Genomic DNA, 102,120 nt, shown 5'->3' on the forward strand with positions numbered 1-102,120 from the left:
TGGTCCTGGACTTTTGTTTACAGGGATTTTTTTGTTTTATTAAATTACAGATTCTATTTCACTTCTAGAGGTCGGTCTGTTCAAATTATCTGTTTCTTCTTGACTTAATTTTGTCAGGCTGTATGTTTTTAGAAACTTGCCCATTTCTTCTAGGTTGTCCAATTTGTTGACATATAAATGTTTATAGTGTTTTCTTATGATTTTATTTCTGCAAGATCAGTTGTCATTTCTCCTCTTTCATTTCTTATTTTGTTTATTTGGGTCCTCTCTGTTTTCTTGTTGCTGAACCTGGCTAGAACGTCATCGATTTTTTTTATCCTTTCATAAAAACCTTATTGATCTTCTGTCCGTCTAGTCAAGGCTATGGTTTTTCCAGTAGTCATGTATGGATGTGAGAGTTGGACTGTGAAGAAAGCTGAGCGCCAAAGAATTGATGCTTTTGAACTGTGGTGTTGGAGAAGACTCTTGAGAGTCCCTTGGAATGCAAGGAGATCCAAACAATCCATCCTAAAGGAGATCAGTCCTGGGTGTTCATTGGAAGGACTGATGTTGAAGCTGAAACTCCAGTACTTTGGCCACCTGATGCGAAGAACTGACTCATTTGAAAAGACCCTGATGCTGGGAAAGATTGAAGGCAGGAGGAGAAGGGGACGACAGAGGATGAGATGGCTGGATGGCATCACTGACTCAATGGATATGGGTTTGGGTGGACTCCGGGAGTTGGTGTGGGAGACCTGGCGTGCTGCAGTTCATGGGGTCGCAAAGAGCTGGACACAACTGAGCAACTGAACTGAACTGATCTTCTGTTTGCTTTTTTAAAAATCTCTATTTCATTTATTTACTCTCTAATCTTTATCATTTCCTTCATTCTGCTGACTTTGGGGTTTTTGTTCTTCTTTTTCTAAGTTCTTTTAGGTGGTAGATTAGGTTGTTTATTTGAGATTTTTCTTGTTTCTTGAGGGAGGCCTGTATCTCTATGAAAGCCCCTCTTAGAACTCCTTTAGTTGCCTCCCATAGATTTTTGTTTCCATTGTCATTTGTCTCCAAGTATTTTCTGATTTCCTCTTTGATTTCATCGTCAGCCCATTATTTTTTAGTAGCATGTTGCTTAGTCTCCATGTAATCTTTTTCTCTCTCCTTTTTCTTTCAGTGGTTGATTTCCAGTTTCATACAATTGTGGTCAGAAAAGATGCTTGAAATAATTCCTATTCTCTTAAATTTGTTGAGGCTTATTTTGTGTTATACCTTGTGGCCTATCCTAGAGAATATTCCATGAGCACTTGAACAGGAAAAAAGTTATTTATTTATGGTTGTGCTGGGTCTTTGTTGCTGCTTGCAGGGCCCGGTCTTCATTGTGGTGTGGAGGCTTCTCACTGCGGTGGCTTCTCTTCTTGCAGAACGCAGGCTCTAGGGCATAAGGACTTCAGTGGTTTTGATGCTCGGGCTCAGTAGTTGCTGCACAGGCTCAGTTGCCTTGCAGCGTGCGGGATCTTCCTATATCAGGGATCAAACCCGTGTTCCCTGCCCTGGCAGGCAGATTCTTAACCACTGGACCACCAGGGAAGTCCCCATGTTATGTCTTTTGAGAGCATTTAGTCCATTGACATTTAAAATAGTTATCGACAAGTGTGTATTTGTTGCCATTTTAAACCTTGTTTTCTAGTTGATTTCATAGTTCTTCTTTATTCTTTTTCTTTAGTGTCCTGATGGTTTTCTCTTGTACTGGGCTTGAGTTCTTTCTTTCTAGTTTTTGGTGATTCTTTTGTATGTTTTTGCTCTCTGGTGACCCTGTGTAAACTGTGTGAATCCAATGTTTTTGGTGTGAGGGCTGTTTTTGGTGTGGGTGCCTGCTATGTCTTTCCTCAGGGTGTGCTGGCCATTGTCCTCTTGATGGGGAGTGTGTTTGGTGTTGGGGAGACCAGAGCCTACACTGGATGTTGGGTAGGGCAGCCTCTTTGCTCTGTGGTTTTCACAGCCCTGTTGGGGGCAGGGTCTGCTCCCCAGTCGTTGGAGTAAAAAACCCCAGATCTGGCTTTAAGCTTCAGTGTGAGGTAGGCAGGAGTGGAGTGCTCCTGCTGGGAAAGAAACCCTTGTGTATTCCTCCCCAGGGGCTGTCAACAGGGGACATGCAATTCTGTGACGCCACCACCCAGTGTGCGTACCAACAAAGTCTGCTGCTGCTGGACCCACCCTGGACTCGCCTCTGCTGAGGGAACACTGATAACTGGCTCAGATGTCAGCCCTGCCCCTGCAGTGTATACTCTCACAAAGCCCATGGCCACTGTAGCCATGCGCTGCCTGAGCCAACTGACAGCGGAGGGTCCTGTGGCAGACTCATGGCCCATCTTATACGTGTTAACAGAGGTGGCCTAGACGACATTCTAGGCCCTTTGGGCTGTTTCTGCACAGCTAAAACGAGCCTTCTCCCTGGGTCCGTCAGCTGAAACCCCATCTACTGCACACCCTGTACATACTGGCAGGAGCGTGTTTCAGGCTGGGAAGTACAGCGATGTGACAGCTGTCAGTGCTGGTCTCCCTCTGCCCTGCCTGGCAGCAAGGCAGTACCTGCACAGTCCTCTTGAGCAAACACCAGGCCATTCCAGCTCCCTGTCTGCCCAGCAGGCCTCCCAAATGGCAAAGGGGGTTCCCAGGATGAGGGACCCTTTCCTTTTTCACAGCTCCCTCCCAGGGGTGCAGATTCCATCCTGTTTTTTTCTTTTCCCCTGTCTTACCCGGTTACATGGGGTTCTTTCTTGCAGCTTTGGTTGTGAAGGATCTTCTGCCAGCTTTCAGCTGGTTTTCTGTGAGAATTGTTCCATGTGTACATGTATTTTTGATGTGTTCGTTGGGAGATGAACTCATCTTTTTCCTCTGCTGTCCTGACCTCCCTCCCCTAGTCAGTCATCTTATCACGATCCAGCTCAGAGATTCTCATAAAAATGCATTTCTGTCCTTTGACCTCACAGCAAGCACAGCCAGCAGAGGCCAGACCCAGGTGGGCAGAACCGGGTACAGCCTGCTGGTCAAGCAGGGTCCCTAAGGTCACAGTGTTGGGGTGGTCAGAAGGGCCCATGGACTTCTGACACCTGCAGGGATCTCCTCTGAGCAACCTGACATAGCACCAACCTTGTAGATGGAGTGACAATGTGGAAGAGGGGCCCACGGGCCCCAGATATCTGCCCCCAACCCTGGGTGTTCACACCCCACCCCTCCTCCAGGCCTGGGCATCCCAGGAAAAAGATGAGAAATAGCACAACTCCTCCTCTGCACCTCACATCCCAATAAAATATTTATTATTTCAAGAAATAAATCTTTAAAAAAAGAGAGAGAAAAGAGTATCTCTATTGCTTTCCCCCGACAGGTCAGGTCCTTAGTGACTACTGAGTTTCTGTGGCCACAGGGGCCACCCCGACCGAGAGGGCTCTCTGATGGGAGGGGTCCAGCCTCAGGCCCACAGCGGGGCTAATCCCCCCTCTCTGGACTCAGGGTCCTGTGGCTGCCTCCCCAAAAGGGTGGAGGGGCAGGCCTAGGTGGGTGGGGTAGGTTGCCAGAAAGGGAGTGGGATTAAAAACCAACTGGGGTTGGGTGGCAGTGTGTCTGAAGTCCTGGTCTTTTTCCTCAAGCAGGGCTCTGGGCTCAGGCTGAAGGGGAAGGCATGCCACACAAAGATGGACGGACAGCTGGATCCAGAGGAGGTGTGAGGCTGGAGGAAGCTGGAGGTAGGGACGCAGATGCAGCACTGATGGGGTGGGAGGGCACAGGGGGTAGCAGGCCTGGGGAGCCAGGAAATAGGCCAGGTGTGCTGTGGGTGGGGCTGAAGGTCCATCCCAAGCCTGCGAAAGATGCCTGGGGGTGGGGCAGGGCCTGAGGCTTTGGAAGCAAGTCCAAGGTCTGGAGTCGCAGTCATGCTGGGGGAGGTTTCAGGAAATGCCCAAAGTGAAGAGAGTTGGAACAAGCAAAAGGGAGACAATTCAACCCAAGGTCCAGGTGGTCCCTGCAGCCTCCGACCATAGTCCCCAAGGGTGGAAGGGAGAGGGAATTTGGGAAAGCTAATAGGAGGCCTCAACAGGGTCCCCCAGCCTGGCCTTCCCTCAGGCCCCCCACCCTTTCTGCCCACATTGCAAACAGCTCCAGAGGGACAAGGTTGACCCCTCACACATCACTCCCCACTCTGTGGACCGTTCAATGGGCCATCGAGCAAGTATCACCCCGCTTCCTCTGTCGTATACCCAGAGGGCCCCTCCTGGTCCCAAGAAGGACAAGAGCCCTCTCTCCATCTGGCTCAGATCTGGTCTTGCACAGAGCAAGGGACCTCTGACCACCTGCTCCTGGGCCACTCAGTGGGACCCTTGTACCAACCCCCAGCTGTTTGGCCACTGTGCTGCCATGCGCCCCTGGGAGGAGCATGAGGAGCCTGCCTGGGGTGGGCACCAGGTGCTTGGCAGAGTCTCCCCCCTCCCTAGACCTACACACCAATCTGCCCTGCCCACGTCCCGGTCAAGGAAGAAGGCTTCAGTTCGGGGGCGTCGAGGGGATGGAGGGTCACTGGAGCTCGGAATCTGCTGGTGCTTTCTCCTGCAGTGGGGAGGGCCAGCCGGGCAGTCACCCTCACAGACAGTCCTGGCACAAGGCCACCTGGCCCTTGCGGAAGTCTCGGCAGGGGCAGAGCCGCCGATATTTTGTGCTGGAGCCGGCACAGCTGAAGAGCAGAGGTTCCTTCTGCAGGAAGCACTCCTGGCCAGGCTGGGCAAAGGCCGGGTACAGGTGGTTCATCTCTGACTCAATGCCGTCGCAGGGCACCTGCAGCCTGGGTGGGCACCACCGGAGGCGGTCACTCAGTGGGCACTGCCCATTCCCCCCACCCTGGCCCACCCATTCTGGACCCAGGGATGTTTCTAGGAGGCGCTGGGATAAACGCTGGGGTGGGCAGCTCCTGACAGTGGGCAGGAGGGCAGGGCCACAGGCTGATGCATCAGGAGAAATCGGGCAGTTTCTGCAGCCTGGACCTAGAAGATGCCCAGACAGCCTGGGCAGGGGTGTAGAGCTGCAATGTGGAAACCTGCCTGGAAGGTCCCTTCCAGATCCTTCCTCTCTGGGAAGCACTGAGTCCCCCTCACCCTTGCTGGCAGGCCAGGGGGCAAGGCAGTCAAGGGAGTGAGGGGCTACAGGTGAGGTCAGCTGGGCCGGGTCAGGCAGGGGGCTCACTCACTTCTGGAAGGCGTCCTGGCTGTTGAGGAAAGGGAAGAAAGAGGGCTCGCAGATCAGCCCGTGGTCCAGGCAGGCGTCCGTGCAGGCCCTCCCCGCAGCAGCCAGCCAGGCCCGGAGGGAGTGCGCTGGAGGCCAGGCCCCCGGGGCCAAGCTGGCATTGCGGGCCCATTCAAGGTGGGTGGCGTTGGGAGCCAGGATGAAGGGGCTCTGCGGGGCTCGGGTCCCAGGTGGGGCAGGACCTGGGGCTGCACAAAAGTCCTACCGGGAGGAAAGCAGAGTTTGGAGGAAAAATGGGGCACCTCTCTCCCGCCGACTCAACCTACTCCCGACTTCCCCCTCACTTGCTACCAAACTTTTAAGCAGCTTTATAATAAAATGAAAAATAAGAGACTTTGCATTTCCGTGCTATGATATGGAGGCTTGGATGCGAGAGCTGGGGGTCCAGGAGAGGGGCGCTCCAGGCCTGGTCTCTGAGCAGTACTGCTGGCCCCTCAACAGTCCATCTCCACCCTCCGCAGGGAAGGAAACAGGCTGGAGAAAGACGGGGGTGCTAAAGCACCCTGCACCCCGGGCAGAGGTGGGTCCTCAGACTCTGGAGCCGCCCCACCCCAGAGACCGAGAGTGGGGGACCCACACACCTGGTGCTGGATGTAGGCGTGGATTCGCTCCAGCATCCCCTCACACGTGTACTCGTAGGGCAGGTAGGGGTCCACCTGTGGGAGAGACAGGCAGACACATGGGTCAGGAGAAACCCTGGGGCTCCCCAGACCTGGCCACTTGGCTCTGGGAGCAGAGATCTGGGGGCTCAGGCATCCTGCACCCAGCTAGCCGACCACTCCATCCACTCAGATGCCCTGCTCCCCAATGCCCCCCACAGTGGCCCCCAGGGGCTCAGGACAGCTCATCTCTCCTTGGCTCCTTTCCAGCTATACCAAGTTTTCCCTCTTTCCCTAAAGCTCATTGTTCTATCTCCACTTGGGCTGTGATGTCTGCTCTTTCCGAGCCAAACCCTGGATTCATCTTCCCCTTCCCAGGTGGCTCATGGGTAAAGAATCCACTGACAGGAGACATGAGTTCAATCCCTGGGTCAGGAAATTCATCTGGAGGAGGAAATGGCAACCTTCGCTAGTATTCTTTGCTTCCCTAGTCGCTCAGTTCAGCTGGTATAGAATCCGCCTACAACACAGGAGACCCCAGTTTGATTCTTGGGTCAAAAAGTTCCCCTGGAGAAGGGATAGGCTACCCACTCCAGTATTCTTGGGCTTCCCTGGTGGCTCAGTTAGTAAAGAATCTGCCCACAATGCGGGAGACCTGGGTTCGATCCCTGGGTTGGGAAGGTCCCCTGAAGGAGGGCATGGCAACCCACTTCAGTATTCTTGCCTGGAGAATCCCCACAGACAGAGGAGCCTGGGGGGCTACAGGCCATGGGGTCACCAAGAGTCAGACACGACAGTGATCAAGCACAGCATAGCTTAGATGTCACCTCCTCCAGGAAGCAGACCCAGAGTAACACCTCCTGTTTAACTCCTGTTAAAAGACCACTTTCCTTGGCCCTCACCCCAGACCTCCCCAGTGTAGAACTGGCTCCTGTGTTATCATTTCTGATGTGTCCCTTGTCTCCCTCAGGTTAGGAGCCCCATGCACTCTGGGACCATGACTTGTTCACCATTGAATCCCTGATGCCTCACCCACTGCCTGGTACCCAGTCGTCACTGGGGAAGTAGTCGTAGAATGGAAAAGCATCCCGGCTCTGCCTGTGTCCTGCCCAAGATGCGGAAGGTTCATGCAAAGGAACCCAGAGCATCTCTCAGCCTGATGGAATGAGATCACATTTGTGAAGCTTCCTGCCCAGATCAGGCACCTGGGAGCTCTATGAACTAGGTGCCCCAAACAGAGGCCACACACCGTCCGTCTAAATATCAAAGTTACAGAGCAGCGCACACTGGGGCTGATGGGAGCAGATGGATTAGGCAGCTGGGGCCCGAGCAGTGAAGGGAACAAAGGGAGGAAGTGATGAGGGACCTGCCTCCTGGGAGTGGGGACCCGCACCTCTCCTCCACTTTTCCTGCCTGGCCACCCCTGCCCTGTTCACACCAACCCCCTGGGGGCCCAGCACACAGCCAGCCTGGAGGAAAGATCGGCCAGGTGGGCAGGAGGCAAGATCAGGCTGACATGGGAGACAGTCCATCTCAGACTCAGAGAAAGATGTTTTAGCCTTCAACACCCATGCCCAACTCCCCACGTGTGTGTGTGTGTGTGTGTGTGTGTGTGTGGGCACCACACCCAGCCAGCCCACCTCCTGTTAATGCCATTTTCCAGCCAGCAGCACCAGGAATCAGGTAGCTTCAGCCCTGGTAGTGAAATCCTGCAGGTCTGCTCGAGGCCACACTCCCCTGCACCCGCCCTTCCTCATCATCAGAGGTGGGTGGAGTCAGAGCCCAATCCTGCCTCCAGGAGACCCCACCTCGAGGGGCTGCAGGCCCATCCTGAGCCCTCTGGCCAGGGGGATATGCCTGACATCAAGCTGAGGAGGGTCTTGAGAAGCGGCAGCCGCCACCAGGACCGAGTCTCAAGACAAGACCCCTCCCATCTGACCTTGCCCCAGTCCTCACTTCACCTGCACTGTGAGCCGGTGTCCTTAATCCAGGGGCAGTTCCGGGGTCCCAGAGAATTCCCCGGGTCCACACCCAGCCACATCCTTCACAGTCCATCGACCAGCACAGCTTTTCAGCCCTGAGCTCTGCACGGTCAGTCCCAGCCCGAGCTGCTGGCCCCCGAGGCCCCCGAGGCCCCAGCCGCCAGCTGCTGCTCGAGCAGGTCCCCAGTTGCCTCGGGTACAAGGCTTCAAGTCCTGGTTATAAATAAACCCCCCGGAGAAGAGACTTCCCCTCCAAATGTCACTGCCTGCTCTAGCAGCAGCCACCGAGTTATCCCCCTCGTGGTTTGAAGCCTATCACGCGGTGATTCAAAGCCGTGCACCCCCTGAATGAGGGGACATTTCAGAGCAGCCACGTCCCACCTGCCGTGAATCTCCCACCGGACGAGCCAGCCTGCCTGGAAATTACCCCCATTAGGTCTAATTACAGGTGTGCACAGTGATCCATCTCACAGAATGGCAGGTGCTGGTCCTGCTGGAATTACCGGCCTGTGATAATGAGAACGGCGGGCGGGGAGAAAGCGGGCGTCCCTCCCCCCACCTCCCTGTCCCTCCTGTCCCTCCCCTCACCTCGAATGGCCTCACCCTGGACAGAGAGATGCTTGAAGGGCAAACCCAGCGAGGCTGAGAGGCCTGAAAAGAGCCCCCACCTGGAGCCTCCTCGCTGCCTGTTGCGGGGGTGGTGGCAGGCAAAGGGTGGGGGCCGCCGGGCTGATGCCTCAGGTCCCTCTCGGCCCCTCCCCTTCCCTCTCCCCGCAAAAGGCCCACGACTCGAAGAAGAAGCTATGTCCCCTGATGGCGGCCCTCATTCGCTCTCTGAGCTCCTGCCAGCTATCTCTGTTTTTTAAACTAGGATGATCAGATTTACCCAGGGGGCTTGTTTAGAACGCAGACTCCAGTCCAAGTTCGATGCAGGAAACAGGGCACTCAAAGCTGGTGCTCTGGGACAACCCAGAGAGGTGGGATGGGGAGGGAGGTAGGAGGGGGGTTCAGGATGGGGGACACATGTATACCCGTGGCTGATTCATGTCAATGAATGGCAAAAACTACCACAATATTGTAAAGTAATTAGCCTCCAATTAAAATAAATTTAAAAAAAAAAAGTAAAACGCAGACTCCAAGCCACACCTGTCCTTTGAAATCAGAAGCCGGGGACAGGCCCAAGAGTCTGCCTTTTAAACACCTTCCAGGCTAACTGGGAGGTGGGGTAGGAGTGGGGGTGGTTAAAAGCAGAGGGGCCTGGGGCTGGTTTGGAGTCCAGCTGCAAGAGTCAGCCTGGTGAATCTGCAATACCTTAGTTCCCGGACCCTTACGTTCTTGTGATTTTTAATTAACTAATTAACACAATTAAACAGATGTTCATGTTTTTAAAAAATCAAGAGAAAACAAGGCAAAGGAAGTTTTCCTCTGACCCCAGATGCCCAGACCCCGCCCGGGGGCAGCCACGTTATCAGTTTCTTGTGTGTCCAACCAGAAATAATGTGTGAATAGATGAACGGGCTAACACGCACAGACCACCCCCACCCCATTTTTAGGTCTGCAGCTGGGAACACCATCTCCACAGGGCTGGGATCTCACTGAGTTTCTCTCGAGGGAGGGATCCTGGAGGTGGGGCCAGGCCTGTGGCCTGGAGGTGGACAAAAGCCTTCGGAGGTCCCCCTCTCACCCCTGCCTCTGTCCCCACCTCCAGGTGGAAGCCTCGGATGACTGCTTTGGCAAGGGGTGGGCAGAGGGAACGGGAAGGGGGTGGTGGTTTCCTCCAGGATAGCATCCCACAGCACCCTCCCCCATACCTTCCATGGAGGTACCTCTTCAGCCCAGTGTTGAGAGCTGACCCCCTCCCCCACCCCTCATCCATCCAGCGATGGATGGAGCTGGGGGAGGAACACCTCGATTTCCTCATTTCTCAGGTAGGACAATTCGGGATCTGAGTACCCCACCTCTCAGAGGTCCCCGCTAGCATTGGACACCGGGTGCCTGCAGGCAGGGGTAAGCTCCATAACACACCCTGACTCACTGTCCCTCTAGAACCTTCCTTCTTGGGATCACCCCCCAAATAAACTACTTGTCGTCAAATCCCTGTCTGGGGTCAGCTCCTGGAAGAACCCAGTCTCAGTCTGTGACTTGGAGGAGCTCCCCACAGAGGAGGATTTGCTTAAGTGGATGCTTCAGAAGGGGCAGAGGGCTCTCCCCGCACCACTGAGGGAGGGTCCCGAAGTTCAGCCACTTCCAGGTCAACCTGGCCACGTCCGCTACAACTGGAGGTGTACCTAGGCTGTAACATGGCAGTTTCCTGGGCACCTTCTCTAAAGAAACAATCACAGCCGCTCAGGAGGGAAGGACGAGGGTGTAGTGGGTAGAGGCAGGGAGCAGGTGCGGGAGGCAGGGACTCTCTGGGGCCATTTGCTGAGAGGGTGGGCTAAGTGGGGAGAGGGCTGAGTGGGAGGGGACTGATCCATGGGATGCAGGAGGGTGTTAAAAAAATGCCAACCTGGCAGTCCAATGGTTAGGACATGGGATTCAATTCTTGTTTAGGGAACTAAGATCCCACAAGCCACATGGTGTGGCCCCCCCCAAAAAGGAAAAAGCAAACAAACAAACAAACACAAACCTGCCTATAGTCAGGACAACCAGGCAGAACTCTGGACCCAGAGCTAAGCATTTAAGACCATAGGGGGATCTATGCCTGCTGGCCTCTGTCCCGAGCCTAGCAGGGCCCCCAGCTCCCCGGGCAGCTGGGCGTCCTCCTGGGCATGGCTCTCCCTTGTAGAGCCCCTGCTCCACATGCTCTCTGACTCTGCCACAAGCTTACCCTGAGCCGCACATCCCTCCAGGGACGGCACACGCAATGAACGAACAACAGGGTATTGGGCAGGGAAGAGGACCCAGCAGGAGTGGTTATTTTGGCTCAGCCTGCAGTCTGAGCTACTGCAAGAAGTGGGTCCAGAGGGCCTGTGGCGAGCAGAAAGCCCCCACCCCCACCCCGTTCACACAGTCTGACCTCCTCTCTATATACAGGGACCATGAGAGCACACAGGGGGCTCTCAGATGCCAAAGGTGCCAGCAGAGGAGGCGAGCTGCACAAGCCCCTCCCTGCCCCTCCCATACACAAGTGCATCCCCCGCACACACACCAACACTTACTTGCTGGAGGAAACACAAATGCTCCACCCACTTGCTACCCAAAGGTGGTGCCACCACCAACACCACAGATCTGGTTTGAAAGGCAGGGCTTCAGCCCCACCCAACCTGCTGAATCTGAACCTGTGCTTTTAACAAGATCCCAGATGATCTGTGGGCCCTGAGATGTGCTGCCCAAGGCCACAGAGACAGCAAGAGTCCAAAGAACCTTCACACATTCATCCTGGAAACCACCCTGCACCTAACTTGTGCTAACAGGACCTGGCCTCCTAAGACACTCAATAAGTGATTCCGGATCCAGGGCTGCCATGTAAGGTTGTGTAGGCTGCCCACTGCACAAAAGCATATTTCCGCCTCCACTTCCTCGACAAACACACACACATCCAAGTTGGTGAGTGGGGCCCCTGCGCAAATTTGCCAATCCAGGCCTGCAAGTCTGAATTCACCAAGAGGAGCATCTTTTTCCAATTATAGCAAAGACCCAAAGTATAGGATATTGGCGGTGCTGACTGGATCCGAGCCTCACCTGGGTTGTCATGATGGCTTGGATGGCTGCTTCAAACTCCTCTGAGTTGTTGTAGTCAACGGTCCACACGTGGGGCTTGCCAATGAAGTTCTCTGCATAGGGATGCTGGGAGAATACCTACCCAGGGCACAGAGACAGGCGGCTTCTCCCTGTGCTGCCAAGCTGGGCTGGGTGAAGGGGAGGTGCCCCCACCCATCTGGGCCATCTCTCCTTCACCCCAGGCTTCATGCTTCTCCTTCCAGGAACTTTGGGGTCCCATCTCAGAGCCCCTGGATGTGGGCTCAGGCCCTTCCCACTCACCTCTCTGGAGGTGGGCTTGCCCCGGAAGAACTCGTGGTTGAGGGAGCTGTGGGGCGGGCTGAACCGGGACTGCAGGAAGACACAGCCGTTGGCGATGGCCTCCAGCGGGGCAGGGCCCTCATAGGGAAAGCCAAACCCTATGAAGAGCTGCAGAACCAAGGTGGCATGATGATCAGGGAAGGTTGGGTATCACAGCCCAGGAGCCCCGAGAAGCTGGGGGTGCGGTTGGGGTCAGGACATTCACAGGAGGCAACTGGGGCAGTAGAGAGCACAGGCCAGCTGTGTGCCTTGGCCATCGTGAAGTGAGGAGGTCTAATTAGGTAATATCAATGGCCTCTTCCTGCTCCAAAGACTATGCCTTGGAGAGGAAAAGAAACAGCAAGGGTTCCCAAGCTTACAAGGCTTCAGGCCACTCCTACAGTTGACCTCAAAGGACCTTTACTCACTCACCCAAAAGACATTCATTCAGCACCTGACTTGCACTAGAGGAGTGCTCATAGGGTTGGCCCCTGGAAGATGATATAAGTGATTCTGAATCGGGTTGCCACGTAAGGTTGTTTGGGTTGCTCACTGCACAAAGGTATCCTCTTTCTACCCCAATACATACACACCACACATACCCAAGATGCCTAAAGAAAGGAGCTATGGTCAGATTAGGAAAGGACCTAGCAGCTGGAAAGAGACCCTTCAGGTTCAGCTGACACTTCAGGGCCCACAGCAGGATCATGCTCCAAGGACACAGTTCAGGAACTTCCAGAAGCAGTCAGATGGAACTCTAGCCTGGCTGCTCCTCCTCCTTTTGCCCCTGGCCTGTCTTTCTACCCACTCAGTGGCTCTGAAATCCATGCCTGACCCAGAAGTCGGCTGGACTGGTGTTACGGGGCAGCAGGCGGGAAGCCCAACTCTTTTTCCCATCACTGAACCCCATCCAGCTCCCTTTCCCTGATGGGTAGCTCTATCTCTAATCTTGGCTCCGACCAGCACGTAGGAGGCCTGGACACGAGGTTCAGGGCAGCAGAGCATGCTGGGGCATGTCCACACGTAGAAGGGGGCATGAGCGACAGTGGCAGATGTGGCAAGCATGAATGGGCAGCCTCCTGGGCGTCTATGGCCGGGCTGGGGTGAGGATGGAGGAGGGGGTGGGGCTCACTTTGGCCTTGCGCAGCAGCTGCTGGAACTCAGGCTGCGGCAAGAGGCCGTGGTTCTTCACAAAGGCCGGGACTTCGGGGGGCCGCTGGCTCTCGTAGTACACGGTGCCGTGGATCTCCATGTACTTGTTCAAAATGCTCAAGAACTTCTCCTTCCCCTGGAAGAGGAGGAGGAGGAGATGGGGGCCTTGCTCTGACCACAGATGGCAGAGCCCACTGAAGAGACATCACTGGTCGGGAAATCAGAAAACATGGGCCAGTTTCAGGTTGGTCCCTAATCAGCTGTGTGACCTTGAAGACGCCCCCTCTCCTCTCTGGACCTCAATTCCTTTATCTGTGAGTTGCAAAGGTTGGACTAGACCAGGGGCCCTAGGCCTGTTTAGCCACGGACCTGTTGTCTTCCAAACGTCTCCCATAGAAACCAACATCCAATTGCATCCAAAAGTTTGTATTGTCAAAGCTATGGCTTTTCCAGTAGTTGTGTTTGGATGTGAGAGTTGGACCATAAAGAAGGCTAAGCACCGGAAAACTGATGCTTTTGAATTATAGTGCTGGAGAAGACCCTTGAGAGCCCTGGGACAGCAAGGAGATCAAACCAGTCAATCCAAAAGGAAATCAACCTTGAATATTCACTGGAAGGACTGATGCTGAAGCTGAAGCTCTGATACTTTGGCCACCTGATGAGAAGAGCTGATTCACTGGAAAAGATACTGATACTGGGAAAGATTGAGGGCAGGAGGAGAAGGGGACAACAGAGGATGAGATGGTTGGATGGCATCATCAACTCAATGGACATGAGTTTGAGCAGGAGACAGTAAGGACAGGGGAGCCTGGCGTGCTGCAGTTCATGGGGTCACAAAGAGTCGGACACACTTAGTGACTGAACAACAAATGGAGCTACTTGGCCTCCTCTGAACCCTGATGACCTCTGCAGTGGTGTGCAGCATGGGCGAGTAGATCACACCTCAGCGCCTGGGTGCCCATCTGACCCTACGGCTCAGGCTCTGAGCTGGGAGCTGCAGTCAGTGTAGGATCTCAGTAGAAATAAGCATGGGATTGGCTGCTGGGTTCTATTTTTTAGTTTTTTTTTTTTTTTTTTTTTTTTGAGGCTTGCAGAAGAAAGGAAGGGATAAGTTGAAGGGAAAGTAGCTACAAGATCATGAATCAGGGTAGGGCTTGGAGCTCTTTTCAGGGAGTGTTGGTTCCCAGCAGATCAGTGGGTCAGAGGAAAAGAACCCATGGTTCCCCATGTCCTACCAGCCAGCATGAAGTCAGACCACCAGAAGCTCCAGCCCAGATTTAGTTTATAAACCACAGCTCTTGAAGAATGTTATCAACAAATATTAAAATAATTAACAATTCACATTTTGAAACTCAAAGTGCATAAATTTTTTACAAAGAGGCCTTCCACATTGGGTAATGCAGATCAGCCCTGTCTCTGAGAATGATCAGGAAATACAGGGAAAACACCTATGATGGCCCTGAAAATCTAACAAAGAATGAAAAAATTTGAGGCCAAGACCTGGGGGAAAGAAGAAAAGAGATTGTTGAGTCCAGTGTCGGGTTTGGTTTTCCTCCTGGGGGGCCCACCCGCTGATTCCAAGGGCAGGATCCAGGCAGCGGAGCAGACCTGGGAGAGGAAAGTCTAAGTTCAAGGCCTGCTAAAGATAGGAAGCGTTGATGGAAACTACCCTTTGGGTTGGAATTCTGAGGAATTACATCACGGATGAAAGGGTGGACCAGAACTAGAAACACTCTTGCTGCTGCTGCTGCTGCTAAGTCGCTTCAGTCGTGTCGGACTCTCTGAGACCCCATAGACGGCAGCTCACCAGGCTCCACTGTCCCTGGGATTCTCCAGGCAAGAACACTGGAGTGGGTTGCCATTTCCTTCTCCAATGCAGAAAGTGAAAAGTGAAAGGGAAGTCGCTCAGTCGTGTCCGACTCTTCGCGACCCCATGGACTGCAGCCTACCAGGCTCCTCCGTCCATGGGATTTTCCAGGCAAGAGTGCTGGAGTGGAGTGCCATTGCCTTCTCCGAGAAACACTCTTAACAGAGGCTAAATTCTTTTAAAATGGTCTCAATCACTATCACTGATTAAGGTGATCTAGGGGACGTCCCTGGTGGTCCAGTGGTTAAGAATCCACTCTTCCAGTGCAGGGGGTGTAGGTTCAATCCTTGATTGGGGAACTAAGATCCCATATGCCATTAAGCATGGCCAAAAAATTAAAAAAAAAAAAAAAGACGATCTGGGATTGCAAAATCAGTTCTAAGCCAAGAATAAAAGAAAATCCTCTCTGGAAGAAGAGAACATTATTCTTGACCTCAAATTATTTCTACAATTTTTCATATTTACTTTCCAGAACCACCCCTAACTCAAAAAGAAAAAAAAAAAAAAAAAAAAGGAACCAACGAAATCCCAATCAAAATCCCAGCAGGCATTTTTATAGAAATTGACAAGCTAATTCTAAAACTCATTTGGAAATGTTGGAAATGCAAGGACGTAGAACCGACAAAATAACTTTGAAAAAGACAAAGAAAGTGAGCAGACTTATCTGATCTCGAGACTTATTACAGAGCTACAGTAATCAAGACTGTGATGCTGGCATCTAGTTAGACAGATAGATCAATAGAACAGAAGAGAGAGTCCAGAAATAGACCCACACATGTGGGGTCAATTGATTTCTGACAAAGACGCAAAGACATTTCAGTGGAGGAAGGGACAGTCTTTTCAACAAATGGTCACGGATCACTCGATATCCATATGCAAAAAAAAAAAAAAAAAGGAAAGGGAAGGGGAAGAAAATACAAATTAAAAAAACATTTTTTTTTAAGGAAAGGGGAAAAAGTACTTCAATCCGTACTTCATATCATATATAAAAGTTAATTCAAAATGGATCACAGGGACTTCCCTGGTGGTCCAGCGGTTAAGACTCTGACTTCTAATGCACGGAATGGGTTTCAATCCCTGGTCGGGGAACTAACATCCCACAAGCTGTGCAGATTGGCCAAATTTTTTTTTAAAGAGGAGAGACACTGGGGCAGAAGCTATATTTAAAGAAATGGTAGCTGAGAATTTTCTAAAATTAGTGAAAGTCCAAACTACAGAGCCAAGAAGATCTACAAACTCCATGCAGGATAAAAAAGAAAACAAACAATGAAAACCACGGAGGCTTCTTTTAGTGAAACTACTGAAAACCAAATAAATAGAAGCCTCAAAAGCAAGCAAAGGAAAACACACGCACACAAATCACCTTTAAAGGAACAATAAGACCCACACTGACTTAGCAGAATGACAGAGGGCAGAGGACAAGCTAGAATTTGTACACGATGAACATAACCACCAAGACATTTTTAGAAAAATCAAAAACAGCAAACCCAGACTAGGGTGTTTCCTTCTAGAGAAGGACAATGATCCTAAATGGAATCTCAGCGACGTAGGAAGGAACACAAATCAATAAAAAGGACAGATGTGAGTAAATGTAAATAAACACTGACTTTATGAAACAACTGTAATACTAATATATTGTGTGGTATACAATATTTGGACAGTATTAAAATACCATAAGAGTATATCAGCTGGGGAGAATAGAAATAAAACATTTAAAGATTCTTTTACAACCCCATAAAAGCTTTAAAGTATTGACTTATATTAGGCTTTGATAAGTCAAGGATGTATGTTATAACCTTTACAGTAGCCTAAAGAATACAAAAACATTAGGAAAATCAGAACCTAAAGAATATGAGAACATAATTAGCTAAAGAAAGGTGGATTTTAAAAAGTACATCAATGTAAAAGAAGGCAAGAAGTGAGGGGGGAAAACATGGAACGGCTGAGAAAAAGAAAAAGAGGACTTCCCTGGTGGTTCAGTGGTTAAGAATATGCCTGCCAAAGCAGGAGACACGGGTTCGATCCCGGGTCCGGGAAAATTCCATGTGCCCCAGGGCAACCAAGCCTGCCTGCTGCAACTAGAGAAAACCCTTGCGAAGGAACAAAGAAACAGCCAAAAATAAGTAAATAAATATGTAAATTTTTAAAAAACAGAAAAGAAAAAAGAAACCAACTAATAAAATAGTAGATTCAGAGTCAAATAATATCAGTCATCACACCAAATGTAGAAAGGATTACTTATTATAAATTGACTCATGCCCCCAGAAAAATATCACATCAAGGATGTAAGGTGTGAAGAAAATGTCTCTAAGGCCCCTGTTCAACTTTCTGACCCCATCACCAGAGCAGCTGTTGTTAACGGTTTCTCCTGTGCCTTCCTCAGATCTTTTATGCACGATAAGCGGATGTACATTTTCTTTAAACCACACACATACATGCACAGATGGGTTCATGTCACATGCACTGTTCACCAACTTTTTCTCACCTAATAATATATATATATACATATGTGAGTATTTATGTGTGTAAATGTAAAGTTTTACAAAACAGTAGTTACCCTTGATACATATAAAGTCCTCTGATATCCTTTTATTCTCTTGTTGCTCTGCTATTCCACTTCATTTAGAAAGGCTAATTAAGACTCAGAAAAAGAGCAACTGTAGGATCTCACTAATCTCTTGAAGAGAGTCAATCTCATAGAAACAGTAGAATGGTTAGTGTCAGGGGCTGGGGGTGGGGGAAACGGGATCATGGGGGTCAAAGCGGACAAACTTTCAGTTACAAGATGAATAAATCCAGGGATTTAACGACCGGCCTGGTGACTACGGTTACTCAAACTGTACTGTACACTTGAAATTTTCCCAGAGAGTCGACCTTAAGTGTTCTCACCACACAGACACACAGCATATAAGGTGATGGACGTGTAAAGCAGCTTGATGGTGGTACTCATTTGACAATGTATATGTATAGCAAGCCATCATGTTGTACACCTTAAATACACACAATTTCTCCTTGTCAATTATACCTCAGTAAACCTAAGGAGGAAAAACAAAACAAAAACAAAACAAAGCCAAGTTGCAGTTTGAAAAGCCGAGCTTAGGTCCCCCACGTGGCACTTCTGATGTCCGGAATGATTCCTCCAGCAGCAAGGCTGGATTGGCCTGCACCTGGATAAGCAGTCTTTTACCCATCCTCTCACTCCCAGTCCCTGGGACAGACTCTCATAAAATAGCAGTATCTAAGCCTTAGCCTCCAGCTCTAGGGACCCAGGATAAGACAAACCTCCTCGACACAAAAGTCATCAAACCCTCGCCCTGATCCCGGCTGCCGCGCCCCTAAGGATGTGACAACCGCGCCTTCTCCTTCCTCCTCCGCCTCTGCCACCTGGTCCCCTGAACTCCGGATGGCATCTGTCCCAGGATGCTGCTGTCATTCCTTTCTTCACCCGGCCGCCTCTGCCTGCCTTTGGTCACAAAGACCAGAGCACAGATATCTTTTTTTGGAAGAAGCTTCTTTGAGGTCTCTTGCTGTACAGCATTGCTCCTGGCTATCCCAGAAGCTCCTGAGCCTGAGATAAAACCGTTCTCTTCCCAGATCTCATGACCTCTCATTCTCTTGGGGCAGTCTCTGAACAGTGTTCTCTGGCACAAGCAGACACTGTCTGTGCTCACTCCCTTGCCCAATGCCCCAGGCATCCTGGCAGCCAGCTTGTCTGGCATCATATGAAAATGGCCCCTTGCTTCTGTCCCCACACTCCATGGTGGCCACTGACATCTCAGCCAGGTCTTGGACCCTTAGTCCAGCCTGCAGAGCTTCTCTCTGCCATCATCCAAGGCATCATAAAAAAAGGAGGCTATTAAAAGTCTTGGCCCTAGACTTAGATGTGGGTTCTAATCCCAGCCCCGCCCACTTAACTAGTTGGTCACACTAACCTCACAGTTGATGGGCAAGTGAGAAAATAATGTGAGTACCTGGCAACAGTAAGCTCTGGCTGGATGAGTATTAACCATGGCTGCGACCTCAGAGGGTTGTCTTGGCACAGATCACGAGATGTCCCTTAATTCCTCCCCCTTACTCAGTCACAGAACTCCAGGGCTAAGCTGGGCACACATGGCTAGAGCACATCTACTTCCAATGTCGCCTAACTCTGGCTTTGGCCTTGGGACTGAGACCTAGCCACGGGGCCATATGGCGCAGAGCTGTGTGTAACCTTCAGGAGATATGCTAAACCTGGCCTTCCTCCTCTTCCTCCTCCAAAGCCCCCGACCCAGCACCACCTGCTGAAGGGCAGATGTAATGACTGCAATCTGTGGTCATCTTAAACCACGAAGCAAGACTGCAGATGGCAACTAAATGCAGCGAGTCAACCAGGGGAGAAGAGCCCCAGGGGTCAACCCAACACTGACAGCTCCAGGGCTTGTCAACAGGAAAGAGGACACACTTCCCTCTTGTCTCAGTCATGGTTAGGGCTTTTCTTTGACAGCTGGACCTAATCCATACAGCGTGAGAATCATTCATTAAGATGGTCATGTGACAGCTCGACACGGAGTATGGTGGCTGCCCGATGGTTCCCATGATGGGCATCTTTATTATTAACCTTTAACCTCATGTCACCTGCCTTAGGTCAACTGTCCATCCTAGGAGCTGCCCTGTTCCACACCGAGCTGGACCCTGACTTCCAGGGCCCAGAAAGAGCCCACCTGAGACCCCGATGTCCCCATCACCCTTCTCCCACCTTGGTCTGGTCATCTACAGTGCTACCAAGCCCAGAAAGCCCAACTTGGGAGCATCCCCCGGGGAGACCCTCTGGAGCGCAGGGAGCGGCAGGACGTGGAAGGAACACGCGGTAGTCACCATACCTGGAGCTGCCTCGTTGCCAGGGGGGCAGAGAGAAAAGAGGAGAGAGAACAGGTCAGTGGCCAGGTGAGCGGTAACGTCCCACACAGACGGTGCTTCTTGGAGGGACTTTGCCCTTAAGCTGGGGTCCAATCCCTAGTCCTCTCTTATTTCTCCCCTGCCTCCCACCCCCCAGAATCCCCACATGTAGCCTAAACCCCTTTGGTGAGTTAGAGTGTTTGTGGATCCACCCGAGCAAGGGCGGGGGATGAAGCCGTTTGAATTTGTTGCAAAGAGTGGAGGCAGGGAGGGGAGGGAGGCAGGGAGGGGAGTGAGGCAGGAGTCCCTGGCCGGTATTTCCAATGGCATTTCTTTTTTGACCACTAGTGGGGGCCGTTTCCACCTTCCAGGGCTGGGGGTTGGGAGCTTCCTGGGGGCCGAGAGTTGGTGATGGGGTCTGGGGGCCGGCAGGTCTCACCTTCCAGATACTCGCCTCCTTGCCGTACACCACTGCCATCTTGCTGGCCTTGCCATCTTTGATGAGCTGCTTCTCTGTCTCATTGAGCTCCTCGGACACGAAGCCCATGAAGGAGTTGTCCGGGGTGTGAGCTGCAGCCAGACCACGAGGTCAGGAAGGGGCATGCCCTGGTCTACCCAGACTGGCCCCACTGGAGGGGACACCCGTTTGGCAGGGAAATGGAAGGGGGTAGGAGGTAAGGGGTGCGATTTGGGTTGGGCGGTGGGGAGAGCATCCATCCATCAGGGCCCTGGCCCCCTTCCGCGGCATCTCTCACCCCCTCCCCTCTCTCTTTCCATGCAGATCTGTGCTCACAGGGCTCTGCTGAGAGGTCTTTCCTGACCCCAGCCCCTCTCCGTCTCCTTTCCCTGCTATATCTTTTGCCCCAGAACTCACTGATCAGACACGACAGTACATAGTGATTTGTTCGTCTGTTACTGTCGGAATCTAAGAGGGAGGGAGCTGTCTGTGTCCCCGGCCCCTGGGAGCTCCTGGCCCGGCTGGTTCACGCATGCGCGGACCCATCTCCGCGTTCACACCTGCAAACTTCTGCCCTGCCCTTCGCTTAAGCGCCCACCGCCCATTTCCACGATAAGAAAACCGTATTCCGCTCCAGGGCCCCACTCGCACGTCACCTCCTCTCCTCCCAAGAGCCTTCTCTGGGGTCTGAGTGCCCTCCCTTTGAGGGCCTGTCTGCCGTCCTTAGGTCTCCGGCAAAGCGCGGATTCGCACCCTGACTCACTTCCCAGAACCCAGAGCACCAGGGTCAGGATGTGCGTTTCAGCTGCGTCTCCAGTTCCTCGGCCAGGCTCCAGGCATGATTAGCTCGTCTGCCGCGGCCGGCTAAAGGAGTGGGCACAGGCGCCATCCATCTGCAAGGAACAGGGTCTCTCCTTTCCATGCAAAGGACCTCGAGCAGAATGCCTATGGAACCCAATTACACCTACTCTACCTTCCTGGTGGGAGAGGTTGCATGTGGGAAATAGGTTGGCAGCAGCCATATGCCCTTGATTTCCCAGAACAACCCTGAGGCCAAACACCCCGTTTCTTCATTTCAGATGCACGTTTTTCATATTTTAGCATTTCTGTAATCGGGATATACTTTTTTTTTTTTTTTTTCCCCTTTTGGTGGTGCCACCTGGCGTGTGTAATCTTGGTTCCCCCACCAGGGATCTAAGCCGCGCACCCTGCCATGGAACCACGGAGTCTTAACCGCTGGACTGCCAGGGGAGTCCTGGGATGTATACTTTAATCAAATGTGTAGATGTGACATGGTATGTCCACCCAACCCCCTCAATACCCACAAAATTCTTAATCAGTATCTGGTGCATCTTAGAAGAGGTGGTGGTTTTCTATCCAGAAAGCTCATGGATTCTTGAGTGTGAAAATCTGACCATTGTAAGGACAAGTCTTTGCTGGCTGCAAAACAAAATGATCTCCCCTCTGGGCTTCCCTGGTGGCTCAGCTGGTAAATAATCCACTTGCAACGCAGGAGACCCCGGTTTGATCCCTGGATCAGGAAGATCCCCTAGAGAAAGGATAGGCTACCCACTCCAATATTCTTGGGCTTCCCTGGTGGCTCAGATGGTAAAGAATCCACCTACAATGCGGGAGACCTGGGTTCAATCCCTGGGTTGGGGAAGATCCCCTGGAGGAGGGCATGGCAACTCTCTCTAGTATTCTTGCCTGGAGAATCCCCATGGACTGTAGCCCGCCAGTCTCTGTTGTCCATGGGGTTGCAAAGAGTCAGGTATGACTGAGCTGCTAAGCACACACTAGGGTTTCAGAGGCTTGGGGGTGGCGGTGGGGGTGGGGGATAGGGAGGGGCTGGAGGCCAGGAGTTGTTTCTGTGATGCTCAGAGCTCAGGAAGCTCTCCTGTCTCAGGAGGCTCTGCCCAGGCCGGGGAGAAGCCCCAGGAGGGCAGACAGACTCTTCTCCCTGACTCAGTTTCCCTACCTAGCCCCACCCCTGCCTCTGTACCTACTCTCTGGCTCCAGCTGGGGCTGCAACCAGGCCTCTCTCCTGCTCGCCATTTTCTCCCATTTTTAAGAAAATCTCATTCCGCCAACTCCACAAGAAGTGACAGATTTAGAAAAATTAGCTAAACTAGTAGACATGGGACAGGGAAGTATTGCAACCAATTAAAATAACAGGGACCATGAAAAAGAGCTCCTGGGGGCAGGGCAAGGTGGGGAGAGGCAGCCAGCCTCCCAGTTGCTCTTTGGATAAATCAACCAGCTAGATGTGGAAAGAGGTCTGCTCATGAATTCCTTTCTGGACTTAGGATATCATTAAGACAGGCAAGTTTGTGTTTCGTTCTCTTTCTTTAATTTATTCAATCAATTAACATTTTCTGAAGACCTCAATAGGCTCCAGGGAAATAAAGCTAAATCAGTCAGTGGCTCCTGTTTGAGTGTTTCCTAATCTATCAGTGGAAATAAATGTATAAGCAAATAACTCATATTTCAATATATGCTTTAACAGAATTAGGTTTAAGAGTTATAAACACATTCTGCCTGGAATAGATAAGGTGATTAGTGAAAGTGTTGGCAAAAAGAAGAGACATTTGACATGGGGTTTTGGAGGATGAGTAGGAGTTTGCCCTGGTTGGGGAACTAAGATCCCGCGAGCAAAGCATAAGCTACGTGGCATGACAACAACAGCAACAAGTCTTCATGACGTTCCCTAGCGCAGGAACCTACAGTGACTCTCAAATTACCATATCCAATGTAAACGTGGGACTCTTTGCTAAAGACCCACCTCTCTGCTCCCGGATCCTGTGTTTTCCCTCTCTGCTGTCACATATGCTGTTGCCATAGTCCAGAGCATCGCCACCACTACCCACCCAGCCCACTCCGATCTCTTGGCTGGGAGCACATTGCCACCTGATGACCTGTTAGGACTCTTCTCATGGAGAAGCCTCATACAACCCTGCAATGGGCCCGGGGAGGGAGTCTGGCACCCACAGAACCATGTGACTTCAGACAGGACATTCCACCTCTCTGGGCCTCAGTTTCCTCATCTGGGTTCCAAGGAAACTTCCCACCTTCCCAGTCAAGCCATTGGTGGTGGTTTGGTCGCTCAGTAACGTCTGCCTCTTGTGACCTCATGGACCGCAGCCTGCCAGACTCCTTTAACCATGGGATTTCCCAGGCAAGAATACTGGAGTGGGTTGCCATTTCCTTCTCCAAATCAAGCTCGTGTATTATTCAAAAATCTCATCTTCCTCTAATGCAGCCTAGAACCTAAACAGTAACACAAAAGAAGTCACTAAACACGCAGAAGGGATGCAGTCACTTGACGGGCTGAGTAAAAATCAGCTACTTTACTTATAAGCAAATTCCTCAGGACCCTGCTTGGAACCAAAGTCACTCTTAACTTAGAGACAATCCTGATGAGGATGCTTGTCTGACTTTCTGACCCACAGCCTTCAAAGAGCCGCCAATTAGACATGCAAGATGCCACGGCAGGCAGATAGCCTAACAACGATTAAAAGTGACAGCTGACAGCCTCCCATCTAGGAGAAAAAGCGCCACATCACACAGTGACAGGACAAGGGGCCCCTTGGCAGGGGACAAGGCTCTGCACACCTCTGCCGGCCCTGCAGGGCAGGCTTCATGCCAGAGAGATAGAGCATTGACCCTGAGTTGTCAAGAAAAGGTTAAATTATTTTCAGCATGCTGCATGGAAGAGGGGAGGTCAGTGTGTACACATTTTAAAGTCTCATTAAAAAATCTTGAAAGCTCAGCTCAAATGGCCTCCCTTGCCTGAAGCAGCTCCAGCCCCCACCCACAGCCTGACTTCTCATCATCCCCAGTGTTGGAGCCTCCTGGAACACTTGCATTTCCAGAACCTTCCATTCTTTCCATGTCCATCTTCACTACATCTGTTTCCTCTGCTTAGAAAGCCTCACTGTGCTGCCCCTCACCACTCATTAGGTCTCCATCACTTTGGAATGTCTCTGGAAGGCCACAGAATCCTGTTTGGTCCGGAACCCTGTGCTCAGCTACTCTCTGAGAGCAACCTATGCTCCAGGAGGACAAAGACTGCATCCTCCAAGTGTTGAGAAGGTCACCACACCGCCCCACCCCCACCCCAGGCCACCCTTCCCCACGCACACACCACCAGAGGCTCTGTGGTTCACACCTTTGCTGAGAGGGGATCGAGGCTTTCTTAGCCAAGGCCGATGGTTGGATGCATCTCTGTCCTCACACAGACCCCAAAAGGAAGAAAGGAGAGGACAGAACGGGACCTGCCTCCTCCCCACCCCTGGGAGAGGCCCCACCCATCCCGCCCCACTCCATGGGGCGGCTGGACACTCACGGAACATGGTCATGAACTGCTTGGGGTTGAGGTTCCAGTAGCCCCAGTTGGTCCGGTAGCCATGCAGCGTGGCGTATTCTTCGTGGTTGTACGCAGGTTCGGTCCCAAAGGTGTCGATGACCCGGATGCGGCACCTGCCCCCACCCCACCCCCCAGGAACCCAGGTCACCAATCTCCCGGTGTCTCCCTGGGCTGGGGTGGCCCCAGCCATGGGCTCTGGAACCCGAAGCTGGCTGGTCAGGGTAGTGCAATGTGTGGTCAGGGCTTGGGCTCAGACACTAGCTGGTTGCGTGACCACAGGCAAGTGCCTTAACCTCTCTGGGTCAGCTTTCCCATCGATCAAAGGGGGATAACAACTGCCGAACCATCTCCAAGTCTTACCTGAACCATGGACCACTAACTCAGAAACTGTTAGTTTTTACAGCTGCCCCAAGGGAGCCTAGAAAGGGAGGCCCTTCCTGGAATGCGGTCCCTCCCCACTGCCCAGGATTCACCAGCACAATTGCACTTCCGTGAGCAGGGAGTCCACAGCCCCTCTGCCCAGGAACCTGCCGCCCCCAGGAAGTGCCTGGCCTCTCTGGACTGAGAAGCAGAAGAGAAGGGCCCCAGGGAACCAGCTACCGTGTGCCTCAGAGTCTCCTCTGCAAGAATGGCCACTGCGGGTGGGCCTCCCAGCTGGTGGGGGCTCTGTCCCACCCTGAGGCCAGAGCCCAGAACCTCTCCCTGCATCTCGGCCACCCCGGGAACGGGCACCTAAAGAAAACTGCTGAGTCTCAGACGCCCCTCCAAGGCGCTCCCCCACCCAGAGTCCTTCCAGGTGACCCAGAAGTGTCCGGACTGCTGAGGTCAGCACTCCTCCCCACCCCAGAGAAGGGGCAGGATTGGGAGGAGGAGGCCCCGAGTGCATGGAGAACACGCATTAATAATAAAAGCAATAACGCTGCCTGTCACTTTTTTTCCTAATAAAATCATGTGGGATAGTCAATGAGACTGGAGCACACGTAATAAATAGCAGGGCTCTCTGTGCTAAATTAAACCCCATATCCTGCTGGCTGCAGAGAGATGAAGCGATGGCACTGGCCTTCCTCCCGCCCAAGATGGGGCTGGGTGGAGGAGCGGGTGGGGAGGGGGCTGCTGGGTCCTCACACACAGGGCTCATGCCCGGCCCTGTGCCATGTTCCCTCCACCACTCCCTGCTGTTCCTCTGCCCTCTCCAACGGGGTCAGCTCTGACCTCATCCCCTCCACCCTCTAGCCTGCCCAGCAGCAGAGAGGCCCTGGATCACCTGGCTGTGGTTTATTAATTGTCATCCGAGTCAGCCGAAGCCAGGAGGCAGAGCTGTCTGGGAAGGAAGGTGGGGGTTGGGGAGTGGGAGGTGAGCCTTCGCTCTGCCCTGGAACCCGGGCAGTGTAACCCCTGCCTTGGGGACCAGTGGGCAGTCACCACCCTCCCGCTGCCCTCTCACCGGTACTTCCTGAAGGAGAGTCCCATGTGCTGCTTCATCTGCTGCAGGCCGTGGTAGTCGGTGTAGATGAGGTCGAATGGCAGGGGCATGGTGAGCGGGCAGTTCCCCCGGCCTGGCGGCACCCCTAAGTTACTGAGAGAAGAACCCTTCAGAGTCTGAGCCCTAAGAGGGACCCACAGACCCACTTTCCCATCCAGCCTTGTGTGTGGGGGATCTGGACCTCGCCCTGGTTCCTACAGGCCAGAATAAAATGGGGAGGGGGGAACACTGTAAAGGAAAGGGAGGTCAGTGCGTGAATCCTGGCAGACTCTTGGAGAGGAAGCCAACAGGGCCTCCATGCACAGTTGCATAGGTTTTTCACTGCACAAGAGGCTCCAGCGAGGGGTAAATGGGACTGAAATCCAGCCTGGGCTACCTTGCCAAGCCTGCACCTGGCCTGGGCTACCTGCCAGAAGGAAGAGAACCTTCTGTTAATTTGCACAAACCTGATCTCCACAGAGCTGTGTCCACCCAGAGGGGGTGTGGACGTTCATTCACAGAGTGCCATGTACACCAGTAAAGGTCCTCAGCACAGCTTCAGCATTTGTTTGGAGCCGAAGGGCCCCCAACCCCAAGTCCCAGGAGATACAATCCTGCTCTGCTGGCCACAGAGAAGCCCAGCCCTGGCCCACGGGGGACCCTGACTGCTGGGTCACTTACTCGCACGTTTTCCTCTGGGACAGGGCTGCCTCTGGTGACCCAGTTTGGAGTCTCTGGGTCATCACACTGGAGCCTGGAGGACATGGCCTCCCTTCTCCCAGGTCCACCTCCCTGGAGACAAGCTTAGAGGCCCCTGCCTGGCCCCCACAGTGCCAGCATGAACTTTGTCCTGCTCACCCCTGCCCACCCTCCAGGAGCCCCTGCTAAGCCTGCCTACACTCCCCCTACAAGGATGATGGGGTTTTTAGATCAGTGACTCAGTAAGTCTGTATTGAGTGGCTGAGTCTGGCAGGGAGTAGTGTTGCCCCCCAGGGAAGCCCTCCTTTTTTGGGGGCCCCCAGCAACCTCTCACCTCCCCCTGATTCCTGCCTCCCTTGGATTCGTGGTCCAGATGCTGGAAGGCATCTGCGAGACCTCCCTCCCAGTGAGTCCCTGCAGGGATCCACCCGGCAAAGGGGCCAGGATTATCATCTGTTCCCTGGGTCACATCCCAGGCTCCTTGAGACAATTCAAGCAGGCAGAAAACCAGCACCTGGATGTCTCTGCACTCTCCTGCTCACACTCAGCAACACACCAACAGAGGCTCTGAATGCACCGTTCCCCAGAGCAAACTGCCCTAACGCAGCCTTTTCAGCGATGTTTATGACAACCTGATGACAAAGCCGTGATGGAACGATGTCAAGGGAAGCTTTGGGAGACGAGGATCAAGGCATCAGGTGGCCTGTGCCAGCAGAGAAGGGCAGCAAGACAGAGGGCGATTTCTCTGTACTGCTCCCCACCAGCCAGTGTACCCCAGCCTCACTCAGCTTCCCTACACTAGCGCCCCAAGTGTGAGAACCTTTGCTGCTAAGTGGGGAGAGGGAAGTGCAAAAATCTTATAACTGTTTTCTCCCCATTTCTCTTGTGTGTGTGTGAATATGCCATAGTTTATTCATTCAGTGGAAAGGCAGACAGATTGTTTCCTGATTTTTGCTCCTGTTGCCCACTGTCAATATAAATATCCTTATACATACACCTCTTGATGTAAATGTGCAAGAATTTTGGGGGGTATATAATCAGAAATAAAAATTCTGAAGCTCTCAGGTATTTATCCAGGAGTAATTGTTAAATTTAATAGATAATACTCAACTATTTTGCACAGTAGTTTATCTTTAAACTTAAAACTGGCCAAGCTCCCCTACTCCCCACCCATCCAATCTCCAGTGATCCCCCAGACGGCCATAGGCAGGATTCTCAAAGCCAGGACTTCTAAGGCAGGGCCCGCCTCTTCAGCGTTTTTGTTGAAGTACTCAGAAAGTCTAGACCTCAGAGGTCTGGCACTATCACAGGAAGCAGCTCCCATAACCTGGAGACTTTATGAAATGTCTGGCGGTATTTTTCAGTGTCAGGCAGGTTTTATATTCTACTCTGTGGGAATCTTGTTTTCTTTCAAGGATAGCTGTCTCTCACACACACACCCCCAAACTCCTCCAGTCAGATGGAGCATCATTGTTGTCCTGGGTTATAGAAGCTCTGGGTTTAGGACAGACCCTGGTCCCCCTCCCCACTGCCTCCACTCAACTGAGAACCTCAAATAGAAAGACAGTCTTTCAAATAGAAAGATGCCTCTTGCAGAACTGAGGAAGGGGGTGGCTGCTCCTCCCTCATGGAATCTGGGTCTGGGAAAAATGAAGACGATTCTGAAAATATAAACCGTAGGTGGGTCTAGTTGCTGCTACCTGCACCAGTCACATGATTTCCCCACGCTGCCTTTCTGGCTGGTTACCAGGCAACATGTCCCTCTGTAGCCATGAGTAGTACCACAAAGTTATGGGGGGGTCCCTTTGGTTGCCTCGACCCTGACCCTAGCCCCAGCCCCAGACACCAGGGCCACTGGGAGGCCCGATGGACAAGTCAGGGTCCTCTCCTGGGAAGATGACGCCACACTGATGTTCCGGGGCCTCTGTCATCATCTCCGTCACCTTCGTGGCTACCATTCTGAACACAGGCACCATTCCACACGCTTTCAACTCATTAACTCATCAATCCCTTTCATCTGGACAACTACCCTATGAGAGCAGACCCATTCCTAACCTGCTCCCCTCTTTACAGATTAAGAAACAGGATCACAGAGCCAGGGAGGAGGAGAGCTGCGGTTGGAACCCAGGCAGTAGGCTCCAGCACCCACACTCCCACCGGCCGAGCTCTCCTTTCTCCCCAGGCTCACTGGGCATCAGACAATACAGCGGTGTGTCATCAGTCCACGGTAACATCCCGAAATTGAAGCTGCAGGCTACCAGTGGAGACTGGCCCCAGGCCTAGTTTTGCTGCTAACCTTGGAGGAATCATAGCCTCTAGGAGTTTCATTTTTTTCATTGGAAAAAGACAAAAAATGCCTACCTCACCAGGTTCCTGATAAGACCGAGTGAGGCAAGGAGACTGAAAGTTCCACTGATTGTTATGACTTCAGTCATAAGTTTCACCTTCTGAATTGCCAAGTCTGGAAACTCCTGACTCCCACCCCAACACATACACACCCCTCATCTAAGGCCCCAGTCGTGTTTCAGCTAGAATCTTGAAATCATTTCATTTCTCTTCTGCCTCCCTCTAGTCTTGCCTGACTCTTTTATGGAAAGATCTTTCCACAGTGTCAACCTGGTCAGTCACCCCTGGTTGCATCTGATCCTTTTCACAGCCTTCTTACCTCCTGCTCCTTGACGCAAACCTTGCCTCCTCCTCCAGGAGGGCTTCCCTGGTAGCTCAGCTGGTAAAGAATCTGCCTGCAATGCAGGAGACCCTGGTTTGATTCCTGGGTTGGGAAGATCCCCTGGAGAACGGAAAGGCTGCCCACTCCAGTATTCTGGCCTGGAGATTCCATGGACTGTATAGTCCATGGGGTTGCAAAGAGTCAGACAGGACTGAGTGACTTTCACTTTCCTCCTCCAGGAAGCCTTCCTTGGACCACTGGACAGAGTGAGATGCCCTTCTCCTTTGATACCCCTGCCCTGGCATCCCACTGCCCTCTCTACCATCCTTCTGCACTGCCCTGAGTCACCTCCTGACAACTTGGGCCCCCCCAGGGTAGGGCTAGATTACCTTTGAAAGCACAGAGCTGGGACAGGATCTGACCCAATAAGTATCAGGTTCATGAATGAATTAACAAAGCAATGAACCCGGTGAACCACCCCACCTCCCCCCGAGAAAGAACTGTTTTAAAGGTTGAAAATATCAAGAAAAGCATGTTAGGAGAGAAGGGATGGGTGAGCGAGAGGAGCCCAGGGCTCATGTGGGCATCTCCACAGTTTACCAAGACCTCCTGGTCTGTACTGGACACAAGTGGCCCCACGGGTCCCCAAAGGACATCATGGCAGGAAGAAGAGGAGGAGAGACAAATCAGCCGAGACAGCAGGTCCCCTTCACAGGGGGAGTTAACAAGGAGCCCCACCGCCCCCACAGCCACAGAAAACAAAGATTTTCAATTTACAGTGAGTGCACTGGAAGTGCGTCTGCAGTTTCTTCGTTATTCTCATCAGGAGGAGTCTGAGCTTGTCCAGAGAAGAGCTGAGAGGGTCAGTCGAGGGGAGAGGGGCTATGGTTTTATCACTTGTAATTTAAGTTTACTTTTATGGGCAATTTTACGCTAAGTGGTTGGTTGGAGCAGCGACATGAATTGAAAAACACTCTCCTGACAAGCCTTCAGCCAAAGGTGCCAGGGAGGCTCAGTTGTACAATTCCACCTTACCCGCTGACTCCTCAAAAGGCCCCTGTCCAGATGGTCCCATAATTCCAACCTCAAGTTCATTTCTCTTCTGACTCTTACCCAGAGCTGCTTCTGGAGGGGCTCGGGAAGCCACCGCACCCCCACGGCACTGCTGAGACGGGGACAAGCAGCATCTCAGCATGAAGGGACTTCAGATGCACCCACCTAGTAGCCCCCGTCCGCCTGCCCACGACCACCCCCAGCCTTGGGAAGTTTCCGTGGAATTGCTAAACTAGGCAGTTGCAATGAACTTCCAAATGTCCCCAGGCCACCTGCGTGGGAGTCTCAATGCAGACGAAGGGGATGGGGGAGGGGTGATCTAGGGACATGGTCCTTATACTGGTCACCCAGTCATCTGGTCCATGTTCCCAACCCAGACTAATCCGTCTATGAAAGCCAACCGGGGGCGGGGGGTAGGGGTGACGGGGAGTCAGGGTTTTCTGGGGACAGTTTCAGTCTGGGAAGATGAAAGAGCTCTGGAGGTGGATGGTGGTGACGGTTGTACAACTGTGTGAATGTATCTAATGTCACTCAACTGCACGTGGTTAAGATGGGTAAACTTTATACGTATTTTACTAAAAGTTTTATAAAAACCCAAAACCAGATTATCCACACTCACAATGTCCATGTACAGCCCCACAAACACACGCCCAGCACTCTCCCTCCCAGAGGCACGCCTGCCCCATCTTCTACAGGGCCCCCCACAATGGAAGGAAGTGTTAGTCGCTTAGTTGTTTTCGACTCTTGGCAATCCCATGAACTGTAGCCCCCCAGGCTCCTCTGTCCATGGGATTTCCCAGGCAAGAATACTGGAGTGGGTTGTCATTTCCTTTTCCAAGGGATCTTCCTGACCCAGGAATCCAACTCATGTCTCCTGCGTAGCAGATAGATTCTTTACCAACTGAGCCACCAGGGAAGCCCCCCCCAACAATGGAGAGGGTCAGCAAATAGGCGGAGCAGGATGTATTAGCCACTCTCTTGGCCAAAAGATCAAAAGATGGTGGGACTTCTCTGGTGGTCCAGTGGTTAAGACTCCACGCTCCCAATGCAGGGGACAGGGCTTAATCCCTGGTCAGGGGACAGAAACCCACATGCCTCAATGAAGATCAGAGAGTCCAAGTGTCAAAACTAAGACCCAGTGCAGTCAAATAAATAAATATTTTTAAAAAGAAAAAAGATCAAAAGGTAGGATGCAACAAGGTGGAGAAGAAAAAATACAACCCATGCCCAATAGAAGAAAAAAAAAACTCTCAGCTCGGAATCAAAAGGCTGAGTTCTGTGCATATAAATTTTTAAAAGAGATGAGTGAGAGAGCTAACCCTTATCTGTAAGTTTTGAATTTATATTGTTTCTTCCCATGTACCAAAAAAAGAAAGAAAGTGCCAAGTTCTAACAGTGAAGAGGATCCCTGGGCATGAGCTCCAGCACGAATTTGCTGGGTTGCCTTGCACAGACGTAGCAGTGCTCCGGAGTGCACCTCCACTTCCATTCTGTGATACGCGGGCAAATCTTCATGGTCCCTCCAAGGCTAAAAATTCTTCGGGTTTATGTCTCCCTGTACTTGGTCTGTGGCTGGAAATAAGCTCTCCAGGTAGCGCTCAAATTCTGGAACAGACTATTCTCTCTCCCTGTCTGTCTTCTCTGTGTGGGAAGGACCTAATTAAAAAGCATCTTACGAAGTGCTCAAAGATCTTTGCCTTCAAGAGCTAAGAGAACAGGGTAACTTCAGCTTCCCTGGATCCATCTCATTACTGGGAGCACCTGGCTGGGCAACCCGGGACCTCTGTCTCCTCCGGGGTCCGCTAGCCCTCTGATGCCATCCAGTGCCCATCCCCCGAGCACTACGGCATCGACCTTGTTGCTCTCCCAAGGTCCATTGTTAAAGCACCTGCCGCCCCTTCCCCAGAACAGAAGGAACACAAAGAAGCAAATGTAGACAGTTAACTGGGCATCTAACGAGCTGCTGTGGAAGGCAGGTTAGCATCACTAACGAGGAAGGAATTAAATTCTCCTGCAGGTTTTCCTCTCTTGCCCAGCATGGGCTGACCTTCCTGAGCCCGACAAAAGCAGCCTTATGATGCCCTCATGATGGGTCCACCCACAGCTTCCATCTCCTGACAAGACAGTGTCCTCAGAGTGTCAGGGATGACAGCTAAAGGGAATGGCCAGGTCCCCAGTGGAGTCAGGGCTCAGAGGAAGCAGGAATTCAAAGGAAAAGCAGATCGGAGCTGACTCCAGCCATGCTTTAGCCAAAGCCCAAAGGAAGTACAGGTGGGAAGATGCTGAAAGGGAACTGGGCAGCGTGCATCAGGCCTGTGGTCCAAAGCCAACATTTCTTCCCCAGCAGTCCTTCCTAGTAAGCAAACTCAGGGCTAAGAATAGGGCTGCCACTCCCAGGAGAGGTGGCTGAAACCACAGACTCATTCCTCCAGCTCCCGGGGGGCTGCAGTGCCAGGAACGCATCCCTCTGGCTGTCCCCTGCCTCCTTCCCATTTATGTAACCATGCACGTAAGTGCTGAGCAGGAATCCAGGCTCCTCTCGCCAAGCCAGCCTTTCCTTGAAGGTGGCTCTTGGGCCCAGGCGCAGGTTTGGATCACCGAGGTCTATTCTGGCTCCTGATGGCCAGGCTGGTCCCAGAGGGGCCGCCTCTTCGCTCTCGGGTGGGGCCTGCCCTTGGGATGTTGGTTTTCAGTTTTTCTGGGGATTCTCACATCCTAGGCGCTTTTGCTCTTCTATGCGTGCTGCATGGCTAAGTCGCCTCAGTCGTGTCCGACTCTTTGCGACTCTATGGACCGTAGCCGGCCAGGCTCCTCTGTCCACGGGATTCTCCAGGCAAGAATACTGGAGTGGGTTGCCATACCCTCCTCCAGGGGATCTTCCTGACCCAGGGATTGAACCTGCATCTCATGCCTTGGCAGGCAGGTTCTTTACCACCACCGCTACCTGGGGAGCCCACAGACATTCGTGGAAAACCAACCCATAGAGGAAACAAAGATAGGGTGAGACGCTGCTCTCAGCCATGCTGGAACAAGTCCTGTGGGGGATGTGGGTTAAAGACACAGCCCTGAGGTGCCAGCCATGAATCATGTGGGGATCTGAGTCCATTCCAGAACACCCAGGAAAGAACAGCCTGGTTCCAAGAAAGTCTTCTCTTTACCAGAGCCCTCTGACTATTTTGGGGAAGTTAGAAGGAGCGCTAGGGGTTATTCAGACCATTCTGTCTTCTACCAGCACCCCGACCTGAGCTGGGAGCAGCAGAGTTTTATCCCTCCCGTGGGGGGCATGTCAGTCTCCAGGAAGTTCATCCCACCATCTGCCTCCCTCCTCTCCTGCTGCCATGGGACAAGACCTTCTCCTGCTCAGGATGCCCCCCTTCCTTTATGAGAACCCATGGCTCCTGAGGTTTGAAGGTGTACTGATGCGTTCCTCCCCACCCCCAGAACAAACCCCACCTCCTTACTTTTCCTTCAAAAGCCTGCAGAAGCCAGCCCTCCTCTTCCTTTCTTCTCTGACTCCCCCCAAGCTCTCCCCAACCCACTGGGTTGCATGAACCTTTCCTGAGAGCCTGTGATTTCTTTTAAATCGATCTTCCTTTGCAACCTCCCAGTCCCAATGTGGACCAGACCAGAGCTGGAAAAGGCACCTTGGCCACTGCATCCGTGAGGTCAAGACTTAGGGAGGGGCCTCGATTAGCAAGAAACAGACTCCCACTCTTTGAGGCTCGGAGCAGCATGGAGTGGGAGGAGCAGGGAATCATCTCTCCTGGATCCCTGGGAAGGATGAAGGCTGGGGACCAGGGAGACTTTGGGCCTCCAGCAGCAGACGTCTCCCACCTTCTGTGGTATCTAGCTGTGCTGAACATGATCCCACTACACAGATTAAAAGGCCTCCTTGGACGAGAAGGAAGGCAAAAGAAGGGAGAGGCAGGAATTCTCTTGGATCCAGTAGTTAGGATTCCTAACTTTCAGTGCGGGGGGCACAGTTTGATCCCTGGTCTGGGAGCTAAGATCCCACAAGCCACGTGATGTGGCTAAAAACAAACAGAAGGGAGAGGGGAAGGAGTGTTTTATTGTAAATTAGCCATTTGCCTCTTATGCCTCCTCTAGGAAGAGGTGGGGGAGAAAGAACCTCTGTGTACAGGGTCTGCTAAGTGCCAAGCAGAAGCTGGACATGGCTCTTCCTCCCCTGTTCTGATTGAACAATCAAATATTTCAAGCATCCAGAAAGTTATAGAAAATAGTACGATGACATGATGAATATCTGCACTGCCACTTCCCAGCCTCGTCAAATCATCAGATTTCTGCCATATTTGGCTCAAGGGTTTTGGGGAAGGGTTAACACATTCGAAGTCCAGGGCAGCCTTCGGGCTGTTCCAGTCTCGTCCACTCTCCTTACACCTCCTGCCCCCTCCACCTCACTCCCAGAAGATGCTCATTCCTCCTACATCAAAGATAAAATAAGGAGTTCTTTGTGACACAGTAGTAAGAATCCACTTGCCAGTGCAGGGGACATGGGTTCAATCCCTGCTCTGGGAAGATTCCAGTAGCTGGCGGACCAACTAAGCCAGTGAGCCTCAACTACTGAAGCCTGAGCCCTGCGGCTCCTGAGCCCACATGCTGCAACCACGGAAGCCCGCGCGTACTAGAGCCCATGCTGTGCAACAAGAGAAGCCACTGAAATGAGAAGCCCCAGCTCCGCAACCAGAGAATAGCCCCTGCTGGTTGCAACCATGGAAAGCCCACATGCAGCAACACAGACCCAGAGCAGCCAAAACAAGAGAATGTTCTAAAAGATAAAATAAAAAGCATCGATGGGAAGGCCCCATCCTGTAACCCCATTGGCAGCCCCACTACATCCTGCTCTCTTCCCCTTCCTCCTGGGGGTCACCCATGATAAAATCTTTCCTCCTGGAGCTTCCACCACTCCCTTTTCTGGCTCCTTCACACCAGCATTTAAACATGCTCACAGGGACTTCCTAAAGCAAATCAGTCCTGAATATGCACTGGAAGGACTGATGCTGAAGCTGAAACTCCAATACAAACAGCAAAGAACTGACTCCTTGGAAAAGACTCTGATGCTAGGAAAGATTGAAAGCGGGAAGAGAAGGGGACAACAGAGGATGAGGTGGTTGGATGGCATCACCAACTTGATGGACATGAGTTTGAGTAAGCTCTGGGAGTTGGTAATGGACAGGGAAGCCTGGCATGCTGCAGTCCATGGAGTCATGACACGACTGAGTGACTGAACTGAACTGACAGGGACTTCCCTGGTGGTCCAGTGGCTAAGACTCTGAGCTCCCAATGCAGGGTGCCCAGGTTCGATTCCTGGTCGGGGAACTAGATCCCACATGCTACAACTAAGTTAGTGTGCTGCAACCAAGATCCAGTGCAGCCAAATAAATAAATATTAAAAAACAAAAACAACCCTGAGGCCTGCTGGGACTGGCAGCTTAGAGGGTTTACTGGCTACAGCTTGGTCAAGCTGGGCTGAGTACAAAGGACAGGATGCAGTCCCTGCCTTCGTCATTCTCCAGGGACCCTCCCCAGAATTTCCCTTGAACAAACATTGAACAAACAGAAAGGCCAAGAGACCAATTTCCACCAGGGCCGGTTCTTGACGTCTAAGAGTCTCCCCTCCTCACCCTCCTTATTTAAACATTCTCCTCTCAAGCTTTCATCATTTGCCAGTTAAGTCAACTAATTTTCTACTAAACCCAATTTCACTCATGGAGGGAGGAAGAGCTCAGTCATTTTTCCTCATGCCATGTACTATTAATGATGCTTGAAATTATGCAAATAAAATGGATGAGCACAGCCGATCCTGGGCAGGCAGGAAGGGGAAAGGCTTCATTTTAAAATGCCCACCATGGATCCAGACATCCCTGGGGACGTCTCAGATGCAGCCAACGGGGGCTCTGGCTTCGTGTCTCCTCCCGCTGCATGTGCAGGGCACGGGCAGGACTGCCTGACATCCCTGAGCTGCAGTCTGATCAGAGCCTGTTGTCCTCACGCGCCGCTGGCGCCACCGCCGTCACCCCGGAAACATCTTGCAGAAGCAAAACCAGATGTGGATGCCGTGCACTGCCCCAAACATCATGCCAGTGCGTCGGTTAATTAAAACACCAAAACACGAGGAGCAGAGAAAAGCGGTTCGTCTGTCCAGCCTCGTTGTCAAGTCAGTGACCAAGACATCTGCCGTGAACATCTGTGAATAAACTACGACAAATGTACGGGCAGCATCCCCATCCTGCTGCCTTCCCCACGCGTGGCGTTTCGCCGGCCCGGGGAGACGTTTCTGTGGCAGGAGCCCAGCCGCGACTCTCAGAATTCGGGTTATCTGCACATCCTGCTGATCTATTTTCACAAGACCCTGGTGCCTCTTGCGTAGCATGGCTCCGCCAGGCTGGGAGACGGGACCGCGGATGATCCCACCTCCCACGGAACCCACAGCAGCACCATGCCGGTATTCAGTGATCTCTCTGCCTGTGACCCCTTTCTAGGCTCAAACAGTCACCAAATTGTTACAGCTTGGCTTGTTGTCCCCCCACCAAACATATGTTGGAGTCCTAACCCCAGAACCTCAGAATGGGACCTTATTTGGAGGTAGGATTCTTACAAAGGTGACCAAGTTGAAATGAGGTCATTAGTAGGTCCTGATCTCATACGACTGGTGTCCTTATACGAAGGGGAACACTGAACCCAGACACATGCACAGAGAGAATGCCACGTGCAGAAGAAGGCAAAGACGCAGCTGATGTTTCCACAAGCCAGCAAACACCAAAGATCACTGACAACCAACAGAAGCCTCCGAACCAATCAACCCTACCAACACCATGATCTCAGACTTCCAGCATCCAGAAGCAGGAGACCACCCGCTTCAGTTGTTTAAACCTCCCAACCTGTGGAACTTCGTTACAGCAACTCTAGCAAACTGAATCACCTCTGTATGTTAGCGTCCAGTCAAGGAAAGGCCTGCATGTATTCGGGTGGTTCCGGCAGAGAATGAGTTTGGGGAGCTCATAGGCTAGGCCCAACCAGCAAATGTCACCAGGAAAAAGTACATCCAAGAGAGGGCGTGGCATGAAGTATTGGGCTGGCCAAAAAGTTGATTTGGGATTTTCCATATGATGCTACGGAAAACCCCCAAGGAACTGTTTGGCCAACCCAATACATTCCATGTCAGCAGGTTCACACAATGTCCCCGGAGGGGCACAAGAGGCCCTACTCCCCGGCCACCTCTGGGGGTTACCTCCTTGGCCTGCCTCCTCCACTCGGCCCCTGCCCTGCAGCCAAGGGGTAACACGGGTGCTTTAAAGTGTGCAAAGGCAGGCTCAGGAGGAATTCACACATCTTTTCACAAATTCTCTAGGGCGCTGAGCCCCTACCCTAGGCCTGTTCCTCGGTAACCATTCACACACTGCAGTATCCTAACCGCACAGCTATCCTGCTAAACAGACTGGGAGGTGGGGGATGCGATGTCAAAAACCACATCCTCAACTTTTCTAATTCCCAACCATCACTGATCATTAGATCATAGATCACCCGGGGGAGCTTTGAAACCTTGATAACTCGGCCCCACCCCAGACCAATTAAATCAGAGACACCAAGACGCCCGAAGGCCGATAAGTTTCCAAGGCAGTTCCACTACAGCTAGGGTTACGAATTCCTACCTGAAATGAATTTCAACACAGCAGAGGCTGTCAATTTTATAGACATAACTGTACTATGTCTCCTGGGGAAGGAGATTTTCTTTTTTTAATTTTTATTCTATAAGTTGTCTTAAATTGTACCTGGTATCGGATTTAGAAAAAACTTTCCTGAGACTGTTCCCTCGGGTGGCCAAGCTGTTTACACAATTCTGCCCCATTTGAGCAAGAGCCTTTGTGGCACCTACACCCCACAGGGAGCCCAGGGCAGAGCTGTCTGGGCACCTCCTCGGGCCTGCCTGCTTAACAAACTGCAAAGTGGAGATGGGGTGACCTCTCTCTAGAGCTCCTGCTCCAGGGAGTTTCAGATCTGCATGGGTGACACATTGGTGGATATGGAAAATACAGATCCTCTGTGGGGGGTGTGTGTGTGCATGGGGGTTACCTGTGTGCATGGATATGCACAAGTGTGCCATGGGCTCAATATCATATGTATGTGTATGTCCATGTGCAAGGGTGTGTGCGTGCAAGTCTGTGGAGGCATGCACCTTCGCTCAGGGGTGCACATACATACAAGGGTGTACATATGTGGTTGTGAACAAGGACATGCGTGCATGCATGAGGGTGCACGTGTGCAGTGAAGGAAATGGCAGCAGGGGTGTATTTCAGGTGTATTTCACAAGAGCCTCACTTTCAGGACTGCCCAAGTGCAGTGACCCCCATCTTTACTGCTCTGGCCCTGGAATGGACATCAGCAACTTCACTGATCACAGGCTCAGCTCCAGTGGGGCCCAGTGAGTGGCCAGAGGAGGAGGAAGTACTCTGGGAAGGTAAGGACCCAGGGTCGAGGTTGGAAGAGGAGACATCCCAGCAGGGGCTGAACAGAACAACTGAGTTAAAAGTCCTGCCTCTTGGGCTTCCCTGGTGGCTCAGTGGTAAAGAAGCCATGTGCCAGGGCAGAAGACACGTGCTCAATCCCTGGCCTGGGAAGAACCCACATACCACAGAGCAACTAAGCCCATGAGCCAGGACTACTGAGCCTGTGCTCTAGAGCCTGTGTGTCACAACTACTGAGCCCACATGCCACAGTGATTGCAGCCTGGGCACCCTAGAGCCCATGATCCACAACAAGAAAGACTGCCACGATGAGAAGCCCACACACTGCAACGAGAGAGCAGCCCCTGCTCGCTGCAACTAAAGAAAGCCCACATGCAGCAACGAAGACCCAGCACAGCCAAAACTAAATAATAAAATAAATGAATACAATGTTTTTTAAATTCCTGCTTCTTAGGGAGACTTGTCAAATAGCTGCTCTCTCACGCAAAGATGGTGCTCTAAGTGTGATGTTGGGCTGTCACAAACGCAGGGAGCCTTCCCATTCCCTGAGGGAGCAGTTAGGAAAGGAAGTTCTCACCTCTCTGGCCCCAGAAGATGTACAGTCAGAAGGGAGGAGTCCAGCTAATGCTGATAAACATGAATTCATCTAACCTAGAGCTGGAGCAGGTGTTGATAGAAGGATGCTTCACACTTGCAGGGAACTTGTGTGAGGCAGCACCTGAGATGCATGCTCTGGACAGTCCTCAACCCCAGGATTCTTCCCACTGCATCTTGGGGTCTCTGGTGACCTGGGGACAAGGGTCCCCAAAGCCTTGTTTACTGCTCTGCCTGAGGCAGGTCTGGCTTCCCACAGCACTGGCTGTGCCATCCTAAGTTGTCTGAGATTTCTCTGACTTCCTGCACCTCAGGTCCCTTTTCTCTTTCCTCCTCCTCTTCCCTCGTCCCATCTGAGTTTCCTGTAGGAAGATCTGAGGCCAGGAAGAGAAGGCTCTTTTCATTATTTGCAAATGTCAGCTGCTTCTGCAGTTCTGCTCCACAGTGTAGATGCGTCTCCCCAGCTCTCTGTTCAGAGGGAGCAGGGGCGGGCACAGCGCAGTGAGCAGCAGTGCGTGCTGGCGGGCAGCAAGAGGGCACACCCAGCTCTGAAGTGGCCCGCACAATGGAAACAGCTTGTCTGACAACAAAATGCCACAGGGTGAGAGCCAGCATGGGGGACGTGCGGCTGGTTCCTGCTCCCAGCCCTGGGTAGCTAGTTTGACAGTTCAGCACCAGCCTCTGGGACAGCTCCCAACCTAGCTCATTCCCACTCAGGTGATTCAACCAGACCTGGCGGAGCTGCTGTTTCCAAGTGGCACCTCCTCCCCCAGAACTCGCTGCTCCTGAGCTGGGATGTGTTTCCAAATGCTGCCATAACCATGCAGCCCCTTCGCCAGGCCCTGTCACCTTCTCCCCCTACAAAGCAGACCGTCTTCCACATCCACACTTACACGTGCTGTTCCTCTCTGAAGACACTTTCCATCTTTCCTAAGCCTACTGGAGACAAGCACATCAACTTAAAAGGATGATTCTAGAGGGATGAATTTCAAGCCACGGTGATGAAAACCTTCAAACTACTAGGTCCTTTGGTAGCCTCACAGCACACCCAAGTCTCAGCCTCCTTCTCCCCTGACTCTCTCTGACAACCTGAGTCACTGGCAGACTCTGAGTCACTCACTCTGAGTGGCTGCCCAATGCCAGTGCTCCCTGGGCCCTGTTGACCAAGTATTGTCGATGGCTTGGTCCTTGCCAGTATCCTTCTCTATCCAACACTTCTCTGCTACAGAGCATCAGCATTTGTGGTCAGGACAAAATGCCCATTAAAAAAGGAAAAGAGAGAGAGAGATCTAGAACTAACAGACCATCCAGGTGGTGGTCAGGCTCTAGACAGGAATTACATTTTAAAACCACCTGAGAGTAAGTTCATGGGCTGATGAAGAAAAGTCAATTTGCAGGCAAACAGTTTGGGGGCCTTCCTTAGTTATGTGCTTAGTCATTCAGCTGTGTCCAACTCTTTGTGACCCCATGGACGGCAGCCCTTCAAGCTCCTCTGTCCATGGGATTTTTCAGGCAAGAATACTGGAGTAGGTTGCCATTTCCTCCTCCAGGGGATCTTCCCAACCCAGGGATCGAACCTGCATCTCTTGTGTCTCCTGCATTGCCAGGTAGTTTCTTAACCAGTGAGCCACTTGGGAAGTCTCCTTAGTTAGACCCTGAGACAAATTAGGACAGTCTCATTTCAATGCCAGTGAAAGGAATAGAAATTCACCAAGCACAAAATCTCAGGCCAGAGAGAAAATGTTTTGATAACTTTGAATATATTAAAATTAAGACCTTCCGTTCCTTAAAAAAAAGACATAAAGAAATCACAAAGACAAGCCACAAATTAGATTGGGAGATTTTCAAACACATATATCTTACACAGGATTTATACCTATAATATATAAAGAGCTCCTACAACTCAATAAGGAAAAGATAAACAGGAAATCAGAAAAGTGACAAATGACATGAATGGGCATGTCATCAAGAGGAAATAAGGAGAGCCGAGCATATGACTAACTGCTCAGCCTTGTCAGTTGTCAAGGAATGAGAGTTAAGACCGTAACAAGATACCACGATACCACTCAACACCCCCAGTGAGAAAGCCCAGTAACACCAAGTGTGGGGAAGAATGCAGCCCCCGGGGAACCTGGAGCATGGAAGGACTCGACTGGTGCAGTCACTCAGGGAAACAACTGGCAGTTTCTTGTCAGGCTGACTTTTTAGACACCCTAAGTCCCAGCAATTGTGCCCCTAAGTCTATACCAAAGAAAAAACTCAGTCTTTACCCAAGAGAAACTCTGACCCAGGGATACCAGGTGACATGTAAAAAATGTCCACCACAGATAGTATCATTCAAAATAACTTGTAAAAACATAGGGAAATGTCCACAGATGGGAAAAATGGATAAATAATCGTGGTATATTCACACAATGGAATATTATACAGCCGTGACATGAACGGCATAGAGCTACAGGCAGCAACATGGAGGAATCTTGGAAATCTAATAATGAGTGAAGAAAACAAATCTTGGAGGCTACAATCAGTAGGTAAAATTTTTACAAAGCTCAAATTAAACCAAAATAAAAACTAAATCATATATTGTTTATTGATACATGAATTTGTAAAACAACAACAAAAGAACAAATTTATTTTTTAAAGCAAAAGAATGATAAACACAAAATCCAAGTTCCAGGTTTCCTCCAGGGCTGGGTGGGGTCGAGGGCAGAGGGATAGGTGAGAGAAACTCCCAGGTGAACACAAGAGTCCTGGTAATATCCTCATTCTGCAGCTGGGTGGCAGAAGCATAGATCACTTCATTCTTGTGCTTTGTGACATGTGGTACATATATTTTTGTACGTATCAAATATCATATAATAAATATTGACAGATAAAATAAGAAATATCTTACATATTTCTATGCCCCACAAATATAGTGGTTAAAAATGAGCCTAATCATACACACACACACAATCCTATCCCCTCTTAACCACCAGTCTCCCACCTCAGACAGCATCAGAGGGACCCTGGAAAGGCAAGCACTGGAAGGGATAGCACTGGCCGACCTCCCCCCATCCCCAGGTCTTCCTGGCCCCCACGAAGAAGCACAGCCCTAGAAGAGGACCCCTGAGGCTGCACCAAGTCACCCAGGATGGGAGCAGCGGGGACCCTATCTGATGACGTGGCTCAGTTCCACAAACCAGTATCTGTCAGCCCCTGAGCACATACAACAGGGCTCCCCTTAGGTCCAAGACGGAGAACAGGACCCTGTTTGAACAGCACTGAGCAAATACAATCCCTGGTGCATCCCCCAGAGTGACGGGGGGGATCAGCGCTGAGGACAGGAGGGTGGGAGGCAGACTGAGCAGGTGGAGAAAGCTATGGGGAATGTCGCCATCTGACAGTAGCTCCCCTTCCTTTCCTCCCCCGCACTCACCTCTGCAGCTCCTTCAGGGACACTGTGATCCGGAGGCCGTGGCCCAGGACATAGAGAGCAGCCAGGATGTCTGCCCACTGCACCATCTCCCCCAGAGGCCCGCCCTTCAGCACCCGCGGGCTGAACACGTCCCCAGACTCCTCGGTCAGGAAGCCGATGTGGACGAGGATCTGGTGGGGTCGGGGGTGGGGGGACACAGAGGGTCAGCTTGGAGGAGCAGCAGCCCCCGGCCCGGCCACCCCCAGGGACACCCGGCCAGCGGAAGGCACAGTCTCCCTCCCGGCTGTGCTTTCTGGCACCAGAGCACAGCGGAGGGACCAAGAGGCAGGGTGACCTCGCTGGAGACACAGGTGAACAGGACGGTCACATCCTGCCCTGAAGGCGCTTATGGTCCAGATGAAAGAGGCAGACAACAGTAAACACAGACAAGAGGTAACTCATGAAATGACAAGGACTCTGAAAGAAATAAACAGGGTGAATGAGAGAGTCAGGTAAGTATTTATTGCATGGATGGATGGATGGACAGACAGATGGAGGAACCAATGGGCCGAGGAACTCCCCCAAACAGGCTACGTTATTCCCAGCATTCCAGGCAAATGACACGACTTTTCTGCCTGATGAGAACAAGACGCCCACAGAATGTAGGACTCCTAAAGGGGAGAGGGTGTCACTCTGCCCCAAACTTGAAAAGCGTCGACCGACACACGCATCTATCCTGACTCTGCCGCTGCACCACCCCAGCTCAAATTCAAATAAACACAATAAAAGTCTTTTAAGGGTAGACCCAGGGTGCCCTTGGCAGCCTGAGGCCCCGGGCTCACTAAGCTCAGCTCCTTGAACACACTGGGAGGATGAGGTACCTGCTTCTGGTCCCTCCGGACGCCCCCCAGTTTCTGCGCCAGGCGCTGGGCGGCCAGTGCCCACTGGGCTGTGAACCGCTTGGTGCGTTTCTTCATGAAGATTAGCGATTCCTTCCCGCTGCCCATCAGCTCCAGGAGGTGGGACAGATTGCTCCGGAAAACTGCCTGGAGTGGGGGGTCCAGACCATAGTTCTCTAACTTCCGGCCAGCAGCTATATCACCACCATCACCCGCCGCCCAGGGTATCTTCCCTGTGAGGTTGGGTCTGTCCTAGCTCTTCCCATGAGCCCCGCTCTCATCCCCCCAACATTCACTCCCCAGCCGCGTCGGTCTGTCCCAGCCCAGCTCCAGTCAGCCACCGGTCCTGGGCCCTTCAGGAGGGGGTCAGCTGTGACCTGTTCCCAGGATCCCAGCTCTGACAAGGAGGCAGTGAGGTCGTGGTCAGAGCCGGGGCTCCAAGGGCAGAGAAGCCAGGCTGCCTTTCAGCGGAGCCAGAGTATCTGTATGCCTTAACGAAGTTAACTCAGCTCTCCAGACCTCAGATCTGTCATCTGTTAAATAAGACTGTGTAAGGACTGCTGCGAGATTTAAGTACAAATAAAGTGTCTGCCACACAGGAAGCCTTCAATGAGTGACAGCTATTATTACTATTATTCCAGTCCATTAAGGGAGGTGCCTCCAGGGCCCCAGCCTGCCCCTCAAGTAGTTTCAGCTTCGCAGCATCCCACAGGAGTTGGGACGGGCACCTGCAGGCTGGCAGGCAAGGACCAGCCCACCCACCAGGCAGAGCCAACTGGCCTTATCTTACCCAGGGGCAAAGTGTCCCCTTCTGTCCCCCAAGCATGACCCAGCCACCTCCCATGCCTACCTGGACCTTGGGGAGGGGCTTGGGAGCCCTCCGGGTGGCCGTCTGGTTCCTCCAGGGCAGCGGGGGGCAGAACCACTCGACCTCACTGAGGTAGATGAGGAAGGAGCACTCGGTCCCGTCCACCCCGAAGAAGGCGTAGCAAGGGTCAGAGGTCCAGCGGGCGCGCATCCACTGTGGAGAGGGCCAGCCTGCGCCAGGGGGCCAGTGCCAGTCCCTCATGTGCCCCCGGGGCCCCCGTGCATGCATGTCCTTGGGGACCCCCAGGTCCCCCAGGAGAGGGTCCCTGGGGCCCATCCTAAAGGTGCAGCAAGGCCAGAAGCAGAGAAGAGAGACTGGACCAGGGTCCTAGGACCCAGCCCTGTGTCTCAGCCACTGAGAAACTCAGGGAAGGCCAGACTGGACCACCACCCCCCAGGCCCAGAAAGAGAAGGACCCGGCGGGAATGAGGCCAGGTCAGGACACACGCGGTCAAACAGTGGAGGTGCAGCAGCTGCAGGCCTGGCGGGGCCTCATCATTTGTTCTCCATCCACAACCAAGAGCCGGGTTCGGCTGATGCCTAGGTCAGGTCGCAGGGCTGTGGCCAGGGCAGGACTCATCCACAGTGGCCCCCACGTGGTCCCCAAGAAAGGGTCTGCAGTGCCACTGCCCCCACTCTTAGGGATTTCAGCACCAGTGAGGGGCTGGCTTTTATGCCTGGCTGGCTCCCCAGATAGACAGGCTCCATGCAACCGGGGTTGGGGGGGTCACCCTGGGCAGTGGGGAGGGATTCTCTCAGTCCAGCTGGGCTAGAAGGGATGCGGAGAGAGAATGAGGTCCACTCCTTGTGTGAAATTGAATCAGACTGCTGGGGGTGGCATATGTATATTTAATAGCTTGTCTGCTGTAAGACAGTACTGAAAACCCCAAAATATGACCCGTTCTGGGAAATTCAGTTGGTGGGCCAGGCAGAGAAGCAGTTCCTCTGGGGCTGGCCTCTGCTAGCCAGTGCCAGTGTGAAGGCAGAGAGCCCCTTGGTGGTGGATATTGCAGCTAGCAGAACCCCAGAGTTAATCTGGGCCACAGCCCCTGCGGAGGGGCTTCTCCTGGTCACCCCACCCCCACCCCTCAGCCCCAAGCCTCACCTCCACCTTCCCTGAGCAGTCAGGGAACTTGGGGTCACTAGGTGCGTCACACTGGTCCCGCCGGCCTTCAGACACTGCAGAGAGAGAAGGCCAGCTTGCTGAGGACCTGGGCCCGGGAAGGAGCCCGGCAGAGAAAGCGCAAGGCGGGTGGGAAGGGGAAGCATGGGCACACATAGTGCCCTTGACCTGAGTTTTCTTCCCTGAAAGGCCACCTGCCAGTGGTGGCCTGGGCCTGAGTTGCCCCCTCTGCCACCATGCCCACCCTCCTTAGGCGGTTCAGGCCAATGAGGAGCTGGCCTGAATGCTTAAAGACCAGTTCTCTGGAGGGGCAGACCTCAGGCACACATCTGAATGTACTCCCGACTTTTTGAGGGGGGCTTCCCAGCCTGATGCTCCCCACATCAGAGGAATGGAGGGGCCACCCAGGGATGGTGGGGTCACCCCACTGAGACCCAAGGCAGGACCCCCCAGGAGCCAGAGGAGCTGCTGTGGGGAGAAATCAGGCCCCACCCCAGACTCCCACCACCCTGTACTCTGTCCTGGAGGTCGCGAGGCGCCCCCGGCCCCCACCCTTGCTGTGCAGGAGCAGGCTGTGGCGCAGGATCTGGTCCACCTTCACAGCAATGTCCGAGACGTTCTGGGCGATGGCCTGGATCCGCTCCATGAGGCCAGGCCCGGCAGGGAGCCTAAGAGGGAGAAGCCAGGGTGAGCCTGCGGGATGGCCATCCCGGGGGCAAGGGGAGGGGGGCCCAGCCTTCCCGCAAAGGACTGCAGGGCCCCCAGCACCCAAACGCCAGCCTGTGCTGCACGGAAATGCAGCAACCAATAGTCAGGCCAGGAAATGGAGCCGCTGCTGTCTCAGCCTGAGCTGATGGAGCTCGCTAACTAACCATCAACGTACCCACCTGGCACACCTCTGGGAGAACCCACACCTGCAAGTGCCAGGCCAAGGGCAGCGCTCGGGCTGACATGGGCAGAGGAATTCCCTTCAAGAGCCTGGACAGGAGGTGTTTGGGGAGCCCCAGGTGATGGAAGCCCTTTTCCTGGGCTCAGCTGGCCGCCTTGAGTCTTTTTCTCTATTTTTCTCCTGGGGGGAGGGCTGTATCTTGCCAAAATAAATTCCACACAAAGTGGCCTGGGGACTTGCCAACTATTAAAACCTCTAGTAAAATTATTGCTGGATTCCCAAGAATGAGTTCTCCCAGGACCCTAAACGAGTTCGCTGCCACAAACATCACAGCCCTCCGACTCACCACCAACACTGGCACTGCCTTAATTTCTGGAGAATTTATTCCCTGGTGTTGATCACCACTCCTCTCTCGGAGGAGTTTATTAGACATCAGCTGCACTATTTATCTCACAGCAAAAACTTCTATTGAGACAGATTCCACTCGGCTGGCACGTGGGGCTCACAGCAAGGAGGGCTCTGGGGGCCCCCCCTCCAGAAGGCCGCTTCCTTTTTTCTGAAGACAGTAATTCCATTCCCTTTGATTTTCACCACCTCCTCTGGCTTTGCAGGCCACGTTTAAGCTCCATTTATCCCTTTACAAGGACTGGGTCTTCCTTGCCGCACATAATAACAACTACACGAAGGAGGATTTTTCCAACCTGGGCTCCTCTGGGATTTTCAAACCCCACCTCCCACCAGAAAAGGCACAGCGCTGCCCCTCCTCGGCCACCCGCCCCCTTAGGCCACCCTCCCCCCACCATTTTCCTTTTTTAAAACTTTGGCTGTGCTGGGTCCTCACTGGCTTCTTCGGTTGTGGTGTGTGGGCTTAGTTGCCCCTTGACATGCGGAATCTTAGTTCCCCAGCCAGGAGTCAAACCCACATCCCCTGCATTGGAAAGCGGACTCTTTTTTTGCCGGCGGGGGGTGGGCGGGGCGCTGTGTTGGGTCTTCATTGCTACATGGGCTTTCCTCTAGTTGCAGCAAGTGGGGCTACTCTATAGCTCGTGTGCTTGGACTTCTCCCTGCGGCGGCTTCTCTTCTTGCGGAGCACGGGCTCTAGGGCGTGCGGGATTCAGCAGTTGCGGTTCCTGGGCTCCAGAGCGCAGGCTCAGTAGTTGTGGTGCTTGGGCTTAGTTGCTCTGCGGCACTTGGGATCTTCCCGGACCAGGGATCCAACCTGTGTCTCCTGTATTGGCAGGTGGATTCTTTACCACTGAGTCACCAGGGAAGCCCTGGAAGGCGGATTCTTAACCACTGGACCACCAGGGAAGTCCTCCCTGCTCCACTTTCTGTAAGGAGAGGAAGGGCGTGGGGACAAAAGGCAGAGGCAGCAGGAAGCGGGGAGATGAGCCCTCCACACACACCTGTGCACACACATGTACACCCGTGTGCACACACGTACACAGGCAGCCCAGTCCACGCTCTCCAAACTCTCCTGGAAAATGGCATTGCCTTTCATTCACTTTCAGTGGCTGCTGTAACGAATGACCACAGACTGGGGGCTTAGAGCAGTACAGATGTCTTCCCTCACACCCCGGGCACCAGAAGTCTGCAGTCAAGGTGTCGGCAGGCTTGCTCCTCCTGGAGGCTCTGGGGGAACACCTGTCCTGGCTTCTGGGGTGCCAGCGGTCCTCAATCTCTGTCTTTCCTCTCCCTCCTTCTGTGTGCGTCCAAATTTCCTCTTCTTAAAGGAACACCAGGCACTGGATTAGGGCCCACCCTGATCCAGTATGACCTCATCTTAATTTGACTGCATCTACCAAAACCCTATTTCTGAACAAGATCATATTCATAGGTACCATATCCACAGGCCCAGCCTTTATCCTGCTGCTTCTTTCATGGGAGATGAAGAGCAAATGGGGCAGGGGGAGCCTTTGACTCCTCGTGCTTCTGGGTCCACATTATTCGGAGACTTATTGGAGGGCTTCCCAGGTGGCACTAGTGGTAAAGAACCCTCCTGCCAGTGCAGGAGACGTAAGAGACACGGGTTCCATCCCTGGGTCGGGAAGACCCTCTGGAGGAGGGCATGGCAACCCAGTCCAGTATTCTTTGCCTGGAGAATCCATCCCATGGACAGAGGAGCCTGGCAAGCTACAGTTCATGGGGTCACAAAGAATCAAACACAACTGAAGTGACTTAGCATGCAGGCATTGGACTGAGAAAGGACCTCAGAGTCAGAGGTCCTGGATTCAAATCCTGGTTCCACTGGAGAGCTGTGTGACTTTGGGCAAGTAACCTAACCTCTCTGAGCCCCAGGGTTAGCTCATATAAAGTCTGAATAATTTTAGCTCCCTCACAGAGTGATGAACTGCAAGGATTAGACATGAAATTGACTGTCAAGGGCTCAGTATACAGTAAGTGCTCAATAAATGCTTGAGACGCTCTCACTCCCTACCTCCAGGAGTCACCCCATCCTTGAGAGGAAGTCTCATAAGTCTAACTTCAGAGCAAAGTACTTCACTTTTGGGGAGATTCAGCAATTTTCATATGATAAGCATTTTTTTTTTTTTTTGCATAAAACATATCACCAGCCTGGGCTTTAAAACAGCGCAGATGGCATCTGTCTGATTTAACAAGTTCAAGTTGTTCAAAACAGAATTACTTGGCGTCACTATTATTATACTGGACTTAGCATTTGCACAGCACTTTCTATTTTCAAATAACATAGGATCAGGCTTCTTTCCCTGGGAAGTTTTTTTTTTTTTAAATGACAACAAAAGTAGATGTTGTGAGACTTCAAACCACAGCACATCTGTGACCTGGGAAATTTCCGTGGAAAAGAGAAGGGGACGTGTGGATTGGGGACAAGGTGTGCGGCTGCCCACCACTGACAGTGTTGTCACCGTGGGATTGGGGCGGTGGCAGGGCTGGCTTCTCCATCAGGCCAGGGTGGTGCACTGTCAGGGCCCACAGTGCTTTTAGGGGCCCACAAAAATGTTTCCATTCCTCTAAACATCAGGACAAAATCGTAGGTCAGGAAAAGATTTTAATACGTAATGTTACTATAAGCATCTTTATGCCAATGCAGTCATAAAATATAATTTTGCTATTGGTTAAATATGCTCGGGCATAAGTGGCTTCCTGGAGCCAGCTGCCCTCCAAGGCTGACCCTGGTGCGGCCAGCCTCTGAGCACTGGCCCAGGGTCCCCTAAAGAAGCAACCAACACCACAGGCCACCCACTGATCTCAGGACTCTCTGCCCCTCCACCATCCAGAGCCAGGGGCCAGAGGCCAGAACAAAGCAGGGCACTCTGGCTCCAGCCGGTAGCCAATTCCCCCCAGGACACCGACTCCAGGCATCACCTCCCATCAGGCCAGGCCCCCAGAAGGCCCTCTTGAGCCTTGGCCCCCTCCTTCCAGCCTCATGAGGCCATTACTGATTCCAGTTCTCAGTCCCCTGGCCCCAGCATGAGCGCTCCAGGAAGCCGCAGGAAGGAGGTTTAATTTTGAGTTCCACCCATGATTTATGAGGGTTGCATTCAATTAATGAGATATTGATTTCTGCGCAGCTGGCCAGCGTGCTTGCTGGGAGTTGTTATTTTATTATAAAACTGATAGCTTCCCTTTTAAAACAGAGGGACTCTCATTCACAGGTGCCTGAAGACACATGTACCAAGACACAAACGCTACAGCCAGAAACACGAGCGCCGCGAACAGGAGATGGGTTCTCTCCAGGTGTCTGTCTCTCTGTCTACTTCTCACACACACCACACAGAACATAGGAAACCCCCATCCCTGGTGTCCAGTCTTCCCTGCATTTTTTTTACTGCTCTCCTCCTCTGCTCCCCCCTCTTCATTGCCATCGGAGGTCTGATGCCATCAGAGTGCTCCCAGCACATGATCAAGGACCTGCCTGCCCCTCCCTGGTTAGCAGCAGAGAGGACGCCTTCTCTCCTGCCCTGAGAAATACATACACACATACATGCACACGTATGTATCAGAAAGATAGGATAGCTAGATGATAGATAGATAGATAGTCTTCCCACTGTTGATAGGAACAGAGCTGGAGTTGGACTGTAGTTTCATCACTTGGGGAAGGGACTGGTACCCCATGGGTGGGCAAAGCCAGGCTATGAGGAACAGAGCCCCCATCCCCACCCCAGAGCCCAGTGTTTCCCTGAGGATTTTCTTTTCTAACATCTCATATGTCTTACTTAGGGCTTCCCAAGGTGGCAGTAGTGGTAAAGAGCCCGCCCGCCAATGCAGGAGATGTGAGAGACACGGATCCCTGGATCGGGAAGACCCCTTAGAGGAGGGCATGGCAACCCACTTCAGATTCTTGCCTGGAGAATCCCATGGACAGAGGGGCCTGGTGAATTATAGTCCACGGGGTCGCAAGAGTCAGACAAGACTGAAGCGACTTAGTACGCACTCATGTTTATTTAAGACACACTGATATCCCACTATATATGATGAGTAAATACATTGCCAGCCATTAAATATTTTTAATGTATTTTTAGTGGTTACATTTTATTCCATCATGCGTGTCCATACTGTATTGACCTTTTCCCCACTGATTTCTTTTTTAATATTTACTTTTATTTCTTTTATTTATTTGGCTGGGCCAGGTCTTAATCGCAGCAGGCAGGATGGTTAGCCGCAGCCTGTAGGGTCTAGTTTCCCTGACCAGGGATCAAATCCCGGGCCCCCTGCACTGGGAGCGCTCGGAGTCTTAACCACTGAACCACCAGGGAAGTCCTAATAGTAGGACTCGGAAGTATCTTAAAAGTAATGTGTCTATTTGGCTGCATCCTCAGTGATAAAAATCTTATAATTAAAACATATTTCCCAGTTTGATAAGTTAAACAGTTCCTTAAGTGTGGGATTGTTATCAATAATGAAGGAGAATTATTTGTTCTGTTACATGTTCTTTTGCCTCAAATTCTGCTTTGTTTGGTATAAATATTGCCATCTCCACTTTCCGTTTGTGTGTCCTGGATACATTTCCTTTTATTTTTAATTTCTGAGTCACTGGTTTTGAGGCCTGTCTTACAAATGGCGTACAGTGGGATGCTGAGAACCTTTGTCCCTGTTAGGGATGTTTAACCCTTAGCATTTATGTCACATTTGACAGGTGCCTGCCCTGGAGTGACTTTCTCAACCAGTCACCAACATCTCCCCCCACCCCCGTATCAGTCCGGCTTCCCCCAGCCCAGAGGCCAGACACACTCCCAGATCTGTCGTGTTAGGAAGGGGCCAATCCAGAGGCTGGACCCAGCACAGGGCCTGTGAGAAGTGGGGCATGTCCTTTAAAACTGAGCCCCAAGTTATCTTAACTGGTAGTGTGTCCCCTGTCCTACACCCCACCCCCACACACAGAAGCTATACTCCTGGCACCTGGCCCTGCCAGCACAGAGATGGCCGAGAATGTCTAGAAGCTTTTTATTATTATTATTAGTTTACTTATTTACTTGGCTGTGCCGGGTCTTAGTGGTGGCACACAGGGTCTTTGATCTTGATCTTCACTAAGGTATGAGGGATCTTTAGTAGTGGCGTGTGGGACCTAGTTCCCTGACCAGGGATGGAACCTGGGCCCCCTGCTTCAGGAACCCAGAGGCTTAGCCCCTGGATGACTGGGGAAGTCCTCAGGAGCATTTTTGAGTTTTTAAATAAAGCTTTAAAAAATTGGGGGAAAAAAAATAAAACTTCAACTCCTTACTCACAGACGATAATTCTGATGGATCTTCCTTCCTGCTATCCCTTCTCCACAGGGAAGGGTTGCTGGATCCCTCTTCCTAAGGAGTTCTGACACTCTTTGAGGACAAGAACTCTGACTTCTGTCTTCTGGGTTTCCTCCACCCATTCCTGACACCCCAGCCCAGAGCCTGCACCCAGTAGGCACTCGACAAATACAGATTGGCTCGAACGCAGACAGCCTCAAGTCTCAGCTGTCTTTGCCACTGCAGAGAGGCCTTATAGAAAATTCAGAGATCACTCTTTGGTTTTAGGATACATAATACGATGCCATTTGCAATAAATCGGCAAATAAACCTGTATTGTGTTTTCCTAGGCTGAATAAAGCAAATTTGCTTTCCCTAAGGATATACCAGCCATGAGTGAGAGGCACAGCCGAGAAGCTTCCAAAGGGCAGAAGCGGGGCAGTGGAGGTTGTTCTTTTTAAAGCCACAGATAATTGCAAAGTGAGAAATCCAAGTGCAGATAACTGAGAGTTTGCTGGAAACACAGCGGCGACAGGGTTCTCACCTACCAGCTCCATGCTGGACCATCCGGAGTGGGGTTAGGGTGGGGAGAGGACTGCAGGGTTCGTGCCCATGGGAAGGGTGAGCAGGCAGCCTCTGCGCACCCTGGACACACCCACTGCTTCGCTCCCTGAAGCCAGAAGCAACAGTGTCCCTGAAATTTATGGCTCTGCCTGTGGGGTTTGATGGGCTCTGCTGGTCATGATGGATTGTTGCTATTTCCTGGGATGAAGCTGGAACGGGTGGAGATGAAGGGCAGAGCAGGGGAGGGAGGGCGGGCTGGGACGGGAAGAAACCGGAGAGACACTGAATGTGCTGGCAGTAGCATTCCCGGCCCCAGGAGGCAGGCCCGGCAGCCCAGGAACACTTGACCCTCTGCTCTCACCCTGGTGACCAGACCAGTGTGGACAGAGGGTGGATCTGTAGCCCGGATAGTAGGGAGCACAGCTGGGGCAGCTGGGAAAGTGGAAAGGATGAGAGGCGGGGCGAGGGGCTAAATCAGAGGGGACACAGCAGCATCAGAGAGGGCCACCCTGTGCACACGGAGAAGCAGCAGCCTCAGACCCCAGGGGGAGTCCAGGGGTGCCCAGCACCTTTGCCTCCACTTCCCGTCTCTGCCCCCTGGAGGAGGGCATGCCAACCCACTCCAGCATTCTTGCCTGGAGAATCCATGGACAGAGGAGCCTGGTGGGCTACAGTCCATGGAGTCGCAAAGAGTCAGAAATGACTTAGTGACTAAACCATCGCCACCTGTCTCTGCCCCAGCCCCTCTCACACCCCCCTCATCCAGAGACATCCCTCAGCTCTAAGAATGGGGTCCCAACGCCACCTGCCATCACTGACAAAGCTCTAAGCCACCTGCCCACTGCCCTCTCCCAGCCCCCACTGCGCTCTGCCAGGTGGACCTTCACTGTGGTTTCTTTCCTTCAAGACACCAAGCTTGGGACTCCCCTGATGGTCCAGTGACTAAGACTCCTCACTCCCAATGCAGGGGCCTGGGGTTCGACCCCTGGTCAGGGAACTGGACCCCATATGCTGCAACTAAAGGTCCCAAATGCACCAACTAAGACCTGGGGCAGCCAAATAAATGAATATTTTTTTAAAAGACACCAAGCCTGCTCCTTCCCCAGGGCCTTTGCACTTGCTGTTCCCTCTACCCCAAATTATCTACTCCCCAGCTCCTCACGTGGCTGGCTCCTCCCGCTCATTCAGAATTGAGCTCACATATCACCCATTCCGACGCACCTTGACAGACCACCCTGTTTGAATAGCCTCTTTCCCAGTCCTCCACTTTCTCATGCTTAGAGCTTGGCTCAGGATCTCTACATTATCTCATTTTGTTCTTTTTCTCAGTTACTGTCTGTCTTCCCTGCAGGAACGGGGACAAGGCTCATTGCTGTGTCCCCAGCACCGGGAGCAGTGCCTGGCACTTCGGTGGTGCCAAGACGTATTTCAGGAGCAGAGAGATCTCTAGTTTCTTCTGTCAGATGCTCAGTCTCTGGAGAGCCACAGCATGTAACCAGGGACCCCGACTTCCCAAGGGGGAAGAGCTCCCACCAGGAGCCGGGCACTCTGGCGAGCTCCTCACACCCACCGCTGTGTTTAATCCCAGGCTCCAGAACTGTAATTTTATTTATTTTTTAATTAATTTTTTTGGAGTACAGTTGCTTTACAGCGTTGTGTCAGTTTCTGCTGTACAACAAGGTCAACCAGTTATCCCTTCTCTTTTTTGGATTTCCTTCCCATTTAGATCATTTAGGGTATTGACTAGAGCTCCCAGTGCTTTACAGGAGGTTCTCATTAGTTATCTGTTTTATACACAGTATCAATAGTGTATATATGTCAATCCCAGTCTCCCAATTCATCCCCCTCCCTACCCGCCCCGCTGTGTCCCTCTCTGTTCTCTACGTCCAGTAATGTAATTTTAGTGCCTACATTTCCCAAAACAAAAAAATCAGAGCAGAGGTCTAACAAAGGATTTGTGTCTCCCGAGCTGCGAATTATTACTAATTGATATGAAAAATCTTGCAAAGGGATAAAAACAGACCCCAAGAAACTGCATATTTAGTGAATGGCCACCAAGAGCTCAGTATTTAGAAGGTGGGCTTCCGGTGGGGCCAGCTGACCTGTACCCTGAGCCAGGCCCAGCTCCTCAGCAGCTGTGCCTAAACACCTCTGTGCCTCCGTTTCCTCCTCTATAGGATTAAAGCCCCCCGTAAGGCACTGTGGGATTGACGAGCTCTCGGCGGTAACACGATAAGGTGAGCTGTGAGTATCACGCATTAAGAGGACTGTGCTGTGCTTAGTCACTCAGTCGTGTCCAACTCTTTGCAACTCCATGGACTGTAGCCCGCCAGGCTCCTCGGTCCATGGGGCTTGTTGCCATGCCTTCCTCCAGGGGATCTTCCCAACCCAGGGATCAAACCCAAGTTTCCCACATTGCAGACGGATTCTTTACCATCTGAGCCACCAGGGAAGCCCTCATGAGGCCAGGGATGATGATATTGGCCGGCCTGACTGGTCACCCAGAACATGCAATCACAGAGGTCTGCTGAAGTAGGGACCCAGGGCCAACTGTCCAGCCCAGGCGGCCTATGGGGCCGAGGATCCCCCACCAGACCAAAGGAGCGGGCTGTGCTTCAGGCTCCCCAGGCTGCGAGCCCTTAAGGACCAGCACTCACCTTTGATCTTACCCAACACCAAACTTCAGAAATGGCTTTGGCTTTTACGTACCACACATTGGCTGAGGTATAGCTTTTCCCACAAATTATCCAAAAGTGTGGATTTCAAACACATTTTTCAGCAGCAGAAGAACACTTTTAGCAAATCACATTGGCTGAGGTATAGCTTCTCCCAAATTGTGTAAAAGTGTGGGTTTCAAACTAATTTTTCAGCAGTTAGAACATATTGGGGCTTCCCTGGTGGCTTAGATGGTGAACAATCTGCCTGCAATGCAGGAGACCTGGGTTCAACTCCTGGGTTGGGAAGTTCCGGTGGATATGGGAACAGCAACCCACTCCAGTATTCTTGCCTGGAGAATCCCATGGACAGAGGAGCCTGGTGGGCTACAGTCCAGGGGGTCACAAGGGTCGGACACGACTTAGTGACTCACGCTTTCACTTTCAGAACACACTGAACAGCTCCAGCTCATCGAGAGCCCAGTATCTATTAACAAAAGGTCAAGTGCAGCTTGTCCCCTGGGATGGGTGGGGTCGCAGCCTCGTCTCCTCCACATCCGAGTCTGGGGGCCAGGACTCCCAGCTGGGCCAGCCCCGGCTTCATGCCCCCTCATTCTCAGGGGATCAGGAGAACCTCACACCTCAGACCACCACCTGGGTTCCCAGGGACAGACAGAAGCACGTGGGGCTGCCGCACAAACCCTAGGGGAACTCTGCATGTTGTGGCCTCAGCAGGGGAATGTTTAGAATGCATAAACCCGGCAATTCTTCTTGCAAAGATGGCCCAGGTCCATGGGAGGAAGACAGATGATCACTGAGGTCATTGCATCCCATGCACAGTCACACACGCTGGTCAATACGGACGGAGCTCAAAATTGTCACAGATAATGTGCCATGGGAAGCCATTTAGGGAAGATTTGCAAAAACCACACACTTTGCATGTACTGTGTGTGTGTGTGTGTGTGTGTGTGTGTGTGTGTAAAATGCACTCTGAGGCGGTATCCCGGGCCCCATCCCTGGTATAGTGGGTACCACTCCTCCCCGATTCCAGGTGCCTCTCCCCCACTCCAGGAGCCCCTCCCACTCCTGGGTCCCCCTCACCTGTCCAGGGCAAAACGCCCCTCGCCGGCAGCCCGGTGCAGCTCACTGCTGTTCTCCAGCCTGGCCAGCGTGTCCATGCGCTTCACCATCAGCTCCAGCAGGTCACTCATCTTGCGGAGGACACCACGGGACTCCGGCCCACCCATCACTGCAGGCAGAAGGTGGGCACAGTCAGGCATGGCCCAGGCAGCCCCGAGGCCACCTGAGACCACATGGTGTCTGGTCGGGGGTGGCTCAGACCCCAGCCCCACTCCCTTCTTCTCAGAAAGAGGAGGGATGTATGGCAAAAACCATCACAATATTGTAAAGTAATTATCCTCCAATTAAATAAATAATTTTAAAAAAAAAGAAAAGAAGGAGCCAGGAGAGTGAGCCTGCCCCACCCCCCACCCCTGCAGGACAGGGATCCAGAGAGCCCTGGGCTCACCCTGCTCCCTACCAGCTGTGTAACATTGGGATAATCTTTTAACCTCTCTGAGCCTCGGTTCTCATCTCCGGCAAAATCGAACTTTAGACATACTCTCAAGCCTGTGAGATGACAGGGAAGGCCCAGTAGTGGGACAGGAACCCCAAAGACCCTCACCAACAAGTTCCACACAGAACTCGTAGATCAGGGTTTCTAAAAGTATGGTCAACCATCCAGCCACAGGTGAACCTCCAGCCCAAGTGAAGTCTAGATTCCTGGGCCCTCGTGTAGATCTGCTGATTCAGATCTCCAGGGCCTGGGGCCCCAGACTCTGATTCTGCTTACTCCTCACATGACTCAGATGCACAAGAGAGGCTGTGAGCCTGTGTTCAAAGGGGTGGGGGCCCTGGCCACCTCCCTTTCCCAGCCACTCCCCCAAACCCCACTCTAGAAGACCAGCAGGAATGTGTCCTCTCAAGCCAGCCCTTGGGTTCCCAGAGATCAACTCCAGGGTTGAGGGGCCAGGAGACCTCGTGAAGAATCAAATTAAATGAAAATGAGGTGCTTCAACCAAGATCTCGTTAACCAGCCTGAGACTTTCCACAATTTCCCATCTAATCATTCCTGATCATTAGCACCACACGTGTCAGCATGGGACAGCAGCCCTCACCTTCCTTTTTAATTAGATTTTGTGAAGGTTTTAAATGGCCCCTCCAAACCATTCATTGGTACTCGGTTCCAGGCATGACAGCCCACACCAAGGCTGCCTGCAAACCTTAGTGGCCAGGCTCTGAATCTCTGTTACCAACTGACCTGGGTCCATAGAGACCCAGATGCTCCCAGGGATTCCCTAGCTGCTGGTGGGGGTCGGGTTGTCAGGGGGCACCTTGGGTGGGGATACCCAGATCAGACCCCCCAGATAAAGTTTTGAGGGCAGGTCATTATGGAGAAGTGAGCCAGGGAAGGGGAGACAGACCAGAGAGGGCATGTCATCACCCTGGGGAAACCAGCTGGTGCAGAAGCAGCCTCACAGTTCTCTCCCTGCGGGGGCAAGGGGACCAAGCATGTATATACCACCTCCTGCCAGTCACTGCTTGAGGGCTGCTCCCTGGGACAGCCATGATCTGGTACTTTCCATGGGATGGCAGTGTCGGCTCCAGCATGTGACGGGACTCTTTGAGGGCTGAGCACCATTAGCATCTGCTCCTCAAGAAAGCCAGGGTCAGGGCCCCGTGGACTCAGAGGGGCTGGGGTGGACACCTGGACTCTCACCTGCCTCTGACAGAAACCCCTCAAGGGGCCATGCGGCCAAGGGCATCATCGTAATATTCTCAGCCTCAGTGTCCCCAGTTCAAGGCAATAAACGTTAGGTTTCATCTGCAACCCAAGTTCAAGGTGCCAGGATGCAGGCAAGAGGGACTGCAGCCAGCCACAGGGAACCAGAAGCAGAGACAAGAAGTCAAGTGGGGAGGGGGTCAGGCAGGGGCCAGTCTCCTCTGTTCCATGCTTGGGACTGAGCCAAAGGGGGACCTAGAGAGGCTAGCTGTCACCCAGGCTACTGGTGACATTTCCATTGTGCCTGTCCCTGTATCCCCTGGTGCCAGGCCCATTCCAGTGGCTGTGGCTGCCTTCTCATACCAAGTCACCTTCTGGCTGCGTTCCCCTGCTTGCTGAGCTGGCATGAGCCTAGAAGGGAGGCCTTGGGGGGCTGGGGGCTGCAGGTTACTCAAAGAGCCTCAGTCCCTGGCTCCAGAGAAAAGAGCGAGCATGAACGAAGGGGGAATGATGTGGGGAGCAGAGGAGAGACACGAAGAGGGGTTGGGTGCTGGAAAAACGGCATCAGAAAGAAGGAAGGAGACAGTCTCCACCCCTCCCCACCTGAGTAGCTGAAAGAGCTAACGGTCTCCCCACCTTCCCCTCTCAGAAAACTGGGTGGATTTTTCCACCAGGATCAGGAAATTTCACTGTAGTGTTTGATGAAGCAAAGTGAGGTCTCTCCCACCACTCAGCCCCTCCCCGCTCACTCATGGTCTCAATCAGTTAGTCCCTCTGCAAGCAAGATATAAATAGCTCCTTCTTTCTTTCAACTCCACAGAGTTGGGGACAGTTGACTCTTTGAAAGTACTCTCATCCAGAGACCTCCCACCCAAGCCTGTCATCCAAATGCAATACCTCACTCTCAACCAGTGCTTGCGCACAGAGTAAAACAAGAGGGGAGTTTCCATCATTTCAGCTAGAAAAATAGGAGCCCATCAGATGACTGAACCTGGAGCTGCTTTGCACAGGCCCATGGGAGCCACCCATGTTCAGGTTTACCTGGTGGATGTCCTGGAATTGTGCAGTGCACAAGCTGGCTGGCCTCCCTGGGCTGCCCTGATTGCTCACACCAGGGGCTGGGGTGGCCCCTTCCCCAAAGGAGTCAGATGAAAACTGGAAAGTGAGACCACAGCTGGGAACACTCTCAAGCCAGAGCCTGTTATCTGAGGCCGTGCACTCAGGCCCGACTGGACCACAGAGCTTGGGCGGCAGCTGGAACCTGCAGACACAGCACTACAGCAATACCGAGCCACGTCACAGCCCCTGGGGCCGTGTGGTGTTCCCTGCAACGCCTCAGGCCTGCCACCTGCCCTGTCACTTCGCTGCCCTCTCTCCAGGCTCATCCCAAGTGTCCTTTCCCCTCTGAGCTCACTGTCTGCACCCCTCCCAAGATCTCACTGACAATGCCTACCCCTCCCCCACCCCATTACAAAAGCTGTGAAACAGCTGATGGAGCCAATAACCGCAAGGGTCGAAAGAGCCAGACGGAGCTGGACCAAGCCTGGGGGGCAGCACCAGGTCCCAGGAGAGGCCTTGACTCCAGACCTGCACATCCTCCCAGACGGTGGGGGGAGGGGACAGGTCACTTGTCTTCTCTGGGTCTCAGTGTCCCCTCCAGTAAAATGCGAGGGTCTGACTTACTGAGACCCGAGGGTCTAGAGGCTGAGACTCCTATTCCATCTCTTCCCCTAGCTGCCTCCAGAGAAATGGAGGTAATGGGAAAGAAAGGACGTGTTCCTACAAAAGCCTGCAGAATCTCCTTAGGGAGAGAGCTGTGCTTTGTTTTGCTAAACCCCTGGGTGGGCCAGAGCATAGTCTTGATGCCCAGAGCAATGAGACAGAGAGAAAGAAAAATGACTCTGCATATTCAACTAGGTAGACTAGAGTTTCCTGGCCCAGCCTGGGAGACCAGGAGCGAGGACAAGGCCTGGGGACACAGGCAGAAGGCAGGACGATGACTCAGAGGGGCTGGACAGGACAGCAATGCTCCACTTCCAAAGGGATGACCTGTGGGGAAGGGTTTCGGGGGGCTCTGAAAGGCAGGGGTCCAAGAGAGAATTGTCATCTGCTCACTGTGCTGAGCAGTGGTCCGAGCCCCATCCCCAAATCCCCCCAACCATGTGTGAGAGTTTAGGGGTAAGGGGTGTCCTTCCCAATAGGTCAATGTGGGAGACATCCAGGAGGATAATTCAATAGAAGCAGATCAGAACAAGAGGTGTCCAGGGAGACAGACATAAGCCCCCTAGAGTCCTTGGAGATACCTGAGGGTTCTGGATTGCCCTTCATATGAAGGACGAAGACATCCTGCTTTAAAATTGTCAACAGAGGGACCTCCTCGGTGATCCAGTGGTTAGGACTCTGTACTTCCACTGCAAGGGACACGGGTTTGATCCTTGTTTGGGCAACTAAGATTCAGCATGCCACGCAGCATGGCCACACCAAAAAAAAAAAGTCAACAGAGTGACTCCAGACCAGAGGGCTTTTAAATTGGCTCTAAGAAGACTTTTGAGAGTCCCTTGGACTGCAAGGAAATCCAACCAGTCCATTCTGAAGATCAGCCCTGGGATTTCTTTGGAAGGAATGATGCTAGCGCTGAAATTCCAATACTTTGGCCACCTCATGCAAAGAGTTGACTCATTGGAAAAGACTCTGATGCTGGGAGGGATTGGGGGCAGGAGGAGAAGAGGACGACAGAGGATGAGATGGCTGGATGGCATCACTGACTCGATGGACGTGAGTCTGAGTGAACTCCGGGAGTTGGTATGGACAGGGAGGCCTGGCGTGCTGTGATTCATGGGGTCGCAAAGAGTCGGACACGACTGAGCAACTGAATTGAACTGAAACTGAAGGAGACAGAGTCCCCTCTCGGATGAGTCTGAAGGCCACCTCCATCGGACTGGACGAAGAGCCCAGGATACCCTCCCAGCACATCGAGCATCTACTCTGAGCATCTACAGATGATGCAGGACTCCAGAAGCTCCCCACCCATTGCTTCCCAAGGAGCTCCAGGGTACTAAGCACGTCTTCTGCCCTGCAGGAGGCAGGGGGCAGGTCCCAGGAGGGAAACAGGCCAAGCAAACAGTCAGTCGGGTTGGCAGGCCCTGCCATGCGATGTGCTCCCTGGATGCCGCCGGCCGGGACCGCAGGCAGAGCAGGCTCCCGACGCGCCTTGCCCCGGGTCACCTCCCTGCTGTCAGCATCTGCCAAATTGAAATGTATTTAATGTGAGGTCCCTGGCGACACATCTCAGAAGTCACACATGTTCCTTCCGTATTTCCATATCAATAAGGAAAGCTGCGATGCTGAGAGATGCAAAGGGGCCTCACATTTACCGACAAGGGTGCTTCACTGCCCACCGAGGCCCCATCCCTCCCTGATGTGTGCTCTTTCTCCCTCCTGTCCGCCCTTGTCCCCTTTCTCCTCCCCACCCCCACCCTTTCCCACTGGTTCCTGAAAACTGAAGGAGCCCCCACCTCGCCAGATGGAAGAGACCTCCCAGGCACTCGACATGGGAGCCGTGACTTGGTGCTTGTGCAGCTGGAGAAGGGCGTACATTTGTCTCTCTGCACACGGCCACCAAGGAAACCAGCTGGGGCCACGGGAGCTCTGGGCAGCGTGGGGGACAAGGGCAGGCCCTGGCACACCCACCCATCACCCACTTCTGAGAAGAGAAGCTCCGTTAGCACCGAGATCCTGGGCCAGAGACAGCTACGGAGCAGGGCACTATGCCTCTGATATTGAAGTGAAGTCGCTCAGTTGTGTCCGACTGTTTGTAATCCCATGGACTATACAGTCCATGGAATTCTCCAGGCCAGAATACTGGAGTGGGTAGCCTTTCCCTTCTCCAGGGGATCTTCCCAACCCAGGGATCAAATCCAGGTCTCCTGCAGTGCAGGCAGATTCTTTACCAGCTGAGCCACAAGGGAAGCCCTGAGGACTGGAGAGGGAGCATTAAAAAAAAAAAAAAATCCTCCCACCAAACAGGGCCCAACCACAGCAAGAGGGAATTAGGTTAGCCCTCCTCCCGAGTCCAAGTCTCCTCCGCTCAGCCTCCTGCTTCCCCGCATGTGAGGATGAGTGTGCAGAATAGAGAATGAGATGTCTGTCACACTTCTCTTCCCAAACTAGAGAACTTCATCACAAAATAGGAACTGGCCCCCAGGGGAACCCAGAGCCTCCCCAGGGAGAGGCGATGGAAGGCTCCCCTGTCTTTAGGGAAAATCCTGCACCCTGCCCCTCCCCCAGTCAGGTCCTCGTGGGGATGCGCTCCCCTCACAGGCTTGACAGGCAAGGAGAAGACAGGCCACTTCCCTATTTGTGCTCAGGCGGTGTTATTGACCAGAGAAGGGCTTTTCTAAGTTATTTTTTCTATTTTTTTTCTAACCCTGAGTGGACTTCCTTCTTCTAGTTCTGCCTTGGGCCTGCACAGATCCTCGGAATAAACACTATCTAACCCCCAACCCCCACCATGACCTCGCTCCCCAGACCCCTTCCAACCGTCCCCCACTTCCAACACATCCTTCCCCGGGCAGCTCCTGGATAGACAGGCTGGCACCTCCTAGGTTGTCTGCGGGGCCGCCATAAGCCCGGGGTCTCCTTTGAGGTGGCATCTCTTACAGGATCGGGATTCTAAACCCCCAACGCAAACCTGGGGCTCTTCCGAGTCCCTGCTACGGGTCTCCCCAGGCAAATCAGCTCAAACCAAGGACGTGGAAGACACTGAAGGGACAACGAGAAGGAACAACGAGACCTGGGATGGGAAACGGGCCGGGGTCACCTCCCCGGGGTTCCCAGAGGCCCCCGTCCTGGTCCAGCTCCCCTCTCAGCCTTTCCTTCCATATTCCAGGCAGGAAGTTCCCAGCCCAGGGGGCCTGGGAGGTGTGAAAAGACTTGGATACATGTGGGTCTGAGAACTGGTGTCACAACACAGAGGAGACCTGCAGCTCCACCCCCAGGTGGACCAGACAGAAATGCCCACGTGTGTCCACCACAGACACATGCTGGAACGTTCACAGCAGCGCAGTTCAGGAACGTCCCACGCTGGAAACAGCCCAGGGTCCGCCCCGGGCAGAGTGGATAAATACATTGTGTTGTAGTCACACGATGGATGCTGCGCAGCAGTGTCAGCAACCACACGCCAGGAGAGGGGTGAAGCTTACAAACGCAATATGGAGAGAAAAAGGCGCAGGCAACTGAACACCTGCCAGGGGGTGCCATCCTCATAAAGTCCGAGGGCGACACTCCTCTGTGTTATTAGACGACAGGTCCCAGCGTCCGAGGGGAAGTGCAAAGTGGAAGGAAGCCTGAGGGTGCTTCTGGGGACGGATGACGCCCTGTCTCTGGATCTAGGTTGCTGAGTGCCTAGACAGGTTCAGTTTCTGAATACTATACTCTGATAGAAAAGGGCTTCCCTGGTGGCTAGGACGGTAAAAAATCCGCCTGCAGTGCGGGAAATCTGGGTTCGATCCCTGGGTCAGCAAGATTCCCAGGAGGAGGGCATGGCAACCCACTCTGGTATTCTTGCCTGGAGACTCCCCATGGACAGAGGAGCCTGGCAGGCTACAGTCCATGGGCTGCAGAGAGTCAGACATGACTGAAGCGACTAAGCACACACAGCACATACTCTGATGGAAAGTTTAAACATGTGCAACACACACACACACACACACACACACACGCCTCTAGTCTAACTGAGGGACCCTGGGCAAGTCCTTTCCCCTTGGTAGCTCTGCTCTTCCCTTAGACACAAGATCTAGGTTGGAGCTGGGCCCCTTGTCCCCATGCTGGGCAAAAATGCATAGCACAGAGCAGAGCAAGACCCTCACAAGCCCTGGTCCTCTGAGCACTGCCAGGATGGGGGCCACCGTCAGGGAGATGAGCACACCCACACACCCCTCCTCCAGCCCCTGATTCCCACCTCCTGGATCCCTGACCTTTCAGAGGTCAGCTTGCCCAAGCCCCCTGCGGTAGCCCGCCCAGACAGACACGCCCCCTTGCCCACAGTGGCCCCCAGGTAGCCTGAACATCGCTCCTTATACCCCACCCCCGACTCTCAACCTCCCCCCACCCGTCCCCAAGCTACCCCTCATGGGCACCTTCACAACTGCCTCAGCCCCTCCTCAAATCTCAATCCTCAGGAGTCTCCCACGCAGAGATTCCAGGTTCTAGCACCTCCTTGGTCCTCTTCCCTAAACATCCTCTCCTGCATCTCAGACTCAGCACATCCCATAAATGTTTGCAGAGCTCACACTCTCTGCCAGAAGCTGCTCAAGACCCTTCATCTATGTTATCTTCATGCCCCCTCATGCAATCATGGGGAAGTGGGCATTGTTAGCCCCGTTTACCGGAGGAGAAGACGGAGGCTCAAAGAGACCAAGGGACCTCCATGAATCAGAGAAGGGACAGATTCACTTACATTCAGGTTTGAATGACTAATAAATGTGAAATTCCTGCTGGGAGTGTTTTGCAAGTTTAGAGAAGTACATGTTAAACTGAAGGCATGAATCTAAAGAGGAGACACCAGATGGCAGAGTAAGTGCCCCTTAGAGGACCCACCCCAGACAACAACCCGTCCTACTGGAGGGCTTACCAACATCACTGGGAAGAGGGGAGTCAGAAAGATGAGGCCTAGGGATTTGAGAAGGTGGATGTCAGACAAAGACTTCCTGGGGAGTGGGGGGAAGGGGAGAGTCCACAGAGCAGCCCCCTGAACAGTTCCAGAAACCCCCCTTGCCTCAGTTTCCCCACTACGTCCCTCCTTCTCACAGTTACTGGGAGAGCCCCCGTGACACACGAGCAGGACCTTCTGAACCGCTCTCCATTCTTCCTTGAGCAGGATGGAGAGGGGCAGGACCCACCTTCAGGAGGAGGTCTCCCAGACCGTCACCCGGTCACACCCTGCGCCACGTGAGCTCATCCAACCTGACCCCTGAAAACAGTCACTCCTCTCCTTCTCCACGAGTGAGTTAAGTGACCTGGCCAACGGCACACAGCTGGTAGGTGATGAACCAGGTACAAACCAAGCCCATCTGGTCCCCAGAGCCCACGCTCTGAACCTCCATTCCCCTGCCTTGCAAGTATCACGTGGGCAGGGACGAAGGACCACAGAGCTTGGAGATAAGACACGTGAGCCCACGGCCAGTCTCCCCTGTGCTGTGGCCGCAGCCTGGGCCAAAGGGGCAGACAGCATGTGTCTCAAAGAGACAGGGGTCATATCCAGAGACCCCAAACTGCCCCACCAGTGGAGCAACACAGGCCGCCCCTTGTGATGCCGGGGAGCTCCTGGCTCAAAGGCCCTTCCTAACCTGGGAACCTGGGCCAGAAGGAGGCTGATGAGTACAGCCAGGTCAAGAGCTAAAGCCCCGACCATTCACACGTCCACCAACAAGGTGGCCAGACCCACAAGACAGAACCCCAGAAAGACTCCTGCAGGGTGAGGCTCAAAGGACCCCAAACCCCTACATCCCTTTCTCCACCAAGATACCTTCTGTGCGGATGGTGAAGGGCGAGTCCCCCGGGCGCCGGGCCGAAAACTGGCCTCCCAGAGACGTCATCAGGAAGCAGAGAGAGAAGAAGCCAATGCCCAGGACAAAAAGCCTGCGGAGAGCAATAGGGCAGGTCAGCACATGCACTCCAATGCCATAAGGGCTTCCTACAAATGAATGAGTGAGGAAGGGATGGATAAATGGAGGAGTAAAAGATCAGGGGGCTGAGCTCCCGGGCCAGTAGGTCTCCCATCACACAGGATAAAGAAAGCTGGACTACAGAGAAGTGACCATGAGCCACACACGAAAAACCACGGAGGACACTGAGACATACAAGGTATGAGGTCGGGCAGCTCCTAGCCTCCAGACAGAAGCTGGTCCCTGACAGCAGAGGTCCTCACAGTGTGGTCCCCAGGCCAGCAGCATCAGCATCAGCTTGGACACATTAGAAATGCTCGTTCCTGGGCCCCAGTCCCCAGCTTAGGGAATCACACACTCTGGGAGGGGGATAAACAGTGTGTTTGAACAGGCTCTCCTGGTCACCCAGATACAGGCTCAAGTTTGAGGACCACTGGTATAGGTGAAGACAGCAGAACCTGATGCCCGCTAGAGGGCGAGTAATTGGTCCAGACAAAACCCACCTGGATCCCATCAATCACCTGGAACATGGTCAGCTCCTGCGCACACAGGCCTTGCTGCCGCAACCAGTCATAAGCTCACTTGAACACAGCCTTGTCATGTTCAGGGTTGGGGTAGGGGTGGAGGGGAGGCTCCCGTTACTACCAGATGGTAAGGTCTAGAAGGGCAGGGTCATGTGGCCACCCTCTGTGTCCAGACTCTCCCTAACCCACAGCTTCACCAGGCAGGCACACGGGACCTTGCACCATAGAATGGTCAGAGTAAGTCAACCCCTGTGTAAGGAGTGTCACACAAGTGTGTGCTGTCACAGTGTTCCGGGGAGTTGACCAAAACACAACTGTTTATACTTCAACACATAGCACTTGATTACATGCCAAGTGGCACTAGGGAATCTCCAAGGGGACACCCAGCAGGGAACCCACCCTCACATCTGGTCAGGTTCCTGCTGCTTCTATACTACATTCTGGGCCAGTCCAGCCTTAGGGCAGCAGAGGTGGAGGCTGTTCTGGGACCTTGAGTCTATTTGAAGACTTGACGAGCTGGCAGAGCTGAAAGGGGAGCTGCCTCCCTCCAGGTCAGGGTGAAGAACCCCACTTCTGGTGGAGCCAGCCTCACCATGGGGAACCCCACAAGTCACGCCAGAGACCTCCATCCCCCCACCTCCACCCCCATCCTCAAACCCCACATTTGTTTGTATCTCTTTATGCATTTTAATCTTCATTATCTGAAACTGGCAGAGCAGTATTTAATTAAAATTTGGTCCATTAAAGAAAACACATAATTGTGGAAGAAAATAAAAGCACAACAAAATTCCCAATCCATATTTAAAGGAAGCCATTAGAGATTAAATCAGAGAGGGGAGCAGAACGAACCCCAAAGCAGAGATGGAAAAAGGGAGCTTCCCCCAGCTCCCTCACCTCCCAGAGACCCCTCACTGAATTCCACCAAGCCTGGGGGTGGGGCTCTGGCCCTTGGATCCCCAAGATGAAGCCAGGCTGGTCTCAGGCTAGCAGTCAGAGGGACATTGTAGGGGGAGGGTGGTCACACACCCAAGAAGATCCTGGAGAAAAGCAGTTTGTCCCCCCAGCTTGAGGACAAGGATGGATCTCTCCAAGTTTCTTGTTCCCCATCCCTCCCTCCCCTTCCCCAGCTGTGGGGTACTCATATTTAGAACTGGACTGCCAGGGTCCAAAAACCTCCTATGAGAAGGTACCTAGGCCTTTAGCACAGAACCTCAATCCCCAATACCTCATCTGCATCTCTCTGTGCCAGACCCCAGTCCTGGGGCCATTTACAGTAGGTTCAAATTAAGATGATTTTGTCCACCCTCGTATCTATTCAAGCAACATTCCAGAAGTAACTAGGGAGTAAGGACCCTGCCAGAGACTCTGGAAAACCAACAAGAGCAGTCTGCCCTGGAGGATAGACAAATAGAAGTGATATGGTTGGAGGCTGTAAACACACCACCACCACCCCCAACCATGTGAAACGCATTTGAAGACTTCACTGGTGGCTGCGGGTCTCTGGGCAGCCTAGGATTACCCTGAGGTGAAATTACATAACCTGAGGGGGAGGGAAGGGGAACCTAGGCAATCCCACCTCTGAATCCTGTTTCTAGGAAAGAGCCAGAGAGAGCCACAGGGGCAGGACTCCAGAGGGAAAGGAGCTTAAGCGAGCTGGTGCTGTCCGTGGTGCTGCGGTCAGCCACCACCTTCAACCGTGCTGCGAAATGTCCAGCCAAGCTGGGGTCAGCAGCTGGGCTTCCCATGGCCTGGAGGGATAGGCCAACATTGGGTGGGAGAGACAGGGCTGAGGACTGTCTGGTTGGCTAGGAATTTGAGGATTTCCCTGGAGGAACCAAGTCCTTTCCAGAGATGATAGCTTCCCACCCTGCTTTGCAGGGGAACTTTAGGGGGGTGGGGGCTTTTGACATGCCCCATCACCTGCCCAAAGCTCTACCCTGGAGACCCCCGGTTCTATAGTCTTTTTGCATCCTCTGGACACTGGAGGTCCAGCTTGATCCTTATTGCCCTATAGGCTGTCTCCTCAACTCTGCACAATAGGCCGGGGGTGAGGGGTGGGAGCAAGGGGTGGAGGCAATGGGGAGGTGGGAACCACGGTCTCCCCATCTGGAGTGGGGAGCATAGGAGGGGTCCCCTGTCTCCGCCTCAGGTCTGGAGCGGAGGGGCTCAAATCCGGCCCCTCCAGCACCCCAAACTTCAGGCATCTCTGCCTGTACAGTTCCCACCCCCACAGGCTCCCTCTGCACCCAAATCCCACCTGTGACCGCATCCGGAGTCAGGCCACCCCCTTCTCCGCCCCGGTCCCGCAGCTCCCTCCGTCGCGACCTCCGCCGTCCAGCCCCTGGACGAGATGACACCCTAATTCTGCTAGGCGCTCATCGCTTAGCGCCCCAACCCTGGCTGCAGGCCCAGCTCCGACGGCATTTGGGAGGAGCGGCAGCTGCCCGGGAACCGCCAGGCTCTGGGGGTCCCTGGGGTGGGACCCGCAGAGCCCAGCCAGCCCCTCAGAGTCCATAGCCCTGCCTGGCCTGGACCGCCCAGATGGGAGTAGGAGGTCGGTCTTGTCTTCCATCCTGCCTCCACGCTCTGGCCACCCCTCCACCCTTCAGTGCCGCCCCTGCCCCAACCTCTCCAAGGCCCGCGATCGGGCATCGAATTCCCAGGTGGGGGGGGGGGGGTGTCTTTGCCACAGTCTCGGGGCCCTCCCGTGGGACAGAGGCCCGCACCCCGCCGAGAGAAAAGGAGTGCGAGCAGGAGGCGGGGTCAAAGAGGGCGGCTCGGGCTGAGAGGGTGGGCGGGCCGGCCGGGTCCGGGTGCCGCCCCACTCCGAGTGCTAACTTTGCCGCGGGGGTGGGGCCGATCGCGAGGTGGGGAAGCACCGGAGAGGCAGGGAAGGGGCGCCCTGGCTGGGGCAACTTCCCCAGCCCAGGACCACAACATGGGTGATTTCTGCCCCCTTTCCCACCTTCGCACCCCGAGTCCGAATCTAGACCATACTCGGTCCACGTTCCAGAATCACACACCCTCCCCACCCGAACCGGGACCCCAGCTCCATGCCTTTCCCAGCCTTGCTGGCCAGCATCAAGGGTGAGAGCACAAACTGCTCCGCTCTGCTACTGGGACAGTCACAGTCACCCTAGGGACAGGCACCCTCGCAGAGACTGACCTCGCCCACCTACCCCGCGCCCCCTTGGAGAAAAAGCCCTCCCAGCGCCAACGGGAAAGAACTTTACCGAAAGGGTCTCAGGGTGACCAGGCATCTTCTGACCATTATCTTCCCATCGGGGTTGACTGTGATCATTGTTCAAACTTGTCCGGGCTAGAAGCCGAGGGCGAGGCCAGCCGGACGGTCCCGAGCTCGGCTCTGGCTACGTCCTGGCCGCGAACCCTCTGCGGGCCGAAGCCGGGTCCGAGCGAGGCGAGGAGGGGGCGCGGGGTCCCGGCGGCTTCGAGGCCCGCGGGGTCGGCGGGGGCTCGGCGGGCAGGGGCCGGGTAGTGGCGCGGCTGCCGGAGGCCGGTGAGGGCGCCTGGCCGGGCCGTCTCTGCGTCTCCGCCCTCCCCGCTTCACATTCTGGAGGCCGGGAGGCGGCGCGCCCCCAGACCGCCGGCCGCGCGTCTGCCTGCTCGGGCTCTCTCGCAGGGCGGGACGGCGCCGCGACGCGCAGACGGGCTCCCCGCCGCGGGCGCCCTCATCCCCGCCCGGGCCCGCGCCCTCGGTGCCGGCTAGCGGCGGCCCCGGCCCCGCGCCCCGGCCCCCCGCGCCTCCGGGCCGTGCCGCTTCCCGGCCGCGTACCGCGCCGCGCCCATGGCCCCCGGCGAGGGCGCCCCGCGCCCGCGCTGCCGCCCGCTCTCTCCGCTGCCCGCGCTCGAGTGTCCGGTGTCCAGCCCCGCGCTGCGTTACGCCCGGAGGCGCCGCATTGTTTCCTCGGAGGAGGCGGCCGAGTAGCGGCTGGGGCGGCCCGGGAGCGGCCGCCACGCTTCCTCGGCGCGCCGGCGCCACCTCGTGGCCGCGGCCCAGCGGCGCTCTCTCCATGCCCGAGGTGGGGCGCCGGGGTGGGAAGGCGGGCGGCGGGCGTCCCTGAGCCTCCTTCCAGCCCTGCAACTTCCCTAGGCCCCGCTTTCGGAAGCATGCCGGGTGCCACCAGCTCTGAGGGCCGAGGTCTGCTTCAGGATCCTGCAGAGCACAGAGGAGGTCGGCGCTAGGAGGAGGTTGTCCCCTTATGCCCGGTGCCAGGGTCCTCCCTCGGGTCGCTGCCCCTGCCTCTGCGGCCACAGGGGTTCTGCATCGGCCCCTTCACACCCACGATTTCGCTTTGCAACCTTCACCCATCCTTTGGCTCTCTCTGGACAGAGACTGCAGCAGGTCTCCTTTGCTTCCTTTTTTTGAACACGGCCTGTGACACTGAGGCTCTTTCTCTGAGCCCAGAAACAGGAGCAGGTGGGTGCTCTGTAGGCTTGGGTTCCAGTCTCAGACCTTCCGTTAACCAGTGGGTGATACCTGAAAGTCAAGGGAACTTCTCGGTTTCCCTTATCCTGCCCCACCCCACCACATGGCTCAGCGGTAAAGAATCCACCTGCAATGCAGGAGCCGCGGGAGACACGAATTCGATCCCTGGGTCAGGAAGATTCTCCTGGAGGAGGAAATGGCAACCCACTCCAGTATTCTTGCCTGGAGAATCCCATGGTCAGAGGAGCCTAGCCAGGCTACAATCCACAGGGTTGCAAAGAGTCTGACACGACTGAAATGACTTGGCAGGTACACGTGAGGTTCACTAAAGCTCCTTCCAACTCCAGGAAGCATGCATGTCCTCCCTTCACCCCCACCCACCCTGCCTCCACTTCTTGACCCTGGAGAGGTGAGGTGTTTGCCTTTGCAGAGAGGGGTCAGTGGCCCCTGTGAGCACCCCAAGCAAGAACCAAGCCTGGATCTGAGGATGATGCTCAGGCAGGAAGGGCACTTGCCAGACCAGCTTGGCCAGGCACAGCCAGGGAAGGCCCAGGCTGGGAAGAGCCCAAGGCCTCAGGCCATGTGAAGAAGGACATGGATGACCCCGAGGGCCTTTCCAGAAGAGGAAACCTCTATATTGGTCCATCCAGTCCTTGTCTGGTCCAACCAGGCCCCTGCCTCCTCCCCTCCCACGCCCCGCCCCCTTGCTGCTTGCCTAGCCCACCCCCAGCCCCGATCAGGGCCATTTCTCACCCGCTGTGACTCACAGTCTGCCTTTCCTGCTCCTTCCTCATCGAAATTCACCTGTCCAGTGTTCCATTACCTCATCGCCTTGCTCGCCACTACTGTGAAAGCCGATGATGAATTGGTGTTGGCGGATTAATGTGTTAACTCCAGCTAGGTGACAAATTTGCATTGAACAAGGACGTGCTGACCGGGCCTTGGTGAGGAAGAATGACAAATGGTGGCAGGAAATTTGGGCATCACGGCAGGCTGGCCAAGGAGATCTCTGAGGGCAGGGATCTAAATCATTTCGTTCCTGGACCCTTACGTCTGCTGTGCACTCAGGCAACAACCGAAGCCTTGAATGTCATGGCGAAAGCCACAGCCACACTCAGGCATGAAATGTCCTGCAGATTGTGTGCAAGCTCCGGGCACTTGGTTGGCATTTTAGGCCACAAGGCACAGTCATGCCTGGTGTGGCTCATGGGAGGAAGTGGCCTTCTCTCAATCAGAAGCCTGATTTCTGAAGGTGACGGAGGGTACCCTCCCACCCTGGGTCTTGCCCTCTTGGACATGGCTTCAAGATGGGCTGTGAGAAAGCACCCACTGCCTTTACAGGCTCGAGCCAGGCAGGGAGGCTGGGGGCAGACAGTGAAGGACACGGAGCCAGACCACCCTGCTGCCTCTTCCTTTCGGAGTCTGCGTGCCCTTTGTCAGCCTCTGCAGCGTAGCTCAGTGTATGTGGCTCGGCTTGCTGTCCACCGTGCTGCAGACCTTCGGAGAAAACTTGTGAGTCCCCACACAGGGGTCACCGGGCACCTCGGAGCCCTCCCAACCGGTTGGCTATGACTTTTCTTGTTATTGTCCACCTGAAGCCGCCACCACTGGTACCTCGGGCTGTTCCCCGGGTGTTCAGCTCTACATGCCAGCAGGCACATCGCTGAGAATACATCCCGTGCTGCCTGAGGCTTTCTTCCTGGCCATGGGAATATGCCTAAACATGGGCCAGGTGGAAGTGCCAGGGAATTCCTGCCCCAGAAGCAGCCTTCAAGGAATAGATGCCCACTTCCCCCTCTCAGGTAAGTCCACATTGGTTCCCTGAGTTCCAGCTGCCCGAAGTGGTAACCCGCTCTGTCATGCACCCCATGGTGCCTTCCTTCCTCCCCTGCCTCACCCCCACTCCTTTTTCCTGGGGTCACTTCCTAAATAAATGTGTGACTCCTTCTCTGGCAGTCCAGTGGTTAAGACACCACACTTCCACTGCAGGGAGCACAGGTTCCCTAATCAGCAAGGAGACAGCAAGGAGATCCAACCAGTCCATCCTAAAGGAAATCAACCCTGAATATTCATTGGAAGGACTGACGCTGAAGCTGAAGCTCCAGTACTTTGACCACCTGATGTGAAAAGTCAACTCATTGGAAAAGACCCTGATGCTGGGAAAGACAGAAGGAAAAAGGAGAAGGGGGCAACAGAAGATGATATGGTTACATAGCATCACCAACTCAATAGACATGAGTTTGAGCAAACTCCAGGAGATAGTGAAGGACAGGGAAGCCTGATGTGCTGCAGTCCATGGGGTCACAAAAAGTCAGACACGACTTAGTGACTGAACAACAAGGGCCATGCAAAGAAGGGAAGGAAGCTATGTAGTCTCCTAGGGATGCTGTAATAGTCTACCACAGACTGAGGGGCTTCAAAGCATGTATATTTATTCTCAGGAATCCCCTGTGGTCCACTGGTTCAAGACTTGGCACTTGCATTGCAGGAGGCCCAAGTTCAATTCCTGGTCAGGGAACTAAGATCCTGAATGGTGTTCAGTGTGGCCAAAGAAAGAAAGAAATATATTCTCTTACAGTTCTGGAAGCCAGAAGTCCTAAATCAGGTGTTGGTAGAGTCAGTTCCTTCTAGAAGCCCTGAGAGAGACTGTCACGTGCCCCTCTGCTGGCTTCTGGCAGGACCCAGGAGTCCTTGGCATCCTTGGCCTATAACTGCATTTCTCCAGTCTCTGCCTTTGTCTGTCTCCTTGAAAGAAAATCTCTGACAAACCTAGACAGCACATTAAAGAGCAGAGACATCACTTTGCTGACAAAGGTCCATCTAGTCAAAGCTATGGTTTTTCCAGTAGTCATGTACGGATATGAGTTGGACCTTAAAGAAGACTGAGAGCTGAAGAATTGATGCTTTTGAACTGTGAAGCTGGAGAAGACTCTTGAGAGTCCCTTGGCTAGCAAGGAGATCAAACCAGTCACTTCTAAAGGAGATCAGTCTGAATATTCATTGGAAGGACTGATGCTGAAGCTGAAGCTCCAATATTTGGCCACCTGATGCAAAGAGCTGACTCATTGGAAAAGACTGATGCTGGGAAATATTGAAGGGGATGACAGAGGATGAGATGGTTGGATGGCATCACTGACTCAGTGGACATGAGTTTGAGCAAATTCTGGGAGATGGTGATGGACAGGGAAGCCTGGTGTGCTGCAGTCCATGGGGTCACAACGAGTCGGACAGTAGCACCTGCCTGGCCTTGTCTCTGTGTCTGTGCCCTCTCCTCTTATCAGAAGGTCCCCAGTCATTGGGTTCAGGTTCACAGTAATCCCGAATGACCCCATCTTAACTATTTACATCTGAAAAGAATTTATTTCCAAATAAGGCTATCTTCTCAGGTTCCAGATGAACATGAATGGGGGCTGGGTAAGGGGGTACTGTTCAGCCTACCTCAGGGACCTAATAGAAAGGGGCTGGAGTGATTAGAGACCACCAGAAAAACAGAAGTCCCTAAGGAGGGATGTGTCACCATCGCTTTGTGTGACTGTGGGCCGTTATTTCAAGGGGGTTAGAAACCTGGGCTTCTTTTGTGTAGTCACATCATTTACAAATGTAGATCAATATTTTTAGTTTTTGTTTTTTTGTTTTTTTGTTTTTGCCACACTGAGAGGCACGCTGGATCTTAGTTCCCCAACCAGGGATCAAACCCCAGCCTCCGTCTTGGAAGTGCTAAGTCAACCTCTGGACCACCAGAGAAGTTCCTCAATATTTTAGGTGAAAATGAAAGTGAAAGTCACTCAGTCATGCCCAACTCTTTGCGAGCCCAAAGGACTATTCAGTCTGTGGAATTCTCCAGGCCAGAATACTGGAGTGGGTAGCCTTACCCTTCTCCAGGGGATCGTCCTATCCCAGGGATCAAACCCAGGTCTCCCGCATTGCAGGCAGATTCTTTACCAGCTGAGCCACAAAGGAAGCCCAACATTTTAGAACATTGTACAAAAACGATAGGATCCATCGGAGGTCTGATGTCAGCATCCCCCTGCAGATGTCACCTGAGGGCAGAGCAGGCAGCCTGCCAGCCCTGCCCACCCCTCAGTCCAGCTTCCCTGAGGCCAGGGCCCCAACCCCAGCAAAGACACAGTTCTGCCCCAGGAAGGACAAGAGTCCTAGTGGCTCTAGGGGCTCCCTGGGGGCTTCCCTGGCCCATCATGGACCCCCCTGGAGCCTCCAGAGACATCACAGCTTTGACCACATACCCACCTGTTCAAGGCTTCCAGGTGGCTTCTGGGAGCTCACAGGGGCCTGGGGTGGAAAGAGAAGAGAAAGAAACGCAAGGTTTGTGGTGTCTGAAATCCCCATTTAATGTGCTCCGACTGCCGCTGCAGATAGCACATTAAGAGGCAATAGGCCATTGTCCTTTGCCGGGGAGCAGAGCATTAATAATGTCATAACACGTTTACCGACACCCTGCACAAATCATCAGCTGCCTTGCCAGGCAGGAACAAGCAGCCGCGAGCCGGCCAGGGTGGCCGAGGCGCGGGGAGAGCTGTGGCTCCAATGCATATTTCATGCTTTCTGTTTCACAACATTTAGGTTAATCCTCCGATTGGAAAAGCAGCGTCTGGGGTTTATTTTTATTTATGCCGGAAGGCCATTCTGCCTCACAGCTTGTGGGAGCCGGGAGCACAGCTATTCTATTTTCTTATTCCTCAGGGAAGTTCACGGCTATATCTATGTCTGTGCATGTGTGTGTGTGTGTGTGTGTGTGTGTGCATGGACAGGCAAGGAAGCCTGGGATGGACTAGACAGGGGACCCTCCCAAGTGGACCCCATCCCAGCACTGGAGACAAAGGCAAGCTTGTCATTTAACTTGATCGTGAGATTCCATTTATTGAGCACCTAGTAGTGCCTAGAAATAATTCAGGGATTCTAAATCTTGTTACCATGGCTGAAAGTGAAAGTGAAAATGTTAGTCATTCATTTCCAACACCTTGCAACCCCATGGACTCTAGCCCACTAGGCTCCTCTGTTCATGGGATTCTCCAGGCAAGAATACTGAAGGGGGTTGCCATTTCCTTCTCCTGACCCAGGGATCGAACCCAGGGCTCCTGCATTGCAGACAGATTCTTTACCATCTGAGTCACCAGGGAAGCCCGTTACCATGGCTACATGGCTATTTTATTTAAATCTTCTTTAGTAGGGCAATTAAAAAAAAAATAACCCCTTTAAAAAAAATAGAAAAGGGATTTCTTTGGCAGTCAGTGGTTAAGACTCTGAGATTTCCCTGCAGGGGGCACAAATTCAATCCCTGGTCAGAGAACTAAGATCCTGCATGCCATGGGGCATAGCCAAAAAAAAAATGACCCCTTTTCTTTCTGGACAGGTTCCCCAGATGCATCACAGGTCACTGTAGGAATACGGGAGCAGTTATCTGGGGTGAGTAGAATCATGGTCTCTGAAGATGACCATATCCAGATCCCAGGAACCTGTGAATGTGTTATGCTACATGGCAAAAGGAGATCAAGGTTGCAAGTGGAATTAAGGTTGTAAATCAGGGATCCTTAAAATAAGGAGATCATCCTGGATTATCTGGTAGGCCTAATGTCATCACAAGGGTCCTTAAATATGTTAGAAGGAGGCAGCATGAAAAAGACTCGACCAGACACTGATGACTTTGAAGATGGAGAAAGAGGCCACAAGCCACAGAATGCATGTAGCCTCTGGAAGCTGAAAAGGGCAAAGAAATGGATTCTCCCCAGAGCCTCCAGAAAGAAGACAGCCCTGCTGTCACCTGGACTTTAGCCCCACGAGATGCATTTTGGACACTCAGTCTCCAGAACAGCAAAATGATACATCTGTGTAGGTTTCAGTCACTACATGTGTGGCTATTTGTTATAACCACATACTGTCTAAAAAGGGCCACCACTGCCAGATACTGCAAAGCTTGATGCTCGCCATGCATAAACTCCACTTCACTGATGGGGAAACAGAAGTTCAGAGAGGTAAAGTATCTTGCTCAAGGGTTCACTGCAGATCTAGCTTCCAAATTCAAGCCTGGCAGACCTCAGAGCCCAGCTCACTCATTGCTTTCAAAACCCTGGTCCAGGGTCCTGGGAGACTAACTTGAGCAGGCATCCTTCAGAGAATGCAGCCCCCAGGAATAAAGCTCCCCACCTCCGAGAGCTGCTTGTTGACACAGAAAACCACCCAGCTGCCTCGGTTTTCCCCTTCTGCTCCCCAAACACCCCTGGATCATCTCAAAAGAACAACTGCCCAAAGGCTCCTCTCTCTGGTTTCTGCTCAGGCAAGGCTGATGCAGAATTTCATGTCTCAGAGGATTTCAAGTTCTGTCTCAGACCAGCTTGGAATCTGTCCCCTTTTAGCAAGATCTCCTAGCATCCAACCCCACGTGAGATCATCCCCTTGAGAGACAACGACCTCTCAACACCTGGGAGTGCGGCAAGGGGTATACGCCCCCTCGTGACTCCCTCCCCACTTCATCAGTCCTCCTCGGCTTCTGCCTCCACGCCGCAGCTTGTGGTGGGAGAGCAGTGACCCTTTCTAGATCCCTGAGAGGTGTGAGGAGGCGGCAGATGCGGGAGGGTAACGATGCACTCCTCCCAACCAGGAGAAGGATTTTTTATCTCTTTGTTTCACCAATGTGCCCCAAATGTCCTGGACAGTATCTAATACAAGTTACATCCAGTAGAGAAGGGTTTTTTGTTTTGGCCAAGTGTAGCAAGTGGGATCTTAGTTCCCTGACCAGAGATCTAACCAAAGCCCCCTGCGTTGGAAGCTCGGAGTCATAACTACTCACTGGGCTGCCAGGAAAGTCCCTACATCCAGCACAGAAATTTTGAATGAGTGAATATGTACAGGGACAGGGAAGTTTCTAAGCCCACCCTGACATGTGATCAGCTGGAGCCATCTCTCATTTTGCCTTCTGTACCCCACTTTTACTTTACAGGCCCCCTTCCCTTCATGAAATAGTCACTCCCATGCCATCCAAAGAGTTCCCTCCCCATCTGGTTTCCCTGTGCAAGTCCCCACTCACTCTGAGTATCACCCCCAGGGTCAGCCTCCCTGTGCTGCATGCATGCTCAGTGACTTCAGTCATGTCTGACTCTCTGCGACCACATAGACTGTAGCCCACCAGGCTCCTCTGTCCATGGGATTTTCCTGGCAAGAATACTGGAGTGGGTTACCATGCCCTCCTCCAGGGGATCTTCCCGACCCAGGGATTGAACCCTCCACTCCTGTGTTTCCTGCATTGTAAGCGAATTCTTCATCAGAGAAGCCCTCTCCCTGTGCTATTCCTGGCTACAGAGAAGGCAATGGCAACCCACTCCAGTACTCTTGCCTGGAAAATCCCATGGACGGAGGAGCCTGGTAGGCTGCAGTCCATGGGGTTTCGAAGAGTCGGACACGACTGAGCGACTTCACTTTCACTTTTCACTTTTCACTTTCATGCATTGGAGAAGGAAATGGCAACCCACTCCAGTGTTCTTGCCTGGAGAATCCCAGGGACAGGGGAGCCTGGTGGGCTGCGATCTGTGGGGTCGCATAGAGTCGGGCACGAGTGAAGCGACTTAGCAGCAGCATGCACACTTATAATGCAGAGTACATCATGAGAAACGCTGGGCTGAAAGATGCACAACCTGGAATCAAGATTGCCAGGAGAAATATCAATAGTCTCAGATATGCAGATGACACCACCCTTATGGCAGAAAGTGAAGAGGAACTAAAAAGCCTCTTGATGAAAGTGAAAGAGGAGAGTGAAAAAATTGGCTTAGAGCTCAATATTCAGAAAACGAAGATCATGGCATCTGGTCCCACCACTTCATGGGAAATAGATGGGGAAACACTGGAAACAGTGTCAGACTTTATTTTTTGGGGCTCCAAAATCACTGCAGATGGTGACTGCAGCCATGAAATTAAAAGACGCTTACTCCTTGGAAGGAAAGTTATGACCAACCTAGATAGCATATTAAAAAGCAGAGATATTACTTTGCCAAAAAAGGTCCATCTAGTCAAGGCTATGGTTTTTCCAGTGGTCATATATGGATGTGAGAGTTGGACTGAAAAGAAAGTTGAGCACCGAAGAATTGATGCTTTTGAACTATGGTGTTGGAGAAGACTCTTGAGAGTCCCTTGGACTGCAAGGAGATCCAACCAGTCCTTCCTGAAGGAGATCAGTCCTGGGTGTTCATTGGAAGGACTGATGCTGAGGCTGAAACTCCAATACTTTGGCCACCTCATGCGAAGAGCTGACTCATTGGAAAAGACTCTGATGCTGGGAGGGGTTGGGGGCAGGAGGAGAAGGGGACGATAGAGGATGACATGGCTGGATGGCATCACCGACTCGATGCACATGAGTTTGGGTGAACTCCGGGAGCTGGTGATGGACAGGGAGGCCTGGCGTGCTGCAGTTCATGGGGTCGCAAAGAGTCGGACACGACTGAGCGACTGGACTGAACTGACGCACACAGCATGGGCATGGCCTGGCTCCGGCCCGCAAGGGGACAGGCAGCTCAGGGAAGCAGTGAGTCTGCTCACCTGAAGAGCAGTCTGAGCACCTAAAGGGCAGCAGAGTCTGCAGGTTGGGGGCGGTGGTCTGCTCAGTCCCAGATCGCAGCTGCCTCGTTCTGGGAATTCCTTGGCAGTCCAGTCCAGTCGTGAGGACTTGGTACTTTCACTACCATAGTCCAGGTTCAATGCCTGGTCACGGAACTAAGATCCCACGAGTTGCCCCCTCATTCACAGTGTGAGTCTGGAGTTAGAGGGGCCTGTGCTCCAAGTCTGCATTCACAGCCCAACTGTGATCCTGGGCAAGTTACCCTCAGCTTCAGTTTCCTCATCTCTAGAGTAAGAATTGCACCTATTGGGCTTCCCTGGTGGTTCAGTGATAAAGAATCTGCCTGCCAATGCAGGAGACATGGGTTTGATCCCGGGTCCGGGAGGATCCCACAAGCCATGGAGCAACTAAGCCTGTGCACCACAACTATTGAGCCTGTGCTCTAGAGCTGCCACTACTGAAGCTCGTCCTCTGGAGTCTGTTCTCTGCAACGAGAAGCCCGCGCACCGCAACGAAGAGTAGCCCCCACTCTGCACTAGAGAAAAAGCCCTCACAGCAATGAAGACCCAGCACAGCCCAAAACTTAAAAATTAAAAAAAAATTGCATGTTCTATATAATACAAGGAACTGTATTCAGTATCTTATAATAATCTATAATGAAAAAGAATCTGAAAAAGAATATATATATATGTATATGTACATGTACATGTATATACGTATGTATACAGACTTCCCTGGTGGCTCAGACGGTAAAGCATCTGCCTATAATGTGGGAGACCTGGGTTCGATCCCTGGATTGGGAAGATCCCCTTGAGAAGGAAATGGCAACCCACTCCAGTACTCTTGACTGGAAAATTCCATGAATGGAGGAGCCTGGTAGGCTACAGTCCATGGGGTTGCAAAGAGTGAGACACGACTGAGCAGCTTCACTGGTTCACTGGTATATACATACATGTGTATGTCTATATAACTAAATCACTTTGTTTTACACTTGAAACTATCACACCATTGTAAGTTAACTACACTTCAATTTTTTAAATGGTTCAACAAATAAAGTGAAGGTTACACCTGAGAACTTCTCACGGGGCCTGATACACAGAAAGTGCTGATCTCTTGTCTGTCTTATTAATATTTTCCATTTCTTGGGCACCCACCTTGCACCAGGTATATATCTCATCCATTTATATGAAGCCTGCAAGGTCACAACTACGATTTCAGGAACAAACCAACCGAGACTCAAAGGATGAAGTCATTTCATTCCTAGGGCTATTCCCAAGAGAAACAAGAGCACACAGCCACACCCACAAGCCAGTACTCAAACTTTCATAGCAGTGCGATTCAGAACAGCCAAGGAGGGGGGACAGCTCAAGCTTGCTTGTTGATGGATGAATGGATAAACTGTGGCATATCCATGTGATGAAATGCTATTTATTCAGCCTTAAGAAGGAATGATCCTCAAAAGATTAAAATAGAATCACCACAGGATCCAGCAATTCCATCTCTGGGTATATACCCCAAGGAATTGAAAGTAGAATATCAAAGACTAGTGTTATTCACAATTGCTAAAAGAAGCAGCCCAAACATCCATCAATGGATGAATGGATAAACAAAATGTGGTCTATACATACCATGGAATATTATTTGGCCTTAAAAGGGAAGTTCTGACACACACCACAATGGAGTTGGACCTTGAGGACACTAAGCTAAGTTAAAATAAGCCAGTCACATAAGAAAAATCTATAGAGACAGAAAGTAGATTAAGGACTTCCCTGGAGATCCAGTGGCTAAGACTTCAGGCTTCCAGTGCAGGGAGCTCAAGTTTGATTCCCGGTCAGGGAACTAAGATCCCACATGCCACAGATTAATGCTTACTGTGGGCTTGTGGGAGGGGAATGGGAGTGGCTGCTGATGGGTAGGGGTTTCTTTGTAGGGTGATAAAAATATCTAAGACTGGATAATGGTCATAGTTGTGCAGTCTTACGGATATACTAAAAACCCTCTGGATCATATACTCAAAAGGGGTGATTTTGACGTGAATCATACAGGGAGGCCTGGTGTGCTGCAATTCATGGGGTCTCAAAGAGTCGGATACGACTGAGCGACTGAATGGAACTGAACTGAAACCTCGATTTTTTAAATGAAATAAACAGCTTGCTCCCAACTACACAGCTAGTAAGATTTGAACCCAGATTTCGTCTTCAAGCCCGGGCCACTGGTTCCTCCAGGCTCTTGTATATTTGTAGACACAGCACAGAGCAAGCTGTGGACCAGACACCAAATAAATGCTGCTCTGATTGGCAAACACTGAAGAAGTGGAGGATGGGGACCGAGCCCCAGGATTCCCAGCGTGAAGACAGCCCTTGACCCAGACCTGTGACCCACCAAGTCCCTGTGAGGGCCTCTAGCCTGTTATTGTAGGTACTTAAAACTTTCCTCTTGAAATATGGGTCATAAGCCTTGTCTCTTCCCCCATCTTCTCTTCTCCAACTGCTGAGAAAGAATCTTAAGCCAGTGCCCCTTGGCTGCTGGTTTAATTTGATAAATATAAAACTGAAGCAAGCTAATAAAGCCATCAGTCATCCCAGAGCCCAGCAATTCTCCGAGCTGAGGGCCCTTTTTTTTAATATGTACAAATCAATGTGTAAGATGATAATGAATTGGGTCTTGTTTGGAATACTCGAGAAAGCGGTGGCCCAGTGAGCTGACACTGAGGAAAGAGGAGCTTGTCACCTCTGCATGAAGTCTCTCACAGGACCCTGGAGGGCACACATGTGAGGCCCGGCCCCCACCTTTCCTTGGGGCCCCATCCCCTCAGCTCGTTCCTTCTTGCAGCTGCCCTGGGGCAGGGTGGGCATGGAAGTGCGCCCCCTCCTGGTCTCTCTCCCTCACATCATGGAAGTCAGAGACATTTTGTGAGACTTTCCAGGAACACGTTGAGCCATCTCAGAGAATCCCGCCCTGCTCCTGAGCTGCACTCAGCCCCACCTGTCGGCACCTGTCCCACAGGTGTGACCTGTCTAGTCTCAGCCTTATCCTCACATCAGGGACGGGGGCTTCCCAGGAGGCTCAGTGGTAAAGAATCTGCCTGATAAGAAGGAGACTCAGGTTCATTCCCTGGGTTGGGAAGATCCTCTGGAGAAGGAAATGGCAACCCACTCCAGTATTCTTGCCTGGGAAATCCCATGGACGGAGGAGCCTGGCAGGCAGTCCATGGGGTCCCAAAGAGTCGGACTGAGTGACTAACACTTCCGCTTTTCACTTTCATGACTCTATGTATGCTATATGTGAGTGAACTGATCACTTTGCTGTATACCTGAAACTAACACAACATCGTAAATCAACTACACTTCAATTAAAAAAAAAACTGAGTGAATAAAAACCCCATTTATTTTACTCTAAAAAAAAAAATAGTTGGTCTGAGCCAGCTTCTGGGCACTTGGCACTTGAACCATCCCTTCCTTCCTTGGCTGAGAAGGCGGGTTCACTGTGTCCGCCCTGCTTGTCCAAACGATGTAGTTTGTGATGACCATCTGCCATGCTCAGAGGACTCTGAAACTTTGATGGTTGCTCAGCATGGACACCCCTGTGACCATTCCCCAGTGAAAACCCTAGGGGGTCAGTCTGTAATGGGCAGACACACTGCGCACATATTACTGCATTTATTGCTGGGGAAGGAGCATGGTCTGCACCCCCACCCCTATAGGAGGAAGGGGCCATCAGAAGCCTGTGCATGGATTTCTCCAGACTCCACCTGCGTCTTTTCTCCTGGCTGATTCAGTTGTGTGTCCTTTTGCTGTAATAAGCCTTGGTCATGGGTACAACTCTATGTTAAGACCTGTGAGTCCTTCTAGTGAATCATTAAATGTGGGGGCAATCTCTGGAACCCCCGACACAGGGGAACCACAAAGATGGGGATTAAGTGGAAATCCAATAAAAACTGTCTCCATCCAAAACAGAAATCAGTTTATGCAATATTGATGGGTTCCCTTGGCAAAAAATTGTCTAAAAACTTAGAACCCCTCTGGCAAAATAGTCACGGGGCTGGCTTGGGTGAAGGTTGCAGTGTCCAGATGGGTCAATGCCCAGAGAGGCCTTGTAGGCAGCCAGACCCTCAGAGAACTGTCCAGCGTCCCAGGAGTCAGGCAAGGACTAAACAGTCTGCATAATCCACCCAGGATGGTCACGATGGGGGCGCCCCAGAGCAGAAATCCTGCTCCCCACCCACAGTAAAGTGGGCACACCAGGCCCTGGGGGCCTGACCGCAGCCGCTGTCTCCAGGCCTTCCCTTTTCCAGGCCTGCATATTCCAATCTGTCCCAAAGGACGTCTTTCTGGTGACTTATCTCCACATCCCGGCTTCTCTGATGGCTCAATGGTAAAGACTCTGTCTGCGATTTGGGTTCAATCCCCGGATCGAGAAGACCCCCTGGAGGAGGGCGTGGCAACTCATTCCAGTATTGGAGAATCCCATGGACAGAGGAGCCTGGCAGGTTACAGTCCATGGGGTTGCAAAGAGTCAAACACAACTGAGCTGCTAAGCACAGCACAGCACATGTCCGCATCCAGCCCCCATCTCTCCTCCCCATAATACAGTCCAGCGCCCATGACTCCTCCTGAGGGTGGCTTCCCTGGGCTGTGCCCCTCCCAAGGGGAAGACTCACCTTGCTTCTCATCTTGACCCACAATGTATCTAGGACATCACGACTTGGCAGTGATCTTTTGAAGGTCTCTAACAATGAGCGTGGCCGGCGGGCATGACTGGGACCTGGGGGGGTGGGGGGGGCAACAGCATGACTCAGAGGCCCAGAGACCTGCAGGCGCCGGAAGCCAGCCATCGGCGCCACAGCACTCTGCCCCAGTCTCTGACATCACAGAACAGATGACCCGGGACGGCCATGCCCAAGGAAACACGAGCCGAGTGCGGCGGCTCCTGCCCTGACCCGACACTGATTGATATTCTGACATCCTGCTAGAAACAGCATGCTGCAAAAGCGAAAGGGACAGAAGAGAAAATAAACAAGCGGAGCGATGTCAATCTGAAAAGCTTCTACAAATATAGAACAACTTCTAGACAGCCAAGGAAATCAGCAACAACATGAAAAGGCACCCTCTGAGACAGGAGAATATATTTGCAAACCATGTATCCACTAAGGAGTTAAAAACCAAAAAAAAACAAGGAACTCATACAACTCAATAGCAAAAAAAAAAAAAATTTTTTTCTTTTATTTTTTAAACTGTGAAAATATGATAACACATTTACAGGAGATTTGGAAAATACAGAACAAGGTTACATATAGTTCCACCATATATTACAATTTTTTCAAGTAGACAAATTAAGATTTTTCAGTTGGAATTTCAGTATCAAGCTCTCAAAAATTAATAGAACGAATATACAGAGAATTAGAAGGATATAGCAGACCTGAAACACACTATGAGCCAATTCAACATAATTAAGATCAAATAATCCAATTTTAAAATGCGCAAAGGGGGACTTCCCTGGCAGTCCAGCAGTTAAACTCCATGCTTCCACTGCAAGAGGCATGGATTCCATCCCTGGTCAAGGAACTAAGATCCCATGTGCCCCATGGCTCGGCCAAAAATAAAAATAAGAAATAAAATAACAATGAGCAAAGGACCTAAATGGACATTTTCCCAAAGAAGACATACCAATGGGCAACAGGGACACAAAAAGAAGCTCAACATCACTAACCATCAGGGAAATGCCAAGCAAAACCGCCGTGAGATACCACCTGAAACCTGTTAGAACGGCTAACATCAAAAAATCAACAGCCAGACTTCCCTGGTGGTACGGTGGCTAAGAACCCACTTGCCAGTGCTGGAGACCCAGGCTCGATTCCTGGTCTGGGAAGATTCTACATGCCTCGGAGGAACCAAGCCCATGAGCCACAACCACTGAAGCCCGCGTGCCCTAGAGCCCATGCCCTGCAACGAGAGGCCACCATGACGAGACGCCCGCGCACCGCAGTGAAGAGCAGCCCCGCTCACTGCAGCTAGAGAAAGCCCACACTCAGCAATGAAGACCAGTGCAGCCGAAAGGAAAACTGAAGAAAGCAAGGAAGGCGAGGCGAGAGCTAAGTGCCGGTGAGGATGTGGAGGAAGAGCTTCCGTGCACTGTTGGTGGGAAAGTAAGCTGGTGCAGGCACATGGGAAACGGCACGGGGGGTGCCTTGAAAAAGTAAAAATTTCCATGGGATCCAGCAATTCCGCTTCTGGAGATACACATGAAGGAAATGAAATCACTATCTGGAGGAATTATCTGTACTGCCATGTCCATTGCAGCCTTATTTGCAATAGCCAAGGCCAGGGAAACAATCTCAGTGTCCATTGACAGATGAAGGATAGAGAAAATAATACATATGTAATGGAATATCATTCAGCCTTTAAAAAGAAAGAAAGCCTGGGAATTCCTGATGGTCCGTCGGTTAGGACTCTATACTTTCACTGTCGAGGACCTGGGTTCTATCCCTTGTCCGGGAATTAAGATCCCACATGGCACTCGGTATGGCCAAAAAACAATCCAAAAAAGAAGGAAATCCTGCCATTTGTGACAACATGGATGAACCCGGAGGGCACTGTGCTAGGTGAAAGACATCAGACAGAAAACCACAAAGGGACTCCCTGTGCTCCCAGTACAGGGGGCTGGAGTTTGATCCCTGGTCGGGGAATCAGATCCCATATGCCACAACTAAGCCTCAGTCCAGCCAAATAATTAAATATTTCTTTTAAAAAAGAAAGAAAACAAGTACTGCATAGTATCACTCATATGCAGAACCTTAAAAAAAGGAACTCATAAAAATAGAGTGGAAGAGTGGCCGATGGGGCTGAGGGGTGGGGAAAACAGGGAGAGGTTGCTAAAAACAGTACAAACTTCCAGTTACAAGATGAATAAGGCCAGTAAGTCTGAGCATCTCACAATACACTGTGATTATAGCTGATAATCAGTGGTAAAGAATCCACCTGCCAATGCAGGAGACATGGATTTGATCCCTGGGTTGGGAAGATCCCCTGGAGAAGGCAATGGCAACCCACTCCAGTATTCTTGCCTGGAAAATCCCATGGACAGAGGTGTCTGGCAGGCTACAGTCCATGGGGTCCCAAAAGAGCTGGACACACTTAGCAAGTAAACAGCAACAATAACTGATAATACTGTGGTGTATAGTTAAAATCTGCTAAGAAAGTAAAACTCAAGTGTTCTCACACACACACAATTAAATATGTAAGGTGATGGATGCACTAATTAATTCGATGGTGGGAAGCCTTTCACAATGTGAAGTGAAGTGAAAGTCGCTCAGTCGTGTCCGACTCTTTGCAACTCTATGGACTGCATAGTCTATGGAATTCTCCAGCCAGAATACTGGAGTGAGTAGCCTTTCCCTTCTCCAGGGGATCTTCCCAACCCAGGGATCAAACCCAGGTCTCCTGCATTGAGGGCAGATTCTTTACCAGCTGAGCCACATACGTATATCAAATCACCATGAAGTAGCATATAAAAGGGCTTCCCAGGTGGCACTAGTGGTAAAGAACCATCGCTGATGCAGGAGACACAAGAGTCCCAGGATCTGGAAGATCCCATGCAGGAGGGCATGGCTACCCACTCCAGTATTCTTGCCTGGAGAATCCCATGGACAGAGGAGCCTGGCGGCCTACAGTCCATAGGGTTGCACAGAGTTGGACACAACTAAAGCAACTTAGCATGCACACACTTTAAAAATATCAAAATTTTATTCAACAATTACACCTCTATAAGGCTGGGGGGGGGGGAGTCTCTATATCTTGATTCTAGTGTTGATGACAAGGTGAGTATGTTGTTGATATACCTAAAACATGCATTTGAATTTTGCAGGTGATACTTCAATAAAGTTGATTTAAAAAAAAAAAAAAGAAAGAAAGGATACATTACATGCTTCATGGGAAGGAGGGGGATTCAGTCTTGACACTCAGTCTTGATACTTGATCCATCTTTCCCGTCTGTACACACCCAACACCAAACACGTAGAGGAGCAGGTATATGGAACGTGTCCTCATGAGCACATGTTACACCTGCATGCGTAGACCGACCGAGATACATAACTGAGCCCCTCCCTCCAATGTCACTGGACTGGGAGGCCAGGCCAGAGGAGAAGGCCCAGCTCTATGTGACCAGCTGACCACAGGCGGGGCCTGGAGCCTGACATCTCTGTGGAGCCTCCTCAGACGGAAGGAACGCCCTTCCTGCTTCACTAGCTGTAAGGTTGTCTCCCCTCCTAGGGCCTGGATCAGGCTCCCAGAGCTGTTATAAAACAAAAGGCCGGGGTGGGGTGGGGTGCTATGCGTGCTCAGTAGCTTCGGGCATATCCAACTCTTCACGACTCTGTGGACAGCCATAGCCCACCAGGCTCCTCTGTCCATGAGATTCTCCAGGCAAGAATACTGGAGTGGGTTGCTGTGCCCTCCTCCAGGGGATCATCTCAATCCAGGCATCGAACCTGCATCTCCTGTGTCTCCTGCACTGCAGGCAGATTCTTTACCCACTGAGCCACCTGGGAAGCCCAGGGTGAGGTGTTAACCAATATTTATCTTTTCACAATTCTGGAGGCTAGAAGTTTGAAATCAAGGTGTGGGCAGAGCTGATTTCTTCTGAGGCCTCTCTCCTTGGCTAGCAGGACCCTCGGCCGGTGGGGGGGGGTCTTCCCTCTGTGTCCATCTATGTTCTCAGTTCCTCTTCCTATAAAGGATGCCAGTCATAGTGGGTTAGGGCCCACCCTGATGACCTCATCTTATTTTATCATTTTTAAATTTTTATTTAATTTTTTGGCTGCACCACACAGCATGCAGAATCTTAGTTCCCTGGCCAGCGATGGAAACCATACCACCTGGAGTGGACTAGAGGAGCCCTAACCACTGGACCATCAGGGAAGTCCCCATGACTTCATTTTAATATAATATAATCACTGTAAAGATCAGTCTCCCAGTAGTCCCATCCTGAGGTGCTGGAGGCTACAGTTTCAGCATGTAAACACAGGGAGGGGGGCACAATTCAGTCCCCAACAGGTGCCCGCTCAGAAAACTGCCCCACCCCCCCACCTCCAGAAGCAAAGGGGTTAAAGTTAGAAACTGAGGTGGGGGAGGGGTGGGGAGTGTGTGTGCATTGAGCAGATTAGTGTGAATGCTCCTTGGAGCCTCAGCTATAATTAGAGATATTGAAGGCAGGGCTGAGGCTCTCTCACCTCATAATTAGGGTGGTTCTGCGCTGAGGCTCCCAGGGAGGTGGGTTTGCTGCTGCTGCTGCTCTGTAATAAGGGGAGGGGGCAGCGAAGTGGGCCGACAGCAGCCCAGGTCCTCACATTTAGCTCAGGACAGACCAGAGCCAAGGTGTAAGTGCATGTTCAGTCACTTCAGTCGGCTCCGACTCTTTTCGATCTCATGGACTGTAGCCCACCAGGTTCCTCTGTTCATGGGATTTTCCAGCCAAGGATATTGGAGTGGGTTGCCATGCCCTCCTCCAAGGGATCTTCCCGACCCAGGGATAGAACCTGTGTCTCCTGAGTCTCCTGCATTGCAGACGTATTCTTTACCACTGAGTCACTGGGCAAGAGTCAAGGTGAGACCATCCTGAAGGCCCTGGCTGCACCCTGGTCAGAGCTCACCCCAAATCTCCCCGCCACCCTCCTAACAGGGGCCAGCTGGCCGCCAGCTGCTACTCATGAGGGCCCTCAGCCCCTCTCCCCAGGAGCAGCTTCATTTGCGCCCTCCATTTGCATTTGTTTGAAACCTAAGGGTACCAAAGGACCCATCCAGGCACTCGCCCGGGTCCAACAGGAAGTATTCCCAAGGATGCTCTGGGTGGGGTGGGGCCCCGTCAATAAGGGAGCAGAGAGGGCCCACTTGACTCAATGAGGCCAAAGCAAGAGCAGCAATTCCCGATCCGTGTGACCGGCCAAATTCTCCTGCTCAAGAATTCCAGCTCCAGGACTTCCCTGGTGGTCCAGTGGTGAAGAATCTGCCTGCCAATGGAGGGGTCGCAGGTTCAATCCCTGGCTTGGGGAATAAGATCCCACATGCTACAGGGCAACTAAGCCCATGCACCACAACTATCGAGCCTGTCCTCTAGAGCCCGGGAACCACAAGGACAGAGCCCACACGCTGCAACTACAGAAGCCCAGGAGCCTAGAGCCTGTGCTCCGCAACAAGAGAAGCCACTGCAATGAGAAGCCCAGGCGAGGCAACAAAGAGTAGCCCCTGCTTGCCGCAACTCGAGAAAGTCCGCACCCAGCAACGAACACCTGGGGAAGCCAAAAATATAAATAAATAAATCAAAATAAAAGAAGGAAAAAGACAAACTCACAGGCTTCATGAGGACCCCACTTTGAGAAATGCTGACTTATATGAAGCCCCTGTCCCCTAGTCTCTGGCACAAACAGGGACTCAATCAACATGCATCCTCTTCCCTGGGCACAGGGCTGGGCAGAGCCCCTGGTTTGGGTTCTCCAGGGACACTGTCAGACTTGTGCCATCCATCCTGTAACTGAACAGCACCGGGGCAGCCTCGCCCCAGGTCCTAGACGCAATGGGAAGTGACAAGACCGGATGCCACAGGTTGGGAGGTGGTGATGAGAGAGGAAAGAATTGACCCAGAAAAGCAAACTTCGATTTGCTAAAAATATCCACCCGTTAGGCAATCCCCCAGCACCCCCTCCACTGTCTCTCCCAATTCAAATCCACGAGATGCCAAACGCAAGACGCCAAACCAGGACTGAGATCAGACAATTAGACCGTTTAAGATGAGCTTTCAAAGCTCAGACTCCCAGACGTTTCAGTCTCACAAAGAAAATGTGCATTCTGTGGACACAATGAGAGCAAATCAGTTTCCCTTTTTTGTTCCCTTCTCCGCCCCTGCGCAGAGGCAAGTGGTGGAAGAAAATAAGCATAATTGGACACAGACAAGGCAGAAATAAGTTTAGCAACAAAGGGAACATCTCTGAGGGAGGTGCAGTGCTGATGTGTCTGTGTGAGGGTGGGGATTGATGTCCCCCAGGGCTCAGCAGGCTGGGGGGCTGCCTGGCCCCTGGATCTTCTGAGGCCCTAGGATAACAGGGGCTGGGCAGTGCTCTGGGGTGCAGGGCCAGAGCCTGGACAGACAGACCACTCTCTGGGGGTCCTTGCTGAAGCCACAGGGATCAATGATGAGGGCAGCACCCCCAGGCTGGGAGGACTTCTCCTCGAGATGAGTGGCCATCCTCTGTAACTGAGCCCCCAAGAGGCCTTTAGGACTCTACAGGGACAAAACCTGCAGGTGGCCACTGAAAGAACATAATCCAATCAGTGCCCAAAGACTCCTGTATCTGACCTCACCCTGGGTCTTAATCAACTTTTGTGCCTTTCTCCCAATCCTGGGAGGCCGCCAAAGGACTTGGTGGCTTAGTCAGTAAAGAATTGCCTGCAACGCAGAGGACCTGAGTTCAATCCCTGGTCTGGGAAGATCCCCTGGAGAAGGAAATGGCAACTCATCCCAGTATTTTTGCCTGGAGAATCCCGTGTACAGAGGAGCCTAGTGGCCTATACAGCCCATGGGATTGCAAGAGTCAGACACGACTTAGTGACTAAACCAACACCAAATGTCAGGGACTATGACCCAATAGTGTCTCCTCACCTCCTACCTCTGCTGAACAACAACCTCTCCCTAAGAAGGATGCATCCTCGTCGATCCAAGGGTCCCAGCCTCAAGCAGAAAATGATACCATGTAATAGTACTGATAGCAGCTGCCACCGGGCAAGGCAGAAGCTCCCAGAGGGGCCATTTGGAAGGCTCTCTGCTCAGTCGCCATAACAAAACACCATAGACTTGGGGGCTTAAACAACAGAAATCTATTGTCTCACAGACCTAGCGGCTGGAAGTCCGAGGTCAGGGTGCCAGCACGGTTGGGGTCTGGTGAGGGCTCCCTGCCTGGCTTATAGACAGCCGCCTCCTTGCTGTGTCTTCACAGGGTACAGACAGGGAGCAAGCTCTGATGTCTCTGCTTGTAAGAACACTGATCGCATCATGGGGACTCCATCCACGTGACCTTGTCTAACCCTAATTACTTCGAAAAGATCCCATCTCCCATTATCATCACAGGGGCATTGAGGCTTCAACTTGTGAGTGTGGGGACAGGAACACTCAGTCCATAACACTCTGTATGGCTCCTTTGCCACTGTGCCCGCACAAGGGACCAGGGAAGCTGCTTAGGGCTATTCCAGGGAGGGGATTTCATCAATGTCCTGTATCCCTAGCATGTCACTTGCAGGGAGACATTCCTGGAATGAAATGCAAATCAGAGCAGCGCTCTGTCCTTTCCTTCTCCTAGCGCCACTCTCCCAGCCTCACCAACACACACACACACACACACACACACGCGCGTAACCTTCCTGTGTCCCTCACTTTCCACACAAAAGAAATGCCCCTTCAGGGACTTCCCTGGCAGTCTAGTGGTTAAGACACCATGCTTCCACTGCAGGGGAGACAAGTTTGATCCTTGGTCGGGGAACTAGGAACCCACATGCTACACAGTGCATTTAAAAATTAGAAAAAAAAGAAGAAAGAAATGCTCCTCCACAATAAGCCCAAATCAACAATCAGCATTCAATATTAGAAGAGAAGTTCAGGGTTTTGTTTTGTTTTGTTTTAGGGGGTAGGAAAAGGGAGGGGAAGCTTGATACTTCACACGTCTGTAATTCTGCCAGACTCTTTGTGTAAATAACTGAATTTTCACACAGTTTCACAAAATAGGCGATATTGTCCTCACTTTATAGAAGGGAAAACTGAGGTCTGACCACTGGCAAGTCATGAGGCCAGAATCACAAAGGGTCTGTCCTGTCCCACATCCATGTACTTTCTACCACATCACATGCCCAGAAGAGCCAGGGGGAGTGGGGCAATAGATCATGGGAGAAGGAGGAAAAGATAAAGAAGCAGAAGTAGGGACTTCCCTGGCAGCCCATTGGTTAAGACTCCGCACTTCCAAGGCAGGGGGCGTGGGTTTGATCCCTGGTCAGGGAACTAGATCCCACATGCCGCAACTAAGACCTGGTGCAGCCAAATAAACAATTTTTTAAAGTCGTCATTTTGGTGAAGGCAATGGCACCCCACTCCAGTACTCTTGCCTGGAAAATCCCATGGACGAGGAGCCTGGTAGGCTGCAGTCCATGGGGTCGCTAAGAGTCGGACACGACTGAGCGACTTCCCTTTCACTTTTCACTTTCATGCATTGGAGAAGGAAATGGCAACCCACTCCAGTGTTCTTGCCTGGAGAATCCCAGGGACGGGGAGCCTGGTGGGCTGCCGGTCTATGGGGTCGCACAGAGTCGGACACGACTGAAGCGACTCAGCAGCAGCAGCAGCATTCTAGTGGAAGTGTTAGTCTCTCAGTCATGTGCAACTCTTTGCAACCCCGTAGATTGTAGCCTGCTAGTCTCTTCTGTCTATGGAATTCTCCAGGCAAGAATACTAGAGTGGGTAGCCAATCCCTTCTCTAGGGGATCTTCCCACCCAGGGATCGAACCCGGATCTCCTGCATTGCAGGTGAGTTCTTTACCATCTGAGCCACCAGGGAAGCCCAGTCATTCTAGGGCTCCCTTTAATTGAATAGAATGGGACTGAGGGCCCTGTAAATTCCTGGGATTCTAAGGTGCTTTAAAACATGTCTTTGTTCAGGAAAGGGAAGACAGTAGCCTTATTCCTGCTCACCCTCCCCCAGTTTCCTTCCCAGTTAGGCCAGCTCAGGGGGGTTGACCCCTGTGGTCAGAGCTGAGCCTCGCCAAGTCATTTTTACCAGCACTGGCAATGGAGAGAACCCTCCGTCTAGGACCTTGACGTCTCCAGGCTGAGCACCATCCTGTGGTTGCATTCATGAGGGTCTGGCTTAGTTGCCCTGGGGGTGAAGTCTCACCTGCCCATCCTTCAGGCAGAGCTCCCATCTAGAAACCTACAACGGTTGGCAAACAACGCTTCATCTGATGTTTCAGAGCTGGCATTTTCTTATCCATGCTGCAACCTCCCATTTTACAAATCTGCAATTTGTGAATTTTAACTGGACGCTGTATCGCAGGCAGAAACAAGTTGTTGGCAAAGTGTACAATATGATAAAGTCAAATAAATTAATGGGCCACCGAGCAGGCCTATCTCTTTCAGATAGCCAGAACACTCCTGACCTATAAATCTGCGGGTGTTAATAGCTCCTGCAGAACCAAACTCACATGCCCCCAGACACGTATACATTCCCATAGGCAGGCAGCCTCCATGGTGGCCCTGTGATCCTCACCTCCATGTCCTCTGGGGTCTCCTTCCCTGGAGTGTGGGCTGCACCAGGGGACCTGCTTCTAATAAAGCACAGAAGTGATGGGATGTCCAAGATTGGGTTATACAGATTCTGTCCTTGGTCTTTCTGAGGGAAGCTGCCCTAGAGGAGGACCCTTGTCTTTAAAAAAAAAAAGAATATGAGGCTGTCCATTCCACATGGAGGGAACTTTCTAAGGCGTTTCCCTACAGACCTGCCCCAGAAAGGCACTTCTCTTCTGGTGTTAAGGACTAACTCCACACATCTGATGAGACAGGGAGCATCCCTGAGGCTTCCTGAGATGAAGCCAATCAGAGCCATCCGGGGCCCCACTTCTCCCCAACAATAAACCCCTAGGATGAGACTTCCCTGGTGGACAGTGGTTAGGACTCTGAGCTTCCCGTGCCGGGGGCCCAGGTTCGACCCCTGGTCAGAGGACAGTAAGTGTGAAAGTGTTAACTGCTCAGTTGTGTACAACTCTTTGTGATCCCATAGACTGTAGCCCACCAGGTTCCTCTGTCCATGGGATTTACCAGGCAAGGATACCGGAGTGGATAACCATTCCCTGCTCCAGGGTATCTTCCCTAGCCAGGGATCGAACCTATGTCTCCTGCACTGGCAGGCAGATTCTTTAACATCTGAGCCACCAGGGGGATCTTAGGGTTTGGCCAAAAGGAAAAAAAAAAAAAATCCCCTGTCTTGGAGCATGTGCCCACCCCTCAGAAAGAGGCTCTGATATTCCATAACAAGATCCTGCATTGATTGTTTTGCTTTCTGAAAGCTGGAGAATAGTTCAGGAGAAACACTTTCCCCTGTTTTCATTAATCTGCGTAGAATTTCAGCAGCAGAGCTGCGCCCGCCCTCCAGTGGGCGTGGGGCTTGGTTCTCCAGCACTGGAGATTCCCAGGAAGAAACCTCAGTCACACGGGAAGGGTGAGGCTGTGCTGAATAAAAGACCCCAGGGCTTCGGGAACCTGGGGCCTCGTTCCCCACCCTCTGGTCTCATCCTCAAGGCAGAATCGGAAGGGACTTCCCTGGTGGTTCAGGGGTTAAGAATCTACTTTGCAATGCAGGAGACACAAGGAACTAAAATGCCCACATGCCTCAGAGTCTGTGGGCCACAGTGAAAGATTCCATATGAAGCAACAAAGATCTGAGTGCTGCAACGAAGAACTGATGCAGTCAAACAGATAAACGTCAACGAAAGAGCAGAGTCGAGAGGAAAGGGAAGTCCAGCTCCCCTTCCCTGGGAGGACCCCCTAGCCATAAAAGTCACAGCACACATGTTGAACCCCACAATCCGATAGTTTCCACAGCCCGCGAAGCCCCCAAGGACCAGAGAAGAGGTGAAGTCGCTCAGTCGTGTCTGACTCTTTGCGACCCCATGGACTGTAGCCTACCAGGCTCCTCTGTCCATGGGATTTTCCAGGCAATAGTACTGGAGTGGATTGCCATTTCCTTCTCCAGGGGATCTTCCCGACCCAGGGATCAAACCTGGGTCTCCTGAATTGTAGACAGATGCTTTACCGTCTGAGCCACCAGGGAAGTCAGAGAAGAGGTACCTTTCTCAAAATCGACAGGTAGCTGGAGAGGGGTCAAGCTGAGAGCCACTCTCCCCAGTACAGACCCCTGGTGGTCCACGTATTCCCAGTGGGAATCTCTTCCACGGCCAGAGGGCAAGGAAGCCTCCAACCCAGGAAATGTGGTGAAGAGATGGAGAATCCCAGGGGCTCCATCCAGCAGCGAAGGTCATGGTCACGGGAGCCCCTCAGGAGGCAGGCCCAGACTGAGACGGTGCAGAACCCAGTGGGAGACCAGGGACACAGACCGCCTTTCTGAGCGGAGGAAAATGGATGGTGTTCCAGGGAGAGTGGTCTTGAGGAAAAGGATCTTCGGTTGGTTTTGTGTTTAAGACTGGGAGTGGTTTACCAGGTGAGGAAGGAGGCTGTAGGTGGAGAGGGAGCCTGCAGGTGTGAGAGAAGTGGTCCACCTTTCAGAGGATCCTGGGAGGGAAGATAGCTCAGAAACCCAGCTGCAGCTGCACCCCAATGCACACTCTCCAAATGGTTCAGTTCAGTTCAGTTCAGTTCAGTCGCTCAGTCATGTCCGACCCTTTGTGACCTCATGAATTGCAGCACACCAGGCTTCCCTGTTCATCACCAACTCCCGGAGTTCACTCAAACTCATGTCCATCAAGTTGGTGATGCCATCCAGCCATCTCATCCTCTGTCGTCCCCTTCTCCTCCTGCCCCCAATCCCTCCCAGCATCAGAGTCTTTTCCAATAAGTCAATTCTTCGCATGAGGTGACCAAAGTACTGGAGTTTCAGCTTTGGCATCATTCCTTCCAAAGAATACCCAGGGCTGATCTCCTTTAGGATGGACTGGTTGGATCTCCTTGCAGTCCAAGGGACTCTCAAGAGTCTTCTCCAAATGGCAGTCCCCCAAAATATATCTGTCCTCTTCTTGAACCCTGTGCAAGTAACCTTATTAGGAAAGTGACCCCTGGAGCCAGCCTAGGGGTACGTACGGTGCTCATGGAGAAAGGCACAGGGGACCACAGAGAGCACAGAGGACTGGGGAAAGGCACTGCGACCGCCCTCCCCTCTGCACCCCCAGCTGTGACTGCTGCACAGTAAGGAAGTCCCGTGAGGATGCACTGGGGCCCCTTCTCTGCGCCACCATTTAGACCCCAAGCCTCCCTGTAGCAGCCAGCAGCGATATTATGGATAAATGGTTCTAAACCCATATACAGCTTCCATGGAAGCTCAGTCAGTCAAGAATCTGTCTGCAATGCAGGAGACCTGGGTTCAATCCTTGGGTGGGGTAGATCCCCTGGAGAAAGAAATGGCAACCCACTCTAGTATTCTTACCTGGGAAATCCCATGGAGAGAGGAGCCCGGCGGACTACAGTCCATGGGGTCACAAAGAGTTGGACATGATTTAGCAACTCAACCACCACCACCAAGGCTATATACATTCCTATTCTACTGTACTTCCTAGGAATTCTAAAGCTTGGTTAAAAATGAATTTATGTATTGGTTTTAATTGTTACTCCGCAGTCTTCCTGTGCGTTTTCTTCTTAGGTCAAGGGCAACAGGGCCAAATGAATCTCTCCTCCTAGAGCTTGTATGTTATGTTTTTAGGCAAAGCCACTTTCAAAAGAGTAATAACTGGAAAACTTTTCTATTTTCCATGAATGGAGTTCTCAGTGCCTTTGAAAGAGGAGATGAACGAGAGGGACCGTTTGCAAATGCAGGGACTTAAATAGGAATATCACAGAATGCAAAGCATAGCCCACAGGACAAGGATGGATGTCTTCGCAGCTCAGAGGAGAAGTGCACGAAGAGGAGAGTCAGTGCAGCAGGGGCTTCGTTCAAGGGCTGAGTCCAGGTTTATATGGCATCGGTTCGAGTCCTCTCACATCCCGGGTCTGGTCTCCAGCCACACAGAAAAGAGGCAACCACCACCAGGGTGCATTTGCAAGAACGGGACGCCCTCTGCAGGGCACGAGGGGACAGGAGCACAATCTCCTTGAGGTTTCTTTCCTTCAAGATTGAAACCAGCACAGTAATTCCTGCACACTCCCTATCTGGAAAGAGATGCATTCCACCTGGAACTTATGAATGTGGCAAGCAGTAAGAACTAGGGGGCCACAGGGCCATGGCTGAAACTTCTGACCAAGCATTTGGAATTCACCTGAAGCTCTAGCTAAGGACTAGGGGTATTTGGCTGACAAAGGACATGAAAACAAACTGAAGTGGACCTGGTCTTATAGGGCCCCCATCTTCATGACAAGCAGAATCTGTACTGGCAGGGACTTCCCTGGTGGTCCAGTGGCTAAGACTCTGCACTCCCAATGCAGGGGGGCTAGGTTCAATCCCTGGTCAGAACTAGATGCCACCTGCCGCAACTTAAGATCCCGCATGCTGCAACTAAGACCTGGAGCAGCCAAATAAATAAATACATTTTGTGTGGGTTTTTTTTTTTTTTCTTTTTTAAGAATCTGTCCTGGCAAATAGAAATCCCAGAGGCCCTTGTGTCCAAACCCTCCTTATCAGATGAGAAAACCCTGTCTGGGAGTGCCAGTGGCCAGCCTAAAGACCCCCAACAGGAACCAGAACCTGGGTTTCCCTTTTGTCGTTCTTACTCTCCTACCCGTAGAGGCAAGCATCAACCCCAGGAGGGCAGAAGGAAGTTTGGAAGAGGACATCTGCCCCATGGTCTGGCATCTGGAGTTCTGCTCGGACTGGTTTATTGTAGGGCCTGCTAGGACCTGCAAGCCAAGTGCATCCTCTCATAAGAAAGTTCTGTTGTATTCCATGGGCAAATCCTGGCTTACCCCTTGTCTGTAGTTAACACGTGCCCCGATCTCTAAATGATGCTGTGTAGACTGAGCACTCTAGGAGGGCAGCACTGTGACTTTTGCTCCTTAATACACCATAGTGTATTGGTGTATTAATACACTGTAGGTGGGGGGCGGGGCGGGGGCGGGGAGGGGTGCTTTTTGGTGGCTCAGTAGGTAAAGAATCTACCTGCAATGCAGGAGACACAGGAGATGCAGGTTTGATTCCTGGGTCAGGAAGATTCCCTGGAGGAGGGCATGGCAACCCACTCCAGTATTCTTGCCTGGAGAATCCCATGGACAGAGCAGTCTGGTGGGCTACAGTCCATAGGGTCAAAAACAGTCGGACATGATCGAAGCAACTCAGCACAAGCACACATACCATAGTGGGTGCTTGGTAGTTGCTGAATTTATCTCAATAAGTGAGCATGACTTAAACATTTTTCATACAGCTGGGAGGATTTTACAGTGACCTACTGCAAGTCTCTCACTTGTTCCGCCTCAGAACAAACAATGTACATTTACTAGACAGCTGACCAGGGACGTCTCTGATGATCCAGTGGCTAAGACTCCGTGCTCACAATGCAGGGGGCCCGGGGTTTGATCCCTGGTCAGGGAACTAGATTCTACATGCCACAACTAAGAGTTTGCATGCTGCAACCTAAAGTTCCCGAACGCCACAACTAAGACCCGGCACAGTCAAATCAATATTTTTTAAAAAATAGATAACTGACCAAAGTTATAGATGCTGGGTGAAGCTGCATGGAAATCGCACCAAGCTGATCCTGACATGAAAAGTGTTCCCCATGGTCTGCAATCTGCATTAAAAAGTAAACTTCAGCAAAACTGCTCTATATGATATGATAGTACTGGATGCATGCCCTGGTACCTTTGTCCAAACTCACAGAGCCACCAAGAGCGGCCCCTGGCGTAAACTGTGGATTCTGGGGGATAAGGTCGGAGTTTGTTCGTAAATGTCTCACTCTGGTAGAGATCCTGATAGTGGGGAAGGCTGTGCATCTGTAGAGGCAGAAGGCATATGGGAAATCTCTGTACTTTCCACGCAATTTTGCAATCAACTAAGACTGCTCTTAAAAATTAAGTCTATTAGGGACTTCCCCTGTGGTCCACTGGTTAAGACTTCGCCTTCCAGGGCAGAGGGTGTGGGTTGATCCCTAGTTGGGGAGCTAAGATCCCCCAAGCCTCACGGCCAAGAAAACCAAACCATAAAATAGAAGCAATATTGCAACAAATTCAATAAAGACTTTTAAGATGGTCCACATCGAAAAAATAATAATAAAAAAAAAGACATGCTTTCAGATCACCCAGGAGACTGAAAACCATGGTGACAGGGACACACGAGGTCAAGGCTCCCAGCGACTCTGAGGCCCCCCACAACTGGAAGACACAGTGAACCTCTGTGGCACTGAAGTCCCCAACTTGGCACAGACCCTGCTCCCTCCTCTGATTTTTCCCAACACCTGTGAGTCTGGCTTATTTGCCCAGTGCAGGCACTTGAAGGTACTTTATTGCCTCGAAATATTTTAAATCTCATTTTTCTTTGCATGGAATGAAATTCACTCTGCAGTCCCCTCAAGGCCGTTTTTCATCTCTTTCCCCCTGGCGACACCGGTAAAGCGTGCAGTGAGACCTTTCGGCAACAGGCTCTGTCACTTTCCCCATTTTCGAGCATAAGTGTTAATGCTTGCAGGCTCGACTGGGTTTAAATCGGCTTAACTGTGGATGCTTTGCCATTTCCAATAACACAGAGAGACAAGTGGTGAGAAATCTGCACGGAGGAGCAGGATATTGGAGAGAAAGACAAACGAGTTGGAGTCAGCAAGTGCTGGGACCCGCAGGCCACTCTACCCACTTGAGCATCTCAGCCCTGTGCTTTAATTTCAGATGCACTTGGGATATTTAAACAATTTACTCCCTCCTAGAGGTTTCTGAAATCTTCCTAACCTACTCTTCTCACCTGGTAATAAATATCCCAAACATTGGAACTTCAATAAACCCTGGCCGCATAATGGGACACTCCCCATGTCTTGATAAAGCAGCAATTCAACAAGCCACTCTGATGCGTTCAGTAACTAAATTCTCTTAGACCGGATCAAAGAAAAAAAGATACCTTTTGTGGAACTTCCTGGGTGGTCCAGTGGCTAAGACTCCAAGTTTCCAAAGCAGGGGGCCCAGGTTCAATCCCTGGTCAGGGAACTAGATTCCACATGCCGCAATTAAGAGTTCACATGCTGCAACTAAGACCCACCACAACAAAATAACTGAATAAGATGCTCTGTGCCTTTGCAGCTTGTGAGATCTTAGTTTCCTAATGAGGGATTGAACCTGGGCCCTCAGCAGTGAAAGCACAGAGTCCTTAACCACTGGACCACCAGGGATGTCCCAGATACGTTCTTAATTCAACTTGTAGAATTCTAGTTAATCCAACTAGAATTTAGTGAGCACCTGGGCAAAGGCTCTGTTGAGAGGCCATGGGGCCGAGTGCAGTTGTAAGAAGCCTTTTATGAGCTGGCTGTGCCACTTCCCTGCTCTCCTGGGCAAGCCTCCATCTCTCTGAATTCAGTTCCGAGTCACAATATTAGATGCTGATCCCCTCTCTCCTAACTTCTGTGCTGAGTTCTTGGGAGTCTCCATGAAGAAGTGCTTGATGGATTTAGAAATTATCGTTCTAAGAGAAGTAAGTCAGACAGAGAGTGACAAATACCATACCGATATCACTTACATGTGGAATTTAAGAAAATGATACAAAAGAACTTATCTACAAAATAGAAACAGATTCAGAGATATAGAGAACAGATTTGTGGTTGCCAAGAGAGAAGAGGGTGGAGGAGGGAAGGACTGGGAGTTTGGGATTAGCAGATGCAAAATATTATATACAGGATGAATGAGCAACAAGATCCTACTGTATATCACAGGGAACTGTATTCAATATACTGATAAAAAAATGGAGAAGATTATGAAAAAGAATGCATGCATGTGTATAACGAAATCACTTAGCCATACAGCAGAAACTAACACGACATTGTGAATCAAGTATACATTAATTTAAACTTTTTCAAGCAAATAAATACATTTAAAAAAGAGAAGTCCTTGAAAGAGCTCTGCAAAATTAGGTCACATAAATGTGAATTCTTATTCTAGAGGTAAGGCTGCAGGAGGATAATAATTTTCACCCAGAGGCACAGAAATGGAAATTCCTTGGCAGTCCTGTGGTTAAGACTCCATGCTTCCAATGCAAGGGACATGGTTCAATCCCTGGTCAGGAAATAAGATCCCACCGAAGAACTGATGCTTTTAAACTGTGGTGCTGGAGAAGACTCTTGAGAGTCCCTTGGACTGCAAGGAGATCCAACCAGTCCATCCTAAAGGAAATCAACCCTGAATATTCATTGGAAGGAGTGATGCTGAAGTTCCAACACTTTGGACACCTGATGAAAAAGAGCTAGCTCATTGGAAAAGACCCTGATGCTGGGAAAGATTGAAGGGAGGAGGAGAAGGGGACGACAGAGGATGAGATGGTTGGATGGCATCACCGACTCGTTGGATATGAGTTTGAGCAAACCCCAGGAGATGGCGAAGGACAGGGCAGCCTGGCGTGCTGCAGTCCATGGGGTCGCAGAGTCGGACACGACTGAGCGACTGAGCAACTAGGCACGGCCAAAACAAAAAAGCACAGACAACAGAAGTGGCTCCAGCCCCGGACCCACACAGAATTCAAGGGAGAGCATGCGGCCCACACCTGAACTTGGCTGAGCTGGCCTGAACCCTAACTGCAGTTTTTCTGAGTGGACCACCAGGGGAAGTCCCAGCTTTTTCTTTTCCAAAAATCTGTTTTGCCAATTCCAG

The 102,120-nt window shown here is 52.1% G+C and overlaps 1 protein-coding gene and 1 long non-coding RNA gene across 4 annotated transcripts; one reads left to right on the forward strand and one right to left on the reverse strand.

The window, feature by feature from the left end:
* Positions 1-3,271: 3,271 nt before the first annotated feature.
* MGAT5B (alpha-1,6-mannosylglycoprotein 6-beta-N-acetylglucosaminyltransferase B) lies at positions 3,272-69,982 on the reverse strand. Of its 3 annotated transcripts, XM_024981040.2 has the most exons (18): positions 69,823-69,982; positions 68,847-68,930; positions 65,927-66,039; positions 56,721-56,868; positions 46,363-46,478; positions 45,793-45,866; positions 44,671-44,841; positions 43,803-43,967; positions 42,943-43,112; positions 26,010-26,141; positions 24,545-24,678; positions 20,182-20,312; positions 12,981-13,136; positions 11,831-11,977; positions 11,531-11,647; positions 5,847-5,921; positions 5,210-5,466; positions 3,272-4,807 (listed from the first exon to the last, which is right to left on the reverse strand). In XM_024981040.2, the coding sequence occupies exons 1-18, from the start codon at positions 69,888-69,890 to the stop codon at positions 4,609-4,611; spliced, it is 2,457 nt and encodes an 818-aa protein (XP_024836808.1). In that variant the 5' UTR covers positions 69,891-69,982; the 3' UTR covers positions 3,272-4,608. The 3 variants fall into 3 exon arrangements, with proteins under 3 accessions (XP_024836808.1, XP_024836810.1, XP_059734604.1); XM_024981042.2 differs by lacking the exon at positions 68,847-68,930; XM_059878621.1 differs by lacking the exons at positions 65,927-66,039; positions 68,847-68,930 and having other exon boundaries at positions 69,823-69,912.
* Positions 18,822-21,340, forward strand: LOC132343116 (uncharacterized). Its single transcript, XR_009491802.1, has 2 exons — positions 18,822-19,778; positions 20,175-21,340. It is a non-coding gene; the product is annotated as an uncharacterized lncRNA (long non-coding RNA).
* Positions 69,983-102,120: the final 32,138 nt, after the last annotated feature.

Source organism: Bos taurus, chromosome 19 (genome assembly GCF_002263795.3).
Source record: "Bos taurus isolate L1 Dominette 01449 registration number 42190680 breed Hereford chromosome 19, ARS-UCD2.0, whole genome shotgun sequence".
Classification (NCBI taxonomy): Eukaryota; Metazoa; Chordata; class Mammalia; order Artiodactyla; family Bovidae; genus Bos; species Bos taurus.

Bases quoted from the DNA above. Each gene is read 5' to 3' on its own strand.
- MGAT5B (XM_024981040.2), bottom strand. From the start codon at position 69,890: ATGATCACAGTCAACCCCGATGGGAAGATAATGGTCAGAAGATGCCTG. The intron at 46,479-56,720 runs GTGAGGGGGACC...TCTCCCTCTTAG, and splicing joins GGGCGTTTTGCCCTGGACAG to GCTCCCTGCCGGGCCTGGCC. The intron at 43,113-43,802 runs GTACCTCATCCT...CGACCCCACCAG, and splicing joins TCCGGAGGGACCAGAAGCAG to ATCCTCGTCCACATCGGCTT.